General features: G+C 38.0%; 2 protein-coding genes and 1 pseudogene across 3 annotated transcripts; 2 read left to right on the top strand and 1 right to left on the bottom strand.

Annotated features, from left to right (window-relative positions):
* Positions 1 to 24,772: 24,772 nt before the first annotated feature.
* On the bottom strand, positions 24,773 to 34,586 carry FBXO48 (F-box protein 48). Its single transcript, XM_036751304.1, has 3 exons — positions 34,492 to 34,586; positions 30,352 to 30,690; positions 24,773 to 26,107 (listed from the first exon to the last, which is right to left on the bottom strand). Exons 2-3 carry the CDS (start codon positions 30,652 to 30,654, stop codon positions 25,946 to 25,948), a joined length of 465 nt encoding a protein of 154 aa, XP_036607199.1. The 5' UTR covers positions 30,655 to 30,690; positions 34,492 to 34,586; the 3' UTR covers positions 24,773 to 25,945.
* A 216-nt stretch (positions 34,587 to 34,802) lies between these two features.
* Positions 34,803 to 101,038, top strand: APLF (aprataxin and PNKP like factor). 2 transcript variants are annotated; one of them, XM_036752600.1, is made up of 11 exons: positions 34,803 to 35,098; positions 40,876 to 40,947; positions 48,616 to 48,782; positions 52,104 to 52,305; positions 52,760 to 52,889; positions 58,419 to 58,579; positions 60,142 to 60,512; positions 67,098 to 67,223; positions 87,120 to 87,166; positions 90,294 to 90,335; positions 99,247 to 101,038. In XM_036752600.1, the coding sequence occupies exons 1-11, from the start codon at positions 35,003 to 35,005 to the stop codon at positions 99,450 to 99,452; spliced, it is 1,620 nt and encodes a 539-aa protein (XP_036608495.1). In that variant the 5' UTR covers positions 34,803 to 35,002; the 3' UTR covers positions 99,453 to 101,038. The 2 variants fall into 2 exon arrangements, with proteins under 2 accessions (XP_036608495.1, XP_036608496.1); XM_036752601.1 differs by lacking the exon at positions 90,294 to 90,335 and having other exon boundaries at positions 34,863 to 35,098.
* On the top strand, positions 74,422 to 75,484 carry LOC118844661 (annotated as a pseudogene).
* Positions 101,039 to 123,665: the final 22,627 nt, after the last annotated feature.

Here is a 123,665-nt window from a genome sequence, read left to right as displayed (position 1 = left end):
TCTGGGTGAGACTTGGAATAATGAACCGGTAACTCATATATATGTATACATGAGGCCTAAATATATGCAGGCCTAAAACAAAGCGACATTGGTAAAGGAGAGATGTGGTCAGGAACAGAATAGTTAAGTAGAACTAATTTCAAGAAGGAAAACAAATGACAGAATTATAAGATAGGAAATGGTTGAGAAGATATGTATATGGCAGAAAAAGGTCTAGGGTCTAAAGCGGCTGATGGAAAATCAGCGGCGTGATTTTTGGAGTGTAAAGATCTAGCACTTTATTGGAGAGTAAACATAGGAACAAAAGCACAAGGCCAGAATCATTCTTATATGTAAGTAGGATAGGCAAAAGTTATACATTTTTAATAAATAATACTATGGTAATAATCATGGCAAAACAAGAAATGTTATGTATCTATAATCAATGTGGTATCTGAATCAAACTTCTGCTGAGAAGACTAGGTGAGGCAAAATACTTGTCTTCAAATTTGTGAAAAATCTATATGGCCCCACAGACAACAATAAGACAAACAATTAGAAGCAAAGTGGATATCCATAAACTGAGGAATAGCTCAACAAATTGTGGCATATGAGTGTATTGGAAACTTATGGTTCTGTAAGAAATGATGAATGTGATGAATACAGAGAAGAATGGAAAGATTTACATGAACTGATGCAAAATGAAGTGAAAAGAGCCAAGGCGGAAAGACATACACAATGACTACCATAAGGTGATTATTAGCACTATGCCTGGCACTTAGTAGGCGCTTAATAAATGCTAATTAACTCACTAACTAAACGAAAAGACCCACACACGAAATCCACAAGTGAATGTCGCAAAATTACAAAGAACAAGCATGGCTCAAAGGATAAGATTTGAGAAGATACCACCATCCTACCCTTTTATAAAGGCAGGAGGTCCAGAAGTGTAGTACATTGTACATGTTTCAAATTGTTTTGATAGGTTTTATCAGTTTTCTCCCTACTCATTTTCATTTTTTTTTGTCTTTAAAAATGTTATTTGTTACATGGATAGCTCTCTGAGAGGGGAAATTTTGATAATGTAAAAAAAAGACATTAATAAAAATGTTTTTTAAAGTCTATCCTGTGGGAGACTTAATCTATATAGCTAATAAAGTAAAACTGGGACCAATGCATGAAGGAAGAAAATGAACATCTATTAAGCGTCTACTATGTGCCAAGCATTGTGCTAGCTACTTTATAAATATTATGTCAGGTGATCCTTACTAGAGCCCTGTGAGGTAGGTACTACTGATATCCCCATTTCACAGCGGAGGAAATTAAGGCAGAGATTAAATGGCTTTCCCAGGTTCACGAAGCTAGTAAACAGCTGAGGCTAGATTTGAACTCAGGTCTTCCCGAACTAAGGCCCATCTCTTCATTCCCCATGTCCCTCAAATGTCTAGAAATCACAAGGGACATCAATATAAAAAGGACCTTTCCAACACTTATGGTTGTTCCAATCTGGAAGGCAATGCTTTATGAAGTAGTAAGACCCTCTTCATTAGAGGTGGTAAAGCAAAGCATAAAGGATGACTTTTCAGGAATGTTGTAGAGAATATTTATGCATTGAGTATGGGAATCCTTCCATGTCAGATTCTATAACTGCACTTTGTGACTTTACTGAGTACTGTAAATGGTGGCTTGATTGAATCTAAAATTCAAGTTAGTTCTCTTTCTATATCAGACAGCATTGTTCAGGAATAGCAAGTAGCGGGAAGACCCTTATTAGGATTCTGGGTATCACCTTACAACTAAAAAGGGACATAAAGAGTCTGGGGAGGGTTCATGAGAATTCCATAAAAATGATGAAAGACCTGCAAAATAGAACTTCTCGGGAATGGTTAAAGGAACTGTGCTCATTTACTCCAGAGAAGAGGAAGGTCTGCAGGTCTACAAAAGATGGAGAAAAGTGACCAGCTGCTACTTGTTTCTATTGAGAAAACTAGAGGAGACAGGTTTATTCTGCAGCATGAGAAACTTAGGTGAGATATAAGGAATGACTTTTTCATCCTGTTGGCCATTGCTTTTTTCCCACTCTGGAGATCAGTTTAAAAAAACAAAAAGAAAAGAAAACGTCCCTACTGGTATTTAAAAGTAGGGTAGAAAGTAATTTCTATGGGTAAAATTTAAATGTGAGGGCAGTAGGCTGGACTTGATGACTATTAAAGGTCACTTGTAAGCTTATGAATGTTGTGGAATTATTTGGGTATTTCTGACTCCATCCTAAATCAGGAAGTTCAAAGCTGTGTGGTTAAGGGCATTAGAAGAGATGGGCAGCAGGAGGAAGGAAGTCATGGGAAAGCTGACAGCTCAGAATAACCTAACTTTAAAAATATCGTCAGCGTCAGGTTTGGCTTAATTTCAGGACAAAAGGAAGGCTGGTTTAAAAGTAAAGTCAATGAGCAGAGGAAGAGGGAAGGGATGGTTTTCTGAATTCAATTTTTTTTCTGTTTATTTCTATCAAAGATAATAGTAAACCATATTACCAATAATCTGAAACTAAGAGTTTCAAAGACTTACAAAATGCTGAGCTAAGCACTCTGAATATTACGTCTCCGTTTACTGATAAGGAAACTGAGGCACCAAGAGGCTTCGGCACTGTAGTCACCATTAGTGTAGATGCCTATGACCTTTTCCATTCTCCTGAAAGGTCTGTGATGCTCCAGGTAGGTTTAGTGAGCATTTGCATAACATTTTAAGGGTTGTAAAGCATTTTATATATGCTACCTCATGTGGTTCTCATAGCAACCTTTGAGGCAGATTCTTATCCCCACGTCGCTGTTGTTCACTCGTTTCATTTGTGTCAGACTCTTCCTGACCCCGTTTGGGGTTTTCTTGGCAAAGATACTGGGCTGGTTTGCCGTTTCCTTCTCCAGCTCATTTTACAGATGAGGAAACAGAGGCAAACAGGGCTAAGTGACTTGCCTCGGGTCACACAGCTAGCAAATGTCTGAGGTTGGATTTGAACTTGTGTCTTCCTGACTTCAGGCCCACCTCCACCGCACCACCTAGCTGCCCTATCCCTGTGTTGCAGGTGAGGAAACTGAGATGGAATGAAGTTAAGTGACTTGTGCAGGATCATATAGCTAGTGAGCGTTTCGGTCATGATTTGAACTCGGTGCTCCCTGACTCTGAGTCTGACACTGTGCCACTTCCAATAGACTCCCCGTTGCTTTGCCCCTATAATCTGCTCACCCCCTGCAATTCATATTTTAACATGACAATTGAAAACTTCAATCATAATTCTATCCCCCCTTTTCACCCACATTTCTCATTAGATGGCTCCATGAACTCCAAGTTCTACATAGAGATTGTGTTCCCTGAACACACCTTGCATACCTTTCTACTCTGAGCTTCTGATGGTATCATTTCCGCTACATTGAATGCCATCCTGTCACCTCTCTACGAGTATCTCCTTCTCTGATTTTCTAGGTAACAAGGTCTGTAGCACTCACTTAGCCCGTATGTTATCATAGTCTATTGCTAATTATTTTGTATATTTTATATTGCTAATTTTTAATGTATGTTTAATGGTACCCAATGAGATAATAAACCTTTGAGAGCAGAGACCATACATTATATTACTCATATTTGTACTCTTGAGAGTACAAAAGGAATCACTGATCTCACAGGCTTTTCATAGTGACTTGGACTTTTGGTGATGAAGGGGGTAGGGTAGAGTGTTCAGACTTGAAATTTCATTTGGTATAAGCAAGTGTCTGAGCCTGAATTCGAACACAGTTCTTCCTGACTCCAAGGCTGACTTCCTTTCCATTGTGCCCTACTGCTTGTCACCTTGTGCATAGCAGATGGTAAATAGACAATGGCTGATTGCTTAATTGACTCTCCTAGAGAAAAAAGGAATTCACAATCTCTGAGTTGGAAGAGTCTTCCAAGGATATGTAGGCCAAACTCTAACAGACCAAGATCCCCTCAGCAATAGTGATTGTCCACCCTTCATTGGAAGACCTCTACTGAGGTTATGGCAGCCAGATGGTACAATGCACCTGCAGTCAGGAAAATCTGAGTTCAAATCCAGCCTCAGACACTTACTAGCTGTGTGATCCTGGGCACGTCATGTAAGCCCTCTTTGTCTCAATTCCTCATTAGTAAAATGGGGACGCCCTACAGAAGGAAATGACAAACCACTTTAGGATCTTTGCCAAGAAATGGACAATGTCCATGGGGTCATGTAGAATCAGACATGAGTGAATGACTAAATGACAACCAAGGTTAAACGCACTACCTCCTGAAGGCAATTCATTCCACTTTGGATAACTCTAATTATTAGAAGGTTTTCCTTTAAAATTGAATTCACATACTCCTCCATGACTTTTGCCTCTTGTTCTTAGTTTTATAGTCTGGCGCCAAGCAGGACAAGGGGCACAGTGGACAGAACGTGGAATCTGGAGTCAGGAAGATCTGAGTTCAAATCTAGGCTCAGACTTGCTGGCTGCGTAATCTTGGGCAAGTCACTTAACCTCTATCTGCCTCACTTTTATCATCTGTAAAACGGAGATAATAAAAGCACCTACTTCCCAGGTTTGTTGTGATGATAAAATGAGATAAATATTTGTAAAAACATTTTACAAACTATAGAAATGTTAGTTGTTATTGTTAACAAATCTAATCCTTCTTCCACATGACAGCCCTTCAAGGACTCAAAGACAGGGATCATGGTCTCCTTGGTCTTTGTTTCGTGCTTAACAGCTTCAGTTTCTTCATTTTTTTCATGGCAGAGTTTCAAGTCCCCTCATTATCCTAGTCAACCTTCCTCTGGATATCCATTCATTTGCCAATACCCTTCCTCAAATGTGGCACCCAGGACTGAACCCAGAAAACCGGATGTTGTCTGATCAGGGTCATCGAGAACATCAGTACGACCAGGCCATTCAGTACCATGAACACTAGAAAATGTCCCTCTCACGCTGCTTTGAACTTGGATTTAGCGTTCTGGTTCATTCATCCATTTTTTGTGACCTTAATGAGTCTGTTTCTCCAGGCTGGTTGGTTGCATCAATGTATTTAGCCATTTCAGCTGTTGTTGTCCTTACAGTGATCAATTCTGCTGCCATAGAAAATGTGGGCAGATATGAGGTTGTTTTTCTTGGTAGTTCTTGGCTAATCAGTAAACCACAGTACTTCCTGTTACTCCTCAGTCCTGGCTGTGTTCCTCCATTCTGGCCTATTTTGCTGAAAGGGAAGCCTGTGAGGCCAGATATCACCATATAAATAACTATGCTCTACCGATACTGGTTTTCATGGGGTTTTTATATCCCACTATTATATATAACTTCAAATATTTTTGTTTGAATGTACATATATGTGCCCACGTGCACACACGTACAAAGATAATAGTTTAAAAAGTAACATTACTAGCAATTATTTTCTGTGTGTGAATATATGTTATTGAATAGACTGTCTCTATGTGGCCAGTGACTCTTTCCAAATCATGCACATATGGAACCCATTCTTTGAAGATGGTGAACGAAGCTGCCATTTGAAGCATCTGTCTCTTCACAACTGACTATTTGTACTACTTAACTTAGTCCCATGAGTCACAGTGATCCAATAGAACAAGTTAGAATGAGCTAAGAAAAATTTTAAAAAGCTTTTAAGTCTTCTTTCTAAGTGGAGCAAGTAGTGCTTCACAGAAATACCTTGCTTAACAGAATGTTTGGCTATTTGGTGGTATGGCTAATTGAAATTTTTTCATTAACTCGATGTTAAGCAAGAATTTTTTTTTGTTTCAAATGCCTTTGAAACATTTCATACGTGACTGAGTCCCAGGTTTTGGGGAGAATGTCTTGTCCTTCCCAATTGAGGCTGACTGCTACTGGGGAGAATAGCAATAGGGGCTGGTGCTAGAAGTGCAGTTTCTGAGGGTCACCCCCAAACTACTATCCTTGGTCCCCTAAATCTTGAATACAAGAGCGGGTTGAGTAAGTGACCCCAAATGGGGCTCAACACAGGAACAGGGAGGTGATTGTTATGCTCTTTCTCCCTGGCCAGACCATATCTGGAGTTCTGGATGCCACAGTTTAGGGAGGTCATTGTTAAGTAATGGGAAGATGGCAACCAAGATGATGACAACCAAGGTGTTAAGTCCATACCACATGAAGAATGTTTGAGAGAACTGGCAATGGTTAGCTTAGAGAAGATGACTCGAGGCTCAAAAGGGCCTGCCCGTCTAAATTTCTGAAGGACTCACCATCAGAAGAAAAATTAAATTTGTTCTGTTTGGCCCCAGAGGGTAGAACTAAGAACAATGGATAGAAGATGCAGCATTCAGGCTTGATAGAAGGAAAACTTTCTACCAATCAGAGCTGCCTCAAGGTAGATTGGGCTGACTTGGGACAGAGGAGGTGCTCCATCATTGGAAGTCTTCAAGTAGAAGTTGGATGACAGCTTACTGGGCATGCTATAGAAGAGATTATTTCCTTTTCAGGTAGCAGTTGTACTGAATGGCTCTAAATTCTGTGATTTTATGATTCCTGTTCCTGTGTTGCCTGAATTCCATTGACATAATCATACTTCTACAGCTTTGAAATCTAACTGGATACCACCTGAGCCCTTTGTCTGTCATGACTATATATAAATATACACATATACATAATAATAAATTATACTACACTATATGTGTATACTATATGTATTATATGTATATGTGCATACATATGTGTATATAATACATACATTTACATATAGCGACCCAATACATACATCATATATATAGCATGTATATATACATACTATATATATGTTATATATAGTAACATAGATAAGTATGTATATATGGTAGCATATATATATAGTAACCATATACACGTATGTAAAGCTGATACTCTTATAGTCTTTTTTCCATATTAATACAATCTGAAAATGTTTCCAACACTATCTTTCCCCTTTCTTGTGAATTGATCCCTCAGTGTCCCTACAATTATGTCATTATGGTAGAAAGAGAACTTTTTCAAAACTAACCAATGGTTGACTTGGAATTTCCTGGAATTAATTCTTTAAGGCCAGTGGTTTTTTTTCTTTTAAATGTAGTGGCTTTTTCTGTCTTTGCTGTGCTATTTACAAGTAAAGAAACAATACTTGTAATACCCAATTACTATACTCCATCTCCTGATTTTGTGCCTCTGTGCTGGCTTTTCCACACGCCTGGCGTACACTCCCTCCTTACCTACACTTCACAGAGTCCCTCTCTTTCTTTAAGATAGAGATCAAGTGCATTCTGCGTGTAGCCTTTCCTGATCTCCTCAACTGCTGGTGCCCTCTCTTCAAAACTACCTTGTATTTAACTACTTCGTGCTTATTCCTTTTATATTTGTTTGGTACATATATACTTATTGACTTCCTCATTAGAGTACAAATTCCTTATGTATAGAGATTCTTTCATTCTTTGTATTTGCATCTTCAGCACACAAAACAATGTGATGTTTAACAAATTCTTATGGATTGATTAATATTATCGAATCGACAGATATTCCAAGAATACCTTTCACACTTAATGCTTCTCAAGTGAAGTTTTACATTTTGAACATTTGAAGTTTTGGGTTTTTTTTAAAGTTTATGTTCCCAGAGCTTAACACAACTCCTGAAACATGGTAGGTACTTCGTAACTGTTTATTGATTGATCAGCTGAGCACATTTTTGTGTTGTCTTGAAAGAGAATACAACCATCATTCAAGAAACTAAAAGTTCAGTGTGATTTGTGTGATAGGGTAGGTGCATCTTTGAATTTAGCATCAAACAGTTCACACAGGACCCCGAGAAATACCCATGCGACTAAATGTGTGTTGAATATTGCATCACTTTCAGATTTAATATTCTATGATTTCACGATTATTTTGGAGAAACTAACTGTTATAACAGGACGTAGTTAATATTCAGTCCAGAACTGGGAAACAGGAATCCCAGGACTAGGCATACTGTTACCATAAGACAGATTAAGTAACTGAGATGTAAACTGTGGTTTGGAAAAACCAGCTAGTGGGGCTGTCTTCTCTGGGATCTTTGCTTCCATAACAAATTTAAGTACAAATCCTTAGATTTTAGGGCTAACCCCCAGATCAAGTACAATCATTAGTTTTTAGCAAGATTTAAAGACCAAAGCAGGACCTACATTTGTGCTTAGTCTAGGCAAAGACATTGAACAGAGGAATCTGGGTCACAGGCCAAGTATACCCTGAAATGAGATGCATGAATGAAATGCCAACCCCAAACAACATGTACTTACTGTTCAGTGCAGCATTATTTAAAATTAGTGCTGAAAATGATGATTTCCCTCCCCAGCCCCCACCTCCAAGATTTAACAGATGGAAGGCTCGTTCTCATGAGAGATTTGGGCATTATTTTTTTTTCTAAAAAAGGGGTTGCCTTTAGTTTAAGAGGCCTCTCGTACTGAGACTCCCAAGCACGGTTTCTTAATGTGATTGTGACATTGTTGGTCAGACATAGGATGTGTGGGCATCAACTATGGGGCAACTATGGGGTCTGAAATGCAGGGAGATCTAAATTAGTTGCTAACTGTTGCATGAACCAAGTTGTTTCATTACAAATAACACTTGTGGTTTCCCTTCCTCTCTCTTTTCAGAATACAGTGCCCCAAACAATGAAACTCTTTAAGCATTTTATTAGGGTGAATGTCAATGATTTTCATAACTAGAAAGATTCCTTTTATGACCTTGAATTGTTCACATTAAAAATACTCCTTTAAATATTTCAAAAAGATTCATGATTTTATCCATGTAGATTCTCCGTCATCAGAACTTTTCTTTCTTTTAAAAGGTGCCTTAAGAATCCCTAGATTCCTTTAAAATTCAGCTCAAATGCTATTTCCTACATGAGGCTTTCACTGATTCCTTTAGGTATTGGTGCCCCTCCCCACAATGATCTTGTATTTCTTTTAATAGCACCCACCTCCCAGGGTTGCTGTGATGACTAAATGGGATAATCTTTGTAAATTGCTTAGCACAGTGCCTGGCACCTAGCAAGTGCTTAATAAACATTTGTTCTCCTTCCCCTTTATGTGTATTTTCTATGTAGTTTTACATGTTGCTGTTGTCTCTTCTGGTTGGAAGTAAACAGTTCCTTGAGGACAGGAACGACCTCGTTTTTTGTTTTTATACCCCTAGCACAAGTCTCAGTGTTTGGCACATAGTAGGAATTTAATAAATTCTTGTTGGTTGATTAATTAGGAGTTTCCACGACCAAAAAATATGCCATTTGGTTGGCATCTTTCCTTTGATGAACTGCTTTGGACTTAATGAGGTTGGACGTTTAATTACAGGTACGGAGACCAGTGTTTGGCATATACTTAAATTCTTTCTTGTCTCATAGAACCTGCCTGAGATTTCATTTTACTGACCTTCAAGAGCCTAGGGTAATTAATCTTCATACCAGAATGAGGGGTTCGAGCAAGATTTAAAAGGAGGAATAAAAATAGTAATTGTAATGATAACAATGATGATCACAACTTCTTATAAAAGATTAGAATCCTATGACGAGGATCTCATAAGGATGAGGATCTTATAAAAATGATAACATCTTTTCTTTATAGTATTAGCTAGCATTTGTACAGTAATTCAAAGTTTTTAAGATGCTTTGTGTAGATCATCAGATTTGATCCTCACAGCAACCTTGGCAGGTGCCATAGTTATCCGCATTTTCCAAATGAGGGAAATAGGGCTAGAGTTAAGTGGTTAAGTGAGGTTAAGTGACTTGCCTAGAGTCATACAACAAGGAAGCGTTTGAGACAGGATTCAAACGTAGAGCTTCCTGAGTTCAAATCCAGCATTCTCTCTACTGCTGTATTTCCCCATGTATAAGACGCACCTTAATTTGGGGGCCCGAAATTTGAAAAAAAATGTATTACCTAAAGTTATTGAACTCAAGTTTTATCCATCTGCTCATAGCTTTCAGGCTTCTTTTGGGCAAGTCTGGTGCATGTACTCATGCTTAGTCCATTCTGTTTCACGAACCTAAGCACCAATCGTGTCCTCCTTTGAAATCGGTAACTTCTTTTTCATCAGCAATTCTTCTTGCCTCATGCTGAACCATTTTTGTGGACGCAGGAATTCCAATTGCCCTTCGCTCTTCAATCCATATCTTTAATTCCCTCTCTAAATCAGGCCATTTTGGTGACTTGACTCTCACGGCCTTCTTTTGCCATGGCGTTTTCAGTATGGTTTCTTCTTCCCATAGCCAGTCTTGGATTGTTTTCTCAGTTGGAGGAGCACCAAAACTTATGTTCAGCAGCATGATTTCCATTCACTTTTGCAAACTGGATCACTTTTAACTTGAATTCAGCACTGTACGAAAATCTTTTCTGAGCCATTTCTGGGCAGAACATGGTAAAACATAACCTAACATACCAGTAACAAATGAGAAACAATGAGTGCAAAGACAACAAGCATGAAAAAGCGGGAAATGCAAGTAAAAAAAATCTACAACCACTGTATAAGACACACCCAGTTTTTAGACCACAAATTTTTTGAAAAAGGGTGCATCTTACACATGGGGAAATATGGTATGTCACTTAGTTTTTTCAAAAAAAGATGAGAAGAATGTGATAAGAATGATAACCTATGTGCACATTGCGCCTTCGAATTTGTAAAACATTATTTTGGTAATCAATCAAGTAACAAGCATTTATAAAGCCCCAGCTGTATGCCAGGCATTGTGCTAGGTTGAATAATACCATGTAGGAGATAGTGCTTCTATTTTATACATAAAGAAACAGAGGTTCACTGAAATTAAGTGACTTGCCTAAGGTTACACACCTAGTCAGGGGCAGATCTAGGACTCAAACCCAAGTCTTCTGACTCAGTGTTCTTTCTACTACTGTTCAGTCCCATATCAGTGTAGATGCAACCAGCCGAGGTGAAGAAGGGTCTTGACTAGAACACTGACATGACAGGTTTAGTATGAGCTAAATCTTGTTCTCTTCATTTGAACAGTTGTTAAGGCAACTATTATATGCAAAATATTGATCTCAGAGTTTACATTTAGACAAGGGAGTAGTTAGTTACATTTAGACTAGGTTGGGACATAGGTATGTCCTATGGATACCTGGACACCTGCATTCATTCCCTTTACTTCAAGGTATGCCACTATGGATGAGTATACACCGTTTCAATAAGTAAATGCAGGTATAACTTGGGGAAGGTGAGAACATAAACATTTAAAGATAGGAGCATAAGATATGGCACCTGAGGTGATCCTTGAAGGAATATAAGAATTCTAAGATGCAAAGGTGAGGTTAGAAGAAGTGGAGGGGTGGCATTCCAGGCTTGCAGAACTGCTGTGTAAAGACACAAGAGGTGGGGTATGGAAGGTCAAGGTCAGGGAAATGCAAATAGGCCAGCTTATCTGGAAAAATTTGAAGGGGAACACACACTAAAGAATCTGTCCTACTACATCTGATTCTGTAGATTACACTCATCCACATCTGCTTGCCCCATACCATTCTTGCCTATGGTCTTCTTCAAATCCATCTCAGTGTGCTGAGGGCCATTGTCTCATCTTGACATTAAGTCAGCCCCAGAGGAGAATATGGATTGTAGTTTATCTCTTGGTTGTCCTACATTAACATTTCATATATCTTTCTTGCCCACATATGTTGTTGATGTCATGTTTCCTATAGCTTTCCCTGAATAATTCATTTATGATGTGTTTCACCATACTCATGCCTACCCTATAGCTCTCCATTGCCCTTTTAGGTAATCCTAAACTTCCATTCTTTGGAGACTTCAATGTTTCATGACTCACAGCTACACAAAATCACTGGGAAGATATCAGTGTTAAAAATGGACCTTTATCCGGCCTCAGACACCTAGGAGCTATGTGGCTCTGGGCAAGTCATTTAACACCAATTGCCTAAAACAAAAACAAAGGAAAAAAACCCCAGACCTTTGTTTAAAGAAGTTTGGAGCAATTAAAAGAACTATTCAGTTTCCCAAAGGTAGCCAAGCAACCTTGTCTCTTCCTGTTCAATTCCTAGCCCAGCACATTACTCATTTGTGGTATATGTTCAACATAAAGGTATTGATGGACACACTATATGTATTTTTGATCAGACTCCATATAATAATGGCTAATGTTTCTAAAGTGCTTTAGGGTTTGCAAAGTGCTTTATGTATTTTGTCTCATTTGATTCTTACAAAAGCATTAGATGCTATTATTATTATCCCCATTTTACAGATAAGGAAGCTGATTCAGACAGAGGTTAAGTCATTTGCCTGGGGTGACACAGCTAGTAAGTGTCTGAGGCAAGATTTGCACTCCAGTCTGGCACTTTATTCATTATGACTTCTAGCTGCCTCAGTAATTATTCATCCACTTGAGTTTCCACCTGTGTATGGTTAGGTCAAACTCTTAGTGTCAATAAATCTCACCCAGGAGGCTTTCCAATGAATTCTTGAACCTGATCAACATAATATCATGTGCAAAGAGGAGTATCTAGGGCATCTGACCATCCTTATAGGAAGTCCCTCTTCCATTTGTACTTCTACATCAAGAACAAACAGCTCAGCTTAGCATCATCTGCCTGTTGCATATCTTGTTTATATTAATAATCAGAGAGGCATCCAACAAGATTATCCCTGTTGTTAGTCAACAAGCATTTATTAAGCACCTACCATATACTAGGTACTATGCTAAGTGGTAGGGATACAAAGAAAGTCAAAGAACGGTCCCTGCTCTCATTTTGAAAGAAATGGGGGAAATTGAGAAGGTAGGCATATGGATAAGTAATTATTCATATTCCTCCCATTTCTGTTTTTGATCACATCTTTGGTATCTTACTCTCTTCCAGATACCTTGAGAATTGATCCCCCAGTGCTCTCAAAACCATGTTCTTCCCACCAGAGATCTCTGCTGTGTATGTTTGGTCTAATCCAACTTTTTCACTTTTTTTCCTTTCATTCCCATGTATGTTTCCTCATGCAGCACTTCCAGAACTGTGAGGTTAGAGTTCAGATGTAATTCTAAAGCAGAGCAATGAGGTGGAACAGGTTATGGCCTATGAACATGGTAGAGTGCTATTGTGCTATAAGAAATGGTGAAAGGGATGGTTTCAGAGAAACTTGGGAAGACTTGTGTGAACTCATGCAGAGTGAAGTGAGCAAAACCAGAGGACCACATCTACAATAACAACAATATGGTGAAGACAAATAATTTTAAAAGACTTAAGAACGCTGATCAATACCAACCATGATCAGAAGAATGCCATGGACCTCCTAATGGAGAGGTAATGGACTCAGAGTGCAAATATTTTTAAAAACAAGGCCAATGCAGGAATTTGTCTTGCTTGACTATGGATATTTGTTATAATGATTTTTTTCAAGTGGCCTGGAGAGAGATAGAAAATAAGAAAATAGATTTTTAAATGAAAAAAGAAAAAGAAATAAATTTGGAAAGGTGGGTTGGAGCCAAAATGTGAATGGAGAGAAAGGGATGGATGTTGTGGAGGTAGAATTGACAAGTCTTGGTGACTAATTGAATCTCTGTGACTGTAAAGATGTTGTTCTCATAAGAAATAGAGAATGATTGTATGGGACAGCAACTTCACCCAAAATTAAACTCAGAGGCTTCTCAAGGTAGAAAGTAGAAAGGAATTTTATTATGATCCCGTAGGAAAGGGCAGTCTCCAAAACTATAGACAATTGGTAGGGAGAGGCAATGCCCAGAAAGCAGAACAACCCCCACCCCCCACTGACCTTTTTACTCTCATTGGTGGAGTTCAGGCTCACAATCTAAACACGGAAATCTACCCCACGTGCAAGAAACAAGGAAGTGCTAATTTAGCCAATACCAACTCTTAAAAACACTTTTATCCTTATTTGGCGAGGCTTGGGCTCAGGGGGTCAGGCTGCTCTAAGTTTTGGATTCCTACGGGTCAGGTGATTTTTAGTAACTCGAAACTTAGGCCTAGCTGTCAATTAGAAACCCTGAGTCATGCTGAAAACTCCTCACTTTTATTTATCCCACTCAATTTACAGAAAGGCTGAGATTTAGATTTTATGAGAGATCTTCACCATCCCACTCATATGGAGATGGAGCAGCTTTGGTGCTGGTGTGCAACATAATGGGCTTTACTTTAAATGTCTTAAATTTGGATGTCTATGAGATATCAAGTTGTAGCTCAGGGGAGAGATAAGAGATTCATAGATTTAGTAGCCATATGCATTGTGGTGATACTTAAATCTTGGAGAGCTAATGAATTCACCAAGAGAGAGAGGGAACAGTGAGAGAAGAGAACTGAGGACAGACTCCCTTGACAGAAACTCATGGGATGGCAGTGTCACAAAAGCTGAATGAGGAAAAAATATTCAGGAGAAGAATGTGGTCAAGAGTACCAAAACTTTTAGAAAAGCCAAGAAAGGTAAGAAATGAGAGAAAGACTGATTTGTTCAAAAAGAGATTGTTTATTTGTAGTTTTCGAATGATGTTTCAGTTGAGCAGTAAGTTTAGAAGCCTGATAGCACATCAATCTCTAAAACCTAAATAGTATTTCCCAACATATTCCACGCTGACCTTCTCCCAGCTTTGAATTGCTATTCTGGGTTCCTTTTAATAACTCCTGCCTAATCCTTTGGATTTGCTCACTGCAATGAACTTTTTGCTTGACCCTTGCATGCTATTCTGATTTTCATTTTGAATCACAGCCTGGGGCATCCATTTCCACCCTTCCCCCTGCCCTGTTTATTCATGCCTTCCATATCTGTCTACCTGTCCTTCCTTATTTTGTGTCTAAATGACGGATACTCATTTCCTTTGGTGGTAAGATCAATCTATGCCGATAATTATGGCTAATAAATAAGCATGATGGTGAAGGGAAAATGCCTAGACCCTGCCATGATTCAAAAGGATAAGTATGATGCCATCCTAGACCAAACAAAAGCTTTACTGGGGTAAACAAGTCCAGAGAGTTAGATGGGAAATGGAGCCTAGAACAGTAGACCCAAAAAAGGTGGGCTTTTTCTTTATGAAGTAGGACAAGAAACATTATGATTTCATCTGGAGTGGGCAGTAAAAGATGTTGGTAAATTACATGGTTCATGTAAAATCTCTGTTTGAGATAGCATCCCTTTATGATGGTAGCATACTAGCCATGCCATTTCTTCACTCAATTGTTTTGGTGCTTCTATGGACTGGGTACCATGTATTCTTGTATAGGGACATTTCCTATCAAAATGTTTACTATCTCTGTTCTCTTAGGGTAGGTGTTATTAACCCAGGGTCTGAAAACTTGCTTTTTTTTAAAGTGCTTTGCAAATTTATTTCTATTTTAAAATATACTTTTATTTACCTCATTAAATGTTTCCCAATTACACGCAAACATTTTTAACATTAATTTTTAAAAATTTTGAGTTCTAAATTCTCTTCTTTTCCTCTTGCCCCTCCCCTTGCCTTGAGAAGGCAAGAGATTTGATACCAATTATACATATGAAGTCATGTAAAACATATTTCCATTTAGTTATGTTGCAAGACAGACAAAAAACCCCAAGAAAAATAAAGTTAAAAACGTATGCTTCAATCTGCATTCAGAGTTCATCAGTTCTCTTTCTGGAGGAGGACAGCATTTATCATCATAGGTCCTTTGGAATTGTATTGGCTCATTGTTTAGTTCTGAATAGCTAAGTCTTTCACAGTTGATCATTCTTACGATATTGTTACTGTGTATGTTCTGGTTCTGCTTACTTCGCTTTGTATGAATTCATATAAGTCTTCACAGGTTATTCTGAAACCAGACTGCTCATCATTTCTTACAGCAAAATATTTCATCATAATCACATACTATTCTCCAATTGATATGACCCAACTTACCTAGATTTTAGCAAAACATTTTAAAAGTATTTCATCCTTTTCTTGAGGAAGGGATGAAGAGATGTGAGCTAGACGATGTGCAATGATGTGGATTCAGAACTGGGTTGATGGCTTTGGCCTTTGACACAAAATAGTCATCAGTGTTTCTAAGTCTGTTTGGAAAGAGATCTCCAGTATAGTGCCCCTAGGGACCTATATTTGTCTTTGTGTTATCATTCTTATTGATGACCGGACTAAAGGCAGCTGTGGCATTCCTACTAAGTATGCAGTTGAAATGAAGTTGACAGAATGAGGACACAAAAATATCTTGGTAGGTTGGAATGTTGGTCCTAATCTAAAAATTTTTTAAAAAATTTAATTGGAGTAAATGTGAAATCTTACATAGGTTCAAAAATCAATTTCACATATGTGACACTGAATAGCCCAGCCTCCCACTGCCTGAAGGCTAGCTAGGTAGGTTACCTTTCTCAGGGTTCTCTGATACATAAGACATTTAGGCTGGATTTAAGGAAAACTTTCTGACAATTATTGCTGTCTGAAAGGCGAATGAGCCCCTTCACAAGGTTTGATAGAATCATTTCTTCAAGTGAGACATTTGCATATTTTGCTGCTTAATGACGCCCTTGCAATTTTAAACCATACAACAAATGACTGGCAAGTGTACTTAGTGGAGTGTCATGTCTTTTTGAGGTCTTGGTGCGTGACAGTCAGTACTGAGGAGGAGAGTTTCCTGAACATTTGCATTTTGAAAATTCACAAACAGAAGTTTGACAAATTTTAGAAAAAGGTCAATATTTTCCCACTGCTAAAGGGAACACTGTTACTGGACAATTTATTACAGGGAGAATGTTGTAGTGGAAATATTTGGCTGTCCTGGACTGATTTCTTGGAGTTGTAGCCAACTGCAGCTACTTCTGGGGACATAAAGGTTTATACAGAAGTGGGAGACTGGTCAGTGATGCTATAATCAACCAACCTTTATTCTATCAGGAGGGAAGAAGTTATGACCTTGTGGCCACACGTGGTCCTCTAGGTCCTCAAGTGTGGCCCTTTGACTGAATCCAAACTTTACAGAAGGAAGGCATAAGGCCCAACTTAAGATACTTAGAGTCTTGGGGGAGGAGGGGAAGAGTCGGATAAGGCTACGCAAAGATGTAGCCACATTCTTAGAAGGGACAGGCTATATATTCAAACTCAGCCAAGGAAAGGGCATCTAGGCTTTGGATGACATACTTTTTAGGCCACAAGAGGAATGACATGAATAATCCTACACAAGGCACCATCCTGACCTAATACATAGGTTATGTATTAGGATTGTCTAGTTCATTAGGGTCTTTCTTAGATAACTGAGTGGTCACAATAGAGATAGGGCCAGGGCTTGCATGAAGAAGCATGATTGATTTTCCCCCCATTTCTGACATCAGGGGCACGGAGGCACCCACTGGGAATTTGTATGGGCATTTTGAACTTTAATGCATGAAATGTTTCATTCATAGATGACTCCGAAAGAGGAAAGTAGTATTAGGCAGGATGAAGGAGTAGAAAAATCTGTCACAGGAAAGACTAGGCTTAGAAAAATCCTAAGGGTTTTTTGGACTATCACTCTCACTTGGAGGTTCTTGACGGCAAATTCTTCTGACAAAAATAAAAAGAAATAAGACAGTTATTTTACTATAATCTCAAGTATTTTTGGATCTTGACTATAAGTGACTTCTTTTCTATTGAAAGAAACAACACACACAAAAAAGTCAAAAGGCATTTTGTTACCACCTTTCATTTCTGTTTCTTTTTAGCCAGTATAAATGATTTTTCTGTAAGGTTGCTTTTTATTTACCTCCATCCCTCTCATTGTAGTCTGTTGCTAATGGTTTAGTCTGATTAGTTTATTTTGGGAATCTGTCACATGAAATTTATTTATAAAGTGCCCAGATTTGCTCTTCAGTGTATGCTAGATATAGGTATAGGTTCGTGTTTCTGACTTATCAAATAGATTTTTGCATTGTAATAATTTACAAACTGGAAGTCAAGAAGTCTGTTGGATAAAGGCCAGCTTTGAAGACTGGAAGACCTGCATTTAAGATCTGTCTCCAACTCTAAGATTCTAAATTAGAAACAGTTGCAGATTCTCTTCAGTGGAGAGAATTTCCTGTAATGATAAAATCAGAGATCTGGACCTAATTCAAAGCAAAACAAAACAAAAACCACTTAAATCCCTTCAAACTAAAAGATATTCATATACATCTTGCAAGGTTAGCACTTGCAGCATAGGGTAACCCAATAGTAAAAAAAAATGTCAAGCTATACTTATGCTAACAGTTTCAGTTTTAAATTTAATGATAAAAACTTATCATTTTCTGATTTAGCTCTGAGGCATCTAATTTTATTTAGGTCACCACAAGAATCATTCAAATATTAGTTTTCTTATAAAATGTTTCATGTTATAAGAACATTAGAACGTAGGGAAATGATGTGGTAGATTCAAAATGTAATCTTGTAACTCATTTATAATAAATGTTTTCCTTGAATATTTTATGTACAATGTATTAGTGTTTTACATATTAGGTAGGATTATAGATGCCCTTCCCCTTCTAGCCTAAAAAGTGTCTCATCCAAGGTCAAGATGCCCATTCTTTGGCTGAGTTATAGATATAGCCCCCTTCCAGGCATGTGGCTACATCTTAGATATGTATGTCAAAGTAATAAGAATAGCAATAGAAAAAAGTCCCATGAATAAAAAGGCAAGAGATATTCAAAAATGGTGTGTGTGTGTGTGTGTGTGTGTATGAGAGAGAGAGAGAGAGAAAGAGAGAGAGAGAGAGAGAGAGAGAAGAGAGAATAAAGTATAAACAGAAAGATGTAAATCAAATAGCAAGCACTTTAGAAAACAATCCAATGAAATAAGGAAAAATAATCTGCCCATGTGGGATATATTCCTAGTTCTAAACATAAGGATAAGGAATGGTGATGAAGCCTTTATTAAGCATTGTCTGTGCTTCAGGCGCTGTGTTAAGAGATAGGGATGCATATATAAGTAATCAATTCAATCCCAGCCCTCAAAGTGTTTACATTTTAATGGGGGAAGACTATACAACAAGAAGACAAGAGGAATAACCTGGACACATGATGTAAAGATGGCTGGGAAGTGGCTTGAAGCCCTGCTTCCAGGCAAGATAAGGTGAAATCTCAACCATCAGAACCTAGTGTGGCTCTTCCGTAATGTACAGTCTTAGCGAATTGATACCTAGAGCAGAAAAGGTTTAAGAGACGTGCAAAGTGCCACATAGCCAATATAGTTCAGAGGTGTAACTTATACCCAGGTGTCCCTAGCTCCAAGACTGTCTAACCACTTACACCATGATACCACCCTAAACTCAAACATATTAAGATATAAATATCAGCTAATAAAAATACCTTATGCCTCTAATACATTTAACACTTCACTGGGTCCTCAAATCGATTATTTCATTTCAGCAGATTATCATAGCAATAACACTATGTTAGATCTTACTGAAACTTGACTCCCTGACCACCCTTTTTAGTACTGACTGCACCTTCAGTCACTCCCCTCGGCTCACTGGTTGAGGCAGGGGATTTGGAACACTACTGGCTCCCCACTGTGATTTCCAGGTTCTCCCCCTACCTCCATCACATAGTAACTTCTCTTCTTTTGAGGCTCATGCTATTCAATTAAAATCCTGGTAGCTGTTGTCTACAGACTCCCAGGTCACTCCCCTTCCTTCATCAATGAGGTCAGTACCTGGATCACACAGTATAGCTCAGGGTTGATCATGTTACCTCCCCACCCCACCTCAATAAATTCCAGTGACTCCCTATTGCTCCCAGGATCAAATACAAAATGCTCTTTTTGGCATTTGAAGCCCTTCATAATCTAGCCCCTTCTACCTTTCCAGTATTCTCATATTTTACTCCCTGCCATGTATTCTTTGATTCAGTGACAATGGCTACCTGTCCTATCCACTAATAAGACACTCCATCTCTGGGTATTTCCACTGGCTGTTCCCATGTCTGGAACACTTTTCCTTATTAGATCCTCCTCCTGGCTTCTCTGGCTTCCTGTAGTCCCAAATAAAGTTCCATCTTCTACAGGAAACCTTTCTTAACTCCTCTGATTCTAGTGTCTTTCTTCTGTTTTTCTTATTTATCCTATATGTGGCATGCTTTGTATATACTTGTTTGTATGTTGTCTCCTCCATGCAAGAGCTCCTTGAGGGCAGGGACTGTCTTTTGCTTGGCTTTGTATCCCCAGCCCTTAGCACAGTGTCTGGCACATAGTAGGTACTTAATAGATGTTTATTGATTGATTATATAGATGTGCCCTACCCTATACTCCAATGAGTAGTGAGTGGCCAGTTGTAAATTGTTTTGTAGAGCCAGAGAATGACAGCTAAATTAAAATATCTTGAAGAAATATACCTTAAAAACATTCAGATTTTGTGGGCACTAGAGAGGAGTTGTGGCATTTTTTTTTAAATGGGAGACCCACCACATTTTATATTCTTAATGTCAAAATACTGTTTCCTGAGAAAGTAGAAATATCATTAAAAAAATCAATAAAGAGCAAATGGACCAAACCAAGTATATGCAGAGGAAGTTGGTGCTGGATGAAACACAATTTCAAGGGCAGTGATGGATCAATTCAAGATATCTGAAAGTGGGAAAGATACCAATAGCATGGGGAAAATTGCAGACCTTATTCCCCACCCACCCATCCGAGGCAATTAAAAGAACATCTACAACCACTCTTTCATGTGGTTACTTTCCTATAACTAGCAAAATTTCATGAGTAATTTACACATCCATTGATCTTTGATGAGGATTTGAGAATAGGGAGGTTTTTAATAAATTATATTTTCCAGCAGATCACATCTTTACAATAATACAGTTGACTGAAGGATGTGATTTATTAGAAAGCCCAGGGGGTAGATCCCCTGTGGGGGATTTGCAGGAAGATGTAGCCAGGAGTCACAGGAGCAAGCACTAATAGGTCACCAATTTTATTACTGGAGGGAGCGACCACATTAGTGAGATCACAGATCTGCAGTGCAGAAGCAGGTGGTGAAAACACTTCTGGGCTCTTTAAAATCCCTTTCTCTTGTTATTTGAAATTAATCCACTAGATGGTGCTCTGAGGTCTCCATTCAATGAGTAAATTTCACTGAGTAAACATTGTTATGTTTGTGATTGTAGTCCAATGTTCTCAAAAATCTCCAGGTTTATTTTAAGTTGTTGAGGTAACGTAGATTGCAATGAGCAGTAAATATTATTCTGATAAGTTTCAATCTGAGTGAGAATTCTTCTAAAGCAAGAGGTTTGTTTCTCAAACACAATTTTGAAAAACACAAAAATGTTGATTCATTTGTTCCATCGAATTTTAATATGCTTTAAGTTCCAATGTATTCAAACTCTTATTTTCTCCTATTAATTCACAGTTATTCATGATATTAAAAAAAAAACCCAAGCCCAAACCAAAACATAGCCAGGTGTGGCAGTCTGTACTTGTAAACCCTGCTACTGAGGAAAGCTGAGGTTGGTTCATGTATTTCTAGCTCTCAGGAGTTCTGAGTTTCAATAGGGCTAGAAACCAAGTCTGGTACCAATATGGTAAATATCAAGAGGGAGTATCAGGCTGCCTAAGGTGGGGTAAATCAGCACAAGTAGGAAAGAGATCAAGTCAAACCACTCTGCTGATCAGTAGTAGGATTGGGCCCATGAGTGGCTACAATATTTCTAGCCTGGGTGAGATAGAGGCCTACCCTCCAAATAAACAAATATATAAGTGAATAAACAAATAGACAAATCAAAACCAACAAATATAATATAAATCTTGAAACCATTCCATCATTATAGAATTTTAAAGAACATTACTGGAATTTTCATCATATAACCAAAACTTCAAGGGTGGGGAGGAATTCAAATGCATGGCAAAAAAATGAAGCTTTACATGTCTTAAAACATTCTTTAAAATGTGTTCCTTTAAGTGCTTACAAATAGATGACTCACAAGTGAATAATGGTATAACATTTATACCTTAAGAATCAGTTTGTTTTGTTAACTTCTGAAAGTCATTAATTTTAGTTCATAGCATCAGATCAGGAGCTCGAAGGGATCTTCAAATTAGAAGCTATTTAATCCAATCCCCTAATTTTACATGAAGAAGGCCTTTTTTTGTGATTTTTCAGTTTTTTTAAAGTTTGTTTTTTAGAATTTCTGTGTATTTACATACTTTTTTTCTGTCATTCTAACTGGAAAAAAAAAGTTCCTATTAATCTGCACTCAACTCAGTATTCACTTAATTTTTCCAGTAGGTCATCAATAGTAACCCTTTATGATGAAAAAGCATTTGTCAATATTTTGTTTGCAGGCTATTCAGGAAAAAAAAACCTTAATGACTGAAGATGAACATATAACCAATATGCATAATCTTGAATATGAAACATTAAAATATATATGTATATTTACATATATATGATTGATTCCATCTTGTATTACAAAAGAAACATTAAAATATGTAAACATATTTTGCAATAAATGACAGAAGGGTGGCCCACAGTGAGTAGAGTCTTGGAGTCAGGAAGACCTGAGTTCAAAATCTACCTCAGACATTTACTAGTTGTGTGACCACGGGCAAGTCACAAGCTCTTTCAGCCTCAATATCTTCATCTGCAAAATAGCACCTACCTTATAGAGTTATTGTGAGGATAAAGTGATGTTACATATGAAATGCTGCATAAAGCTTAAAGTACAATATAAACTCTATTATTGTTATTAAGTGCATTGCAAGGGGAAAGCGAATCAACAGTTGGTCAGCTTGGAGTTTAACACTTGGATAAAAAAAGTTAAAGGAGGTAGTCACTCCCTTTCAGATTAGTAAAATTTTACACAAAAGATGGTACTTTTGGAAATGCTAAAAATAATAGATTAGTTATCCAGGAAAATTAAAACAAAAGGGGATAAAACACAAAGCTCTACATGTTAGTTATGTTTTCAGGTGTGTATTTACATACGTATACATATGTTGGTGATATAAGCCTACAGAGAAATATTAGAAATTGCAAGAGGGGTCAACAATCATATGAAGCCGCAGCTGAGTACAAGCTGCCCACCACGGGATGGGATATGTGTAAGTGAACAACCGTAAGCTCTCTGAGGGCAGAGACTGTATAGGTCTTATTCATTCTCTTTACAACCCAGTAATGACAGTGCCTTACACAGAGCAGATGTTCAAAGAACACATACTAAATCAAATGGAAATAACTACTCAGTTTCAGATTCTCATTTATGTCTCACTCAAACTTTTTAAGGTTTATCACATGAAAAAGTTTGAAACATTTTGTGGCAAATAGATTGCAGTACAAATGATTTCAGCTGGTTCTAAATCAGGTTAATCCAGTGAGATCAGGCTCAGGATTGCAATGTGTTGTAGCATGATAAAAAGAAGTTTACTTAATGGTCAAAAGGAAATTGAATAAGAATATAGCATTGATTCAAGTGGACATGCCTCCCTTCTGGCTCTGCTATCTCTCACTGCTGGAGAGTTATCCAGTGAATGGCAACCAGAATGATGAAGGGCTTCAGTCCATGTCCTATGGGGACTGTTTGAAGGAATTTTGGATGTTTAGCCTGGAGAAGACTTAGAAAAGATATAACAGATATGTCCAAGTATTTGAAGGACTGTCATGTAGAAGAGGAACTATTAATAAAATAATAAGTAGCATTTATATAGTGCATTAAGGTTTGCAAAATGCTTTATATTATCTCATTTTATCTTCACTGTAACCCTGGTAGGTAGATAAGGAAACTGAGGCACAGAGATGTTAAGGGACTTGCCCAGGGTAACACAATGTCCGAGGTAGGATTTGAATGCAGAACTTCCTAACTCCAAGTCCAGTGCTCTATCTACTGTAGCTGCCTTCTAATTAGATTGTTTGTATCAAAGAGATAGAATCAGGAGCAATGGGTGGTTTTGGAAGGAGATGAACTTATACTTGATGGCAAGAAAAACTTCTAAACACTTAGAGCCATTCAAAGGTAGAATGGGCTAACTCAGAAGGTGTGGGTTCCTCCTTGGAGGTCTGCAAATAGAGGTTGAACGATCAGATGTCAGGTATACCATAGCAGCGATCCTTTTGGTTGTGAGACTAGATGACAGCTGAGGTCCCTTTCAACCCTCGAATTCTGTGAGTCTATGATTCTGCAGGTGATCCAAAAGATAGAAAAGAAATGGGTACCCACAACACACCTGAGTGTGGCCTGATCCTGATTAAAATATAATTGGGAAATATTTAACAAGAAAAGATGCAGTAAAATATACATTTTACATTTTAAAAGTAAGTCAATATGTGGCCTGCAGGGATCCTTTTGTATGTTTTGGTGAGTCCCTTCAATTTGAGTTTGATACCACTATACTAGACACAGAGCAAGAAGACCGCATTTCGAAATCCAAGTTCAATACACTGAGTAGCTGCCTGAACTTTGAGCAAGTTTCTTTACTTTGTAACGTGTTCCCTTATCTGTACAATTTGCCTGTGTTTCTTGTGAGGATAACATGAGAGAGTGGATGAATGGGTGGATAGGAAAATACTGCAAACTGCAAAGTGCTGTTTATGTTTGATATACAGTGATTGAATTAGCTGACTGACGTTCAATACAGTGCCTATTAAACAGTTCTGAGATCTTTTAAAAAAAAATATTTTTCTTGCCAATCTCACCGCTATCGCAAGAATTTATAGTGCTGACTATATGCTGAGCATTTTACAAATTCTCATTTGATCGTTACAACAACCCTGGGAGGTAGGTGCTATTATTATCCACATTTTATGGTTGAAGAAACTGAGGCAGACAGAGGTTAAGTGACATACCAAGGGTCACACAGCTAGAAAGTTTCTGAGGCTGCATTTGAACTCAAGTCTTCCTAATTCCTGGTCCAGTGTTCTACTCATTGTGCCAGTTATGCTGCCTCATAATGATTTATAGATAGGTAATTCATTTTTTAAGCACTTACTAGGCATGAGGCACTGTGCTAAGTGCTAGGAATACAAACACAAGGGGGAAAAGGTAGTCCTCATTCTGCAGAAGCTTAGATTCTAATAAGTGGAGGGGGTTTATGGAGAGGAGAGAAACTGGGAAAACCCAGAGAGTTGGGAGTGGAGCCAGGAGAGAAGAGTCATCTTGACATCCTCTTTGCCCTCTTGACTTGCCTTTAGAATCTCAACTTTGATTTTTATTACCTGTCAAACCCTGGGCAGGGCACTCACCTCTCTGGACCTCAGTTTCCTCATGTGTTAAAGGAGACAATTACACTAGAAATAATATTGAAATAGAAGGAATGGAAAACAAAGAAACAGTGTAAATAATAAAGGATATAATGTAAACCAGCATACTAATATATATGTAAAAAAATCTAAAGAAACTGGAAAAAAATTTCACATGAAGGCACACATTGAAGGTACAAATATGGGGCAATAAAAATACCTTACAGCTGTGTATATAATACTTCCAAGTGCTTTAATACCCTCTCTTTATTTGGTCAGATCTGTTTGCTGTCATAACATATAAACACCTCTAGTTAGAGAAGGAAGCTTGCTTATGGTTGGGGACATTTTCTCAAATAGCTGTTTGTTACTTAAATCTATTTTTTTTTTACATGTCATAGAACACAATTTAAGAGTACTCTATTTGGAACAAATTTTCTTCCTAAAGATACTGAACTTTCATTTAAAATATTCTAGAAACAACAACTTATTCAAGCCTATTTCTATTATTTCACAATAATATATAGCATATTATAAAAACCAATATTACACAAATCTTGAAACCAATTCAGCAGTTCAGTATGTCTTTTAAAAATAGCATCACTGGAATTTTCATTCTTATAATAAAAATATCAAATAAAAATGTTGGGGGGAAAGGGGTAAAGTGCAAAATAAAGATTTATATTTCATATAATGTCCTTTTAAAAGTTCACAAATAAAACAATGAACAATGAGTAAACAAAAGTACAGAGTATTTGCACCATAACAATGTTTGCTTTCAACTCTTCAAAGTCAAGACTTCTGGATTTTTCAGTTTATCTTTCAAGTTCTGCTTCTAGAATCTCCCCCCAGGTATCTGCATCCATAGGGCACATATTTTTTTCTGGTAGGCTAATGGAAGAGCAAATGTTGCTGTATCTGCCACTTAGCCATTCATGCTTTACCTTACTCTTCCAATAGTTCCTCAGTAGTGTTACCTGAAAAAGGTAAGCCATATCAGTTAAAAACAGGTTGAAATTTTATTTTCTGGGCATTCAGGAGAAGGATGAACACATGCAATAAAATATATAATAAAATTAAAATATAACAATAAAATACATGAATCATACAATAGAATATTAAATGTAAAATATAGGAATAATTTTATATTTTACAAAGTGCACAGAGCAGAGAAAGAACAGAGGAGTTGTTTGGGCAGGATATGGTTAAAAGAAGTAGTCACCTCCATTCTGAAGAGCAAAAAAAATTTTCATGAAGAAGTTGGGAGTTGTTTAAAATGGTGGATTAGCTGGAAAAGGGGAATACACCAAAGTTTTTAAAAGGGCATCTGAAGGGAATGGAGTCTGCAAACTAGGTCGGTGTACTTGACTTTGATATCTAGCAAAATTCTAGCATGTATTATTAAGGGATGTTTACTGAACAGAAAGGAAAGCATTTCTCACACAGAGCTAGCATGAAGGTTTCATGAAGAGTAATAACTCATGTTAACCTAACCTTACTTCTTTTTAGGGCAGCATATCTTCTGGGGCAACACCCCCAACTTGCACTCCCATTGAGGGCCCCAGAGGATTTATTGACTAGTCTTACTCAGAATTTACCCTGAGAAGCTGGAGTTTCTAATATTTTCATTCATGTCCCTGTACTGGTACATGTCCAATTGATAACCAGCTAGTCACCCAAATTGGCTTTTTAAAGTATTTACTAAAATAATATAGTAAAAATAGTTGGCACAAAACATCCCCTTCAAGAAAAGAGGGTGCACTCTCCCCTTGCACACACAAAACTGCTGGGGAAGGTTGGCTCAAGTACAAAAGTAGTGAGATACATGTAGAGAACCATGTGGCAAATGGGTACTTCACAAGTCCTAGTTATTGGAAATCCTTTCCTCCCTTTGTGGAGTTCTCGTGAAGTTCCCATTTGGTGTAGCTCTTTGATGGATTCTGAGGCTTCGTGCTTTTCTAGAGTTCTATCATGAAGGGTTATACTTCCTTAAGCTGCTTTCTCCCTCCAGTGGCTCTCTTTCTGTATCTTTATATTTGTATTTTCTCTTTTGTGTGTCTCTTTCTGCTGCTCCCTGTTGAAGTATTGTTTCCTATTAGTCCAGTTTCTTTAATAACATGGTCATCAGGATTGTAGAGGGCATACCACTGCCTCTGGATTCATTCCCTACTTTCATTTATCTTTCATCCAATGGCCTAAAGTCCTATGCTCCTTTCAAATAAATTAAGAGCTTGGGAACACATCATAATGAGGTTACAGGAAAATTCTTTAATAACTAGCATTCTCTATTGATCAGCTGGTTAATTAGGGAAGACGTAGAAGCCTATATTTACACTCAACAGAGTTATTAGTTTGGTAGATTAGGGGAATGACGCAAATAAAGTTTACTTAGCTATTAGCAAAACATTTACTAAAATCTCCCATGCCATTTTTTTGTGGGAAATTTTGAGAGATATAGGCTAGATGATAGTAAAATTTGGTGTATTTGGACCTGCTTGAACAACTGGATTTCAAGAGTAGTCATCATTTGTTCACAATATCATCTTGCTGAATCACCCCAGGGATTTGTGCTTGGTTCTATGATGTTTACTATTTTTACCAGTGACTTAGGCATCATCAAATTTACAAATGACACAAAGTTAGGAGGGATAGATAATATGATGGATGCCAAAGTCATGATTCAAAAAGAAAGGGTTAACTTTGATTTTAAAGTTGAACTGAAAATATCAATTTCCTGAGTAGGAGATGGGAGAAGTATGGCTAAACTTAGCAGTTCATCTGAAAAAGATAAAAAGATGTAGGGGTTTTGGATGGCTCAGTAGAGTGATATGGCAGCCAAGAAAGCTAATGTGATCCTATATCCCAAGGAGTTCAAAGAAAGATGTATAACAGCTCCTTTTGTGGTAGCAAAGAACTGGAAACTAAGGGAGTGACAACATTTTGGGGAATAGATAAACCACTTATGGAATATTAATACAATGGAATATTATTGTGCCATAAAAATGATGAAATGAAGTTTTAGAGAAACCTGGAAAGATCTGTGTGAACTGATGCAGAGTGAACTGAGTAGAAGTAAGAGAATAATTTATACAATAAGATTATTAAGAAGGACAAATTTGAAAGACTTAAGAACTCTGATCAATGCACTAATTTTAGAGTAGTGATGATGAAATATGCTAGTCATCTCTTGATAGAAGGGTGAGAGATTCAAGATGAAGGACAGAACATACATTTTCAGACACAATTAATATAGGAATTTGTTTTGCTTGACTGCTATTTACTACAAGGACTTTCTCTTTTTCTCTTTTTTTTCAAGAGAGGTGAGGAGGGTGGGATGGAATAGGGATAGGATAGCAGCTAAAAAAGAAGAGAGTCAATGAGACATCTTTCAAAAAATGCAGAGAACAGAAGGAAGAGCAGAAAGAAGCAAAGGCAAGCAGTATAGCTTTGAAAGTTTTAGGTTGAACTTATACACTTGTAACAACAATGTTGCTTGCAGATGCTGTGGGGGTGTTACACTAATAACACCAGCACAGAGGAGGGCTGCTAGCACAGGTAGGGGTCAACAATCTTACTTTAATCAAACATATACATACATACATATATATATATATATATACATATATATATGTATATATATATATACACACATATATATATATATACACACACACACATATATATATACACACATACCATTCACTTAGTTCAGGGTAAAAGTCAACACCCTGAATTTCAGAGCAAATACAAAAAGAAATTATATAAACAGTGCAAATAACACAAATCAGCAGACAGGGCTTCTGCCTGTCCACAGCAATACATACACAGTTACCAGAGAGACAGAGAAGCACCAACAACTGGGTTTTTGAAGCCAGGGAGCTTCTTAATGGCTACCCAGAATCTCATCTGGCTACATCACAGGAATACTCGTCCCATGAGTGAGCCCCAAAGCAAAATGCTAACCTTCCAGTATATATACACTTCTTCAGGGTCAGAGGGCATCACAACCCTTGTGACCCAGGCTCATGTTACTTAGGCTTCCATGTGACTTAAGCAGGTCACATGGGCCTATTAATGGATGAGAAAGATCTTCCCATTAAGCAAAAAAAAAAAAAAACCCAAAACATTAATAATATAATACTTAAAAAGAAAAGCAAGTTGCAATTAATTAACAGAGATTTGCAATATCATATAAAATCCTCTTATTCTGTTCTTATATATGTATATATAGAAACGCCTGTTTTATTCAATGTTTAAGTTCAGAATAAAAACTTACCTTTAAACTTAATGAATATCCATTTCCTTGACCATCATCTGTATCTTTTTGACATATAGCATTAAAAAAATAATGTATTCCCATACATAGTAAGAAAGGCAGAATGTCTAGGAATAAAGAGGTGACAGTCCTATTTATACTCTGTCTTGGTAAGATCATATATGAAGCATTGTGTACAGTTTGGGGCACCACAGTTTGAGAAAGTTAAGTGTCCATAGCAGAATAACCACGATAGTGAAAGGCCTCAGATTCATACCATATGAGAATGGTATTTCCTTCAGGAAATGGGGGCAATGAGGCTGTTTAGTCTAGAGAAGTGTTAAAGGGAATATGTTAGCTGTCTTCAAGTATTTGAAGGCCTATCATATAGAAGAGAAATTGTTCTGGATGGTCCCAAAAGGCAGAATTAGGAACAACGGGTAGAAGTAACAAAGAATCAAATTCAGGCTTGATGTAAAGAAAAGCTTAAAAACTCTTCATAGGAACATGGATCTAGAGATGGAAAGGAAATGAAGGCCATATCAGAAGTAGAATGAGATGCTTCTGGAGAAAGTAGTGTGTTCTCCCTCACTAAAGGCCTTTTAGCAAAGGCCAGGCAATTATTTAGTTGGCTTGACTGTAGAGGGGATTCTTTTTTCAGGTACTTGTTGAAGCAGATGGCTGCCAAGGTCTCTTCCAACTATGAAATGTAATTCTGAGGGTTAAGCCTTCCCTCAAACTCTCTATAATTATATTGACATATGTATGTATACGTACGTATATGGTATTATAAGGATAAGGATAGTTTATGAGAAATTATGATGGATAAGTCATAAGAAGTGGTTTTGAGTTTTATAATGTATAAATATGTGGAATTAGCAAATTTTAAAAATGTTACCATTTTTTGTTGTTTTTGTTTGTATAGGCACTGCTTATAACACAGCGATTTTCAGTGTTTAAACTTACCCTCCACGAATATCCATTTCCTCGATCACCATCTATCTCTTTTTGACATATAGCTCGAACAGTCAAACAGTGGGGTTTCCATAAGTAGTCACAATTCTTGATTGCTTGATTCCAACTCTTGCATGTTGTTGCAGCCCGGCATAAACTCTGAATGTCGAGTTGGCTAAAAATTTTAAAAGTGACTTCTGGAGGTAATATTTCAACAAAATTGTCTTTATTTTCTTTCTTCTTATCAGGACAAACAGAGTTCAGTTCTTTACCGGCAACAGGTGAATTACTATTTCTCTTGGAGAATTTCTGCATAATTTGATGTTTTGGTAAATCTGTTTCATATGTGACCTAAAACATAGTATAACACATTCATTTTCTTCAGAACACACTACAGATTCTACTCACACTTTATCATTTTATTCTATTCAAATATCGCTTTTCCTAAATGAAGCTATCCCCCCATATCTGTAAAAGTGTAGGAATAGTCACTGTTAAGCATTTAGCCTCATGGGGACCTTTCAAGGTAGTTAGTGTAAAAATTACTATCTCCATTTTACAGATAAGGAGACAAGAGTTCAGAGCAGCTAAATGACCTGTCAAAAGTTACATTGCTAGTAAGTGGTGGAGCTGGCCTCAAATTCACTGACTGCAAGTCCAGCACTTTTTCTAATATATTACACTAATCTTAAATGGTGTAGGAATGTTCTTCCAAAAGGCAGAATCCACATTTTAGTTTATAATGTCTTAACCCCAGCTTGTTGCTCATGTGTTAGTAAATGTGTGAAATTCAATTCCTTAAATTCTTATACAATTAGGATACTTGATGTCTAGCAGAACTGACAATGACTATAAAAATACTACGCCATTAATATCTTAGTTATCAATTTGTGAATAGGCCTACTAGGTGATTTATGCAAAAAAAAAAAGTTGGCTTTCTTAAAAGCCTAATAGGTGGGCTTGTTTTTTTTTTTTGTTTTTAGCCACATAGTTTCTAAAAGCATTCCTAATAGTAGAAAGAATACTGGACTTGCTGTCATTCTTCAGTGTTCTCCTTTTGTGATGTGTTTTTTTATTCACAAACTCTGAACCTTAGTCTTCTCACTTATAAAATGGAGATAATTCTTACACTAACTCACAGAACTGTTGGGAGAAAAACTTAAAACGTGAACTGCTACTAGAAGTTCATTTTGGCACTAGAGTAGTAATAATAATAATAATGATAAATTAAATAATAAATATTGTTAACAAAATATAAACATTAATATAAATAAAATATATTAAAATATATAGAATAAAATTTATATATAGCACTTATTAATGTGCCAGGCACTGTAAAATGCTTTACAATTATTATCTCATTTGATCCTCACAACGACCATGGAAGACTGGTGCTATTATTATCTATTAGCCCCATTTTATAGATGAGGGGACTGAGCCTGACATTAGTAAAGTTACTCGTAGAGGGTCATACAGTTTGTAAGTATCTGAGATTAGATTTGAACTGAGGTCTTCCTGACTCCAGGCCCAGCACTCTGGCTATCTAAAGCTGTCTGAAATTGCTAAGTGGTCAAGATTCAAGTCATCAAGGCACCAAGTCTAAACTATACAGTTTAGTGGTATAATTTGTACTTTGGAAATATCCCCTGGAGCCATCCAGCCAGCACCATTAGTTGAAAAGATAGGAAGAAACACAGGGTTATATGACTGTTTTTTCCCCCACAAATAACTATGTGTATTGTTGCTTTGTAGGTTAGACTACTGACCTAATGATTAGCTTCCACATACATACCTATCTTTTTCATTGGAGTATACTTCTACTTACTTGAAATGTTAGCCAACTGTGATCACTAGTGTGGCAAGGCAAGAACAGAGATGAAAGATAGGGCTCTTTATACCCACCACTAAAGTCCAACCTCTTCTTCCCCCAATCCTATAAACCTAGATACCAGTTTGAAGTGCCCTATTTTTGTACATAAACATGTTTAAAGCACTATTAAAGCCCTATTTATTTAAAGCACTAAATATATTATCATATATTTAGTTTTACATCTCCATTACAAAGGCTCCATGTTCTTTTAAAAACTATCAATTATTAGGATGAAACACTTTAAGGAGTGCCCTATTTTTGTACATAAACATGTTTAAAGCACTATTAAAGCCCTATTTATTTAAAGCACTAAATATATTATCATATATTTAGTTTTACATCTCCATTACAAAGGCTCCATGTTCTTTTAAAAACTATCAATTATTAGGATGAAACACTTTAAAAAACTAAATATGAGATCACTTCCTAGATTTGCCATTAAATAATGAAGATGATAACAAAATCTGGAAAACACCCAGAAGGAGGCAAGAAGCTGACAGAAAAACAAACAAAAAAAAAGATGTTTTGTTGTTTTGTTAATGTATATGTTGTGGTTTCTGACAGGTGGACATGACATTCAGAGTATTCTACTTATATACAATGTTCGGAGAAATTAAGGGGGCCTCCAGCATATTATGTGAAGCCCCTGTGATAAAATTATGAGAGGACACGAAAAAAAGAGTTGCTCAGACTGGGCAGGCATGAATAGTGTGTGACAGGTATCACTGGAGGGAACTCACAAATTAATGAGAACTTAGATCAATTTGAGTATCAGTAACAAATTGAAAGTAACTCAAACTATGTGGTTTTTTTATATATGGTCTTTTAAATGTCAATTTAAATGTTATATTTAAATTACTCTCTTCCTTCAAAGCACTGATCTTCTGAGATAGGTTTCTGTTGGGTTTCCCTCAAACTACAGTTCTTACCATTCTATTTGTTTATTTTTGTGCTCTAATAGTTAATACTTTCCTTCTTTTGAGTTAATCGTCAGCTGAGGTTACCATGGTTAAAATAAAATAGAAGCCTTCTTTATCTGAATGTGGCCCCCAGACAGGGCAAAGTTGTGAAGGTTTACTTTTTAGTACCAGGGACCCTCAAATGTCCTATAACTGTCTCTTCTCTTTCAAAACCCTTTTTCTGAGTTCCTAAATCCTACATCATTTACACATGACTTCGAGCTTCAGGTCAGGGCTACCACTCCAGGAGGGCATCTGTGCCATGTAAACCTTTAGATTCTTTCACCTCTACTTATGGAAAGCCTTGTTCTTCAGTTGGAGGTATTTTAGTTGCAGCAGCAGGTGGAGGAGGATACCCTCACTAGGTTCCTAAAGCTTGACTTCTAAAACCAGCTGTTGGTCCTTCCGAAAGACACTCCCTGACTAGCCCGATTTCTCTCCGCATCTCCTCGAACTGGTTTCCCTGCATTCCTCCGGGTCTCAGCTAAAGCCTCACCTTGTGCAAGAAGCAGGTCCCAGGCCTCTATCCAGTGCCTTCCCTCTGAGCCTACCTCCCGTTTACCCTGCACATATCTTGCTTGTACAGATGCTGTTTGCATGTTTTCTCTCCCATTGGACTGGAAGCTCTTGGAGGGGTGGGGCTGTCTCGCCATTCTTCGCATCCCTGTGCTTGGCACATAATAGGCGCTTAATAAATGCTAATCGATTAATAAAAAGTGATTCCCAGCAATCTGATTTTTCCATATACTTTTTTTTTTAAGGACTGTAAATCGAACTTTGACAGATTTCCCTCGTCACTGAAAGCGTCTACTAAGTGTCCTTTCCTAGTCATGGGGACACCGGGCAACCTGCTCTGTTTCTTTTGAGTTCCTCACCTATAAAATAGGTATAATCCCTGCACCACCTACCTCACAGTGTTGTGAGACAGAGCACTTTGTAAGCTTTAAGATACCATTAAAAAAAAAACCAAAAAAAACAAAACCAAAAACACGGCCAGGTTACGGCCCCTCCCCTCCCCTCTTCAGCATTGGGTGACAGTCCTGGGCTGGAGATGACAGCCCGAGAAAGGAGAGGGCACAAGCCCCGGGAAGCGTCCCGCCCTCGGGGAGGGATCTAGTCACCAGGCTGGAGTAGTGGAGACACACACGCCTACTCCTTGGTCGCCCCCTCCCCGCCCCAGGACTCCTTATAATTGAGGGGGTTTGACAATGACAAAAACAACCACGGTGCCCACCAACTGTCACCGAAGCATAAGAGTCAGGCTCGCAGCATTCACGGGCAATGAGGGGGCGCGTGGGCTGCCGGGAAATCCGGGTCCCCTACCTGTTTGGGGGTTGGGCGGCCGTTACACGCCCCCCTCTCTACAATTCTAACAGCGGTTTAAATCCTCCGGAATTCGAATCAAACCCCATCATTCCAGCTTGCTCTACGACCCGCCCACTTCGTCATGCCAAAGTCCTGCTTTCTGCGCAGGCGCAAAAGCGAAACGCACAGCGCCTACTGGGAAGAGTAGTTTTTAGAGTCTAGATTAGACGAAAGTGTGAACGGAAGGCCGGAGGGATAAAGACTACAAGAACCAGAGCCGCGGGGAAGCCGCGATGGGGTTGGGACACGTTGGAGGCTTTCAAACCTTTGAGTGGGTTCTTGAGGGGAATCCCCGCTCGTCACTGGGCGGGGTCAGCGGGAGGGAGTCACCCGCGTCCCGGCGTCCGGGTTTCCGCCGAGCTCGGGAGTAGCCCGGAAAGGCGGAAGCTGCTTTTCTTACGTTCCTCAATCCCTGGGCCCGTGAGCCGCAGCTGTGTGAGGCCGGCCTCCGGCCGAAGCTGGTCTCATCATGGCCGGGGGATTCGAGCTCGCGCCGGCGTTTGGCGGCCCGCGGGTGGCCTTGTCGCCCGGGGAGACGGTGATAGGACGCGGGCCGCTGCTGGGTGTAAGTGTACGAGCGGTCCTCCGGGTACGCCCCGGGCTCTACTTGCCCTGGCGCGCTGGCCTCTTGGCTGCCGGACCGGGTGTGGCTTTGTGCTACCCAGCCAGCCGAGCGGTCCCTTTAAACAGCCCAGAAACTGTCTTCAGGTGGGGGCGATGACGCGTTTGTGAGCAAAGTGCTTTGCAAACCTCTGATAGGCTCCCAAGTGTGCATTGCTATTTTCACCCTTTTTTTTTTTTAAACCAAGGCTTTGCCACTTTGTATCCTCGATGCTGTGGTGCGTCGGTAAATGTTTAATCTTCGCGCTCCCAAAACGCACGTTACACTTTTAATGGGCACAATTAACGTTTCTCCGTTAACTTGAAGTCCAGACAAGCGACAGAACAGCACACCGAGCCCTAATTGAAGCGTTCGCCTGATTTCTGAGGTGTCCATTGGCTCTCTGCTCCAGCAGCACCTTCACCTTTATGGCACCTAGGTGGCACTTTGTGTGGAGCGTTGAACTTGAAGTCAGAAAGATCTGGGTTGAAATCCTGCCAAAGATGCTTATTAGCTGTGTGACCCTCAGTTTCCTGTAAAATAGGTTCACTGGGTTGTGAGAATCAAATGAGATAACATGTGTAAAACCCTTTTCAAAACTTAAAGTTATATACACACACACACACACACGTATATACACATGTATACTAGTTATTGGAACTTAGAAAACTCACTGTCAGGATCGCGATCTAGAAATGAGTAAATTTTGTTCTTTATCTTCCATTTGATTTATTAGAAACTTACCTTCTTACATATCTACAAGTGCAAAAAGTTATTTTAGTTAGCGCCAAAAGGCATTTAGTCCAGTGGCCTTATTTTGCCGATGGGAAAACTGAGATGCGCAGAAAGAGACAGTGAGTGAATAATTGGCCAAGGTGGGTGTGAAGGCTGTTAATAATATTAGTTCTAATAATAGCCTTTATATATTGCTTCAAGGTTTGCAAAATCTCGAATATGTTTAATTTCATTTGAGCCTCAACCCTGTGAGGTAGGTGCTATTATTCCTATTTTACAGGTGGAGAAACAGGCTAAGAGATGTAGTGACTTACTCAGGATCACACAGCTAGGAAGTGTTTGAGGCAGGATTTGAACTCAGGTTTTCCTGTTTCCTAAGTTTAGTGCTGTATGCTTTGCCCACAAAACTGCTTGTTCAAAGAGAAAAGGTGCTTTTAAGAAACTGGTTGTCACGAAATATATCTGGAAGGGCAATCATTAGACATAATCTAGTTACACATCCTTATTTTCCAGATGAGGTAGTTGAGGACTAGAAAGCTTAAGTATGTCCCAAGTTGCAGCTAATAATGCAACTGGCAAAGTTGGGATTGTCACTGGAGTATGACTCCCGAGTGCAGTATTGTTTCTCCCCCATTTTATTACTAGCCAAGAATTTTACCCATATTAAAAAATTTAAACAGTTTCCCTGTGTAGATATCCTGACAGATTCAGTTATTTGAATGGATGGTGTGAGAGACATTTTTGTACTTTTTTCTTTTTAGAAAAAAGAAGGGACTTGGTTTGCATCTGCTAACCTCCATTCGAAGGTGCTAAGTCTTTCTTCCAAAGACTTTTTACTCAACTTTGAAATCAAAAAACACTAAGTTGTTTCTGTGTGCAAGACATTGTGCCAGGTAGTTAGGCTAAAGGACAAAAATAATTTCTGCCATATCGTATACAAAACTTAATACAAAATAATTTGAGGCAGGTTAATGAGTACAGCTTGGGACTATCAGGAGAGTCTTCCTCATAGAGGAAATGGAACTTGAGAGGCAGTAATGAAAAGGAAGTGGATTTCAGGCACCTGGAATAGCTTGTACAAGTGATCCGAAGCAGGAAATAAGCTTTGAGGAATAGTTAACTAGTTCCCGTTTTCCAGTTTGGCTGGAATGGAGAGTTTGCAAAGGGGATTTATTATTAAAGAAGAAAAACTAGATAGGAACCAGAGTGCACAGGGCTTTAAATGCTAAGGTGAGAAGTTTGTATTTTATCCTAGAAGCAGTGGCATTATTGAAGATTTTTGAGTAGAGTAGTGACCCGTTAAAATATGTATTGTAGGAATATTATTTTGACAGCTGTGTTGGATAGAATGGAAAGGTAAGACTGGAAGCAGGTAGGCTAGTAGTCCAGGTGTTAGAGGATGAAGCCTTGAAATAGTCTGGTGGCTGTATGAGTAGAGAGAAGAGCTTAAATATGAGAAATATTTGGAAGTAGAAATGAAACTAAATGGGCATGAGGTCAAAGAAATAGTCAAGATTGACTAAAGTTCTGAATCTGGGTCCCTGGGAGGATGGTGTTGGCTTCAACAAAAATGGCAAAATTTTGAAAGTAACCACTTGCATTTTGGACGTGTTCATTTTTCAGTTAGTGAAGGAACTGGTGGGTGTGGTTGTTAAACCATTGACATTCATTTTCAAAAGATTGTGGAGAACTGGAAGGTTGGAGAAGAGCAAGTATTTTCCTTATTTTCACAAAGATGAAGAGGATGTAGTCTGAAAACTGGGCTCGTGAGCTTGATTCCTGTTAATGGAAAGACTTCAGACCTAATTATTAAAGAGATAGTGTACATGTAGAAATGATGGTCAAAAAGATCCAATGTGTATTTACATTACAAAAAAAAAAAAAGAATGCTATGGAAACAGGCAATCATGCCAACTAGTGTCCAAATAGATAGCTACGTAGTGAGATGGATTGCAAAATAAACTTGACAGAGATAAAAAGGATTGTCTGCCCGTAGAAAAATACCAAAGAAAGTTTATAGTGAATAAATGGAAAATAAAAATGGCAAAAAAAAAGATCCAATGTGACTTTAACAAGAATGTGAAGTTAACGTTTTTAACCCTTTTGATAGGGTTATTAAAATGATAGGTTAGGAAAGTGCCAGAGAATTTCCCCAGATTTTCGTAAAGCGTTGTTCTTGTGGAAATGTGGAGAGATGTGGACTAGGTTATAATACAATTAGCTGGATTCCGAACTGGAATTGTTGAATCGCCAGAGCTCCAAAAGTGGCTGTCAGTGTTGGTTCCACGTCAACTTGGAAAGAAGTCTTCAATGTAATGAGCGCTCCAGTGATTTGTACTTGGCCTTGTGCATTTAAAATGTTTATCACTGACTTCAAAAAGGCATAAATAGTTTGCTTATTAAATTTTCAGATGAAACAAAACTAGGAAAATAGCTAACTTGATGAAGAAGAGTGTCAGGATTCAAAATATCTTGGAAGGCTGGAATATTGAGCTGAATTTATAAAAATAAAATGATGTAGGAATTATAAAATGTTACCCTTTGGTTCAAAAAAATTGGCCTCAATACAAGATACTGGTGGTGTAATTATTTAGATAGTAGTTTTTCAGAAAAAGTGTTTTAGGTTTTAGTGTTCTAGTAGTTTTAGTTCAGTATGAGCCGGCAATGTGACGTGGCCACCAAGGGACCTGTAACTTTGGGCTGCATTAGAAGGGGCATAGCTGCTCATAATAAACAGGTAATAGTTTCTCTGTATTTTTTTTTTGGAGTGGGAAGGCAGGGCAGTTGGGGTTAAGTGACTTGCCCAAGGCCATACAACTAGTAAGTGTGTCACGTGTCTGAGGCTGGATTTGAACTCAGGTCCTCCTGATTCCAGGGCCGGTGCTCTACTCACTGCACGACTTGGCTGCCCCAAGAATCAAGTTATCTTGATTTAACAAGGAGCTTATATTCTAATGGGGAGACTGCAGGTACATATATAAATATGAAGTGAATAAATACAGATATATACAAAGTTGTTAAATGCAGAGCAGCTTTAGAGAGAGAGGGTAGTAGCAATTGAAAGGATTGTGAGATCATGCAGAAGGTAGTTGCATCTTAAGAAAGAAAGGGCCTCTGAGACAGGTGAGGAGGAAGGCGGCTCAGCCGTGTCTGATGGCCAATGCAGAGGCACAGAGATGGAAGATGGGGTGTTGTGACCGAATTACGGAGTCTGAGAAGAAAAATACTGTCTAGCAAGGCTTGAGAGCTAGATTAGGGTAAGGTCGTGTGGGACTTTAAAAGCTAGACAGAGAGATTTGTATTTTGTCCTAGAGGCAATAAGAAGTCACTGGAATGACTTAGTAGATATGTGCATGGTCAGGTCTCTGCTGAAGGAAAATTTCTTTAGCTTCATTGCATAGGATGTATTGGAATGGGGAGAGGCTTGAGGCAGGCAGACAGTTACAGTAATCTAGGCTAGGGATGATGAGGACCAGAACTAAAGCAGTAGCTTTGTGAGTAGAAGGAAAGAAGGGATCAGTTGCAAGAAATGTGAAGATAGAGATGGTAAGATTTAACAACCGATTTTATATATGGGATAAAGGAATGGGAGGAATCCAGGATAATGCCCAAATTACAACTTTGGAAGAATCAAAGGATGGTGATGCCATCTCCTGGATTCCCTGGCTTCTTTCAGTGAGCTAAAAATCTCACCTTCCACAGAAACCTTTCCTGATACCCATTAATGCTAGTGCCTTCCCTCCCTTGATTATCTAATTTATCCTGTATTCCTCTCTTGTTCATAAATAATTGTTTGCATGTTGCTTCTTCCTTTAGCCTGTGATTTCCTTGAGAACAGGGACTTTTTTTTTTTTTACACCTTTCTTTGTGCCCCAGTGCTTCTCACAGGCCCTTCATTTCCCCAGATATACTCCTGTGGACTTTTCTACTTTCATCTTCTCACTTGCCGTCTGTCCTGAACCTACCCAGCTCCCCCTTCCCATCACCCTCTTCTGCTTCCTTTTATATGTTGTCTTTCCCTATTAAATTGTAAGCTCCTTGAGGGCCAGGCCTGTTTTTGCTTTTCTTTGTTTTTCCAGTACTTAGAACAATTCCTGACACATAGTAGATGCTTAATAAATGTGAAAGGTTTGGAGATTTTGATTAACAGGAAGAGGAAGTTTGTAGGATTTAGAGAGTAGAAACAATCTCCATTGAAAAATAACAAAGGAAAATGGTGTGAGGCAAGGTTTTAGTTAAGGGGAAGTGTGGAGGAGAAGCAGTTGTGGTGAGTTGAGGAAATGCCAAAATCAGGTGAAAGATGAAGACTTAAGGATGGAGACGACTTGGACATGGGTAGGAGGGAAGGAGTCAGTGAATAAGGAGAGATTGAAGACAAACGAAAAGGAGAGATTGAGGGAGAGTGGACTAGTGGAGGATATAGGATTTATAGTGTAACTGGAGGAGTTGGAATTGGTGAGAAGGCCCATCTCCTCTTCAGAACCTGGAGCATTGGAGGAGAGCTTGTGGGGAATGATGAATAGAGATTTTGAGGTTAGTAGTAAACCAGAAGGGAAAGCTCAAAGCCTTTGTTTTCGGTAAAGTAGGAGGCAAGGTCTTCTGCTGAGAGGGAAGGGGGAGGAAGCACTCTCAAAATGACTGTATTTGGATAAATTACACCACTGTTTAGATTAGGCTTTTAAGTAGTACCCCAAAACATGCTAACTTATATTGTTCACGTTTATGATATTATAAGGATTGTACATTTGAGAACAATAGGCATGAGTAGTCTGAAGTACAGTTCTAGTTTTTAAAGAGCATTTTGAAATTTTGTTTCAATTCTTATGGTTATTTGAATTCATTTAGATTTAGTATGGCCCTCACATTTAGTGGCCTTCACAAATTTTGATAGTTGGCTTAGATCTAAACTAACTATACCTTTATAGTTCTAATTCAATACACATTTTATTTCTTGCTTTATTTAACACATACTGAGATGACCATATTGTTTAAATTTCTTTTTATAGATAACAGACAAAAGAATATCAAGAAGACATGCTATCCTAGAGGTGGTGGGTGATCAACTTAGAATTAAACCGGTAAATCTGTTAATGATTTCTCTTCTGTTAATGACTTAATGTTTTTCTTACCTTCCGAGTCTGGAAAGCCAGTTTTGCATGCTAATGGAAAATATAGAAGTAAAACTGGAAATGCAGTGCCAATGTGTAGTTAGGAGATATTGGTACAAGTTACCTATTTCTTTCCCAAGCAGTGCTGTCATATATAAGATTGGGAAAACTGGTTGGTACTAATATTAATTTATATTATTGTCTAACTCTATTTTAAATGAAATCTTGTAAGGAAAAACATAATAGTCTGTAGTAGTCTTTGGGAGAATAATCTAGCTACTGTATACTGCAGTTATTCTTTAAAAAGCGAAACAAAAGAAAACAAAAACTTGTCATATCCTAGTTTAGCTTCAAAAAGCTACACCATTTAGCCGCTACTCAGCTTAGGGTCTTAAAGGAAACTTAAGAACTTCTGCTGAGTGCTAGGTTAGAAATACTTTTGCTCTACAGTGTTTCTGATGGATACATATTGCTCAGACTCCCATTTCAGAGATTCTATGCTGTTATTTTCTTTTGTCTCCCAAATGAATTATGTGAACAAAAGAAATGCATGGATCTGTAGATCCATGTTCTGTCTTGATTGGCAGCACGATATAACATTAAACATTAGGTATGAACAGGTGCACTAATACAAACCTAAGGGAAATCTTATTTATAGGCCTTAATTTTTTTTTTGTCTCTGAGTCACCGTGTTCTTTTTATTCTCTTTTGGTTTTTTAATGGTTTTAGTAAAGATTTCTAGAGATTGTTGTTTTATTGAGTCATTCTTAAATGCCTCTTTCATTAGAGTTTAATTTCTAACATCCAGAAATGTCTGTTTTATAATAGCTACCTTGGTTAGTATCTAGCTGGTGTCATTTTTGGTCTTTTTATCCCCAGTACTTTATACAGTATTTTGTATACAGTAGACACATAATAAATGTTCATGGAGTTGAGTTGAATTGAATTGTATTGATCATAGTAGCCATCTTTCATAGTCGATCATTATTACAACATTGCTGTTACTATGTGCAATGGTCTTCCAGTTCTTCTCACTTCACTTTGCATCAGTTCTGGTCTTGCCATGTTTTTCTGAAACCACCCCGCCTTGTCATTTCTCACAGTACAGTAGTTCTCCATCACAATTGTATGCCACAACTTATTTAGCCACTCCCCAATTTATAACCTCCCCTCAATTTCCAGTTCTTTGCCACCACAAAAAGAACTGCTATAAATATTTTTGTACATATGGGTCCTTTTCCTTTTTTTTTTTTTGATCTCTTTGTAGTCGTGTTGCTTGAGTCAAAGAATATGTGTTTTTATAGCCCTTTCGGCATAGTTCCAAATTATTCTCTAAAATGGTCGGGCCATTTCACTACTCCACCAGCAGTTCTCTGTACCTATTTTCCCCTTACTGCCTTGCATTTGTCATCTCTCCTAGTTGTGAGGTGGTACCTCAGAATTGCTTTAATTTCCATTTTTTTAATCAATAGTGATTTAGAGCATTTTTAACATGGCTATTGGTAGCTTTGATTTCTTCTTCTGAAAACTTGTTTGTATCTTTTGACCATTTTCAATCAGGGAATGACTTTTATTTTTATTAATTTCACTCAGTTCTATACTCAGTATATATTTGAAAAATGAGGCCTTTATCAGAGAATACTTAAAAAATGTTGATTGTTAATGGTACTGTTGGGCACATACCAGCAGGATTATGCTTAAGATTGCAAGTTAGGTTTCCACAATACGTGAACTGAGAATTACCAGATCAGGTTGATTTTCAAATTGGCAGAGGAGCTAGAGGCCAAATTGCCAACATTCCTGGATTTTGGAGGGAACAAGGCAGTTCCAGAAAAAACATCTACTTTTGCTTCATAAACTATACTAAAGCCTTTGAATGTGTGCATCACAGCAAAATGTGGCAAGTCCTCAAAGAGATGGGAGTACCAGATCATCTTACTTGCCCTCTGTGGGACCTGAATAAGGGCCAAGAAGCGATAGTTAGAACCAAACATGGAACAACCAATTGGTTTAATATTGGAAAAGGAGTACAACAAAACTGTATATTGTTATCTTTTTTGATTTCACTTATATGTAGAATACATCATGTGGAATGCCAGGCTAGATGAATAAAACACTAGAATTAAGGTGGTTGCCAGGAGAAATAGCAACAATCTTAGATATGTAGGAATTAAGAAGCCTCTTGATGAGGGTAAAAGAGGAGAGTGTAAAAACTGGCTTGAAGCTTAACATCAAAAAAGTTAAGATCTTGGCAACTGGTCCTACTACTTCCTGGCAGATGGAGGAAGAAGAAATGGAAGCAGTATCAGACTTTATATTCTTGGGCTCAGAGATCATTTCAGACAGTGACTGCAGTGATTTGCCATAGCAAATCTGGACAGCATAGTAAAAAGCAGAGATATCACCTTGCTGACCAATGTTCATATAGTCCTAGGTATGTTTTTTTTTTTCTAGTAGCAATGTGTGGTTGTGAGAATTGGACTAGAAGAAAAGCCTAGTGCCACAGAACTACACCTTTGAATTGTGGTGCTGGAGAAGATTTTTGAGAATCTCTTGGACAGCATGGAGCTCAAATCAGACAATAAAGGAATTAATTCAGGCTGTTTACTGGAAGGTCAAATACTAAAGCTGAAGTTTAAGTACTTCGGCCACATAATAAGAATATGGGGCTCATTGGAAAAGACTCTGATGTTGGGAAAGATTGAAGGCAAAAGGAAAAGGGGATGGCAGAGGGTGAGATGAAGAGGTGTCATGGAAACAGTGAACATGAACTTTGACAGACTTCAAGAGATAGTGGAGGATAGTAGAGCCTAGTGTACTGTGGGTCCATGGGGTCGTGAGAGTCGAACATGATTGAATGACAGTGATTTTTGCTTTTTCTTTGAGATCATGATTACTACCCCTGCCTTTTTTACTTCAGCTGAAGCATATTCAATTCTGCTCTAGTCCTTTATTTTAACTCTGTGTTCGTGTTTCTATTTCAAATGTACCTCTTGTAAAAATATATTGTTGGATTCTGGTTTCTAATCCATTCTGCTATCTGGTTCTATTTGTGGGTGAACTCATCCAATTTACATTCATAGTTATGATTACTAACTGTGTATTTCCCTGTATCCCATTTTCTTCTGTTTCTTCCTCTCTTTTTTGATGCCATCCCTCCTCAGAAGTCTATTTTGCTTCTAACCACTGTCTTCCCTAATCTCTTCTCCCTTTTAGCACCCCTTTTCTTTCTCTTATCCCCTTTCCCTCCCATGACCTTGTCGGGTAAGTTACAATTCTATATACAACTGAGTATATATATATATATAGTCTTCTTTGAACCAAATCCTATGAGAGTGAAGTTCAAGCATTGCCCACCCCCCACTTCCATTTTCTCCTCCATTGTAAAAGGTCTTCCTTGCATGCCTCTTTTATATGAGAAAATTTTCCCCATTCTACTTCTCCCTTCCCCTTTCTCCCAGTACATCACTCTTTCTCACCCCTTCAATTTTTTGGAGATCATTCCAACATAATCTGTTGACACCCATGCCTTCTGTCTACGTACACTCCTTTTAACTGCCATAATAATGTAACTCTTTGGAGTTACCATATATCATCTTCCCATATAGACATGTAAACAGTTGAACTTTATTGATTCTTTTATGACTATTCTTGCATGTTTACCTTTTTATGTATTTCTTGAGTCTTCTAGTCAAATGTCAAATTTCAGTTCAGCTCTGTCTTTTCATCAGGAATGTTTGAAAGTCCTCTACCTCATTAGATATCCATTTTTTCCCCCTGAAGCCACATTCTTTTCCCTTGGCAACTGCTAGACTATGAAGATATGATGGTCTCCTTGTCTACAAGGGTCCAAGCTGCACAACCAATTTCACAGTCTAGTGCAGACTGACTGGTGCCTGTCTTGATTCCCAAAAGACGCAGAGAGCCCATTTTGGAATGCAAACAACAAATTATGTCAGCTTGGAGGGGCTTTGTCTTTGACACACTCAGGGCCTCCTGCATGCTCTGGTTCCAGTGTTTCTAGAAAATATGGCAATTCAAAAAGACAAGTTCAGGGGACCCCTTAACAGTCCTTAACAATCCCTGTTCTGTCTATACTCTCCTTCTTTCCCAGTATTAATTACTTGATGTATTAGTTTACCTCAACAGTATCTTCCACTCTTAAATCTTTTTCTCCCTTATCCTGTTGATAATCATGCCTTGCCAAACCATAACCCTAGATTACTCTCACCATCTATCTCTTTCACTCATCCTTACTTGCTGCTGAACAGAACTGGAGAAAATAATGAAACCGTATTGATTGAGTTGACTTTAAATTTGTTTTAGCTAATCTTAATTGGGCCTTTACTGTAGCTAAGTAATCCTAATATTTATTACCCTAATTTATTTCTACTTCACCATACCACCTGTTACAGACCTTTTTTGTCCCTTTACAGACCTCCTACTGTACTCCCTCCACCCTCTATGCTGAAAACTTCACCAACGAAAAATTGAGTTTGTTCACTAGGAACCCCCTCTAGTCCTTTTTTAAAATTTATTTATTTATTTTTTAATTTATCTATCTATGTATCTATCTATCTGTTTATTTATTTATACCATTGTCAACAACTTGTATTTCTTCCTTTGGGAAATGCCTGTTCGTATCCTTTGACCATTTATTTATTGGGAATACCTCTTATTCTTATATTTTTGAATCAGCTTCTTTTCCGTCTTGGATATGAGACCTTTATCAGAAAAACTTGTTGCAGGGTTTCCCGCACCTCCCCCCCCCCAGTTACCTAATTTGAACTGCATTACTTTTGTTTGTGCAAAAATTTTTTATTTTTATCGAATCCATGTTTTTAACCTTCTTTGATCCTCTTTATCACAGACATTTCTTAAATAAATCCAAACTATCCATAGACATGAAAACGTGCTCTAAAGCATTAAAAATTTGAGAGATACAAATTAAAAGAACTCTGAGGTTCCATTTCACACTGATCAGGCTGTCAAAGATAACAGAAAAGGAAAATGGTAGTTGTTGGTAGGGCTGTAAGAAAACAGGCTCACTAATACACTGTTGGAGCTGTGAATTGGCCCAGCCATATTGGAAAGAAATTTGGAACTATATTCATAAGGTACCAATCTGTGCATACTCTTTGACCCTACTATTAGACTTTTATAGCTGTCAGATGAAGAAAAAGACCCATATGCATAGATATTTATAACAGTTCTTTTTGAACTGGTTTCCCATCATTTGGGGAGTGGCTGAACAAATTGTGGTTTATGAATGCACTAGAATATTATTTTATTGTAAGAAATGACAAAAGTAATAGTTTCAGACAAACTTGGAAAGACTTGCATGAACTGACGCATAGTGAAGTAAAGCTGAAGCCAGAGAACAATTTATAAAATGACAGCAACATTGTAGAGAAAAACAACTATTAACTACCAAGGCTGACCAACTACAATTCCACAGGGCTGATGATGAAACATAATATCCACCTCCCGACAGAGAGGTGATGAGCTCATGGTGAAGAATGAGACATTTTCCAACATAGCCAGTGGGTATTTGTTTAGCTTGGATATGCATATATGATACAAGGGTTTTGTTTTCTGTCCTTTCATTTTGATGGAAGAGGAATTCAGGGGGACAGCAAGTCTAGGGTTACCAAAATGAAAAAAAAAAATAGAAAACTATAAATTTAATGCTATTGAAGTTCTACAAAAATGAACATAGTCGAAGAATCGTTAGTAGAAAACAACAGACCAATGGGTCAGCTTTGAAATTAAGATACTGAATTTATTATATTGAATTTATTATATATTTTTAAAGTTAATCAATTTGCATGTAATAGAGATTCATACCTTTATTTACAGTGTTTTTTGTTCTACATTTTTTATGGAAATAATATTTGCTATTTGATAAACTCAGAATAAAAAAATTTAAAAAAAGAAAAGCGGATAACCAGTTTCAAGTCTTTAATATGTTGGCATATAAAATGACTGCTCTTTTTTAGATTTTTTTAAATTAAGATTTTTTTTTATTTTTTTGTTTATAACACTCAGTTCTGCATGTTTTTGAGTTGCAGATTTTCTTCCCCTCCCCTTCCCTCTTCTCCCCAAGCTGGCATGGAATCCAATATATCTTCTACATATACCTTTGAATTAAACTTATTTGCACAATAGTCAAGTTGTAAAGAAGAATTATGACCAATGGAATGAATCATGAGAAAGAAGAAACAGAACCAAAAAAAAAAAAAAGAGAGAGAGAGCAAATAGTTTGCCTCAATGTGCATTCAGACTCCATAGTTCTTTCTCTGGATGTAGATGGATCTTTCCATCATGAGTCCTTTGGAGCTGTCTTTGAACCTTGTATTGCTGAGAAGAGCCAAGTCTATCAAAGTTACTTATCACAGAATCATTATATCTGTGGTTGTGTACAATGTTCTCTTGGTTCTGCTCTGCTCACTCAGCATTGGATCATGTCGGTCTTTCCAGGTTATTATGAAGTCCATATCTTCCCCATTTCTTATAGGACAATAGTATTCCATTACATTCATATACTACAACTTGTTTAGCCATTCCCCAATTTATGGGCCTCCCCTTGATTTCCAATTCTTTGCCACCACAAGAAGAGCTGATATAAATATTTTTGTATATACGGGTCCCTTTCCCACTTGTGTAATTTCTTTGGAATACAGCCCTAGAAGTGGTATTGGTGGGTCAAAGGGTATGTACATTATATAAAATGACTTCTAATAGGTCCATAAGCTATTTGATCAATTCTCACATTTCTAAGAGAGGAAAGCAGTGGCATAGAAAATCCAAAGTGATAGATGTAGAGTTCTAGAGAAATAAGGAACACCAAGTCCAATAAGTCATTCCATAATCTGCAAGTCACTTAGTTGACTTTGTAACATATTTTTATACTTGCATTTTAAAATATAAACAGGATCATATTATTGGAATTTACTTTAAAAAGTTATTTCATAAAGATCCAATTCAAATTGAGCTGAAAAGCTGTCTAGTGTTAGACTTTTGCTCAGCTAATCACCCTTTACTTATTTCTTTAGTCTTGAAATTTTCGAGGCAGAGGGTGTAGTAGAGAAGTTATTTCTTATGTGATAAGAGTTTTAGATTTAGGATTTTTTTCGGGAATTAGTTTTTGTGTTAAATGTTTATAAGGTCGTACTTACTGTATTTTCCTGTTAACTATATTCACTTGTATGTCTTTTTTGGGTGAAAAGGGACAAGTGAGTATGAATATATGTATGAACCAACCTAACCTTCCTAGTGGAATTGCTCTTCCTTTGCATTGCCACTTCTGTGGGGGAACAGTAGAAACTTTTTTTTCCCCTCTCTTTTTGTGGGCAAGTATACAATCGTAAAGCACTCCAGTATTTTTGCCAAGAAAACCCCAACTGATGTCGCAAAGAATCATATAAGATATGACCCTATATATGGTTATATATGATGATGCGGTCAGTATGGTTATATTTGAAAATATCTAGGGCCACCTTTATACCTAAATTATTCACTGCTTGAATGTTATATCTTTTTCTATATAGTTTCATTATGGTATATTTTTAAGAAATGGTAATTGTCTCTAAGGAAATTATAGCATATATACTTTATTGTTGTTTTTCTGTTTGACAGACCCATATAAATCCTTGTTTTTATCAGTCTTCTGAAAAGAGCCAGCTATTGCCATTGGAGAAAAATAAATGGCATTGGTTGAATCCTGGAGATAGTTTTTCCTTATTAGTTGACAAATACATTTTCCATGTTTTCTCTACACGTTCTGAAGTGGAATGTACTTTACGGTAAGGTCTTCTGATTTGGTGACAGTAAAGAATGCTATTTGCCATACAGTTTCTCATTTATATATGTTAAGCCTATAAATACTTAACCAGAAGCCATTCTAAGACCAAACTACACAAGAAATCAAGTAGCTGAGTGATTTTTAGAGTTCATTTTTTAGAAAACCTTTGGCTATGTGAGCAGTTGTTATGCCTAAAAAGTGATCAAGCTTATCTGTGATTTGTGCTTACCAACCTCTGTAAGGATAGACTTACTTTTAGGTAAACAGAGCCAAGTGTGAAGCCAAGAGCCAAAAGTTCAATTGACTTCAGTGGAACCCATATTTCCCTTCTTTGTACTTTGCCTTTTAAATTTTACAGCTATTCTCTGTCTTTGCAGAACCTCAGCATACTTTGGCTTTGATCCATTCCCTCCAAAATAATGGAATAGGAAAGCTGAGGCAGTAAGAAACTAATGTATATCAGATATTTACTGTAGTTTAAAACTCGTATCCTTAATATTCTGAGAATTTATGAAGGCATGAAGAGAAATTCCTGCAACAGAAAGAATCACATAATTTGAATCATAAAGGACCATGATGACCATCTTGTCCATCTTGCTCCTGACTAAAAATCACATCCTCAATTAGTGGTCAATCTGCCTTTCACTTGTAAGATTTGTGGTGAGGAAACCTTTACATCCCTAGGCAGAATTTACTATTTAAAAAATTATTTTAATTGTTTGTGTTGGCAATCAAAATGGGCTATTAGCACTCAGTTCAACCAAGTGCCCTTGTAGGGTTTGGTCTTTGTTTCCTTGATTAGATTGGGAGTCCTTGGTGACCTCCTTGCCTCAGGGGAGGGCCTAGTTTACACATGAGTTTGAGTGACACGTTTGGGACATCAGAGGCTCTAGGACTACGTGGGTTTAAGTTGCCTCTTGGTGACGATTTTAGGTTACGTGACCCTGAAAAAGATAAAAAACCAGGGGTTGGCTTTCTTTTTTTTTGGAGCTCTTACCCACAGCCATGGTGGCTGGAGTGACTCTGGGCCAGCCCTTGTTAGGAGCTCCCGGGCTGAACTTAGATGTTGGTAACTGTGAATTGTATTTGGTCTGTCTGTCAATGTTTGTAATTTGTTTGTATTTTGCTCTAAAGTTCAGGGTGCTAGCTTTTTCCCCTGAACTAAGTGGATGGTATTTGTATACTGAATTAAAGTAAGCTTGTTAACTCCTTAACGTTGCTTTCCTTAGTAAAGCAGATCAAAAGAGCCTGGGCTTTGGCAGCATTCTTGTTGTTGGGCTTGTGTTGGTCTTTCACCCCCACAGCAGCTGCTAGGCAAATTGTTGAAACATTAGGAAGTTTTCCCCTCTCAAATCTCTCTGCATCATCTACCAATTTCTTTTAGTTTTACATCTGAGAAACTGAGAATGATTTTAATAGTTAAATGAAGTAACTATTACTCAGTTTGTGATTAATTTTTAAAACTGGCTCTCTTCTCTTGGGGACAGCATATTTTACTCATTAAAAAAGTATGAGCTTTCCTATAGTTTTTTGAACTGAGTAGATTTTTATAACTATCACTGGAATGGGTTACTATTTCTTTTTTTTTGGAAGTATGAAATTTTTTAAAATTTATTTTTAATATTTCAACATTTGCTTTTATAAGATTTTGAATTCTAAATTTCCCCCCTTCCAAAGCATGCATTCTGATATCAGCTATACATTTATGACCATATTAAACATATTTTTACAGTAGTTGTGTTGTAAGAAAAAGAATCAGAACAAAAGGGAAAAACCACAAGAAAGAAAAAAAAGAGAAAATAATATGCTTTGATCTGCATTCAGACTCCTTACTTCTTTCTCCAGATATGGATAGCATTTTCCATCATAAGTTTTTTGGAATTATTTTAGATCATTGCATTGCTCAGAAAAGCTAAGTCTAAGAAAGTCGGTCATCACACAGTGTTGCTGTGAAAAATGTTCTCCTGGTTCTGCTCACTTCACTCAGCATCAGTTATATAAGTCCTTCCAAGTTTTTCTGAAATCTGTCTGCTTGCCATTTCTTATGGAACAATAGTATTCCATTACATTCATATACCACAACTTGTTCAGTCATTCCCCAGTTGATGGTATCCCCTCAATTTCCAATTCTTTGACACCACAAAAAGAACTGCTATAAATACTTTTGTACATGTGGATCCTTTTCCTTTTTTTATGATCTCTTTGAGATCTAGACCTAGTAGTGGTATTGCTGGATCAAAGGGTATGCACAGTTTTATAGCATTTTGGGCATAGTACGGATTACTATTTCTAAACAAATAGCTTAGTTGCTGACATGAAATATTAAGACTTACTTCTTTGCCCTACATAAATTGAACTCCAAAAATTGTGTTCTAATAAGTGTTTGAGGAGAAGTCAAGAAAATATTGGGCCTCCCAATAAAACTCATTGATTGAAGTTATTCACAATCTGTTAATTTAAAAATTATTCTGCACTTGGTAGTCTTTAGAACATCTATACAAATGAACATAGAGCCTGGGTTTGAGGGATTAATATTGGGACTTGAAGTCTATGAAAAGTAAGTATTTTCATTAAAACTGAAAATAAGACTCACAGCAGCAGTGCTGTACTTTTTTTCAGACTGCTGTAGTATCTAGTGCTTTGTTGCTGTGACACAGTGTAGGAAGGAGTGGCAAACTTGACAAGTACTGTATTAGATCAGTCATTTGACTTGTTAATCTGCAAGCCTAAACAAAATTCATTTTATTTTCCTTATTTAGAGGATTTGTTATTTCTCTGCATCTTCTCTCTGGATCTCTTCAATTTAGGATAATAGTAAAATAAATTCCTTCTAAAAGAGTAGTTTAGACCGTGTGACTTTTTTTTTTGTTAAGTGATGTACATAGTTCCATGTCATAAAGAATTTTCAAATGTTCCATTTGAAATCAATTTTTAGTCTTTGCTTGGAATGATTTAGGGGGAGAAAAGTTGTTCTTATTCTTGTTAAACAAGTATGAGCTCTCCAACTTCCTGTAGGGAGCCCTATATTATTGCACATATGATTCAGAAAGTTACTGACAATGTTGAAGTCATTCTTTCAATATATTCAATAGCCTACTAGATTTTCCATCCTTTTGATATAATAAAACCAATCCTCTTCTTAATTTTGTGTGCTTTCTTATATTTGTATTGGTTTTTTAATGATTAAGTTTGAGAGAATGATTCATAATACCTGCCAGTTGATCCTAGAAAAACCCTATTTATAGAGTAGTAGTTAATTTTTTTATAATGACAAAAGTTTCTTAGCTTACAATTCGCTAACAAATGAATTTTTACTTTACAGAAATAGTCAGATGCTTGATGAAGATGCTCTACTCAATGAATCACCAACATCTCCTGTAAATAGCTTTCCTGCTACTATTGAATGTGCTAATTCTCCAGCGGAGCCACCATCACACTGTATCAGACATAATTCAAACCAGTGCTCAGAGCTGGAGGAAACCACAGAAGTAGCCGTGCCAGCCACTATACCCCAGAATAATTTGGTGAGAACTTTTAAAGATTTGATCCAATTTTTAGGAATTCTTTTGGTTGGACAGGAGAAAAGTAGTAGGTATGATGTAAGCAAGGCAACATGGATTTCTATATTTGAGCTGCTTTTCAAGCTAATCTTTTAAGAAATGTCAAACATTTCAAAGGTTAGTGAAGGTGGTGAGTTCTTTCAAAGCATTTAGTAACTTCTGAATAGCTAATAATGGATTATTTAATGATGAAATAACTAATTCTGAATTTATAAGTATAGTTGTATCAGTAAGTTATTTACAAGTAGTATCACCAAGAGAAGCAGTATGAATGTAGCATAGGAGGTAGAGTGTTGGAGTAAGAGTCAGTAAGGCCTGCAGATGAGGGCCCGCCCTGGCTGTGTTCCTCACCTTGATGAAATCACGTCCTTTTGTCTACCACACAACTTATAATTTTATTAAATAAATACTTTTTCAGCTTCTTCCTGCAAAATATAGAAACAGTAGTGAGCAACTAAACTCTGTCCAGAGGAAACGAATCCTCCCATCCTGGATGGTTCAGGGAGATCTAAATGTTCAAAACCTTGAGCTACCATTTGCCCAGGAAGGTAAATTTATCTTTCTGCTACTAATAGACGTTTTAAGTTAAACATTGCTTAAGTTCTTCAGAAGGAATTTAGCTATGGTGGTTAATGTGAGTTATAAATCATAATTTTCAACCTTTATCTAATATTAAAAGATTTTAGAAGTTCACATGAAGACTATGTTAAAACACAAGTGATTATTTTCTATTTTATCATTTATGTTTAGCTGATTACTTTTGAAACAAGGGATTTCTTGCTGTTACATCCGTGATACTAAATTTGTCATATTAGCATAAACTCAGAGCCTAACGAGTTGAGCCACACTACTAAGTTATCACTGCTGCTCTGCTGGCAGCTACCTCGGCCGGAGATACAATATGCCAAGGAAACATTCAATCTTTATAGAGCTGACCTTGCATTTCAGCCTAGTAAGAGATGGAAACATTATAATAACAGTCTAGCCAGTTCAGAAGTCTCATTGTTTTATTACTGTAATAACAGAATTGTAGAAGTTTTGAGTTCTCAAGGTCTTTAGAAAAGATCTAGTCCAAAACCTTATTTTACACTTGAAGAAACATTCTCTCAGGGAAGTTAAAAGGCCTGTTCAAGATCACTTTTACACGATTACTGGCCACGTGGGGGCCTAGAACTTAGGTCTCCAGACTCCTATTGTAGTATATTTTTCACAACAAAAATGAGTAATACTCTTTTTATAGTCCAGTGTTATTTTCCACTTGACTAACTGGGGAAAATATATACCTTTTTATGAACTTTACCTTAGACTGTGAACAAGAGAGTTTAAATTCAGGTGGGATTTTATAATGCAGACTTGAAAGAACATTATAGTTGGGAGAAACCTATGTTTGGCACTTAGAGCTCTTCAACACCTGGCCACTTTCCATGTTTCCTTTTGTCATTTCCTTTCCTTCATGTACTTTATGATGCAGCTGTACCGGCCTACATGCTCATCTCCACATATGCACCATCTCTCTAGTGCCTTTGCTGTCCCTTGTTTCTGAAATGCCATTCTTTCCTCGCCTCTGTCTCTTCACATCCCTGGATTCTTTCAAGATTTAGTTCAAAGGCCTCCTTCTCTAGGAGGTCTTTTCAGCCCTGCCTCCTCCCCTCTATACTGAATTGATGGTCTGGAGATAGAAAATCCATTAAAGACAAGCCCCTGTGGTTGAGTCCCTCACAGTCACTCTTTCCTCATAACTGAACTGCTAGTGCCTTCCCTCAAAAGCTGCCTTGCAGTTAATAGATTTATATTTTTTAAAAATATTTTTTCACTGTATATACTTGAGAGGCAGCCTGAGGTAGTGCAAAGTGTGATCCATGGGCCACATTGCAACCTCAGAGCTCTCATTTGGACCCAAGCCATATTAAGGTGTAATTGGGAAATATTTAACAAATAAAATGCAGTAGAACATAGGTAGTAATAATCTGATTTTCTAAGTCACTGTTTGGCTGCAAGGATCCTGATATGTGGCTTAGTGAATCCCATCGCTATTTAAGTTTGACACCACTGATACGGTGCTTAGAGAGCCAGCCTCAGAGGTAGGAAGGCCTGTGTTCAAGTTGTGCCTGACACCTGCTGTCCATGCAACTCTGGACAAGTTACTTCAACTGGCAGTGGTTTAGGCAGCTCTGACACTTGAAGTTATAGAGAAGTTGTTAATCTACACTGGTAGAGGAAGTTCCTTACCATGTCCTCCATAATAATGAAATCATAGGCCATCTCTGAATCTTTGTACACTTATACCTCATCAGAAAATAAGCTCCTTTGGACAGGGATTTCTTTCATTGCATTTGTCCTTGGTGTCTGGCACACAGCATGGAACCTGGTAGGTACTTAATAAATGCTCACTGATACCAGGCTCCTACTTGAAGCCCTTTTAGCTTGTTAGGACCTCCCACAGTGAGTTTGTGGGTTTGAGAACCCAAGAATCAGAGTAGATCTTGAATAGAAACTTTGTTGGTGTTCAAGACAACCTGACAAACAGTTATACTAAAATGGACTGCCTTCTGCCTAGCAATTCATTTTTTGGTGGAATTTATTCAACAAAATTGCTTCTGTTTTCTGTTGCCCATATGACATTGTTCATAATTGGTTAAAGCATATTTTCCCCCAAATTACCATACGCTATTATTATCTCCCACTTGACAGGGTACCAAATTAAATTTGAAGCACCTTTTTGTGCTCTGTGCTTTGGAAAATGAGACTATTTTGATAATGTTCTCAACACATATTAATGTAGAACACAATGTACATAAATTAAAAAGACCCAACCTTCAAAATGTTATTGAAAAAGACTGGTTTGTGCCCAGGTCTGTCTTTTTCTTAGAAGTTAGTATTGTTAGGATATGATGCGTCTAATAGTGCATTTAGGCCAGCTGAAACCTTTTTTGCGTTAAATGTTTTATTTTTTTTAAGGCAGGAAAATATTTTCTGGTATAGATTTCATAATCAGTTATTAAGCATCTATTAAGCATCTGCTGTGTACCAGGCTCTATGCAAGATGCTGGGGATGCAGATACCAAGAAAATATATATATACATATGTATGTGTATATATATACACATATACATATGCATATATATGTATATATACATACACACAGAATGCACACACATACATACACATATGTACGGAATCGGATACATATTAATAAATATAAGCCAGTTAAATACAAGGTAGCTTAGGAGGAAGGACATTAGCAGTGGTAGGTATCAAGAAAGGCTTCAAGTAGGTGATATTTGGATTTCATCATTAAGGAAGAGAGGGATTTTTTGAGGTCAAGTTAAGAGGAGAATATGTTCTGGACATGGGCGGGGGGTGGCAGAGTCACAGAGATAGGAGGTCGAATTCCTTGTATGAGGAATAGACATATCAACTGTAGCTTAAGTAAGCAAAGTTTTCTCTACAATCTAAGTTTCAGGGTTTGTTTTTAGTTCAGTACAGATTTGGGCTGTGGTAACACCTTGTACAGTATGTGTGGTTTATATTGTACAATAATAATATTTACATGGATGATCTGAGGTTCCACAGAGTGCTACAGAACCTCTGAATCTTCAAAGAATATAAAAATATTCACAGTAATCAGTCCAGCCCCAGCTTTACCACTTAGTAGCTGTGTGACCATGGATAAGTCAGTTGGAGGAAATCAGATTTAGTGTCCTCATTTTTAAAAAAAATATATTTTTTTTAAATTGGGAAGAGAAATACTAGATCTGTTGTATCATCCATGCAGGGAGCTCCTGGTGCATAATTACCCTCGCCCAATGCAGAAGAGCTGGGGACCTAGAGTGATTGAGGTTGTTGCTCATAGTCACATGACTAGTATACTATGGATTATCAATGTAGAGTTGGAGATCTCAGAGGCCACCTAACCTCTAACCCCCTCATTTTTACAGATGAGAAAACTAAAGCCCAAAGAAATTAAATGTCTGATGCAAGGTTACATAGGTATTAAGCATTAGAAACAGAATTTGAACCCAAGTCCTCTGACTCTCAATAGCCAGTGATTTTTCTACTATCCCATGTGTCAGAGGCTCATGTTTTCCAGACTCTAAGGCTAGCTGGCAAGCTACCACACCACTACTAACCTCAGAAGATTACTTTGAATGTCAGATGAAATAATATATGTCAGGGCTGTCCAAAATGTGGCCTGCAGTGTGATTTGTGCGGCCCACCTACAAACATAGAAATTTACATAAATGCTCTAGTAAACGAAGCTGAGCTACGGCAGAGCTCTCACTAAAATGGCAAATCAAAATATATTGTCTATTGCTTCAATAAAAACCTAAGGTTGGACAGCCCTGGTATATGTATTCTGCTTTGTATAATCAGTTATATGAAACTCAGCTCCTGTTACTTCTGTGCTCAGACTTCTGTAAAGGAAGCTATATGATACTCTATTTAAAGACAACTATATTCTTAAGTTCTAGTGGAGTGCTCTCCTGATCAGCAGTCAGCCAATCAGCAAGCAGTTGTTAAGTGCTGACTATGGTGCAGACTTTGTGCATTGCCCTGAGGAGCATAGAAGTTAAAAAATGAAACATTCTCTATTCTCAAAAAACTAAAATTTATAATTAAGCAGAATGAGGCTAATATAAATTGAGAATTCATTGAAGAGTGTTCAGAATTGTTACTTAGTGTCATAGAAAAAGATTATTTGTATACCTAAGTGGAAAGTCACTGTGATTAACTAGTACCTAAGCTACTAAAGTTTTCTAGTTTGAATTGTGCATTAAATGACAATTGTTCTTATTTTTAGACATGTTTCAAGCATCCTCCTTGGAGATATTTGTGTAGAATGAGATGATATTTTCCTGACTAATTTTTCTTTCACTAAAGCCTTGTTCTAGGGCTTTGTTATGACATGGAAGTAACCTAGAATTGTTAGTTTTTGAGGGCCATGCTAGTGGGACTCCAGTTTGGGTAGGTCTTACCAAGCAAGAAGAGTCAGCTGACAAGACTGTATTGTGTACTGTCTGAAAATCTGCCCGTGTAATGTAGGAGAGGTTTGTAATCGGAATTGGCTGCCTAGTTATTACTGTCCTGGCAAGATGTCTGAATGCAAGAGATTGGGATCTGTATTGATAGGGCAGTACCCTCAGCAAAAACAGGCCTTTTTGAAATGAGAAGGGTATTCATTTATTGAATGCAAAACCGCTAGCCTTAGCCTACCTTTTGTCTAGGAAGTATCTTGGGAACAGCTTGGTAAACTGTACATGTTAAAGCACAATACATATATACGTGTTAATAAAAGTTTCACTGTTCCCCCCAGCACGTAGCACTGTGCTTAGCACACAGTTGACCAGGCCTATACAGCCAACAGGCATGCCAAAGGATTTCAGGCAGATTTTTTCCTCTATATTTTTGGGGGGCTTCCCAAAATCCTTTGGCATGCCACAAGCAGCCCTCAGGCCCCAGGTTATGCAGGCCTGCTGTACACAGTTAATGCTTATTGACTTGACTTTTTAAAGAAAGTTGCTATTTTTTACCCCTGAGAGGGCCAGTGCCTTAAACTATTTTAGTTGGATTCACATTTTACTTTATATCGCCTGTGATATGGCTTCAAGTATATTAAGCCATAGTTTCTTCATTGATAAAATTTTGAATTAAGTCTGTCATTTGGGGGAGGAGTCATAATCGACATAAAAATGACATTTATCTCCTTAGTGCCTACATATATATAAAATTTATTACCATTGCTGGGTTAAAAGTTCTTTCTCATGAGAGAACACTAATTTAGCATATAGACATGGTGTAGGATCTAGGGTTGCAGGTTGAGAGTTTTAATTCACTTCTCTAAGCTTTTGTTTCCACATTTGTGAAAGGAAGGAGTTGAACAGATAACTGAAATAATTTTCTGTTCTACATCAGTAATCCTATTTGCCTATGACTCTCTCCTAGAAAAATCAGGTATTGAAATTAAAAACAGTTTTGTAAGTAATTATTGTACAAGTTGGCATTAATACAAACGAAAAATTAGTTTAATGTGATCACATTGCTTAGTGAAGTGTATAGTATGTAATTTATTTTTTAAGATAATGGAATAGCAAAAGGAAGACTCTGCATGTATCCAACATCATCAAAAAGAAAAAAAAGATTGTCAACCTCAGAAAATTCAGAAAACATTGAAGCAGAACAAGACCCAAGGAAAGAGTGCAGGGTTACTGATCAGGAAGACTGTCCCAGTTCATCAAAGGTAATTTTTTTAAAATTTAGTTTTTCTTTCTCTTCCATAAGTGTTCTTTATGGGAAGAGTGTGTTATAGCATGGTCATGTCAGTGTGAAACAAAAGTGTTTATAGTTTCATTGTTACAGTCATATATTTACTAAAATATCTAGATAGTACAAAATTCCACTTTGCTTTTTGTTTATTGACTAGAGAAAAAAAGTATTTGACTTAGTAGAGCTAAATTCTACCCTAAAGGCTCTTTTCCAGCAAAGTGTCTCCCAGTCATTTGTCAAAAATCATAAAAGATTCCTTTAAAGAACACAAAAGTTTTTATTCAACGATTATTAATATTAAGTGAAGTATAAAGTAGGGAGATATGCTCACCATGGGTGTTTGGCTACTGAGGAGGTCTAGCACAGAGTCCAAATGGAAGAGGGATTCCAGATTGTGAGGGCCTTCAGATATTTCTATTTGTAATTGAGACTCTGTGATCATTGCACTGAAGACCAAAACATAACAGAGTCTACTAAATTAGGCCCCTAATCATTCGAAAGAATCTAAACTAATTAGTCACTTGGGACCAACCAAGTGAATGAAGAATGCCTGTTGTCTAAATTCTGGTATATAGATGAATGGGCAGCTGATAGGTCAGGTCTATCATTAGCTATAGACACTGGTCAGACATAATAGCTAGGCAGTAAATCTGGCCCGAAATTTAATAAGAGAGAGCAAGAAAAGACTGCCTTGAGGAAAGTATTCAGTATTTCTAATGATCCCAAATTTGTTGAAACAAAGGCTTATCTTTTTAGTACCAGTGTTCCTCCAGTGATGCTCTGTGGCTGGGAGTCATGTGCTACCGCAAACTTTGTGGGAAACGTGGAGAACAATGTGTGTGCACAGCTAGGGCAAGAATAAATTGGATTATGTTACCAAGGAAGAACTGTGCAGTAAAAGCAGCATATAGAATGATCAGGAAAGATGGGCCAGTCATGTCATGAGACCAGGTGATAATTGACAGGCAGCCTGCTTGACTGGAGGAAGCCTCCTGCTGTGTCAGGAGGCACTCCCCCTTTGGAATCCCTCTTCATCTGTCTTTTGAATCCCTTGATGCCTGGACTATTTTCTGCCTCTCTTTGAATTTCCAGAGCCTAGCATAGTGCCTGACACATAGTAGGTGCCTAATAAATGATTTTTTGATTGACAAGAGTCAAACAGAATAAGAAAGCATGGATGGTTTTTGATCTGCCCTGTTGGAGGGAGTATGTACCCAGGTCAGTGAGATCATAAATCCCTTGAAGTAGAGAACAGCTGCAGTGAAAACAAATGTACTTTTCTATTATGGACAATTTTGGTATTCACAAGGAAAAAAAATGAAAATTTCAACTTTTGAGATCTTATCTTTTCAGTTTAGGAGAAGCAATGTACTAGCAACATGACCTGGGCAAATCACTTAGCTGTGGCATTCTAGGCATCTCTCTGGGAAATGCATCTGTAAGAGATGCAGTAGAGAGCCAACAAAATGGATTCTGTAATTTTAAGCTTCTGATAGTAAGGATATGTTACAATTTATTTTTGGTTTGTATTTATAGGAAGTGAGTGGATCATCCATTGTAACAGGTTTAAGTAAAATAGAAATGACTAAGGCCAAGTCCAAAAGATCTGAAATCCCAGGAGAGCATATCGATGAAAATCTCCATGATGAGGACTGTGAATATAGAACATCTCCTAGAGGCAAAAGAAATAAAATGGATGAATATGAAAAACATGTGTCCATGGAATGTTCTGGGAATCCCAAGAGTCACCAAGATGACTTATTCCAGAATAAGGACCCAGGGCTTGGCCCAGAACTGAGCTCTGATCCTGAAGCTTCGAGTTCAACTGAAAGTAAAGCTGTTCCACAAGATTCTGGGGAAAATCATCCCAGTAGAACACCTTGCATTTATGGAGCAAGTTGCTACAGGTAAAAAAGGGATTGCATATGATAGAACTCTGTGTATTACCAGACCCTTTACTCTAGGGATATGGATATATTAGAGGACAAAGCAGATCCCTTGAAATATGAAAAAGACATGATTTAACACATTTGTTTATAAAGTCATGGTTCAGTTTTGAAAAACCAAAATCTTGAAAAAGTTTTATTCTACTTTGATAGAATGTCAACTCTGTAATTGACATTTTTATAAAAATCATTTTTATAAGGTTTTGAAATTTGGGGTGGGCAGAATGTTTATTATGAACTTAATACTTATTAATATAATACATAACCTAAATTCTAAGGTAATAGTGAACATAGCCTAAGGATGACATTTAACAAAAAAAGTTGAACAAGTCTAATCTAGGCATATGTTCCCTCTCATCTTTTTAGATAGTAAAGAGACTTTTTAAAAATAGCCAACCTAGCTTAGGCCCTCATCATTTCTTGCCCGCACTGATGCCATAGTAGACTTTTAAATGATGAGTCTCCACCTCTCCAGTTTGTGTTCAAGCTGCCAAAGTGATTTTTCTACCCTACCCTGTAAATTCCAGTGGCTCTGGAGCCTGCTGCATCAAGAGTAAACACAACCTGGTCCCAGCCTACCTTTTCAGCTTTGTTAAACATTACATGCCTTCCTGCACTCTATATTCCAGCCAGACTGGCCTTCTTCCTCACCCACAGCTTTCCATCTCCCTTCTTCACATCTTTGCACTGGCCATTCTCTATATCCAGATTGCAACCCCTCCCTCCACCTCTCAGCCTTGTTTTCTTCAAGACTCAGCTCATTTATTCCATTCTTTTTGAAGCCTTTCCTGATCTGTCATACACCTCCTTGTGATCTTACTCCCAAAATTAGCATATATTTATTTTGTATATATTCTACATAGACTTGTTTAAGTACATTTTATCTTCCTCGATAGTGTCTAAGTGCTTTGAGAGTTTCGTTTTTGTCTTTCTGTCTCTAGTACCTAGCATAGTGCTTGACATACAGCAGGTGCTTAATAAATGCTTGTTAAGATTTAGTTTGTTGTTTAATCCCTCTTCATTGCTCTTTGTATTTTTCTAAGGATGCTCCTGCATTTGCTTAGTTAAGACAGCTGAATATGTTGTTCTGTTGTTTTACCATTTCTACCCTTAGTATACTTTATGGTACTACAACCTAATGAGATTGGAAAGATCACAAAGCTCTTTGTTTGGATTTTAGTCTTTTGTTCCATCTGTTATGTTTTGTCATTTTTTTACATTAAACACAAGAATACAATGTCTTCCTGAATCCTATGACATTATAAAGGAAATATGTTTCATTGATTATAACTTGTTAGTGAAGCTAAAGTTCCTTCTGACTACTGCTTTCATTTCCATTCATAAGTCTTCAATAATTTGCTTAATAATCAAACAAGCTATTACGCACTTTCTATGTGCCAGGTCTTGCACTAGGTGTTGAGGATACAAAGACAAAAGCATCTCCTGTAGAAGATGGTTCCTGAGCTGGTCTGGAAGGAAACAAGAGATGGAGATTAGGAGGGAGAGAATTCAGGAGATAGCCAGGAAGACATGGGGATAAGATAGAGATGATTGTGTGTGAGGAAGAGCCAGTAGGTAGTATAGCTGGATTGTAGAGGGAATGAAGGGGAGGCTTTAGTCTGGAAACATAGGGTAGGGCCAGGTGGTGAAGAGCTGTAAGTGGAGAAGAAAAGAGTTTCTGTTTGATCCTAGAGGTGATAGCAGTGCACTGGAATTTGTTGAGTGGGGATTATAGGAAACAACATGGTCACAACTGCACTTTAGGAAAATCAGTGTGTGCTGAGGATAGATTGAAATGGGGAGAGATGTGGCAGGGAGACCAAGTAGGAGGCCTTGCAGTAGTCTGGTAGTGGGGGCCTGAATTAAGATGGTGCTGTGTGCCTGAAGAGGAGGAGCCTGTGAGAGATGTTGTGGAGATCTAAATGACAAGATTTGGCTACTGAATGAATATGCTGGAGAATGAGTGAGACACTGGGATTGGAAGCCTGGGTGAGTGGCAGGATGGTGATGCTTTTAATAGGGAAGTTTGAGGGAGGCGTGGGTTTGGGGGTTGGGGGAAATAGTGAGTTGTTTTAGATGTTTATGGAACATCCAATTCAAAATGCCTATAGGCAGTAGGTGGTAATAGACTGGAGTTGTTAATTAAACCCTTGAGAGCTGATAAGGTCACTGAAAAGGTGAAAGTTTGTAGAGAAGAAAGAAAAACCTAGTATATACTCTTCCAGCACCACGTTGCAGATGTGAGTCCCTTAACTTCTTTCTTAAGGTTTTTATTTCACTGTGTTTTATTGTCTTTGATAATGGGTGTGTCATTCCTCATGCTGTCTCCACTCGTTTTCTTTCATGAGTGACTGTCGCTTTCATTCCCCTTGGTCTTTTGTCTGGGTTATGCCCAGTGTCCTCTACAGTAGCCAGATTTACACTAGCCAGGTGTAGTTATGGCACTTGTCCTGTCTTTCTCCATTTTCACTTCAAAGCCGGCATGATCAAAACAAATTTCCAGGCAAATACTTCCTTTCAGCTCTTGCAAAGAACTTAAATGATTTGTCCATATTTGGTGTTAGTAACAGATTTAGCACTAATACATTCTAGCTTGTACATAGTTTTAAAACCAGTTTTCAGTAAGTGTAATATTCAAATATTCTTCCTGAAAAGTGTTTGCTGCCAAATATTTGAGAACTCAAATCTTTTCAACAGTCTCTTTGACAATATGTAATAAATAGGGGTTGGATGAGAAAGGGCAGCTGTGTTTGGCAGCTGTAGACAGGTATTTAAGAATGAGTGATCCTCCAGAGAGAATCCTGGGTAGATAGATAGTGAGCAGTTCTGCAAAACCCAACACTTCAGTGATAACTTTGTTGGTAGTATTGCTAATTTTTGCTATGAGGTAAAAGTTCAGAATTTCCTTAAATTATGTTTCTCTAATAAAGTGATTTAGAGAATTCTTATATATTGTTTCTGATAAGTATTTTTCCTTTGAAAACTGCCTCTTCATATCCTTTGATCATTTATTTATTGAAGAATAGCTTTTGTTCTTATAAATTTGAATTAATTCCTTATATAGTCTGATTATGAATCTTCTATCACAAGAACTTGTTGCAAATATTTTTCCTAATTAATTGTTCCCTTATAATTTTAATTGTACTGATTTTGATTACACAAAAAAACTTTTAAATTTTATACAATTAAAGTTATACATTTTATCTTCTGATCTTCTCTGTCCCTCATTTGTCCATGAACTCTTCCCCTAGCCATAGGTCTGAAAGGTAATTTCTTCCTTGTTTTTCTACTTTATTTATGATGTCACCCTTTTTGTTTAATTTGTGTATCCATTTGGAGCTTATCTTGCTGTACAGAGTGAGATATTGACACAGCCCTCTTTCCACTGCTGCATGCTGACTATTCAAGAAATTTTTCTCTAAGACATTAACTCCAGTTACTTTTTCTCCAAAAGCATTATTTCTGAATATATAGAACAGTATATATGGTATGTCATAATTTCTTAGAGTTGAAAAGTTCTTTGATGGTAATTGAATCTCAGTGTTCCCTCCATTTTAATAAAGGAAGAAATTTTTAAAAGATAAAGCTTTTTTTTCAGAAGTCAAACTTCCTCAGTTGAGACATGAATGAGCTTGTAGTTATTTCCTTACACGTGTATATTTCATTCTTTACAGCAGGGGTCAGCAACAGCACTAGGTATGAGAATAGGAACTGGGAGAGAGAAAAAAGGGAATTCTTATGGTAAAGCTTATGGGGTGCTACTAGAACCAGTCATGTAAGAATATGCTAGAACTTACTCTTTCTTAACAATAAGCTTCAGGAACTCAGGACCACTTCCATACTACGATGAAGCAGCAACTTTTATGATTTATGATTTATATAAGCATCAACTATTATTCCTATAGAGAAGGAGAAGGAAATAAGCATTTATATACCTAATGTGTACCAGACAGTTTGCTGAGCACCTTTAACAAATATTATTTCACTTGATCCTCAAAATAATCCTGCAAGGTAGGAGCTAATATTCCCATTTTTTAGTTGAGGCATCTGAGGCAAATAGAGGTTAAGTGACTTGCCCAGTGTCACACAGGTGTCTGAGGCCACATTTGAACTCACATCTTTGTGATCCAGGCCTAGCACTCTATCTGCTATATCACCAACTGCCGCTGCCAACTCAAACTGCTATCACTACCTTGACTACCATTTCCTCCTATATCCCTTGATAGGGACAGCTCAAGATGGTGACCTCTCAATAGCCTTGGGACTGCAATCCTTCCAGCCTGGGCCTTGCAGCCTTCATCTTGGGAGGCAACCGCTGTGAAGATTAGCTTGGCAACTGCTTCTGCAGGTGCAATAGCCACAGCCACTGAAAACCCAGAAAAGAAAGTTCTTGCCACCAAAGTCCTAGGCACTTTTTGTGATTCAGCAATAGAAACTGATATGAATTTATCAATGGGAATGTCACTGAAGAAGAGTTGTTATCATCTGCTTAGTTGCTGTGCCCTGAGGAGTGTGGGACCTTTCTATTTGACTTATACCTGAAACCTTCGATAACTTGTTACCTCCCGCATTAGAAGGTGAGCTCCCAGAGAGCAGGGCCTGCCTCACTCTCCTGTTTGTATCCCCAGAGCCGAGCACTGTGGTTTGAACATAGTAAGCTCTTAATAAAGGCTTAATTCATTCATCACCTGTGTCTACTTTACATGTATTTCCCAGTTATCACATTCTTATTAGAATGCATTGTATTCCTCCGGGGGGAAGTAACTAGGTTCATACGTAAATATGTCTATGAAATATATGTGTACTATCAAGCGAGATAATATTTGTAAAAGCTTAGCTGAGCTTAGAATGTAGTAGATGCTATATAAATGCTTTTCCTTCCTATGAATAATATACCCTCTTTTTACTTAATATTTCATTCTAAGAGATTAAACTGACTTTTTCAAAATTTGCAGCTTAAATTTTTTCTGAATAATTCATACATGTAAAAAACATTTATTTTTGGTTATATCCATGTTCTTATTTTAATAGTGAACTTTTCTTTAGAACAAAATCAATCAAGATAGAAGTTGCAAACACCCTGTATTTTCTCATCTTGTCCTTTAACTTCCAGATTTAACTGCAAGTAGATAATTATTATAATTATTCAGTTATTCTGTTTCTGAACTCTCACTTTTAAGAAATAAAATTCCATTTTATTCCAAAAGTATTGAGTATCCATTGTTGTCATAAATTCACATATTTAAAAAGAATAAAACCTTTCCTTCTTAAAACAGGAAAAATGTGTTCTACTTGCCTTTTACCTTTTGAATATTGTATTCAATTTCTCCAAACAACATACTTAATATAATCAACAAGTAAAACATATCAACTATTTAAAATATTATAATATTCTTTTGTGTACTTAAATTTTATCAGCAAATGTTTATAATCTTTAATTAATACTACAATGTTTTTGGCTTTTTTTGCTTTTGATAGTTTTTTTTCTTTCAATGGTCATTTAAAAGCAGTCTTTAAAAATGGTCATGCAGCAAGTTTGCCATTTGTATACTTATTGTCAGATTTTCAATGGAATTCAATTTTAAAGAAAGACATGAGAATATAAATTTTGTCTCTTGATTTGAACTGCCATGACTTCTACCAATGACTGATGAAGCCAAAGTAACTTAGCTTTCATTGTATTGTTTTTTATTGTTATAGATGATTTATATTTTTAATTAAGCAAACAGTTATTAAATTATTATCAACTTCCAGGTACTGGAAATAAAAAAGATACAATTGACGAAGTCTCTGCCCTGGAGGACATTGTTTTGGGGCAGGAGCTTGGTGAGAAGATGGGACATATGAGGCATGCCAAAAGTCTTAGTTGTGTCTTAAACTGTTAAAACTATTAAACTTTAAACTGCAATAAGACTTTTGAAACACCTTGTATTTAACATCTACACAAGAAGGGCAGCATCTTGAGGTCTTGTGTAGTAGAACTTGAAATGATCAGTTATTTCAGTGACACAAATCACAATTCCATCCAAATCCTAATAGATGGTTTCTTAAACTGCTGCTTGGCTGTACTGGCCCTGTCATGACATACAGTCTGTCACTAATGTTTAAACGTAAAATATTCTGTACTTAGCATCTTTTCTGTTTTGGACCTGACAAAGATTGGGTAATCTGTTGGCATAGTCTTTGAGAACCCAGTGTCAACCTCCATGTCATGATAAGACATCAGAGTGGGATTTTAGTAGGAGATTTCTTATTGTTAGTCTAAAAGTTCAGAAATACTAACTACATTGGGAACTTTTATCTTTATAAGACCATTTATCTAATGAGGAATATAAATTTGTAAAAAAAAAAAAAAAGAATCAGTAAAAACTGTTGATGTTCTTGACCCAACCAATGTGATGATCCACAGCATTCTGCACTGACCTTGTGGCCTAAAATAGAACTTTCTTTTAAAAATGAGTTGCCTCTGAATAAAAATAATTGAATAAAAAATGTTTCAGACTCTGCCAGTTCTTGTTTCTTACAATGTGTTCATTGAATTCATAGGAAGAACCCTGTCCATTTTCAACAATTCAGCCACCCTGGTGATAGAGATTATGGAGATGCACAAGTTATGAATAGAGAAGAGGATGACAACAGACCTGAATGCCCATATGGAGCTTCTTGTTATAGGTATGTAAATCTATAAATATCTGATAGTAATCTTCATTTCTGAAGGGACATCTACAGACTCGCAGAGCATCTTTATAGAGAGATTCTAGCTTTTTTTTTTTTTTTTTTTGCTATACTCATGGTTTTAGTTTGTTGTTGTTCATTCATTTCCAGTCATGTCCAACTCTCCATGACCCCATTTGGGGTTTCCTTGGCAGTGATACTGGAGTGGTTTGATGTTTCCTTCTCTAGCTCATTTTACAGATGAGGAAACTTGAACAAACAGGGTTAGGTTAAATGACTTGCCCAGGGTCACGCAGCTAGCGTCTGAGGCCAGGTTTGAACTCATGAAGGTGAGTCTTCTGATTCCAACCCCAGTGTTCTATCCATTTCACCACATAGCTGCCCTCCACTGTGCCACCTAGCTCCTATGGTTAACGCATTAAAATTTGGGGGTAAGGAAAACACATGTTAATTTTTTTTTGGTTAATAGTATATAATTTCTCTGAACAATTTTGGTATTCTATCACTGTTTTTATTTGTGTAGACATCTGCATTGCTGTTTTTTGGCTAAAATATATTTATTATCATCAGTGACCTTTCTCATTAAAGTGATTTCAGGCTTACCCAGAAAGGATATTTAATGTCTATCCATAAAGGTTTTTCAAAATAGGATCGTAGGATCATAGATTTAAATCTGGAACTCATCTCATTCAGCTCCCTCATTTTATAGGTAAGGAAACTGACTTCCAGAGAGGATGAAGGTCTTGCCCAAAGTCACATCAATAGTGCCATAAATAGTGGCACTGGAATCTGGATTCAGATCCCTTCTTTCCAAGTTCCATACTCCCAACTTCAGCTCCTGTTTCTACTGTGCTGTGCTGCCTCCAGCCAGCAATCTTAAGTGATAAGTGTGATCTAGGTTTATTAAGGGGGTGACTTCTTGATGTGTTTTTTAATCTTAATACTGTATTTTTAACAGAAAGATGAGAGTAATATTCAAATGACAGGGAAAAAAAGTTGGCAGGCTAATATCTCCTCTTGGCAGGTTGTAATATGTCTTTAATCTGATTTTATTTTGACTCATAAGCTTAACAATGGGGCATGTGGGTGGCACAGTGGATACAGTGCTGGACTTGGAGTCAGGAAGGCTGTCTTTCTGAGTTCAAGTCTGGCCTTAGACACTAGCTGTGTGACCCTGGGCAAGTCACTTAACCCTTCTGTTAACCCTGTTTGCCCCACTTTCCTCATCTGCAAAATGAGCTGGAGAAGGAAATGGCAAGCCACTCTAGTATTTTTGCCAAGAAAACTCCAAATGGGGTCACGAAGAGTTGGACACTACTGAAACAGCTGATCAACAAAACTTGACATTAACTGAAGTAGCTTTGGCCACTTTTCCATCTGTTAGGATTGATTGAATTTTCTATGTGATTCCTTTACTAAATGTGCTTTAAATTGATTTTTTTCCACTTAGAAAATATTTGTGGTATTTAGAACTTTTTTTGTAATGCAGAAGCCTTGTAAGATGTATTTGATAGTGTACATAGAAACTTAAATTTTTAAAAGGAATCATTTTGTCAGGCGGATTCTCGAATCCACAAAATGGACGTCTCAGTTTTGGAGAACAGATTCCAGGCTTAGCTTTCCAACCACAAACAAACATTTCTCCAGCACACTAGTGAGATAATATTATGCTATTATATCAATAACTAATTATTAGTTTGTAATCCACCTTTTTCCTTTTATTTCTGTTAAAATTCAACTCCTGAAAAGGTCAGTCAGCCTCTAAAGGACGTACTGGATTGATGAGATTTGCTCTTAGCCCTCAAGGCAAATGCTCATTAACTCAGTGGGTGGAACCCCATCCAGCTGGGAGACCTAATTTCTCTTTAGAGTATAAGCAGAATTCAGCCTGGCTGAGTCTTTGCCTGGAGTAGGAGCTCCTTGTCCTTGATTCCTTCCATTATAGTTTAGGGCAGCTCAGTTCCTGAAGGAGAAAACTAACTAGAGAGATCTGGATAGAGATGGCTTCCCCTTGCCAGATGCTTGAGGTGGCTGAGTCTCATGATCAAATCATATTCTCAGCATGAGGAACTGAAGACTTTTAGCCCTACCTCCTCATGAAATGTCCACCAATTAAGGTTGATTTTCACTTGTCCGGGGAGTTCCTTTCAGAAGTAATTTAAGGTGCTTCAGAATCTCCTGTGGTGTCTTTGATTACTGAGAGAAACCATTGACCATCAATTTATTGATTTCCAGCTAGCCTAATTAATGAATTGATTATTAATTACCTAAAAACTCTGTCCCTTGGGGTTCTCATTCATCTCACTTGATGCCATTTTGAGAGTAATGTTAATACACAGAGAATTGGAGATCCTGTAAATGAAGTGGGTATTTTGGTTTGTTTTGTTAAATGGAAATTTTTCAAAGGCATCATACAGTTTTTATGATCTTAGTCTTTCCATCTTGTTTTTGTACAAGGCCAGAGGAGAAATGTTTGCCACTTTTATAACCTTAAAGTGAACTCCAGGACTATCACCAGCAGTATGAGCTTTCAGATCAAATACAGCAACCAAAACCTCATCATTTTTCTCAGTAAAGTTCAAGTAGCCATCATTGAGAACAAAGGCAGGGATTTTTTTTTTTTTTTGCCATTCTTAAATAGATGGAGTCTTCAACACTTCCTGGTGGCAGAATTGGACTGCTTGACTTCGATACCAACTTTTCCCAAGAGATTCCCCTTTGCGTGAGATGCTCCTCCAAATGAGTTGGCCTCCAGGGTAGTGCCCAAATGGGTTTTTCTTATATAGTATGTCATTCCACTTTTGATATTTTCTGTAGCTGTGGGACTTTCTAGTTGTGCAAAGACCATGACACTTTCCCATGTTGTTGCTATCTGGACCTGACAAAAAGATAACTGAAATGGGTATTGTTTTTTAAAAATTTCATAAATATTTCACCTATGTAAAAGATTACAGGTAGATAAAGTCACTAAAAGAGAAGGGATGAGTAGATGGAAAAGGGATTCCAAGAATATTAGCTCCAAGGTGCTTTGGGACGACTTCTCCCCTCCTCCTTTCTGCAGCTTTTATAATTTATATAAATCATTAAACCCTAATAATTTGCCTGTCTTGAGCGCTACAGAAAGCCAAGAAGAATGACTAAAACTTCCTATCAAGTTAGGTCTAACAGAACCTTAATTCTTTTCGTAACATCAAAGTATACATAGAGTACTTAAGCACAGTTCCTCTAAACCAGTTCAATCATCAGAAGCCATGTGTGCCAATGAAAAGCAATTTGCTGTACAGCTAGGCAGTTGCATGGCCTTCCTTCTTAATGCAGATAGAAGCCTACGAATTAACTTCTTTTCCTTCTAATTAAAATCACAACTGTCTGACCACTGATGGCATGGTGTTATTATTTATAACTTTTAACTTGTGTGTCAGTGGTTAAGTTTTTAACAAAATAGGCACTTTTCCAAGCAAAACAGAGAAACTACAAATAATGGCCTTTGGTTCAATAAATCATTTATTTTTCAAAACAGCAATAGTGTATAAACCCAGCTTGGGTTATTTTGCCTTGTTAGTGTTTGCTATTGGTTAGTAAATGAAAAAGTAATCTCTTTCTTTCTTGGATTATTTTAATGTAGCTCTCCTATTTTTTGGATGTATGAGTGAGTCATTAACTTTTGTTGTCTTGGTTAGATGGTCATAGTAGGGAGTTCACTGTAGTTCTCAGCCATGTTTAAGCTGGAAAAAACTTGTCAGAAGTGATAGAATCCAAAAGTAGGTTATCTGTGTATCTGATTGCATCAGGCAGTTTTGTATTATGTGCCTGCTTTGGGTAAATTTCTTGATATTCTCCTCTTTCTTCCAAGTGCATTTCTCTACCATTGTCTTGCTAGGAAGTGTTTAAGAGTCCATCTAATTAAGAATGGCAAAAAAGAAAAAAATCCTTTGGCTGCTTTTCCTCTCTGTTCCTCTTTGACTTTTCTGAAATCTGGTTACCACAATTGTCAAATCTCTCTATATCCTTCTCTTTTCCTCTACACATATGTATCCATGGTTATCTCATTACTCGATTTACAATACTTTCTCCTCTTTCTATTGCTCTCTGACATCTGAAATTTGGTCACTAAATTAAATGGATGTTTCTTATGCTTTTACACTTCTGGTCCGCTGTTCCTTGTCCCTTTCTGAAGCCACGCTGGCTCTCAGGTAGATGACCATCTTCCTGGTGAAGGGTCAGCCTATTAAGAACCTTGCCAGCAGTGACTAAGAGAGAGACTCCTCTGATTGTCACAGAACAGTCTATTTCCTTTACCTTTATAGAGATGGACAATGGAGGCATCCTTGAACTCCTGGGAGAACCTCCTCTTGCCATATAACCTGGAAAATTTCAGTCAGCTTTTGTATGAGCAATGGACCCCCTACCTTGTAAATCTCAGCTGGAATAGAATCAGTGCCAGGTGCTTTGCCACAGGAAAGGAGCCCAATGGCATTCAGAACCTCTTCTTCATTTGGAACTACAGCTAGGGAGGGATTGACTTCAACCCGAGGTAAACTGACAATGGCCTCAGCATTGATTGATGATGGTCTGTTGAGAAGACTATGGAAGTGTTCAGCCCATCTCTCTAGGATCATATCCTTATCACTAATCAACAGCTCCAGGAGAAATACCAGGAGCAGAACAGAAGTCTGTACACAACGTTTATAGATCTGACTTTTGATACTCTCAGTCCTGAGGGATTATGGAAATTATGTCAAAATTTGGTTGCCTGGAGAAATTCATCAGCATTGTACATCAGTTTCATGATGGCATGCTTGCCCAGGTTCTAAAGAGCGGACAATGCTCTTGTGCTTTTCCAGTCTGTAATGGAGTGAAACAAGGTTGTGTTCTTGCTCCCGTGCTTTTTAGCATGATGTTTCCAGCCATGCTGTGCAATGCTTTCAATGAGGATGAACACAGCATCAAGGTCAGCTACCACACTGATGATAAATTCTTTATCTTGAAAAGGCTACAAGCCAGGACCAAAGTGAAAGGAGTGTTGGTGCATGATTGTTTGTTTGCAGGTGATTGTGCACTCAGTGCAGCCTCTGAAGCTGAGATGCTACAAAGTATGGATCAAATCTCTGCTACTTGTGCTAATTTTGGCCTAACAGCTAATACCAAAAAATACACAGGTGCTCCATCAGCTACCACCACACCATCCATACGTGGAACCATTAGCAAATGGAGAAGGTTTGAATGCTGTGGCTAAGTTCACTTACCTTGGTAGTGTACTTTCCAGGGATGTACAAATTGATGATGAGGTTGATTCACGCATTGTCAGAGCTAGCTCAGTGTTTGGGAAGCTCCAAACGAAAGTATGGGAGAGAAAAGGTATTAGACTGACTACCAAACTGAAGGTCTACAGAGCTGTTGTGCTGACCTCATTGTTGTATGCCTGTGAAACCTAGACAGTCTACCAGCACCATACCAGGAAACTGAATCACTTCCATTTGAATTGTCTTAGGAAGAGTCTGAAGATCATCTGGCAGGGTAAGGTACCAGACACTGATGTCCTTACTCAAATTAAACTGCCAAGCATTCAAACTCTGTTTCAGAGAGCGCAACTTGGATGAGTTGGCCGTGTTGTTTGAATGCAAAATGTATGCTTGCCAAAAAGACTGTTTTATGGAGGACTCACACAGAACAAGCATTCACGTGGTGGTCAGAAGAAGCAATACACAAGGACACTCTCAAGGTCTCTCTTAAGAACTTTGCAGTTGGTTGTGTGACATGGGAGACACTGGCACAGGCCTTCTCAGCATGGCATGCCCACATCAGAGAAGGTACTGTGCTCTATGAGCAAAGCAGAATTGAAACACCTCAAAGGAAATGTAGGATGTGCAGATTTAGAGAAGCCACTCCAAATGTTCCGCGGATTGTTTGTGCCCAACCTGTGGTAAGCTCATATTGGCCTGATCAGCCGCAGTATGACTCTAGCATAGTGATGTCATTTTGGTCTTCTTCGAGAACAAAGGACTACAGCCAACCAACCAACAGCCATACTTGTGGTCGAACTTTTTTATTTTTTTAAGGTATCTCATTTGAAATGTCCTGAGTCAGGTATATGTCAGTATTTATACTTTAGTACTTAAATGAGTATGTGATCTCATTTGGTGCAGACTGCTACCTGTCTCTGACACTTCTCACCATGTTCTTCCATAAGTCCTCCACAGAAAATCTCCCATGTCTTAAGAGACCTTCCTCGAGGTTTTTGAATATTCTTGGGGATAATGTAGCATTCATACTGCATTCTTTTACTTACTGCTTTTGAGAATGAACTTAATTTTGGTTGATGACAACTATGTTAGGAAGATTGTTATCTACAAAGTAGTAGGTACTGTTACTACTAATAGTAGGTACATCATAGGATTAAAAATGAAACATAGACTTAAGCTGATTCTCCCCCCCATTTTAAACATGAAAACCTAAATCCCAGAGAATTAAAGTGGCTTGTTTGAGATCAGATAGTCAAGCATAGCTGGGAGTTTTTTTTTTTAAGTAAACAAATCAAATCAAAGTGTTAAGTTCTAGTGTGCCAGGCACTATTTTAAGTGCTGGGAATACTAATACATGCAGAAAAAAAGAGCTCTTTTCAGGGCTGCTTATCCACTTTTGGTATCCACCTTCACCCAGCTCTCACCTGTGGCTCCAAGAAGTGCAGCGGCCACAAATGGACTAAACCAAGTTAAGAGTGACTGAGAGGCCTCAAATCTAGTAGTGTGTTGGGGGATGTCTAACCCAAGCATGTGAATACTTTCCCTAGTGGAATTGGCATATGAGGACAATTGGTTCCAATGGCTGTGAAGGTGGCTGAAGCAGGCACTGTGAAGCACTTAGAGCTTGGTTAGACATCAAAAATGCCATGGTCCCTGCCAGTGCTGAAGTGGATGGTGCTGGCCTGATGCTCCCCTCTTCTTCTTCCTCCTCCTTTTCCTCCTCTCCCTGCCTCAGAGGCTAGAGCTCACCCGTTACTGATCCCACTCTCCCATCTAGGTCACTCTGATCTCAGCACCTCAGGGCCAGCTTCCTGCCCTTCTCCTCTGCCCAGCCCCTGTGTTGGGACCAGGACCTGCGGCTGGAGCAGCCTCAGGAGGACATCAGTGACCCCACGGTGCCTCCCTGCAGCCTCCCACTGAGGTGGAGCCGCCACTCCTGTCCAGCTGCCACCATGGCGATGAGGCAGACCCTGTTTACCTGCTCTGGGCAGGTGGTGGATTTGGCCTTCAGTGGCATTGCCCCCTATGGCTATTTCCTGATCAGCACCTACAAAGATGATAAACCTGTGCTAAGCCAAGGAGATACAGGAGACTGGATTGAAACATTTTTAGATCATAAGGGTGCTGTATGGGGTGCCACATTGAATAAAGATGCTACAGAAGCAGCTACAGCAGCTGTAGATTTTACAGCCAAAGTATGGGATGCTTTTTCAGGAGATGAACTGAAGACCTTGGCGCATAAATACATTGTCAAGTATGTGGATTCCACTCAGGATAACAAATATCTATTGACAGGTGGACAGGATAAACTCTTTTACGCATATATGATTTGAACAAATCTGAAGCAGAACTCAAGGAAATCAGTGGTCACACCCCTGGTATTAAAAAGGCTTTTTGGTGCAGGGATGATGCACAGATCCTTTCAGCTGATGACAAAACTGTCCACCTTTGGGATAGAGCGACAGTGACAGAAGTAAAGTCTCTAAATTTTTGTATGTCAGTTAGCAGTATGGAATATATTCCTGAAGAAGAGATTCTGGTAATAACGTGTGGGAAATCTATTGCTTTTCATAATGCAGCAAGTCTGGAGCCAGTTAAATCCTTTGAAGCTCCTGCTCCCATTAACTCTGCATCTCTTCATCCTGAGAAAGAATTTCTTGTTGCAGGTGGTGAAGATTTTAAGCTTTATAAATATGACTATAATAGTGGAGAAGAGCTAGAATCCTACAAAGGTCACTTCGGTCCTGTTCACTGTGTGAAGTTTAGTGCTGATGGAGAACTATATGCTAGTGGTTTGGAGGATGGGACATTGAAATTATAGCATGCTGTGGTAGGGAAAACATATGGCCTTTGGAAATGTGTGCTTTCTGAATAAGAGGGTGCAGAGCTAGCAAAACCGAACATCAGTGTTCCAGAGACAATGGAAGAGGAGCTAGAAGATCTTGGCTCAGAAAACTCAGATTCCGTCTATAGTTCAACTCCTGAAGTGAAGGCCTGAGCACCTGGCATATGCCACAGATGCTGTGCTGCATGTGGACTGAAACAGGCAGCAATTATCAGAGGCCTTACAGAGTTACCCTCTACTTAAGGCAGTAAATGATGGTTAATGTGATAGTTCCATTGTCGAAATTAGCTTGGTGTTTGTCTCTTAAGTGAAAACTATGAGAATATAAAAAAATGGTGGATATAATTGTGCTCATTTAGTCCACTATCCTACTGCATTTTTTGAATGAACATGTGCAAGCCAACATTCAATTTTTCTTATTTCAATTAGATTTCTTTCTTGTAGCCATTTTGCTTTATTATGGAGAAAAAGAAAATGTAATGGCCTATTTTACTTTTTTTTTCTGAAGGCAGAAAGACTTTTGCTTTAATTATAAAGAAGTGAGTACAGGATAAAGTATTCGGTTTGATTTCTCTTTCATTGTACACTGCTTCTGAACATCTAATCGTTTTCAGTTGTCTAAATAAAATGCCTCTACAACAGTTAAAAAAAAGAAAAGAAAATGCTATAGTCATCTACTGCATCCCAGGCCATTGCAAGTCATCCTGACTTTTGTCCTGTCACTAGACTTCGGTGTCTCCGAAAAAAAGAATGAGACTGATGACTTTGTGCAACTTTACCTCACTTAAATCCAAGTCACATGCAAGTCAAGGCATCATCCTGTGATGTCATTGGTTCTTTTCCAAATGAAGGACAAATGGTACCTAAAAGGGAGCTGGGAAGGGAGTGGAAGAGGACAGGTGATGGTTGTGTTCAGTATGGGGGTATGGTAGAGAAAAGTCAGGAGATTCAGGAGCACAGCCTGGAGAAAACTGAAGATATATCTCCTTAAAATGGAGGTGTGGAAGGATCCAGTCAATCAGAAAGAAGGCCTTGGGTGGAGGGTGCTTCCAATGTGAGAGGTAGTTCAGTGGTAGAGTGAGATTCTAAGGTGAAAAGGATTCTGTGACCTCAAAGAGAAAATCTTATGAGATAATCAGGAGAGGGGGCAGAGCCAAGACAGCGGCATGAGATAATCAGGAGTACAACCTGGAAAAGAGTGAATAGTAAGTGCTCCAATTCTAAATTCAGCACTTTTAGCAGATTCTTGATTCATTTTATAAAGATTGTTAAGGAAATACCAGGAATTAACAGAGCCAAATTTTTCATGCTCAGATGAGATCAGGACTAAGAAAAATATAATATACTTTGAGATTGCCATCAGAAAGGAAAACAATATTTTCTCTCCACTCCCAAGTAACTTTTATGATGGCTTGACAAGAATGAAGGTAAATAAGGAATTCAAGATGCTTTTTAGCCATATTTTAGGAACCCTTATTTCTGTTTTGTGTAATATACCTGACTGTCAGGTTTTCATGGCTTCAGAGAATCTCTACATTGTTAATGCCAGAAAATTCTACTTTATTCAGGTCCCAGGTTTGTAAAGTTAAGGTGGTCTGAAGTTGTTAAAGTCGTACGGTCTCAGTGCAAATTCTTAAGGCAAGTAGGCATTTCTTGGGATGTTCCCACTAGAAAAACTCTCTTTCCCTGGAAGAAATAAATTATTTGGAATTGTCTTAGATGATTGCATTGCTCAGAAGAGCTAAGTCTAAAAAAGTTTGTCATTGTACAGTGTTACTGTTGCTGTGTACAGCATCCTGGTTCTGCTCACTTCACTCAGCATCAGTTCATGCAAGTCTTTCCAGGTTTTTTTGAAATCTGTCTACTCACCATTTCTTATGGAACAATAGTATTTCATTAGATTCTTATGCCAGAACTTGTTCAGCCATTCCCCAATTGATGCCATCCCCTCAATTTCCAATTCTTTTCTACTACAAAAAGAGGTGCTATAAATATTTTTGTACATGTGGGTCTTTTCCCCTTTTTAATGATCTCTTTGGGATACAGCCCTAGAAGTGGTATTGCTGGATTAAAGGGTATGCAATTTTATAGTCCTTTAGGCATAGTTCCAAATTGCTCTGCAAAATGGTTGGATCAGTTTACAACTCTACCAACAATGCATTAGTGTTCTAATTTTCCCAGGTCTTCTCCAGCATTTATCATTTTCCTGTTTTGTCATGTTAGCTAGTCTGATAAGTGTGGTGTGGTACCTCAGAGTTGTTTTGATTTGCATTTCTCTAATCAATAGTGATTTAGAGCATTTTTTCATGTGACTATAGATAACTTTAATTTCTTCCTCTGAAAACTGTCTGTTCATATCCTTTGACCACTTATTAATTGGAGAATGACTTGTATTCTTATAAATTTGACTCAGTTCTCCATCTATATTAGAAATGAGGCGTTTATCAGAGACATTGGCTGTAAAAGTTGTTTCCCAGCTTTCTGCTTCCCTTCTAATCTTGGTTCCATTGGCTTTGTGCAAAAACTTTTAAATTTAATGTAATCAAATTATCCATTTTGCATTTCATAATGTTCTCTATCTCTTGTTTGATCATAAATTCTTCTCTTCTCCATAGATCTGACAGGTAAATTATTCCTTGCTCTCCTAATTTGCTTTTAGTATCACCTTTTATTTCTAAGTAGTGTGCCCGTTTTGACCTTACCTTGGTACATGTTGTAAGATGTTGGTCTATGCCTAGTTTCTGCCATACTGTTTTCCAGTTTTCCCAGCAGTTTTTGTCAAATAGTGAGTCCTTATCCCAGAAGCTGGAGTATTTGGGTTTATCAAATAGTAGATTACCATAGTAATTGACTACTGTGTCTTGTGTACCTAATCTATTCCACTGATCTACCACTCTGTTTCTTAGCCAGTACCAAGTAGTTTTGCCAATTGCTCCTTTGTTTTGGATCTGGCACAATTTTGGATATAGTAGAGCTAGGCCACCTTGCCTTGCATTTCTTCGCTGCATTAATTCCCTTAATAATTCTGGAACTTTTGTTCTTCCAGATGAATTTTGTTATTTTTTTCCAGCTTGATAGGATTATTTTTTGGTAGTTTGACTGGTATGGCACTGAATAAGTAAACTAATTTAGATATAATTATCATTGTTATTATATTAGCTCAGCCTACCCATGAGCAACTGATATTTTTCTAACTATTTAGATCTGACTTTAATTGTGTGAAAAGTGTTTTGTAATTGTGTTCATATAGGTCCTGGGTTTGTCTTGGCAGGTAGACTCCCAAATATTTTATATTGTCTATAGTTACTTTAAATGGAATTTCTCTATCTCTTGATGTTGGGCTTTGTTAGTAATATATAGAAATGCTTATGATTTATGTGGGTTTATTTTATAACCTGCAGCTTTGCTAAAGTTGTTATTTCAAGTAGTTTTTAGTTGATTTTCTAAGTTTTTCTAAGTATACCATCATGTCATCTGCAGAGAGTGATAGCTTAGTTTCTTCTTTGCCTATTCTAATTCCTTCAACTTCTTTTTCTTCTCTTACTGCCAAAGCTAACATTTCTAGTACAATATTGAATAACAGTGGTGATAATGCACATCCTTGTTTTGCCCCTGATCTTATTGGGAATGCTTTTAGCTTATCTCCATCATATATAATGCTGGCTGATGGTTTTGGATAGATGCTACTTATCATTTTAAGGAAAATGCCACTGATTCCTGTGTTCTCTAGTGTTTTTAATAGGAATGGGTGTATTTTGTCAAAAGCTTTTTCTGCATCTATTGAGATAATCATATGATTTCTGTTAGTTTTGTTGTTAATATGGTCAATTGTGCTGCTAGTTTTCCTCATATTGAACCAGTTCTACATTTCTAGTATAAATCCCACCAAGTCATAATGTATATCCTTGTGATAAGTTGCTGTAATCTCTTTACTAATATTTTATTTAAAGTTTTTGCATCTATATTCATTTGGGAAATTGGTCTATATTTTTTTTCTCTGTTTTGACTCTTTCTAGTTTAGGTATCAGCACCATATTTGTATCATAAGAAGAATTTGGTAGGACTCCTTCTTTTCTCATTTTTCTAAATAGTTTATATAGCATTAGAATTAATTGTTCTTTAAGTATTTGGTAATTCACTTGTAAATCCATCTGACCCTGGAGATTTTTTCCTAAGGAGTTCATTGATGCCTTGTTCAAATTCTTTTTCTTAAGTGGGGTAATTTATTTTATTTCATCTTCTGTTAATCTGGGCAGTTTATATTTTTGTAAATATTCATCCATTTCACTTAGATTATAAGATTTATTGACATATACTTGGGCAAAATAGCTCCTAATTATCGTTTTAATTTTCTCTTCATTGGTGTTCACTTTACCCTTTTCATTTTTTTACTGGTAATTTGGTTTTCTTCTTTTTTAAAAAAAAATCAAAGTTACCATAGATTTATCCATTTTATTGTTTTTTTCATAAAATTAGCTTTTAGTTTTATTTATTAGTTCAATAGTTTTCTTAATTTCAATTTTATTAATCTTTCCTTTGATTTTCAGAATTTCTAATTTGGTATTTAATTGGGGATTTTCAATTTGTTCTCTTTCTAGCTTTTTTAGTTGCATGCCCAATTCATTGATGTCCTCTTTCTCTATTTTATTCATATAAGCATTTAGAGATACAAAATTTCCTCTAAGAACAGCTTTGGTTTCATCCCATAAATTTTGGTATGTTGTCTTATTGTGATTTCTTTGATGAAGCTATTGATTGCTTCTGTGATTTGTTATTTGACTCACTCATTCTTTAGAATTAGATTATTTAGTTTCCAATTAACTTTTAGTCTATGTTTCCATGGCCCTATATTACTTGTAATTTTTATTGCATCATAATCTGAAAGATATACATTAAATATTTTTGCCTTTCTGCATTGGATTGTGAGGTTTTTATGCCCTAGTACAGGGCTGTCTAAAAGGCGGCCCCGCAGTGTGATTTATGCAGCCTGCCTACAAGCATAGAAATTTGCAGAAATGCTTTAGTAAGCGAAGCTGAGCCAAGGCAGAGCTCTCACTAAAATGGCAGATCAAAATATATTGTCTGTTGTTTCAGTAAAAACCTAAGGTTGGACAGCCCTGCCCTAATACATGGCCAATTTTTGTGTAAGTGCCATGTGCCTCTGAAAAAAAGGTATATTCCTTTCTATCCCCATTCAGTTTTCTCTAGAGGTCTACCATATCTAACTTTTCTAAAATTCTATTCACCTTTTTCTTTCTTGTTTATTTTGTAGTTAGATTTATCTAGAGTTTTGAGAGGGGGAGGTTGAAGTGCCCTACTAGTATAGTTTTTTGTCTATTTCTTCTATAACTCCCTTAACTTTTCCTCTAAGAATTTAGATGCCATACCACTTGGTGCATATATGTTTAGTATTGATATTACTTCATTGTCTATGGTACCTTTTAGCAGGGTGTAGTTTCCTTCCTAATATCTTTTAATTAGATCTATTTTTGCTTTTGCTTTGTGTGAGATCATGATTGCTACCCATGCTTTTTATTTTACTTCAGCAGAAGCATAATATACTCTGCTCAAGCCTTTTACCTTTACTCTGTGTATATCCCTCTGCTTCAAACGTGTTTCTTGTAAACAACTTATTGTAGGATTATGGTGTTGAGTCTACTCTGCTATCTGCTTCTGTTTGATGGGATAGTTCATCCCATTGACATTTACAGTTATGATTCCTAACTCTGTCTTTCTCTCCATCCTATTTCCCCTATTTATGCTTTTCTCTCTCCTTTCTCTCCTCACCAGTATTTTGCTTCTGACACAGCCTCAATCTGTCCTCCCTTCTCTCAGTCCCCCTCCCTTTTCTTTCCTCTTTCCCTACTACTTCTTCCCTCTCTTCTCCCCTCTCTTCTATCCAACCCCCTTCCTTTTCTTTCCCCTTTCTCCTGATACTTCCCATAGTGTAAGATAGATTTCTATACCCAACTGAGTATGTGTTTTTCCTCCTTTGAGCCAAATCCAATGAGAGTTTAAGGTTCAAACAATGCTCATCTCCCTTCCTTCTTTCCCTCAACTGTAATAGGTCTCTGTAGTTCTGTCTGTGATGCAGTTTACCCTTCTCTGCCTTCTCCTTCCTCCTTCTTCCAGTACAATCCTTTTTTTCACCCTTTAATTAATTTTTTTTATCATCACATCAAAGTCAACTTATGCCCACACCTTCTATCTATGTATACACCCCTTCTAAATGCTGCAATAAAGATGCAGTTCTCAAGAGTTACAAGTATCATCTTCCCATGTAGGGTTGTAAATAGTTTAAGCTTACAGGATAACATCTTTTTTTTCTTTCCTGTTTACCTTTTCATGGTTTTCTTATATTTGAAATTCACATTTTTTGTTCAGTTCTTGTTTTTTTTTTAATCAGGAATGATTGAAAGTCCCCTATTTCATTGAATGTCTTATCTTTTCCCCTAAATGATTATGTTCAGTTTTGCTGGATAGTTGATTCATGGTTGTAATCCAAACTTCTTTGCCTTCTGGATTATCATATTGCAGGCCCTCCAGTCCTTTAATGTAGGAGCTGCTAAGTCCTGTGTAATCCTGACTGTAGTTCCATGATATTTAAATTATTTCTTTCTGGCTGCTTGTAATATTTTCACCTTGACCTGTTAACTCTGGAATTTTGCTAAAGTATTCTTTGGAGTTTTCATTTCATGACCTCTTTAAGGAGGTGATTGGTGGATTCTTTCAATGACTATTTTACCCTCTGGTTCTAGAACTTCAAGGTAGTTTTCCTTGATAATTTCTTGAAAGTTGTTGTCCAGGCTCTTTTTTTGATCATGGCTTTCAGGTAGTTCAGTAATCCTTAGATTATCTCTCCTGGATCTGTTTTCCAGAATATTTGTTTTTCTAATGAGGTATTTTACATTTTCCTCTATTTTTTCTTTCTTTTAATTTTGTTTGACTGATTTTTTGATGTCTTATAGAGTCATTAGCTTCCACTTGCCCAATTCTAATTTTAAGAAATTATTTTCTCCTGTAAACTTTTGTGCCTCCTTTTCCATTTGGCCAATTTTACTTTTTAAGGAGCTGCTTTCTTCAGTCAATTTTTGTCCTTCTTTTTCCAAGCTATTGACTCTCTCTTGCATACCTTTCATTTCTTTTCCCAATTTTTCTTCTACTTCTCTTATTTGGTTTTTGAAATCCTTCTTGAGCTCTTCCAAGAAGGGTTTTTTGGCTTGAGATCAAGTCATATTCCCCATTGGGGTTTCTGATGTAGGTATTTTGACAGTGTTATCTTCTTTTGGGTTTGTATTTTGATCTTCCCTGTCCCCATGGAAAGAATCTGTGGCTAGTGTTCATTTTTGCTTTTTGCTCATGATGTTTGTCTATTTCCTGGCCTTTAAAATTGAGCTCTTCTGCTGGAGCACAAGGGCATTTTCACAAGCTTCTTGTGCTGGGGACTTAGGAACTGGTCATTAGCTTTGTGCCCTGGGGACTCAGGTGCTGGCTGCTGGAGTCTTTAGAGGTCTGGCAGCTTATCTGGTGCTGAGCTGGGATCCCAGTTGTGATGTCTGGCATGTACTGAGGCCAAGTGGGGTTTTTCTACATTTCCCTGGGGATACACTAAAACACATGGAGGTCTGATGCTGGAGGATACCTGCCTCTCCAGAGCTGTGCTGAATCACGGAGAAGTCTGCTGCTGGAGGACACTTGCCTGCCTGTGGCTTGGCAGATGCATAGGGAGGTCCAGCTGCTGAAGATGCCTATCCACTTGGGGCTGTTGCGGAAGCATGGGGAGGTCTAGCTGCTGGCACGTGCCTGTCAGCCTGGGGCTGCACTAGCACATGTGGTGGTTCTCTGAGCTGGAATTTGCTGGTTCCCCTGCTGTGCTAAGGCATGTCTGGGTTGTGGTGTTGGCATTTTCCTGCTGCACTGCTCGAGGGCACAGGATCTCCTGCTGGTTTGCTGAGGTGGAGCCTGCTGCTGGCTTGCTGGGACACCTACTTTCCTGGACTGCACTCCCCTTTTAAGCTGAGTGATGTGGACCTTTTTTGTTGATCCTCTAAGTCTCCCTGACCAAAAGACTGCTCCACCCTGTCTTTCCGCTGCCTCCACTGTTCCAGGGTCTTTTTCTAGGGTGCTATTTTATGGGTGTTCGGGGTTGGGAATGGGAAAGGGACAGCAATCTACTGCTTACTCCACCATCTTGGCTCCCAGAAGTTCTCCACTTCAGTTTTGACAGAAAATTTTTTATTCAAGTTAATTTCAGTGAGAAAAATTTCGTAAAGTTCAGAAAATAGAATTTAATTTCTTAAGAATGAGAAACATGCTCAGTTCTATCCAAGATAAATGAAAGAAATTGTTAGGCATTGTAAAGGATGCAAATAATTATGTGACATTGTCTCTATTTTCAAGGAGTCTGCACTGGAGTTGAGAAGACAAAATTTTTAGAAGAAAAGATAACAAATGGTGTGATAAGTGCTAAACGTTCTGGACAAAAAGTGGTAGAGAAGTTCAGAGAAAAGAGAGAACTCCTTTTGGGGTGGTTGGTGGGAGCGTTTTAGTTGAGTACTTGAAGAATTTAGATAATCTGGGCAGAAAGATCATAAAGGAGGATTGTTTTAGGTTTGAGGTGAGAGCCATAGGTGGGATCCATATATCAGGCATTGAATGATAAGGAATAAATGGAATAACTAATAACTTATATTTCCTAGCTTCCTTCTTTGGTCTTAGAATCCTTGCCCTTCAGTACTTTGAGAGTCATGATTTCTTCTCTTTGGGTCCTACTGGTACTGACATTCTGAGCATGTCTAGTATACACATGATTGCTAAAATCATCACCTAGTGGCAAAACCATCTGGTGATGATCACTTATGAATTTAGATTAGGTCTTTGGAGGACAAACATATAGTATATCACCTAGTCCTTACTCAAACCTTTTTATGTTGGTAGAAACCTTTTCATATTGGTAGTGCCATATTGGTACTTCACTGGCACAGTTTTAAAAACCCAATCTCATATCCACACCATTTAGGTACTAGAGTCAGACTTTAAACAAAGAATGTCAAGTAAACATTTCTAAAATCTTTTAGATAATTTGCTTTTGATTCATTCAATAACTATTTAATGACTTAAAACATTTTTTTCTCTTCAAGAATGTAAATTGTCTTATTAAAATGCAGCTACAATGTGAGTTCTTTCTATCTGTCATAAACAAGGAAAAAATAAAATGTCATTAATATATTTAAAGTAGGAAACTAATGAACAAGATGTACCATTTTTCATTATCAATGAAACAACAGTGTCAAAAATGTAATTGGTATTTTCATTTTTAAGCTCTGAAGTGAAATGTGGAAAATCCCCAACCCAGCTTGTTTCCACTAGGCTGTATTTCAGTCTTTTGTGGAATTAGCAAACTCCACAAGTCAAAGAAGCAGGAATGGGGCAGCTAGATGGTGAAGTGAATTAGAGCACCAGTCCCGGAGTCAGGAGGACCTGAAATCAAATCCAGCCTCAGACACTTGACATTTACTGCTGTGTGACCTTGGGCAAATAGTTTAACCCTGATTGCCTCACCTCCTCCCTCCAAAAAAACCAAACAAACAAAACCTAACAAACAAGCATAAATACTAGTCTAGGCCACAATTAAACACAACTTTGAGACATATTTGTACCCTTAGTGACTTAATTCCCTCTGCTTTGGAACTATCAATAAGAAATTGTGCTGTCTTGATTGACACATCAGCAAACATACATATACATGGCTCACTTTATCTAGTGAGCCCCTAGACTATACTTCACCTCCTGTCCAATTGCACATTATTTCCTTATGGTGACCCCCACGTCACTCCTTGCTTTCTCCTTCATGCTCTAAGAACAATAACCAAAGCAGTAGTACCATTGCTTCTGGAAAGGGCATACCATTTATAGGTGGGTCTCCTTGATGGCAGTAACTATCTTTGTATTTGAATCCCTAGAACTTAGGCCTTAGCACAGTGCTTGGCACGTAAGTGCTTGATAAATAACCATTCATTCCTAGAGTGTGTATCTAGCTCCCATGACTTGGCAAAACAGATATTTTCATTATTGTTTCCTATTGAAGGCAAGGGCTTCAGTAAGTAGACGTATTTGGGGAATGAATAGCTTGGTGCCAAACACTTGAGAATAGAATTTGGATTTCTAGATCGTGGCTTAAAGTAGGAATGACAGTCTGTTACACAGAGTTGGAGTTTAGGAGGAACAAAGGAGAAGGCAGGAAAGAGAATAAAGGGGAGAAGGATTTGAAGAGAAAGAGAAGGAAAGGCAGTTGGCACTCCCATCTCTGTGAGGGCTTGCCATATGTCGCTGTGATTCACACAGTCGAAAGCTTTAGTGTAGTCAATGAAGCAGAAATAGATGTTTTTATGGAACTCCTTTGCTTTCTCCATAATCTATCAAATTTTGACAGTTTGGCCTCTCTTTCCTCTGACTCTTCTAAAAGCAGACTGCTCTTCTGATAATTCTCTTTTCACATATTGGTGAAGCCTAGCTTGCAGAATCTTAGGCATAACCTTGCTGGCTTGTGAAATGAGTGCATTTGTTCCAATCCAGTGGCCACTATTGAGTTTCCAAATTTGCTGGCAAATGAGCGCAGCACTTTAACAGCATCATCTGTTAAGATTTTAAATAGCTAGAATTCCGTCACCTTCACTAGCTTTGCTTCCTAACGCCCACTTGACTTCATGCTCCAGGATGTCTGGTTCTACATCAGTAACCCCACCATGATGGTTATGAATAATGTTAAGATCTTTCCTGTTTATTCTTCTGTATGGTCTTGTCACTTCTTAATCTCTCCTGCTTCTGTTAAGTCTCTACTATGTCTTTTATCATGCCCATTTTTGCATGAAACATTTTCTTGGTAGCTCTAATTTCTTGAAGAGATTTCGTCTTTCTCATTCTATTGTTTTCTTCTATTTCTTTGCATTGCTCATTTAAGAAAACCTTATCTCTCCTTGCAATTCTCTGGAATTCTGTATTCAGTTGGGCATATCTTTCCCTTTCTCCTTTACCTTTTGCTTTCCTTCTTTCCTCAGCTATTTGTGAAGACTCATCAGACAGCCGTCTTGCTTTCTTGCTCTTTTTTTCTTTTTGGATTTTTTTTTTCTGCATCATGTAAAATAAGGCAAACAAAGGTTAAGTGACTTGCCTGGAGTCACATAGCTAGTAAGTGTTGAGGCCCGATTTGAACTGCTGAGGTCTTCCTGATTCCAGGCTCTATCCACTGAGCCATCTAGCAGCCCTTTAATTTAATAGAGATCAATAAAAAGTTTTTACTGGGTCCAGAGAATCAACTTGACAAGAACAAGATAGAAGAGATGTGGCTGCATTTAGAGAAGCCTAGTATCTAATTGATACTCCCAATAATGCCCTGATTAGACCGCATATAGAATGTTAGGAAGAACATTGACAAGCTAGAGAGTTTCCAGAGGGTGGCCACCAGGATGGTAAATGACATCTAGTTTATGCCACCTGAGTGTTGGTGTGAGTTGTAAAGAGACTAATTTAGGCTTTGTGTAAAGAGAAAATTTTCCAACAAATGGATATGTCTCAAAATACTGTGGAAAGTCTTGGAAGGTTGAAGGTTCCTCTTCATTGGACTTCATTAAGCAATAACCAATTTGGGCCATATTATGGAGAAGATTATCTTTCAGGTATGGGTTGGACTGCATGGCCTCTGAGGTCCCTTCCACTTCTGATGTTTTTTGTTTCTATGTCATAAACTAGTTTCTAAGCAATTATTAATTGGTAAACCAGATTTATTTTATTCTTTTTTCTTTTCAGGAAGAATCCTCAACACAAGATAGAATATAAGCATAGTGAACCATCAGGTAAATCTTTTTATTACATAAAACTGAAAATCATGAAAATAGTATTACTTATGTTGAGATTTTATGAATATATGATTTCATTATGATTTTAATGTTTAGCATATTAATCCACATTCAGAAATTCTTGAATTTTTAAAAGCAAATAATGAGGCACATTTCACTTGACAGAACAAATGAAAATTCAAGAGTAGATAAAGCACAATTTTAGGAGAAGAATTAGCTTTATAGAAAATTTTTTCAGTATAATCCAATGAGCATTTATTTATCAATTAATTGACAAACATTTATTAAACACCTCCTACATACCAGGCACTGTGCTAAGCGCTGAGGATACAAAGACAAAAACGAACCATTCCTGTCCTCACAGTACTTAGATTCTATACATATACATAAATAAGTGTATATAAAATGTGTTTAAATGAAATATAAAGTTTGTGGGCAACTGGGGAGATCAGAAAGGCTTTGTGTGAAAGTATCTCTTGAGCAAACTTACAGTAAACAAGGCATTCTGAGAGGTAGAAGTGAAGGAGTGTGTTACAGTCAGGAAGGATAGATGGCCCATTCATAGGTGAGGAGGTAGAGATGGAGGATCATGTGTGAGGAACAGCACGAAGGTAGTTTCACTGGACCCCAGAAAATGGGGAGAGGCGTGGACCTGGGCTGTAAAGGGATTTAAAAGCTAAACAGAGAAGTTTCTATTTGAATGGCAAGTCTTCAGTTGCTGTGTGAGACACTGAGGATATAAAACTAAACAGAAAAGCAATCCTTATCCTTGAGAAACTTGCCATTTTCTGGGTGGGTGGGTTGGAGGGGAGGAGGAAAGGATACGACATTGACACAGCTTAGTAAATAAAGTATGACTTATGGAAGGAGAGAGAATTAACAAGTTATCATTTCTATATAAATAATTCTGTGGTCTAGAGATTCAGTCCCACTCTTTCTCCTTAGCCTCAGTCTCATGTCACCACACACTGGATGTCTGCAAACATCTCAAACCCAGTATGTCCCTTTCCTTCAGTTCCTCTACCCCTCTTTTTCTTCCTGTTGAAGGCACCACCATCCTTCAGTGACCCCAGACTGTAACGTCAGAATCGTATTCGGCCACTCACTCTCCCATATCCCACATAGCTAATCAGTTGGCAAGTCACGTATGTTTTGTCTCCTCACCATCTCTCATCTGTACACTTTTCTCTATTCACATAGCACCATTGTGGGTCAAGCCCTTCACGCTTCTCATCTAGATTATTATAATATCTTCTAATTGATCTCCCTCTCTCATGTCTCTCCTTGATCCAATCCATTCTTCACACACCTGCAAAAATGATGTTTCTAAAGTACAGGCTGACCATATCCCTCCCGTGCTCAGTAAGTTCCACTGATGCCCTTTTATCTCTAGGGCTAAATATAGACTCCTTCATTTGAAATTTAAAGTACTTCATGACTTGGATCCCACTGTCCTTTCCAGGTCCATTATTCCTTATTCCCCTTCATGCAGTCTGAGGTCCAGCCAAACTCCCTCTTCCTCAGACATGACACTTGATCCTTTATCTCTGTGCCCTTGAACAAACTCTCTCCTATGCCAAGAGTGCATTCCCTTCTTACCCCAGTCTCTTAAAACCTCCAGTTTTCTTGAAAACTCAGCTCTTTGTCTCCTTAGGCACAAGATATCAATTCAACAAAAAATAAATAAATAAATAAAGTCTATTAAGCACCTACACTGTGACAGTGTACTAGGTCTGGGGGAAAAGCGACAAAACTGAATTGTACCTGTGCTGAAGAATCATGTCTTATCAGGGGAGACAACACATCAATACACGAATGGATTATCCCTGAAGGGCCTTGGATTGGGAACACAGCAAGGAATGAACAGAGACTCTAATGGTGTTAATTATACCTTTACCATGATTTTCAAAGGATATAAGAACATTAGCAATTAATGATATGTGAGGAAAATCCAGACTCAGATAGCAATTGTAATCAAATGTGGTATAAGCATGCTGGCTCCCCATTCCTCTTTTGCTCCTCCCCAGAGGCTTTTCATGGGCCTCATTGCAATAAATAATTGAAATTATTTATACAAAATAAATGCAAGGTCATTCTAGGGGTTCTCTGTAGTTCCAAGGGCCTCTTATCCTAGAATGGCTTTGTATTTTCTTTGTTGCATTCTTTAGTGGTTTATAAGATATTTGTGGGCAGGGCACTGTTGAATTTTTTACTTTGTATCCCCAGCACCTTGTACAGTGCTTGGCACTTAGTAAGCACTTAATAAATGTTTGTTGATTGATTGTAAAAAGGAGCATACTATATGAAAGAAAACTTTATCCATAAATATAGGGGACAAAAGGAGGATGCAAAAGTACACAGAGGAAATAAATAATCTATAATAATGAGAAGATATCTGCCCTGCACTGCAGAGGAGAGGGGGACATGGGGGCAGAACCTTAAGTATACTGTCAGGTTTTATTGATATATTAATTGGTTTTATTGATTTTTTTCTCCTCTTGTTTTCCTCTTTTTTTCCCCTTTAAACTCGGTTTTAAAAGATGGCTCCCTTTGGGAGGAAAGAGGCAGGGATACAAGGGGGAATCTGGGTGATGTCAAAACAAAACATATCAATAAAAATTTACTTTAAGGTAAATGTTTGTTAAATATCTGTTCATTTGGTTTGGCTTAAAGTATATAACAAATTACTTTAAAAAGAAGAGGCCTTAAGTAGTAGAATCTGTATCAGAGAAGTCAAGGATCTGTAATTTCCTAAGTGTTGGCACTTAGTAGCTAAGTCTTGTAGAGTTATCTGATGCATCTAGAACTTAAGGGACTTCCCCATGAGATTTGGATATAAGTCTTCCTGATGCTGATCTAGCATTTTATCTACTAGGTCATGTTGTCTCTCTTGACAGAAGAGTATGTGAGTTTATAAATACTTACTTTTCCTTGACAAAAATGAGTTTAAAGAAATCCTCATGCTGTATTCATCTGTCATTTTGATCCCTTGTTAAAATGTCATACTCCAGTTGGTTATTTATTATTTTGTAATTTGCTAAAATTATTCTTTGAAGCTTGAATTTTTTATTCATTTCTACTTATTTCTCTGCTACTATAACAACACATGCATGTGTTTCTGCAGAGATGAAAACCAAAAGATCCAGACACAAAGCTACTAAGAAAGGTGAGTAATGTTGAAGTTTTAAAAGGTGCTATTCTGTGTGGGAAAGACTGAGGAAAAAAACCCAAGATGAAAATCTGATGAAATCCTCTTAAATACTGGATATAAAAATAATCCTGTTTAAGAAACATCATATGTCTTCTCTGGGCATTGCATTGTATTAGGACCTACACAAGATAAAGGGTTAGATGAGATGCTTCTGCCATTCATGAAGAGAGTGACCAAGAACTATATTTCAGTGACACTCTAACTTCATTTATGTGGTCAGTCTCTCCAAGGACACAAGTGATTACCTATCCACACCTTTTATAGGATGCTTTTTTGTATCATTTCACAAATTCTCCACAGGGAATCTATCGAATGTCCCAGAAGGCTTCCTCTTTAATATTTCTTGGATTATTAGTGCAGCTTTCAGGTTGTCTCTCTATTCTTCCCTATTTCTCATGGATAGCCCACTTCCATTTCTGATTGTTTCCTCAGTGATACCTCCTACTCCACTTCTTACACACATCATTGTTAGTAATAGGGTACAGCCTGCTTATGCTCACTGTGCATCTCTCTGTTTCCCTTTAGATCACCTATAATTTTGATTCTTCTTAAGAGTATGATATTATGTGATTTGTAACATGCAGCATCACTTGAAGAATATTAATCTTAAATGGAGGTTTTTTGTTTGGATGGGTTTTGGGATTTTTTTCTTTCTCTTTTTGGGGTGGGAATGGGGGAGAGTGTGTTAGTAACCAGCATGAGATAGCTATAACACAGGTGATGATAAATTCCTAAGAGAGGTCCAGAACAAAATGCTTTCTGACTTGACAGGAATCCGACTGGGGGAAATAAAAAAAATGTAAGAAGAGATTTCATGATGGAGTTGGCTTTTGGCTGGGCTTTAAAAGATGGGTAGGATTTCAACAGGCAAAGATGGAGATGGGAGCATTTTTCACATAATCTGCAGGTGCACTATTGATGAGAAGTGCTAAAATGGAAGTTTCTATTACATTTGAAAATTAAATTTGGAACATTGGAACATGAAAGGAAATGGCATTTCTATAAGTAAAATTGTGCATTTTTAGAAAAATTTTTATAATGTTATATATTCCTTGTCAGTGAAATTGAAAACACTACTCATGATATGCTGTAATACATTTCTAATCAAATCCCACACATCTTTTTTTCTTTCTGCCATAGATATAATATGAAAGTTTTTACAAAGAAAAAAAGATTTTTTGATGAAGCTGCTTATTTAAAAAAGAAGAAAATATTGAAGTGTTATTTATGAGCTGTTGATCTTTATTGAAATAGCTGCTATCTTAAATCCCAATACAGAAAACCTGTATGGAAAATTAGCAATTTCAAGAAGTCTCTGCTTATATAATTAACTTGTAAAATGATGATCTGATTTAAAAAATACATCTGAAAAGCACTTCTTCAGCAATTCTGAGAACACAGTATCTGATAAAAGTGTACAGTTACAGTAAAGTTGTAAAGGAAATGTAGATTCAAATTCTGAAATATCTTCATTTAGAACTTTGAGGATACAAAAAAAGAGATAAATGGTTTTTATTGGCACTATATGATATGCAGTACTACTACTTGAAAAATATTAAAGGAAGTTTTTTTTTCTAAAGCAGATTTTATTTTCAGGAATTTTTGCGGGATGAAGAGAATACCATGACTACATCCATGGTAGCTTTATTTGTTCATTATAATCTATCATTTTAAAAATATATCTAACAACTTTAATTCTGCTTTGCTGCCTATAGAGCAACCATATTGTCAACCAGTTGACATTTCATACCACCATATTTCTTTTTAGAGTAAATGAAGGCATTGAATTGAGACTCAAATGCATAGAACTTAGGAGCCTAAGGAAACCTTAGAGAGCACTTAGTGTAAATCCCTCATTTCATAGAATCTTGGTTATGATCCTAGCTTTTTTGCCTTTTAGAATATCATTCTAAGCCCCCTATTTTTTTCATAGAGGTAGCTGCTAACTCTTGAATGATCCAGACTGTGGCTTCACAGTATTCGAATTCTTTCTTTTTGGCTCCTTGACTTGGAACTCTGGAATTTAGCTATAATATTTCTGGGAGTTTTTATTTTGAGATATCTTTCAGGAAGTGATTGGTAGTTTCTTTCAATTTCTATTTTGCCATCTGGTTCTGATATCTGGAAAGTTTTCCTTTATAAATTCATGAAATATGAGATCTAGGCTGTTTCTTCATGTTTTTTCAAACATGGCTTTTAGGTAGATTAATAATTCTTAAATTATCTCTCCTTCATCTGTTTTCCAGGTCAGTTGTTTTTCCTGTGAGATAGTTCACATTTCGATTAAATTTTGTTTGATTTTGGACTTTATGTTAGAGCTGGGTTCTGCTCACTCTGGGGCAGTGGGGATGTCAGGCCTAGTCTTCTGATTTTTATGCCCTGCTGCTTTCTCAGCTAGATTTGGGGGCCTGTAGGTTTTCAGTGCTTCCTAGGTAGTGTGACCTGGGCAGAGGTCTGGTCACTGCCTTCCTGTTCTGTGCTTTGGTCCTTTTCTGGGTAGATAGATTCCCTGCTTCCTTGCAACTGCAAATGGTCTTCTTCACTCTGGACTTATAACTAGAACTGACTAATGGGCAGTGAAGTTGCCAAATGGCACCAGGTCCTGCACCCAGTGCTAGTATGGTAGTCCCCTATAGTGTCCCTGGGTGCCAAGTACTCCCAGTACTGCTGCCGCCACTGCTGCTGCCGCCGCTACTTTCAGCGCCCACAGCTGGTGCCACTCCAATATGCTCCTAGCCAGCTCCCACCCCCGGATCTACAAACCTTTCAGTCTTGGTACCTTGGGCTGGAAAAATGACTTGCTATGACTTTTTATTGGTTATCTCACTTAGAATTTGGTTGTGTTGTGCTTTATAAAAGTGGTTTAGAGAGGTATGTTGGGAGCTGGAAAAAAGTGATGACTTTGCCCTGCCATCTTGGCGCTCTGCCCCTAAAGGTACTACTTTCAACATGAAGTCTTTCCTGATCTCCTTAGCTTCTATTTCTTTCCTTCTCTCCCCTGTCACTTTTTTCTGTTTTATATATCTATATATGTACATGTCTCCTCACTAGATTATCAGGTACTCAAGGTAGAGGACTTTTTGACATTTGTGTTTATATGCCCAGTGCCTAGGATCTCGTTGAGCTTTACAGATTTTATCTTTCATTTAGATCTCCAATTTCTAGGTATAATCCATGCTATATCTTCTAAATCAGAGAAAACTTGTGTTTTTTCTTCTTTTGTTAAATGCTCCCAGCATTTAATTTTTGTATAAAAGTAAATTATGTTTATTTTATGAAGATACAATCACTTCATTCCCTAAATAGACATAGGACAGTTTCTTATTATTTTCCAAGCAGCTTAAATGAAAAGGTTAGCAATATTTATTTTAGAAATAGAGTCTTGATTCCTGAACTTGCTGCCAAGGTACAAGAAAGCTTGTCATAGTTAGGATCAACAAGTGCCTTCTTTTCAAAGCAGTTTACCAAGCAGATAGGCATCTATTAACCTTTACTGAATGCTGTTTGGCATGGCTTTGTTGAAGAAGAGAGCTGACATTCCCCTAAAAATTCATCTAGACTGCTAGGAAGCTAAGAAAAAAGCAAGCTCCCAACTAGATCATTGTTGATGTATGTAAATCACAAAGTCATTAATTTAATTGCTGCTAGAAGGTCTGATAATTGCTTGGCTCACAGAGAGGCCCAGGTCAGTGCTTCAAAACACATACAGTGTCATTTCTAGCATAATGTCAGCTGAAAATGACCTGCTGTCACTTGGGCGCATTATAATTTTGTTTGCCTGCTACATGGGAGTTCTTTTAGGTGGCCTGGCTCTCAGAGAGGCAGCCTGCGTGGTGGAGAGCACTTTAGATTTTGAGTCATATGAGCTGAGTTTGAATCCCAGCTTATCCTTTCACTAGGCATGTGATTGTTGGCAAGTCTTTTACTGTCTCTGAGCTCCATTTTTCTCATCTGTAAAATGAAATCATTGGACCAGAGGATCTCAGAGTTCCGTTCTAGCTGTAAGCCTATGTTCCTTCAAAATGCAGCATGCTCAGATGCCAGGAATGACTTTGAAGATGAGCAAATTTGGTCTGACCTTGAAGAGGCTAAGAATAAAGCTCTTTATTTTCTTTTACTTAAAAAATTCTTACCATTTATCATTCTTCATTTATCTTCATTGTTTCTTAGCTTATTCCTAAATTCTAGATGCCTTTAGCTCAGTGACCACCATCTCTGATTTTCTATCCAACTGTATATAAATATTTTAGGAAAAATCTGTCATTATGTATATAGAGGTAAAAGGCAGAATGGTGTAGTGGATTAAAAGCTGGCTTTTTAATCAGGAAGACCATATTCAAATACTGCCTCTGATGAATACTAAAGATGTATACCCCTGGGCACACAACTGGGCAATCTTCTTTTTTTTTTCTTTTGAATTTGTTTTTTATTTTTAGTTTACGACACTCAGTTCCACAAGTTTTTGAGCTCCAAATTCCCCCCACCCTTCTCCTCCCCCTTCCCTCCTCAAGATGGCATGTAATCCGATATAGGTTCTACATATACCTTCACATTAAACTTATTTTCACAATAGTCAAATTTGTAGAGAAGAATTATAACCAACCATGAGAAAGAAGAAACAAAACCAAAAAAGCAAAAAAAAGAGAGCAAATAGTTTTCCTCAATCTGCATTCAGACTCCATAGTTCTTCCTCTGGATGTGGATAGCTTTTTTCCATCATGAGTCTTTTGGAGCTGTCTTAGAACCTTGCATTGCTGAGAAAGAGCCAAGTCTATCAAAGTTAGTCATCATAGATACTGTGTTTCTGTAATCATGTATAATGTTCTCCTGGTTCTGCTCCCCTCACTCAGCATCAGATCACGTAAGGCTTTCTAGGTTATTATGAAGTCCGTCTGCTCCTCATTTCTAAAAGCACAGTAGTATTCCATTACATTCATATACCACAACTTGTTTAGCCATTTCCCAATTGATGGGCAACCCCTTGATTTCCAATTCTTTGCCACCACAAAAAGAGCTGTGTTTTTATACATATGGGTCCTTTTCCCACTTGTATGATCTCTTTGGGATACGTACAGCCTGGAAGTGGTATTGCTGGGTCAAAGGGTATGCACAATTTTATAGCCCTTTGGGCATAGTTCCAAACTGCTCTCCAAAATGGTTGGATCAGTTCACAACTCTACCAACAATGTAACAATGTTTCTATTCTCCCACATCTTCTCCAGTATTTATCATTTTCCTGTTTTGTCATGTTAGCCAATCTGACAGGAGAGATGTGGTACCCAAGAGTTGTTTTGATTTGCATTTCTCTAATCAATAGTGATTTAGAGCATTTTTTCATATGCCTGTAGACATATTTAATTTCTTCCTCTGAAAACTACCTGTTCATATCCTTTGGCCATTTATCAGTTGAGGAATGATTATTTTGTATTCCTATAAATTTGACTCAGTTCCCTGTATATTTTAGAGATGAGGCCTTTATCAGAGATAGTGGTTGTAAAAATTCTTTCCCAGTTTTCTGCTTCCCTCCTAATCTTGGTTACATTGGCTCTGTTTGTACAAAAACTTTTCAATTTAACGTAATCAAAATTATCCATTTTGCATTTCATAATGCTCTCTATCTCTTATTTGGTCATAAATTCTTCCCTTCTCCATAAATCTGACAGGTAAATTATTCCTTGCTCTCCCAAACTGCTTATAGTATCAGCCTTTATATATAATTGTGAACCCATTTTGACTTTTTTTGGTATACAATGTAAAATATTGGTCTATGCCCAGTTTCTGCCATACTATTTTCCAGTTTTCCTGGCAGTTTTTGTGGAATAGTGAGTTCTTATCCCAGAATCTGGACTCTTTGAGTTTATCAAAGAGTAGATTACTATAGTCGTGGACTACTGTGTCTTGAATGCCTGACCTATTCCACTTATCCACCACTCTGTTTCTTAGCCAGTACCAAGTTTTGATGATTGCTGCTTTATAATACAGTTTAATATCTGGTATGGCTAGGCCACCTTCCCTAGCATTTCTTTTCATTAATTCCCTTGATATTCTGGACCATTTGTTCTTCCAGATGAATTTTGCTATTATTTTATCTAGCTCTACAAAATAATTTTTTGGCAGTTTGATTGGTATAGCACTAAATAAGTAAATTAATTTAGGTAAAATTGACGCTTTTATTATATTAGCTTGGCTTAATCATGAGCAACTGATGTTTTTCCATTTATTTAGATCTGACTTTATTTGTGTGAAAAGTGTTTTGTAATTGTGTTAATAGAGGTCTTGGGTTTGTTTTGGCAGGTAGACTCCCAAGTTTTTGTAGTGTCCACAGTAACTTTAAATGGAATTTCTCTTTCTATCTCTTGCTATTGGGCTTCATTAGTAATGTGTGTGTGTATATATATATACATATATATACACACACATACACACACACGTATATATGTATATATATACATGTATATATACGTATATATGTATATATACATGTCTTATATATGTATATACATGTGCATATATGTATATATATAGGAATGCCAAGGATTTATGTGGGTTTATTTTATATCCTGCAACTTTGCTAAAGTTATCTATTATTTCAAGTAGTTTTTATTGATTCTCTAGGATTCTCTAAGTAAATTATCATATTATCTGCAAAGAGTGATAACTTAGTTTCTTCTTTGCCTATTCTAATTCCTTCGATTTCTTTTTCTTCTCTTATTGCTAAAGCTAACATTTCTAGCACCAAATTGAATAATAGAGGTGATAATGGCCATCCTTGTTTCACCCCCAATCTTATTGAAAATGCATCTAGCTTATCCCCATTATGTATAATGCTTGCTGATGGTTTTAGGTAGATGCTACTTATCATTTTAAGGAAGACTCTGTTTTCTTATACTTTCTAGTGTTTTTAATAGGAATGGTTATTGTATTTTGTCAAAAGCTTTTTCTGCATCTATTGAGATAATCACATGGCTTCTGCTAGTTTTGTTGTTGATATGATCAATTATGCTGATAGTTTTCCTAATATTGAACCAGCCTTGCATTCCCGGAATAAATCCTACCTGGTCAGAATGTATTATTCTTGTGATAAGTTGCTGTAATCTTTTTGCTAATATTTTATTTAACATTTTTGCATCTACCTTCATTAAGGAAATTGGTCTATAATATTCTTTCTCTGTTCTGACTCTTCCTGGTTAGTCCCATATTTGTGTCATGAAAAGAATTTGGTAGGACTCCTTTGTCTTTTTTCCCATATAGTCTATAAAGTATGGGAATAAATTGTTCTTTAAATGTTTGATAGAATTCACTTGTAAATCCATCTGGCCCTGGAGAGTTTTTCCTAGGGACTTCATTAATGGCTTGTTCAATTTCTTTTTCTGAGACGGGGTTATTTAAGTATTTTACTTCCTCTTCTGTTAATCTGGACAATTTGCATTTTTGGAAATGTTCATCCACTTCCCTAAGATTTTCAAATTTTATGGGCATACAATTGGGCAAAATAACTGCTAATTATTGTTTTAATTTCCTCTTCATTGGAGGTGAATTCACTCTTTTCATTTTTGATGCTGGTAATTTGGTTTTCTTATTTTAATCAAATTGACCAAAGGTTTATCAATTTTACTGTTTTTTTTTTTCATAAAACCAGCTCTTAGTTTTATTTACTAGTTCAATAGTTTTCTTGATTTCAGTTTTATTAATCTCTCCTTTGGCTTTCAGTATTTCTAATTTGGTATTTAATTGGGGATTTTCAATTTGTTCTTTTTCTAGCTTTTTCAATTGCATGCCCAGTTCTCCTATCTCCTTTTTCTCTATTTTATTCATTGGGCGATCTTCTTACTCTCACAGTGTACCAAGCAACAATCCGAAAGTGTTAATGACAGATGAGTTGCCCATTTGCATTAGGGAAGGGATTTCCACACTGTAGTTCACCACACCAAAGATGACATAGGTTCAGGTGGAAAAAAAGGTATACATTCAGAGGCAAAGGTGCTAACTTCTTATCCTGTGACCCAGATATATCTAGCCATCTAACCATTTCAATATTTGTTTAAAACTAGTGTGTTCTGCCATACTTAGTATAGAATTTTAGTCAAAAGCTTTCAAAGTGGAGCCACTCTTGGTTATGGTTGTACTCTGCTTGCCTCTTGCTTACTGTGGAGGAACTATGTGTGGGAATAGCATAAAGGTTCCATTTGGTGCCAGGAGAATGGTATTGGGGAAATTTTTTTTGTACAAATATAATTATAGAAATCTTAACCTTGACAAGCTGTTGACATAATAATTATAATAACTCTACTTTTCAAAACCTTTTGCATATATTATATGGCTTGATACCCACATTATAGTAGGTAGTATCATTAGTGATTGTGATATCCGTAGGGACTTAATTTTATTTATACCAGTCTGGGTCTTAATGGGGATCATAACCAATGGCAGTAGTTGAAAACCTTATAATAATAACTTCCACTTTATAGGGCTATTCAGGTTTACAAAGTGCTTTCTTCTAATAACTCTGTGAAGTAAGTAATGCAAGCCTTTTCTCCAGCAGATTAGAAAACTGAGATTTGGAAATTAAGTGATGTAATAACCAAGGTCACAAAGCTAGTGTCTAAGCCAATATTAAAACTCAGGCTTCCTGACTCCCAAACCAGTGCTTTTTCCATTATATTATACTGCCCCTTCATGTGGATAAATAATCCTCAATTATTATTTAGTGTACTTCCTAGAACTTTGTGGTGACTGCTCATCTCACTTTTGGTTCTTCTTTCTCTCCTGCAACCAGAGCTTCTGAAATTAGCTTTCAAATAAACTAAGAGACAGTAATGATTTAGAAGTAATTAAATTGTTAAGTATTTGAATCTTGTTTGTGTAGGTGCAAGTGTTTTGGATGAAGATAGTGATAATGACGGCCAACCGAATGAGTATGATTTGAATGACAGCTTTTTAGATGATGAAGAAGAAGAGTATGAACCAACAGATGAGGATTCTGACTGGGAGCCACCAAATGAAGACCAAGAAGGTGAAGATATTGAAGAGCTTTTGAAAGAAGCAAAAAAGTTCATGAAAAGAAACAAATAACTCCTCCTCCAGTAATATGCAATATTACATATTAAGTTGATTTTCTTTAAAAGATAAGACATCCAGGGTTGAGGTTCCTGGGAAGTAATTGTTTTCCTACCTTTTGTAGTTTTAATTTTTATCTTGCCCTTTTGAACATATAAAAGTTTAAGCTTTCAGGATCATGGAATAGCTACTGAGCAATCATGCTTTTGTTTGTAAAAATAAATTTAATTTAATTGTCTTGACTTTTAAATTTTGTTCCTAAATGTTCAAGAGAGAACTCAGTTAAGTAGCAACCTTTTTTCTCATCTTCTTTTCTTCTGGTAATAAAAAGTGAAAAATAATTAAACTTAGAGAGTCTGCTTTTGTCCAGACTGGTTTTTCATTGACCAGCAATTTTGTCTTTAGAGGGAAAAAAATATGCTATGCAAGTACATTCAAAAAATTCTGTCATTAGTAAGGAAGTAGAAATCTTTCTTGGTTATCATAGTTCTTTTAAACTGAACCAGATTTTTTTTTAAATGATAGCCTTTACATAATGGTTATACTTAAAAAAAATAGTCTGAGAGTGACCACTGCAATTTTTTAGACTATTTTCGCTCTTAAGAACTTGGAAAAAATCAGTGAAAATGGATCCTGACAATGATGAACATAAGTGTTGACTGTGCAGGGATGCTATTTTATGCCCCACATCATGTTACTGTAATTTTTGGCTTTTCTTAGTTTAAATGTGGAAAAGCTTGATAGCTTTATGTGAAATTGTAGTCTCAGGGAATAATTTTTAACTCTGAAGCAGCTTTCTTTTACATTAAGAATATGGAAATAATTGGGACAATTACTCATGTTCTCCTGATTGGCTGTGGCTCAAGATAAAAATTACAGGTCATGGGTTGGTACCTTTTTAGCTGGTGAAAATAGTTTATTTCCCAGAGACATAATTGGGGGACACTCATCAGATTGAATAAAAATCACTTTAAAAATTATGATGTTTACATTTTAGCTTAATTTGTATCAAAAACAGGTCTTAGGGAAATAGGATACTACATATGTGAAGGAAAGGAGGTCTCCTCTTTTACTCATACTTCTCAGGAACAATCGAGTATGTATGTGTCAGAGGGACAGATGGGGCAGCAATGGAAATCATGACTCTCTAGATCAAAAAGTATCTTTGTGAAGCTAAACCATAGTACTATTCTATTCATATTCATTTTTCAAAAGTTACCATTAGTAACTTTTTACCGTTAGTAACCGTTAGTGTTGGACTAATATTTTAAAAAATTTTCTCCAGGTAATTGCGTAGTACTTAAATTGTGCAGTACTTATGAGAAATGAACTTACTTTCCCTAGGCATAAGAACTTAACTATTCTTATTTTGTATTTTGTGGGGTTTTGGTCCACAATCTGTTATTTGGTTACTGTAAAGAAATTGTGATATGGAAACTCCTGCATATTCAGATAGTCAACTCTTCTGTAACTGAGAATCCTTGAGAGTTGCCTACGGCACTGGGACTGAGGCACAGTTTGGGCCCAGATCTTCACTAGGCCAAGGTGTGACCAGAATGGCCTTTGTTTTCTTTGGGTGGCTCAGTTTATCTCATTGGGCCTTGCTGAGTGCTTGGCCTGCTGCTCCTCTTCCAGGGCAGGAAGCCCAGAGACCCATGCCAGTGAGCAGAGAACTTCCTGTGTGATGAGTCATGGGGCTGGCTGAGGGGAGGTGTTGACTCCAGAGCCATGCCCTATTGGGTGTTAACCTAGGGGAAGGGGCCAACTCAAGAACCAATCACCGTGGTCATTCAGGCGGTGCTTGATGATGTCAAAAACTCCATAAGAGGGGAGAAGATGGCTTGAAGATTTCTTTTTCCTTTTCCAGTTGGCATGGGAGCAGTGGCAAGCGTGACTCTGGGCCAGCCCTTGCTCTCGGGCTGAGCCCAGATGTTGGTAACTATGAATTGTATTGGGTCTGTCTGTTGATATTTGTAATTTGTATTTTGTTCTGAAGTTTGGGGTGCTGGTTTGTTTTCCCCCAAACTAAATGAATGTTCTGAACTTTGGGGTGCTGGCTTTTTCCCCTGAAGTAAGTGAATGAATCTGTATTGGGTCTGTCTGTTGATATTTGTAATTTGTTTCTATTTAGTTCTGAAGTTCAGGGTGCTGGCTTTTTCCCCTGAACTAAATGAATGTTGCCTGTATGCTCCCCTGAACTAACTGAATGCTGGATTAAAATAAGCTGGTCAACCCCTTCACCGTGCTTTCCTTGTTTAAGCAGATAAAAAGAAGCTGTGCTTTCCCGGTGTGCCAGCAGCCTCCTGGGTGCATCTTATGCCCCCACAGAAGCTGCTAGCCGGATTATTAAAACACTAGGCCAGCCCTCATTTATACCATGTTGGTTCTGATTTAGTACTTCATATACCTTTTCTCACTTTTCCTGTGATATTACCATTTTGACCTACTTAAGAATTAAATGTTCATGTTCAAACACATCTTTGTAGTGACCTAATTCTTGTGTATTTCATGCAATAATTGTCCAAAGAACACAGAAGAGGCAGTGCTCTTCTTAGCAAATGACCCATGGATTTTGAACCTTGGGCAAGGTACATGAATCTCACACAGTAAGTGGAGGTATAGGAGGTCATCTACATCTAAAGGTAGGATGTCTTTTATCTCCTGGAGTCTTACCAGATAGTTATCCTACAAGTACCATCTAGATTTAGTGCTAGCACACTGGATAACCTCCACAAATTGAGGTGCCAGATATGTAGAGAGGACAACCCACAATGAATATAATCGATCTGTTGTTTTTATTGTGCCTCTCACCAGCTGAGTAGGCCACTCCATGGTAGGGAACTCCCATGGCAGCCAGATGATCAAGTGCCGTGAAGTTGGTTTGTGCCTGATAGTGCTACCTGACTGATGTTAGATCTTAGAGGATTTAAAGTTAAAGAAACTGCTTCAATGAAGTTGTAGAGAGGGAATCCACATTATAGTGAATGATGGAAAAGTATAGGTAATGAAGGTAAACCATTTCTTCCAGAAATTTAATGGTGAAAGGAAGAAACTAGATCAGGCATAGTAACAGGGACAAGGAAATAAAGCTTTGGGATAAGAATGACTTGAATAGGTTCACAGGCAAAAGGGTAGGAACAGAGAGAGAGAGAGAAATTATAGGATATTGGAGCTGGAAGGAACCTAAGGAACCATTTAGCTCTTTAATTTTGTGGGTAGGAAGACCAATGCCCCAAGTAGTTGTGACTTTATAGTGACAGAGCCAGTATTCAAACCTCCCGATTACAACTTCAGTGACTCTTTGCACTGTATACACTCCCTAAGACATTGGATTGATGATACAAGACAGATGGGGGATAATTGTCAGAGGGAGGCCCAAGAAGAGGCTAGAAGGGACAGAATTAAGGATTTAGGCAGAGATGTTAGCTTTGATGTGGAGATAGATATAAAGTACATCTAAATAGTGCTACAATGCCAATTATAAAGTGATAAGATGGGTAGGTGTGATATTCGGAAGTAAGGTGAAAGTTGTAAGGAGACTTTCTCAATATTCGAATGGGTTTTATCGATTTGGATATTCCCTCCAGCAATGCAGATTGTGAATCATCCCTGCTTACTTAGCCCCTGTGGTGCTTGTCAGTGTTCTTTAAGTTTATTACTCCTCCCTTTAGAATAGTGATGGCCAGTGAAGCATGTTTTGTTCTTAAAAAAAAAAAAGAATATTAATGGAAGTGTAAGGAAATTGACACAATCTTCCTAAGAATATTGAGTTGAGTTCCCAGAGGAATGAGGGGAAATGGTGTATATGGTGGGGGTTGTTGGATGAGTAACAGGGGTGGAAAGATATTGAGGGAACAGAGAGCAATTTACACTAGGGGTGGAAGATAGGAATATCATCACTAGGTAATGAATTATTTTGATTATGGCAAACCAATAAACAATCAAAAATACAACATTGCTCTTAGTACAGAAGAGGAAACAAAGAGTACAATGAACAAAGTTTTTAGACCCAATATAATCATTGAATTAATTTTCCATGCTCTAAATGTGAAATACTTGTCCATAACCAAGGTAATCCTGAAAGTTATTCAGGAAAGAATTAGAAGAATTGATAATCTTAGACTGATAGTGGGGCTGGAAGGGATCCAAGGGACCAGCTATTCCAACCTCCTCATTTTACAGATAAAACAGGCCCAGTGAAGTTAAGTAACTTGCCCAAGATTACACTGGTGTTAAGTGTCAGAGGTGGGTTTTGAACCCGGGTCTTCTGACTCTGGAGCCAGTTTCCTTTGCATTATATCGTGCTGCCTCACAAAATGGAAGGAGAGCTTGTAGGTTTATCTTCAGTGAATAAAGGAACTGATAGGTTGATTTCATTGTACACCCAAATGCAAGAAGACACATTTCACGGGATGGGGATGCTTGGTTATCTTGTTCTATAGTGTTTGTGTTTGACTGTAAGCAAAAAGATAGCCATGAAAATAATTGCAGTCTATGTTTATGTGCTAACATCTGTTGCAAATGATGAAGTAGAGAAATATTATGGAGGTTCTCAAAACAAGTGAATATATATCTTGACCCTCAATTTCCACTCTGTTAGGCATAAGAGTATACAGCAAAAAAAAAAAAAATTAAGAAGTTGAAGAAGCCAAAAGCTTGTAGCTTACTAAGAAGCCCAATGCCTGTGTGTCATGAACATTTTTATTTTAGAGGACTAGAAAATGCTGCACAGCCAATACTAAACTTCAAGTAAAATCAAATTAACTGTATCTTACAAGTTAGCTAAAAATGAGTTGGTGTTGAGAGAGACATTTCAGAAACTAGTTGTATAAAGTCAGATCATCAAAATGTTTGCTCAAAGGCCAAAGTTAAGATCAAGTTAGATAACACTTTGTATAATTACAGTGGCTCTAACGACCTGACCTAAGCTGGTGGTGCTGAATAATGGGAAATGGATGAAAGCAAAGACCATTATTACCATTTCTGATTTGGGTTCATGTGATATAAAATCCTTAAAAAGGAGGCCAAAAGAGCCCAGAAGCCATCTTAGCCAGGAAACATTTGCTTTCCTTGCAAGTGAAGAAACATGACAACCAAGGACTGCACCAGTTCTCATTTTTAAAACATCGAAAAGCAATGGAGGAGAAAACAATTCTGGAAAAAGTTTCTCATTGAGTCACATCTAACATCATTGTGAGCATTTATAGATGAAAACTGGAAAGAGCAGAACAAATAGACACAAGATGAAAAAAAATATTGCCAGCGGATTTCATAGTGGTCCAGTCTTATTACTGACATCGGAGAACTGTCACATTTGGATTCAAGACCCCAGTCATCAAATTGCTGTTTAAGGAAGTGACAGTGGAAGAGCAGATAGATGCACTTGACCAAAAACAAACAAGTCTGTTATTGGAAGTGATGCAGTTTTCAAAGCATTCAGGGATCAATTTTCAAGTTATTTCAAAAGAGATCCAGAGGCCTGGTTTTTCAGTTTTATAAAATCTTTTATGAGTGTTTCATTCAGGTATAGATTGGTGATGAAAATATTTTTAAAAAATAATGTTGCGAAGGCATTTTACTGCGTAATAGACCACATTTTCACAGCCATATTATTTAGTGAAAGGTGTAGAGAATACCAGTTGTACAAGAGTATGACACCAGGCCGAAAAAATACCATTTTAAAGGCTTTTCTCTAAAAAGTTGTCTCTCATGCATAACTTCAGATGATAAAAGATTCCTTAATAGAGCCAGCCAAAGAACACAGTAGGGACCATCATTAAAGTGATGGACCCTCTTTATAGCCTGCCTATTTTTGTTGAGGGCACCAGCATCCCTGTTACTCAGTTTCATAAACTTTCAGTTACCCTTGATTCATCTCTCATACTCTAAATCCAATTAGTCATCTAGTCCTGTTGATTCTGTCTGCCTCTTCCTACTCCCATGACTATAATCCTAGTCCCTCATGCCTGCAGCCTGGACTATTATGACTTCTAATTGTTCACCCTGCTCTATTGCATCCACTATATAAGTGCTGAAAGTATCTTCCTAAAACACAGGGCTCTGATAATTCTTCTGCTCAAAACTTTCTGTGGCTCACAATTACATATAGAGTAAAACACAATTCTAGGACTGGTACTTGAAGTCCTACACAGTCTGGCTCCAATCTACTATACTTTTCTAGACTGTTTCATGTACTCCCCTTCACATACACACTGGTTCCAGTCTAACTGGATTACTAGATGTTCCTTGAACAACATTTTGGAAACTTTCACCTCCACACATCCATTCCAACGGACCCCATGCCTGGAATGAGCCTCAACTTTGCCTCTCTGAATACTTTGAGGTTTCTAGGGCATTCAGGGGCCACCTCCTCTTGAAGCTTTCCCATATCCTTCTAGTTTTCAGTTCTGTTGCCTTGTTCAAATTGCCTTATATCGACTTATTCATATGTGTAGCTTTCTCAGATTAACCTTTCTCCTGGCTCAAATTCATTTGCAGCTAAGCCAGAGAGGATCCTGGGGTACATAAGAGTGGCTTACTTTGATCTCCAGCCCAGATGTAGGGGGTCAAAAAGAAAAGACTTAATTTTAACCGTGTAGCATTGCATGGGCAGCTATGGTTGCTAAGACTAAAGAGCTGTCAGCCTACCATATTTGGACAGGGTCTAGCCACTGTGCCTCAGCATACTGAACGCCCAGCAAAGAGGAATTTACAGGATCATAGATTTAGATTTGGAAGGGATGTCATAAGTGATGGAGTCAAGCCTATTCATTTTACAGATGAGGAAACTGAGGCCACGGAGACTTGCTCAGGTTCACATAGATATTCAGTGTCTAATACAGGACTGGCACTCTTATCTACTATGTCACTTAGCTGCCCCAGTGAGCCCAGCAGAGACATTAATGAGGAACAGACCGGACAAAGGTGACACACCCATTGAAAAACAGGCCCAGTGGAGCAACTTGCTCGCTGAGGAGCAGGTGGCACCTCATGAGAGGGGTGCCATCATACTACAACATCTCAGTTATTAGTTGTCCTGGTATGTATTTTCCCTACTTTGTGGGCCTTTCATCCCATAGATGATTCCTGTTCATGTTCATTCTCCCAGTGATGGTGTGTGTGGTACCACTTCTGATATCTATCTAAATGTACCCCATGTTTATCAGCGGTTAGGTTTTATTACAAATCTTACTTTGTTGTTTCATTAAATACCTTTTCTTTAAGCTGTGCTCTTTGACTATTCACGAAAAAAGTAGACACATGAGTGGGGACTCATGAATTATCTTTTTGAATGGATATGCATCCTCTAACCTGGGGTAACTCTTCTGGGCACCCTGCATATGAGAGCACAATACCACAGGTACTACAAAGTTCAGTGGGACCAATCAGTAACTATATTACAGCCCATTTGAAATCAGGGACCAACTGATTGCACCCCGGAATATAATTTATTATATGTGTCTGCAAATTTTTAAGTTTGATCATCCAGCTGTTCTACAAATGAGATACTCCATCTCTTGGATCCAGGCATTTTCTCTCTCTGTCTCTCATACTTAAAATGCTCTCTCTCCTTAACTTTGCCTCCTGACTTCCCTGTCCCAGCTAAAATCCCATCTTCTCCTGGAAGTCTTCCCCAACCCCTCTGAATTCTAATGTCTTCCCTCTTTAATCTTTTCCTATTTATCCTGTATATAGGTTACTTTGTATATATTTGTTTACATGTTGGCTGCCCCATTAGATTGTAAACTCCTTGAGGGCAGGGACCGTCTTTTGTTTCTTTTTATATCCCCAGCACTTAGCACAGTGCCTAGTGCATATCAGGAACTTAATAAATAAATAATTGTTTAATGATTAACGTGAGGGTTGTTTTTCATTTCATGCTGTGGCCCAATGATTTACCACAAAAGTGACTTATTTAAAGAGCATTTGATGCTAAGTAGCAGGAAATACCCATGAATCCCTCCACACCACCCCAAATTCAGTATCTTAAGTTGCTTTTTGGAGAAGCCTGATAGAAAGTAAGAAAACCTGAGCTTCTTTGAAGGCAGAGGAGAGGGAGCCGGTGGAGAAGAAGACATTGAAGATGTTCCAAAGAGAAAGACTAATTGATGGAGTAAAGTGGCTGGGGGGATTTGCATCAAGAACAGAAGAGTATGAATTTTTCTTGTTACAAAGGAAAGACACGTCTCCCTTTGAGGGAGGGAAAAAGGTGATGGATAAAGATACAAAGATAGTTTGAGATGGACGAGGGATAAATGAAGAAGCTCATCCAGGATGGCCTTGATTTCAATGAAGTAGGAAGGAATATCATTGAGATATGAAGAACACGATCTAGGCAATATGGTAAATGTTTGTTCATGAAAATAGTTTAGACTAATGCCTGTGAAAAGGAAATGGCTGTTGCCAGATTCATTCATCAAAATCCTGTCTATCCATCTGCCATTTGTGAGCTTAAGACACTGTATCTTACTGAAAACTGACTTTGTTAAAATAGTGACATAAAAGTGGATTTCTGCCATGAAATTCAAGATTTAAATAATAATGTCTCTGCATCTTGTTATATTCCAGGGTTTCTTTCCAAGTGAGCAGCAATATCGAATTAGCTATTCAAACCAATAAACGGTTACAAGGAAAAATGAAAGTGAAGCCATGACCTGGATAAATTAATTCACTATTAGTTATTCCACATTTGCAGACATTAGGCCAAGTTTCCAAACGTTCACGAACTTAAATGCTGTTTTACATAGTAAGTTTAATAATTAATTTGTTCTTAAGGCAGATCTGGAGTTAGGAAGATCTAGATTTAAATATGGCTTGGACATTTATTAGCTGCATCATCCTGGGCAAGTCCCTCACACAACTCTCCTCTGTAAAATGAGGCTACTAATAGCGTGTACCTGAAGGGTTGCTGTGAAGGACAAATGAGAAGTGTGCAAAGTGTTAGGTAAATCTTACAGCACTACTTACGTGTGACCTATTATTATTGTATTATTTGGCTCAGCCTCATGAGTTGCATTTCTCTGTTGTATCTCCTCCCCTTACCCTCCACCCCCAGTAGAATATCAGCCCTTTGACGTCTGAGACTCCTTCTTTTTGTCGCTGTATCCCCAGCACCTGACAATGCCTCACACATAGTAAATGTTTAATAAATGCTTATGGAAAGAGATGAGTTGGTCTTCTCAGGGCTAGTTCTGTGGCTGTGGTGGAAGTGGTATGATGATGGTGGGCATAAGTGAAGAGGTTGAGCTGGTGGTGAACGCTCAAGAGATACTCGTGGTTTTTGAAGATGCTAAGGATCAGGCAGTTTTGGTATAGGATCCTGAAAACAGTGCTGCCTCTCTTAGAAGCTTCTCCAGAGTAGTCCATATTTCCAGGCCTCCTTTGTTTTTCTTGCTTCTGATAATGAAATTTTGGCCAATAGAATGCTTTGTTGCAATGCTTTCTCCTCTTTCATCTAGCTTCACTACGGATCAGATTCAAATGATAACTCAGCAGACGTGTATCTCCCTGGATAACTTCCTTCTAAGAATGCCTCTTATCTATAGTTGATTTTAGAAAATCCTTCTTAAACACTGCTTTTATTGCTAACTCATAAATTATTAGACTATGTAATCATCACTGCAGTGTTCCTTTCATTAAATAAACAGTTATTCAACTTACATTCTATCTTCGTTAATTGATAGGCTAATTCTTTTCCTATGGTTTTTCTCCCCTCCCCCCACAAAAGTCAATTCCTTAGGAGGGAAAGTGGAAATGCCGAAAGGCCAGTTTTTGTCCTTGTAAAAATGGGTATTTCAAGGTCTTTTTGATCTGCTGTGTTATTATAAACACTTGCTCTGGTATTTTTTCAAGTAATAATGTCTTCATTCAGCAGTAAGTGCTACTCTCTGTTCATGTAATTTATGGTGATTCCATATATTAGCCTGTTACTCAGGTGGTAAGTAGCTCCTTGTAGCACAGCATGCAGTCAGTCATGGCAACTGAGGTTTCAGGGAATGGCTTCCTAGAGAATTAACAAAAAAGAGGAAGGAGAGAAAGAGATAAGTGTCTTAGCTGACCTCACTAAAGCAGATTTTGGCTATAGATAAAATTGAAGAAAACTTGCTTCTCCTATAGACTGCCTTGTCAGTTCCCATGTCCTTTCCATCCTTTTTTACGTCAAAGGAATAAGAAGACTGAGGCAAAGGCACTCCAGTGCCCTCCCAGGGACCAGGCCACTGCTTGGGGGAATGTGGAGACCTGGGACCAATTATATTGTGGTGCTCCATCTTCCCCATCACCATTTTAGTACAGATGAAATCAGGTTAAAATGAGTATCCAGGCATAGCCTGGGGCAGTGGACAGAATGCTGGTCCTGGAGTCAGGAAAACCTGAGTTCATATCTAATTACAGACATTTACTGTGTGATCTGGGCGAGTCACACCTTCTGCCTGCCTCAGTTTCTTTATCTATAGAATAGCACCTACCTCCCAGGGTTGTTGTGAGGATAACATGAGGTTATATTTAATAGAGTGCTTTGCAGATCTCAAAGCACCATATAAATGCTAACTATAATAATCATAATAGAGGACACGGTGCTTACTATATGCCATGCGCTGTGCTAAGCACTTTATAATCATTATCTCATATTGTCTCATTATTATTTATTATGATTAAGATTATTAAAAATCTTAATGCTTAAAGGTAGATGAGGCGTATTGAAGAGGATGTGGCCGTTCCAACCCACTTTGCTGGTGATGAGGGGTGATGATTGTGCGAGGTCCAGTCTTTTGGAGCACTATGTTCACAGTCACTTCCTTGCCCACATTCGTCATTCCTCAGTCCCTAGTCACCAGAACTTTGTGAGCAGAGGAGTGGCATACCACCATGACTTCTAGGATAAAATATGAAGTCCTCTCTTTAGCATTTAAAGCCCTTCTCAGTGACACTCTGGTCTGTACTTCTATTGATTCCATTTTACTCCTTTCACTCAACATTCCAGCCAGATTGTCTCACTTGCTTTCCATATACAACATCCATGTCCTGTTTCTGTGCCTTTTCATGGGCTGTCTCTTGTCATCCTTAGCTCCCTTAACTCAAGGCCTGCTTCCTACGAGAGCTCTTTCTATATCCTCAGTACTTTCCCAATCCGATTACTTTGTATTTACTTCATATGGAGAACCGAGTGTTATTCCTCGCCTCCCCAATTCAAAGGCTGTGTCCCTGCAGAAAGCAGCTACCTCAGGTTCAAGGTACTCTGTATGGCCATATCCCCTAAAACTATAGTTTAAGAGCCCTTACCTCTATGTTTACCTTCAATAGTTCGACAGAAGACATAGTTCAAAATAAAAATATTTAGTGAAATGGAATGCTAAGAAAAGTAGCAGTAAAACATTCACCCCATAAACCTGGGGAAGCGCTCTCCAACAGATCCACTCAACATTGGTGGGAAGAATGGACAAATATAGGGAACTTGTGTGTAGGGTCAGCACTCAAGGGATATGTTTCACCAGGGTGTAAATGTGCATGGAGGGCATGGAGTTAATAAAGATATGTGGCAGTGGGTATGTGTAGAAAATAAGTGTGGCCATGATATAATGCAACAGGGCCATGGATGTGGTCTCATAGTTTCTTCCTGATGCTGCTGCACTGCCTCCAGCTTCTGGCTCAGCTGAAATCCTTGGTTAATCCTTCCTTAAGGGAAAAGTAAGCATTGCTTCATTTAAAGCCCATATACTTTTTTCTACCATAGCTTTTTTTTTTTAGAAAACATAATGAAGGCCTGCCCTAGGGTGGCGGCCGTGTCAGAGGAGAGAAGGAGGTGTATATAAGAGATGCTACGAAAGCAGAATAGCTTGTACCTGGTAACAAAGTGGACATGAAGAGGGTTAGGAAGGAGCAAGGAGTCAAGGATCATACCTTGGTTTCAAGCCTTGGAGAATGGGAGGGTGGTGGTACCCTTGCAAGTAGAAACAAAGCTAGGGAAATGGGAGGGCTTGGGTGGAAAGTCGATGATTTTGGTTTTGGACGTGTTGAGTTTAAGATGTGTGTGGGACATCTAGTTTGAGATGTCTAACAGTCAGACATGTGCGACTGGAGGTAAGGGGAGAGGACAGGGATGAATAGATCAGAAAATCATGGATCAAACTATAAAATGGTTATTTGATCAGGAATTGACTATGAGACAGCCCTGGCAGAGTTTCCCAGTTATCCAACCCAAAGCTTCTTCCACTTTCCAATTTAGATAAAAGGTAGGGGAAAAATACAGAGACCAAAACAAAGTTGTTATCTCTTCTACCAATTTAGCTGAATTCTAGACCCAATATTGAGAATGAGAACAAGAGTGAGAGTGAGACACAGAGAGAGAGAGAGAGAGAGAGAGAGAGAGACAGAGACAGAGACAGAGAGACAGAGACAAAGACAGACAGAGACAGAGACAGACACAGAGACAGACACAGAGACAGAGAGACAGAGACAGAGAAAGACAGAGAGAAAGAGAAAGAGAGAGAGAGAGAGAGAGAGAGAGAGAGAGAGAGAGAGAGAGAGATGTTTTATTTCTTCATTGTGTATATCTCCCCAGCAGAATGTAACCTGCTTGAGGGCAAGTAAATATTTACTTTGTATCTTCTGTGCCTGACATATAGTAGATGCTTAATAATTGATATATGATTAATCAATTCAACTGAATTAAAAGGAAGAGAATTATCAGTGCTGAGAGAAGTGATAAGCAACTATTCTATCCTAGCTTTAGTAATTGTGTATATCCCAGTGTTTAGTAAATATAGGAAAAAAAGATAGACTTCTAGCTAAAGTAGAGTGATATGGAGAACCCCAGTATCTGCTAAGTACTATTTTATACATTAAAAAATATTGATTTCATAATTGCAAGGTGCTTTAACTGTGAAGCCATTACAGTACCATTAAAATCACTGGCAGTAACATTTCTCATAATCCAGTAAGGTACATTGCTTCATTTATTAAACTTACTCAGCTGCTTATGACTGAACACTGTACTCTGTTATTATTTCATAAAGATATATTAGCATCTCCAGTTTGCCTGAACACAAGACAAAATGACATGAGAATGATGAGGAAAAACTGAGGGCAACAAGAAGGGATTAAAAAAAAACTACAGTGGGGAAAAGAGAAGGACTAAAGAAGGGGGAGGAATGATGCACAAGGTGGTTGTTCATCCTGCATTCTTGAAGAGGACCAGTGTCATCACAGGGTGGTGTCTTGCTTGCACATGGATTAGATTTAAGTCAGTATTGCACAAAGTCAGCCTCACTCTCTCTTCCAGAGTCATCAAAGTCCAGTAGCAAGACAAAAGTCAGGATGACTGGTAATGACCTGGGTTGCAGTGGATGACTTTGGCATCTTTAATGTCTGACCAAACTCTAAGCACTCCACAGCACCTGCTTCAGCTACCTTCATTGCCCATGGTAGACACCCCCTAACTCACCCATGGGTTTGAGGCCTGTCAATTACTCTCAAGCTGGGTTAGCCTGTCTTCAGGGACTGTTTACTCTTGTGTGTCTGTTGTGCATACTCCAGCTTCTTGGAGCCACAGTTGAGTGCTGGGTGAAAGGTGGACACCAAAGGTGGAAGAGCAGCCCTGAAAAGGGCTTGTCAAGCCTTCATGCCAGAGGTGATAGTCCTCCTGAACACTCCCTATGCCCCTGCGTAAGGTAGATGTATTGATAATAATTGACAAGAGAAAAGGCAGGAATGTTCAGTTCTTTTGTTCTGTTTTCTCTGCCAAAGGTAACAGTCTTTGGACTGAACAAAAATGGTTAATATGCATCTATCTATCTAGCCAGGTGATACCCAAAATAAGTAAGGTGAAAGTAGGAGACCATCTAGCTACTCTTGACGTAAGCTTGAGAAATGAAAAAAAAAACCTGCTAGAAGTGATTACTGAGCCAGTCTTTGATCTTTAAAAAAATGGTGGAAATAGAAGAGGCCCCAGAGTATTGGAAAAAGCAAATGCTGCCCTGATTTTCAACAAAGAAAGAACTATCTATCTAGAGTACTGGGCTCCCTTTGGAGTGATGCATTTTAGGAAAGACATTGACAAACTGGAGAAAGTCCAGAGGAGAGCAATGACGAAGCTGAGGAGCTTTGAGTTAAGGCCATAGGAAGATTAGCTGAAGAAACTGGGGATGACTAGCCTACAGAAAAGAGGTTAGGAGGGACATGATAGCTGCCTTCACAAAACTGACGGTTTCTTATGGGAAACAGGGATTAGACTTGTTCTCCTTGATGGAAGCACCGAGAACCAGGGTCCATGGGCAAAAGTCAAAGAAAGGGAAACAGGTTTGAAATAAGGAAAAGCTCCCCAGAAGAGCTACGAATGGATGGAATGGGTTACCTCTGGCGGTAGTAGGGTCCCCCTCAAGCCTAGACAACCGCTAGTCAGGGACATTGTAGGTGAGAATTTTTTTAATTTTTGGAGAAGTTAGACTATGTGACCTCTGCGGTCCTTTCCCACTCTGAGATGCCATGATGCTTAGAAGGCACTGCTGGTCACAGGGTTTCTGATGTGGCTGGGATATGCCTCAATTTTCTCATGCAGGGAGCAATTAATTGGTTTTTAAGATCTCTCTTTTTCTGTGGTTTTTATACTTATGCAATAGTGCTTTCATTAGAAAAAAACATCTTGTTTTTACACTTGTCACTTTTGTAAGAAAAAAAATAGAACCTTCTGTTCCTTATCCATAGCTTTTAAAAAAGACAAATTTATCTTCACAATTTATAATTAAGTGGCAACTAAATGGGTACAGGAAGGATCCAGGGTTTCATCAGGATGGGGTATTTTTTTTTCCACTGAAGCAGTTCATCTAAGATTTCATAGATAAGTTCTGTCCTGTTGCTTAAGGCTCCCAGAGGTTAAAACTACTTACCCAGGATCATGCTTACCCAAGGTAACTGTGAAAAGTGGAATTTAAATCCCATTCTTCCTGATGCCAAGCCCAACACTCAGTCCACTATGCTAGGCCACCTCTCTTCCCAATTAAAAGTGGATATGAGCTGAATGGCTATGGATCCTCAAATACGATTTTATCCATGGGTCCAGAGGTGTTTTAACATTTGGAGTGCATTCTCATTAATAAGGAAGAATTCTGGCCACATCAATATATTACTGAATTAGATAATAAATTAAAAAGTTGACTTTTACTAGTCTTTGACCATATTAACATGGAGGGTAGCCTTCTGTTATGGAATACTAATTCTGACCGGAAGATGAATGGCTCCTTTTGTTTCAGGTGACCCTCCTCTAATTCAACAGACTTATTTGCATTGGGGTGTAAATCCTTGGAGACTAGAGGTACTTTAGGTCCTACTGTGTCAAAGGCATCAGTTTACCCTCATTGCCTGTAGTAACCCCTCCTAAGAAGGGCAATTTAATATTCATAGCAGCTCTTTTTGTGTTAGCAAAGAATTGGAAATTGAGGTCTTGTCCATTGGGGAATAGCTGGACAAGTTGTGGTATATGAATGTAATGGAATACTATTATTGTTCCATAAGAAATGATGAGCAGGTGGATTTCAAAAAAACCTGGAAAGACTTACATGAACTGATGCTGAGTGAAGTGAGCAGAATCAGGAGAATATTGTATACAGTAACAGCAACATTGTATGATGATTAACTTTGATAGACTTGGCTTTTCATAGCAATACAATGATCTAAGACAATTCCAAAAGACTCATAATGAAATGCTCTCCACATCCAGAGAAAGAATTGTAGAGTCTGAATGCAGATCAAAGCATACTATTCTCTCTCTCTCTCTCTCTTTCTTTCTCCTTTCTCGGGGTTTTCCCTTTTTGTTCTGATTCTTCTTTCACAACATGACTAATGTGGAAATATGTTTAATATGATTGTACACGTAAAGCCTATATCAGATTGCTTGCTGTCTTGGGGAGGGAGGGAGGGAGGAGGGGAGGGAGAAAGGGAGAAAAAATTTGAAAACCAAAATCTTATAAAAGTGAATATTGAAAACTAAAGTAAATAAATAATTTTTCAAGAAGCCCCCTCCCCCCCAAAAGAAGAGCACTTTAAAGAAATTAGTGTGCATTGAGGCTTTTATAAAATAATAAAAGTAATAATAATAGCTGACATTTGGATAATAATAGTAGCGTTTCTATAGCAGCTACTTCATGTCAATCACTGTGCTAAATACTTTGTAAATATTATCTCCTTTGATCCTCACTACAACCCTGGCAGGTAGGTGCTGTTGTTAGCTCCACTTTACAGCTACAGAAACTGGGACAAACAAACAGAGGTTAAGTGACTTGCTCAGGGTCATACAGCTAGTAACTGTCTGAGGCAGGGTTTGAAGTCAAGTTGTCCTGACTCTAGGCCCAGCACTCTATCACAGTCCTGCCTAGCACTTTAAATTTCGCAAAGCAATTTTGTTATTATTCATTTGTTTTAGTCATTTACAACTCTTTGCGACTCCATTTGAGGCTTTCTTGGCAGAGATACTGGAGTGTTTGCCATTTCTTTATCCAGCTCATTTTACACATGAAGAAACTGAGGCAAACAGGGTTAATTGACTTGCCCAGGGTCACAGAGCTAATAAGTGCCTGAGGCCAGATTTGAACTCACAAAGATGAGTCTTTCTGACTTCAGGCTCAGTACTTCACCACCTAGCTGTCCCTCAAAGCACTTTACCTATTTAATCACATCTAATCCTCACAACTGCCATATGTGGGAGACAGGTACCTACAGAGGAGAAAATGCAAACTCAAGAAAAGTTAAATGACTTATTCATGGTCATATAGATGATACCAGGGAGAACAAATTAATTAGAGTTGAGTGCAATTACATTTTAAAAATTGTGCTGTTGATTCATTTTTCAGATCCTGTGACAAATTAAGAATAGCTACCATATGTAAAATGTGTCCTCTAATGAACAGAAAAGAGCAGTGAGAAAAATGTTTACTATTCATCAACATTAAAAAAACTGTGCAAGGACCTTTTTGGTGATGCCAAATACATACATACACATATATGTATGCATACATTTGAACATAGAAATTCTGATTTTTCAAATGCTAACTTTTGCTTTTGTCTCTTTTTTTTTCCTCTAAAAACTATTTTAGTGACAATCCCTAGCTCCCAGGATTCATCTGTTTTCTATCAGGAAGTGATGTAGAGAAAGGGACTGAATGGAATGGATAGCCTGGATTACCTGAGGTCAGCTTCCTGTGGTTGGGAGCCACTCAATTTTTCTGGTGGGCACCAGGAGTTGGGTTGTAGTCTTTGTGGTCACAGCAGCATGTGTTGGAGTTGATGGTCATCTAGCAATGGAAGGAGATCATGTGGGCTAGTCTGTTGTGAGCAGTGTATTTCCCTCCATCTTTAATCTTTGAGATCCAAAATGCTGGATAATTCTCATCTACCAAAAGGTCTTTGGGAACTCTATAACAAGCTGTGCTGCCTGTGGTGCTTTGGATTTTAACGTGGTTGCATTTTTTTTCTTTCTCTTTCTGGTGAATTTTACTTCATCCAGATACTAAGAGGGAGTTCTTCAGGGATACACTGAGAATGGGAAACAAAGTCAAAGTCAAGGAAAACAAATGGGAATGGGGGCTAGACCATTCATATATTATATTTTTGAGGGGATTAATGCATCCACTTGATCTTGCCATCACCCACAATTGCACCATTCCCATTTTCGTGAGCTCTGAAATTCCCTTATCTGATTACAATCTATTGGCATTCTACCTCCCCTTCTGTCTCCCCACTCCAAACCCTATCCTTCATCTTTGCCATGACCTTGTAGCCAGAATGGACTTTGTTTTCTTTGAATGACTCAGCTCGCCTCGTTGAGCTTCCCTGGACGCTGGGGCTTGCTCTTCCGGGGCAGGACCAGAGCTTCCTGTGTGATGAGTCGTGGCGCTGGCTGAGGGGAGGTGTGTTAAAGTGGTCTATGCTGGGGGCGGGGCCAAGTCAAGAACCAATCGACCCTGGTCGTTCAGGCGGCGCTTGATGATGTCAAAAACTCTATAAGAGGGGAGAGGACGGCTTGAAGATCCTCCTTTCCTTTTCCGGTTGGAGCCAGAGACGCCTACAGCCGAAGCTGAGCTGCCGGTAGCAGAGCTGACTAGAGGCTAGTGGGTAATCTTCTTACCGTAGAGGGGAAGCATGTATACGATTTTGCCTTATACCATCTCGCTTCTCTGTGGCCTCCTATTTACCCTTGTGAGGCGGACTTATTGGGCCTGGAAGCTGTTGATGAAAATATCAAAATGGGGACGCTGGTTTGTGGGATTGTTACTGTGGAGTGTAAATACATGCTTTAGTTCTCCTGCCTTCTGCCTAGAGAATTCCTTATATCCTGCGGTTCCGAACCTTTTAGGCACATATGAGATTCTCTTTGAAATCATAAATTCTGCCTTCCTAATATATTTGGCGACGAGGATGGGATGGGATCGCTAGATATAAGATCTCTGTTCAGAAGCAGAAGAACTTCAGAGGAAGAGATGAATATCCCAGGGTGGGAGGATCCATTTTATTCCTCCTTAGCAAAGGAATTGGCTAAAAAAGCCGGACCCTGTGAAAACTGGGAACCAAGGCTACAGAGAGGAGATCCTAAGGATTTGGAAAGGTGTTTACAAGAGGTTGGGATTCAGTCAGGGGCATCACTATCTAGGCAAAGCTGGATAGTGTTATCAGCCTACCGGCTAGTATATGAAAGATTGAGATTAAGTGAAAGAGATGGGGGCACTCCTACCCCACAGCAAGAAGGGGAATCTCAGATAGCAGGAGAACAAATTGCTGCTCAAGAACTCACTGACTCAGATGAGAACTTTTCTATTAATGTGTCTAGGAGCAACAGGAGGCCAAATAAGCCAAGAGTGCATCCCAACTCAGCCCAGACCAAGCCTGACTGCCTGCTTTGTCCTTGCCATGGTGGCAGGGGAAGCGAGTGGGGGGAAAATGAGACAGTGTTAGGGGCTGAGACAGAAAACGCTACTAGGGTTCAGGACATCCCACGCACAGAGAATGGGAGATGGTTAAATACTCAGACAAGCATTCGTCCCGTAGAGAGGAGGAGGACAGAAACCAGAGGTGGCAGTTTAGTTACGAGGGAATTTCAGGAAGATTTCTCACCACAAGAGGTCACAGATATTTTGAGTAGATTCAGCCAAAGAGTAGGAGAACCATTAATATCTTGGATGGTAAGGCTCAGTGATCAAGGGGCCGGTGGAATATTAGTAGATAAGAGGGACTGTATGAGATTCATAGGTATCAGCCACGATCCTCTAGTTCAGCAAGCTTTTAGGGAACATCATCAGCAAGGAGATGATGCTAGCAGGACTACTCTGTTGGCATTAGCTGCTGCGGGATGCAATAAGAGATATACTAATGATTCTATGTGGCCCACTGAGCACAGACCCTGGTATTCACTTAAAGATTGTATCATGAGACTAAAGGAGGAGGTAATGAAGACTGCTATTATGACAGGAACTGCAGACAAATATTACAATGATCCCATAGGAATCCCTCATAGGAATTTAATAATTAGGACAGCTCCCCCTGCTTATAAACAACTAATTTTGAATCTGTTACTTGGGGAAGTAGGGACCCATCTTACAGAGGTGATAAATAAGATTTTACAGTTACATGACTTAGGAGACTGGGGACGGGATAGATCTCAAGAGAGAAGGGTGAACAGCCAGCAAACTTGGTGCCAAAATGGAGTGACAAGAAAAGAAATGTTTACTGCTCTATTGAGAGCAGGGGTAGGTTTTGAAATGATAGATGGCATTCCAACCAATGAATTGTACAGGATGTACCGAGATAAAGGACTCGATAACAGGAGAGACAGGGAAATAAGAACTGCTCCTGCAAATGCTACAGATGTTGAACCTTCATACTCAAGTGAATCACATGCTAGGGAATACTAGGAAACAGGCCAGGCCCCAGCCCAAATTAAGGAAATACGTAAGCTGAATTGCAGACCTCACATTAACTTGACCATATATTGGAAAAATGGGTCAAGTACAGTAACTAGGGCATTGATAGACACTGGGGCCGAGGCCACCCTTATCTATGGGAATCCAGACAAATTCAGCCATGGAACTCCTATTACCATCACAGAACTAGGAGGGACTGAAATATCAGCCAGACAAGTTAAATTGATGATGAAAATTGGACAGTTGCCCAAGAAAGAATATAGTGTGGTTATTGTGCCTATTCCTGAATACATCATTGGAATAGACATTTTGAAGGGTATGACTTTAAATTTACCTGAAGGGAAATACCAATTTGCTGTGAGGAAAATAGGCATTAATGCAGTCTTAGTGGGGAAAATCAAGATGGATCCAATCACTTTGCCCAAACCTTCTGAAGTAATTACTTTGAGGCAATATCGTGTGCCAGGTGGGCAAGATGAAATTGCCAACACTATAAGAGAATGTGTTGAGGCAGGAGTGTTAGCCCCTACAACTACTCAATGGAACAATCCTGTCTGGCCAGTCCAAAAGTCAGATGGGACATGGAGGATGACAGTAGATTATAGACAGCTGAACAAAGTGACTCCTCCCTTGTATGCTGCTGTTCCAGACAAGGTTACTTTAATAGAGAGAATACAAAAACATGAAGGGACTTGGTATGCAGTTATTGATTTGGCCAATGCCTTCTTTACGATCCCAATAGACCCCAAGCAATGGAACCAGTTTGCTTTTACTTGGCAAGGCCGACAGTATACATTTACACGCCTGCCACAAGGATATATTCATAGCCCAACTATTTGCCACAGGATTGTAGCTGAGCATTTGGATGAATTAAAGCTACCTGGTGTACAGCTTACACATTACATAGATGACATCATGATACAGGGAAAGAATATAAAAGAAGTGGAGGAGAGTTTAGAATTATTAACTGACCATATGAAAAGCAAAGGATGGGAAATCAACCCCGCAAAGGTTCAGGGGCCAGCTCAAATTGTAAAATTCTTGGGGATACAGTGGAATAGAGGACTGCGAGAAATTCTCCCACAAGCTCGACAAAAAATTCAGGATTTTCCCACCCCTACTAATAAGAAAGAGGCCCAAAAGTTCATAGGGCTATTTGGTTATTGGAGACACCACATCCCACATTTGGGACAGATTTTAAAACCCTTGTATAAAGTCACCAGAAAGAAATATGAATTCGATTGGGGCCCTGAACAAAGAAGAGCTTTTGAAGAAGCAAAGGCTGCTATCCAATTAGCTCTGGACTTATGGCCTATGCAAAATGGGCCAGTGGAGTTACAAGTGACTGTACAAGATGACTATGCAAATTGGAGTCTGTGGCAAAAACAACAGAGCCGGAGTGTACCTTTAGGCTTTTGGTCAAGGAAACTGCCCTCATCTGGAGTGCAGTATACACCTTTTGAGAAGCAGCTGTTAGCTGCATATTGGGCTTTAGTAGAAACTGAGCAACTAACCCTGGGTCATGAAGTGATATTAAGGCCTGGAATTCCAATTATGACTTGGGTAATGAGTACCCCAGCTTCTCACAGAATTGGACATGCACAAGAGGCGAGCATAATCAAATGGAAGTGGTATATTCAGAATAGGTCCAGAGCAGGCAAAAGTGGAGTTTCTGCTTTACATGAATCGGTGGCGAACATTGGCACTGAGAGAAATTGAATCTAAGCAACAGATGGTGCCATCCTTAGTGAAATGGAATAATGGGTATGATGGACTAAGTGTAGAACAGAAGAAACACGCTTGGTTTACTGACGGGACAGCAAAATATTTAGGACAGAAGAGACATTGGAAAGCAGTAGCCTATAACCCCTGTACTAGGCGAACTCTGGAAAGTTCTGGGATAGGGGGAAGTAGCCAATATGCTGAACTGATGGCAGTACATCAGGCCATCAGAATGGAGAAGGGAGGACAGTGTCATATATTTACTGATTCATGGGCGGTAGCTAATGGATTAGCTACTTGGATGCCTATATGGAGGAATCAGAATTGGGAGATTCATGGCAAACAAGTTTGGGGTAAAGAGTTATGGGAAAATATATGGGACATGTCTTTGGTTATGGATTTGTCAGTTTTTCATGTTGATGCTCACGCGACCCAGACCACACCAGAGCGTGAGTACAATGCACACGCGGATCGACTAGCAAAGATTGCCACTGAATGTATTGTCCCTACTCCAACTCCAACTGATGACTCAGCTTTAGCAAGATGGGTCCACCAGACCACCGGCCATTTAGGGGTCCAGGCCACCCACCGATGGGCACACGATCGGGGTATCAGTATCTCTCATGCGTTGTTAAAACAAATAACAGAGGGGTGTTGTATATGTCAATTAGAAAAAGAACGAACTCTTCCTAGGATAGTAACTGGAGAAATAGCAAGGGGAAAAGTTCCAGCCCAAATTTGGCAGATAGATTATATTGGCCCACTACCCCAGGATAAAGGATGTAAATATGTATGTACGTGTGTTGACACCTATTCAGGTGTACTAGTGGCTTGTCCTTATAAGGACGCAACTCAGAAAAACACCTGTAAAACCCTAGATATTGTAAGTTTATACTATGGAACCCCAATGCAGATTCAAAGTGACAATGGGTCACATTTCAAGGGCAAAGAAGTGAAAAGATATTGTGTGTTGAACAATATAGAATGGATATATCATATTCCATATTACCCACAAGCATCTGGGCTGATTGAAAGAATGAATGGATTGTTGAAAGAACAGCTGAGAAAATTAAGCTCTAATAATTCATATCGACATTGGAAGGATAATTTGTCTATTGCCTTATGTAATTTGAATAATAGGCCCTTAGCGGGGAGTACACCTCTAGCCAGAATGATGACCCCAAATTTGCAGATTAGAGAACAGCAAACACGTGAGATCCAAAATATTGAATTTTGGACTGTGAGGGAAGATGTCCCCCTACCATGTCCAGGAACACCTGGTTCGGCAGGATATGATTTACATTGTATAGAGAATTTTAGGTTGAATAGGAAAGAGATAAGAAAAACCCCTACTGGAGTATGTATGAGAATCCCCAAGAATCATTTTGGACAGATATTACCTAAACCAGGATTAGCAGCTCAAGAAGTACATGTATTGGCTGGAGTGATAGATTCGAATTATCAAAAAGAAATTGTTGTGACACTCCAGAATTTGGGTGAAAAACCTGTACAATTTGGTAGGAATGATAGGATAGTTCAAGTGATTATTATCCCCTGTGAAAAAATACCCTTTGTGAAAACTGACCCTCCTCCCAAAATAACTACTAGAGGGGCAAAAGGGGCTTGCTCCATTGATAGAATAAAGTTGGGAGCTAAGGTATGGGTAAAACGGAAGCCAGATGATATTCCAAAGGCTGCAGAAGTCATAGCCCATGGGAAGAACAACACTGTAACAGTTGTCTATTCAGGGGAAGATAATTACCAAATCGTGCCCCTGAACCATATATTTTACCGTGAATAGGGCTATAATATTAGATTCACGAACCCCACAGGTATGGCTGATGCTGGTAATTGACACAAGCCACTCAGAGGGAAGGTGACTTTGTGTGATTAACGGATGAAAGCTTGTACATCTGGGGAAAGTCTGGGAGGACAATCCTAGTCTATCTAGGATGGGATCCTCCTGGTTTCCCTTGTACATCTGGGGAAAGGCTGGGAGGACAATCCTGGTCTCCATCTAGGGTGGGATCTTCTTGGCTTAGTTTCCTCATTGTGTTCCGTTTAAAAAGAAACATTTCCCATCTGAGTTTGGCTCTGATATTGGATCTCTGCATAACTGAAATTTCAACTAAACTGGAGATGATTTTATTTAAAGGATAATAGCCCATACTTGCCTACTCTTTTTGTTCTCTGTTTTAGTTAACCTTGTCGCTAGTTCTGTCTCCTGCAGGTTTAAGCACCCTGCAGTTTCCGGTGACTGCCTAAGCACATAGCATTCTTGGAATTCCTGCCAGCTCGCTAAAGAACTGAACTCTGGAATTGGACCCTTTGGGGCAGGGACACCTCTACATCCAATTTCAGCAAGAAGAAGCTATGGAAAATGAGACCTTCACCCCTTACCCCAAGATTTTGAGCCCCAATTGTTTGAGGGGGGGATGATGATAGTGTTCTGTGTACTTATTTTGTGTTATCCTTGCTATATTGTTTTATTGTTATGATATTATTGATGCTATGTAATGGATACGAAGATCTAGGGGTGGACATTTGAATTATTAATAATTATTTTGGGATGATTGATTGAAGAGATTATCTGGCTGGGATC

This window comes from Trichosurus vulpecula, chromosome 3, assembly GCF_011100635.1.
Source record: "Trichosurus vulpecula isolate mTriVul1 chromosome 3, mTriVul1.pri, whole genome shotgun sequence".
Taxonomy (NCBI): domain Eukaryota; kingdom Metazoa; phylum Chordata; class Mammalia; order Diprotodontia; family Phalangeridae; genus Trichosurus; species Trichosurus vulpecula.
This window is presented reverse-complemented; position numbering and strand designations above follow the sequence as displayed.

Coding starts and splice junctions, on each gene's coding strand:
- APLF (XM_036752600.1), top strand. CDS start 35,003: ATGGCCGGGGGATTCGAGCTCGCGCCGGCGTTTGGCGGCCCGCGGGTG. Junction 48,783..52,103: donor GAAGTGGAATGTACTTTACG/GTAAGGTCTTCT, acceptor TTTACTTTACAG/AAATAGTCAGATGCTTGATG. Junction 60,513..67,097: donor TATGGAGCAAGTTGCTACAG/GTAAAAAAGGGA, acceptor TTGAATTCATAG/GAAGAACCCTGTCCATTTTC.
- FBXO48 (XM_036751304.1), bottom strand. CDS start 30,654: ATGCAGAAATTCTCCAAGAGAAATAGTAATTCACCTGTTGCCGGTAAA. Junction 26,108..30,351: donor GAAATGGATATTCGTGGAGG/GTAAGTTTAAAC, acceptor TACCTTTTTCAG/GTAACACTACTGAGGAACTA.